At 48.1% G+C, this 142,048-nt stretch overlaps 4 protein-coding genes across 14 annotated transcripts in view; 2 read left to right on the top strand and 2 right to left on the bottom strand.

The window, feature by feature from the left end:
- LRRC56 (leucine rich repeat containing 56) overlaps positions 1 to 960 on the bottom strand; it is a 24,156-nt gene extending 23,196 nt beyond the window's left edge. For 2 of the 3 annotated variants that reach the window (XR_005217354.1, XM_037838754.1), the window contains exon 1: positions 1 to 960. This exon is cut by the window's left edge and continues 471 nt beyond it. The gene's annotated coding sequence lies outside the window, so the exon portion shown is untranslated. The other variant, XM_037838752.1, reaches the window with a different exon arrangement.
- A 375-nt stretch (positions 961 to 1,335) lies between these two features.
- HRAS (HRas proto-oncogene, GTPase) lies at positions 1,336 to 4,962 on the top strand. 4 transcript variants are annotated; one of them, XR_005217355.1, is made up of 7 exons: positions 1,336 to 1,456; positions 3,066 to 3,225; positions 3,484 to 3,662; positions 3,748 to 3,907; positions 4,006 to 4,097; positions 4,499 to 4,628; positions 4,719 to 4,962. XR_005217355.1 is itself a non-coding variant. In XM_037838763.1 (5 exons), the coding sequence occupies exons 1-4, from the start codon at positions 3,115 to 3,117 to the stop codon at positions 4,616 to 4,618; spliced, it is 570 nt and encodes a 189-aa protein (XP_037694691.1). In that variant the 5' UTR covers positions 3,066 to 3,114; the 3' UTR covers positions 4,619 to 4,628; positions 4,719 to 4,962. The 4 variants fall into 4 exon arrangements, 2 of the variants coding, with proteins under 2 accessions (XP_037694691.1, XP_037694692.1); XR_005217356.1 differs by lacking the exon at positions 1,336 to 1,456 and adding an exon at positions 2,166 to 2,960; XM_037838763.1 differs by lacking the exons at positions 1,336 to 1,456; positions 4,006 to 4,097.
- Positions 4,963 to 60,029: 55,067 nt separating this feature from the next.
- On the top strand, positions 60,030 to 74,066 carry RNH1 (ribonuclease/angiogenin inhibitor 1). 3 transcript variants are annotated; one of them, XM_037840364.1, is made up of 10 exons: positions 60,030 to 60,150; positions 67,527 to 67,630; positions 68,701 to 68,871; positions 68,990 to 69,160; positions 69,295 to 69,465; positions 69,810 to 69,980; positions 70,064 to 70,234; positions 70,417 to 70,587; positions 73,516 to 73,686; positions 73,789 to 74,066. In XM_037840364.1, the coding sequence occupies exons 2-10, from the start codon at positions 67,545 to 67,547 to the stop codon at positions 73,874 to 73,876; spliced, it is 1,371 nt and encodes a 456-aa protein (XP_037696292.1). In that variant the 5' UTR covers positions 60,030 to 60,150; positions 67,527 to 67,544; the 3' UTR covers positions 73,877 to 74,066. The 3 variants fall into 3 exon arrangements, with proteins under 3 accessions (XP_037696292.1, XP_037696294.1, XP_037696293.1); XM_037840366.1 differs by lacking the exon at positions 60,030 to 60,150 and adding an exon at positions 64,967 to 65,291; XM_037840365.1 differs by lacking the exon at positions 60,030 to 60,150 and adding an exon at positions 65,659 to 65,681.
- Positions 74,067 to 76,448: 2,382 nt separating this feature from the next.
- PTDSS2 (phosphatidylserine synthase 2) lies at positions 76,449 to 135,882 on the bottom strand. 4 transcript variants are annotated; one of them, XM_037838883.1, is made up of 12 exons: positions 135,520 to 135,882; positions 101,334 to 101,435; positions 90,007 to 90,089; positions 84,537 to 84,604; positions 80,219 to 80,353; positions 79,722 to 79,772; positions 79,462 to 79,575; positions 79,250 to 79,368; positions 78,716 to 78,830; positions 78,501 to 78,646; positions 78,243 to 78,428; positions 76,449 to 77,990 (listed from the first exon to the last, which is right to left on the bottom strand). In XM_037838883.1, exons 1-12 carry the CDS (start codon positions 135,711 to 135,713, stop codon positions 77,828 to 77,830), a joined length of 1,476 nt encoding a protein of 491 aa, XP_037694811.1. In that variant the 5' UTR covers positions 135,714 to 135,882; the 3' UTR covers positions 76,449 to 77,827. The 4 variants fall into 4 exon arrangements, with proteins under 4 accessions (XP_037694811.1, XP_037694812.1, XP_037694814.1 ...); XM_037838884.1 differs by lacking the exons at positions 84,537 to 84,604; positions 135,520 to 135,882; XM_037838886.1 differs by lacking the exons at positions 84,537 to 84,604; positions 90,007 to 90,089; positions 135,520 to 135,882.
- Between the last annotated feature and the right edge of the window lie 6,166 nt (positions 135,883 to 142,048).

Below are 142,048 nucleotides of genomic sequence, written 5' to 3'. Positions count from 1 at the left end.
CGGATTCGGGCGTGTCCGCGCCCACCTCCGGCTCCCGCGTCTGCCGGGCGCCCGCCGCCAGCCTGGCTCCGCGCCCGGCTCAACGCGGGTGGACGAGGCAGAAACGCAACGGAGCTACAGGTCCCGGGTCGGGACGCGACCGTGCGCGGGGAAGGGGCCCGAAAACTGAGGGCCTGAGCTCGCCGTCGGAGGACCCGGGATCGGATGGAGGGGGCGGGGGTCGCCTTCGCGGTGTGAGCCTGGAGCTTGCGCAGGTGAAGACAGCGGTTCTCGCTGAGTGGGGAAGGGGCGCTGGGCCGGCGGGGGACATTAGCCCTTCTCTGTAACCCAGTCGTTTTTTCCTCCTTTCTTTCTTTTTCTAAAGGTGGGGTGTGTTCCTGCATTACTCCAAAATTTAAAAAAAAACGTTTAAAAAAACCTATTTGAGTCTTCAGAGACAAAACGTGCGTGCTCGTTCTCAGGGGAAGCGTGTCCCTTCACGCCCCATGGCACCTTTTTGGGTTTTGGGTCGGATTTGTTGAGGCCCAGAAACAGGGTGGGGGGGTGTGAGCCAGCCGGCGCCTCCGGGTTTGGGGGAGCTGCGTGGACGGAGGAAACGGCAGGGCCTAGGCCGGGGGCGGTGGTGGTGACGGGGTGGGGACCGCGGCAGGTCGGTGCGAAGCGAGGTCCCTGCGTGGGGAAAACGGACCGCGCGCGACTCGCGGTCGCCCGGCTCCGAAGCTGCCGTCCGGCTCAAGGCGCCCCCCGCCCCCCTGGGCACGGCTGCGGGGCCGGCACACCGGGGCCCGAGCCGCTGGACGGAGGAGGCGCCGCGGTGGGAGCTCGGGGAGCTCGTCCCGCCGCGAGGGCCCAGACTGCACCCCGAGCCCGGCCCTCCCGCCCCCGGCGACCCCGAGCCCACACTCGGGCGTGGACCCCAGCCCCCTTTGCCTCCTCGGAGACGCCGCCGCCCTGGGGCCTCTCGCACCGGCCCCCTTCCCTCTCCTCCTGCGCCCTCCGAGTCCGGCTCCGCACCCTCGGCCGGACCGCGTCTCCCAAGACCCACGCCCAGGAACACCGCCGAGCCCGGCCCCGCCCCCCGCGCCGCTTCAGGAAGTCCCGCCCGGCCGCGGCTTGACTGGCGGGCCGTTCAGCCAACCGAAGTGCGGACGGGGCAGAGGCGGCCTTCGGGCGGGGCCAGGTCGGCTGGACCAATGGCAGGCCGCGTTGAGGGGACGGACAGACGTGGGCGGGATCCTGCCAGGCGGGCCAATGGTGGGCGGCTGCGGAATGACGGACGGACGTGGGGCGGGGCGCGCGCGGGCTCGGCCGAGTCGACGCCGACGCCGCCCGCGCCTCCCGCAGCCCGAGCCGCACCCGCCGCGGAGGGATTCCATGCGCGGAGCGAGCCGTGTCTCCGCCCCGGCCGCGGCCCCAGCCTCCGCCCCGGCCCCGGGGGCAGGCGCTCCAGTGGGGGGTGAGTGGCGGGCGAGGGGTAGGGGCCGCGGCGCGCGGGAGTTGGGGGCCGGGCGCCCCCTCCCCCTCCGACCCCGGCGCTTCCCCGGGAGCGGCGGCGGCGGCGCGGGCGGCGGGGAGTGCGGGCGGGGGCTGGGGGGAGCCGCGCCCCATCTCGCCGAGGGCGACTGTCCGACTTGCTTGTCGTCGGTCTGGGAGGCTGCAGCGGTGGGTGGGGGTGCAGGTGAGCTTCGGGGGCCGGGTGGGGTGCAGGGGAGCCTCGGGGGCCGGGTGGGGTGCAGGCGAGCCTCTGCAGGGTGGGGTGCCTCGGGGGCCGGGTGGGGTGCAGGCGAGCCTCTGCTGGGTGGGGGTGCAGGAGAGCCTCGGAGGCCGGGTGGGGGTGCAGGGGAGCCTCGGGGGCCGGGTGGGGTGCAGGGGAGCCTCGGGGGCCGGGTGGGGGTGCAGGGGAGCCGCGGGGGCCGGGTGGGGTGCAGGCGAGCCTCTGCAGGGTGGGGTGCCTCGGGGGCCGGGTGGGGTGCAGGCGAGCCTCTGCTGGGTGGGGGTGCAGGAGAGCCTCGGAGGCCGGGTGGGGGTGCAGGGGAGCCGCGGGGGCCGGGTGGGGTGCAGGGGTGCCTCGGGGGCCGGGTGGGGTGCAGGCGAGCCTCTGCTGGGTGGGGGTGCAGGGGAGCCTCGGGGGCCGGGTGGGGCTGCAGGTTGCCATGTGAGCGTGCCACTGGGGGTGCATGTGGGCCCCAAATTAGTCCCTCACGATGTCTGACTTTCTGCTCCCTTACTTTTGAGGGAAGCCAAGCTTCTGGTTTGTGGACGTTGTTGTAGATGAGGTCATTCTTCCCTCGCTGCAGTCTCGAGATCCCGTCACACAGCGCCTCGAAACTAGCATCAAGGAGGCCATTGTCCATTTCCCCACGGGCACACCCCTTAATGAACCCCACGCTGGGGGCGTGCATTCCCAGGGTCCTCTTCCTTTGCTCTCGGCCCCTGCTCTGCTTCCTTTGGGTTTTTCCATGAGGGTCAGCTTCCACGGGGACCTTACCGGGTTCCCTGCCCAGCTCAGCCTCTTCCCCGACTGCTTTTCCTCCAGAGTTTGCATGGGACACCCGAGGGCTGCTGCATGTTCTCACGCCTGCTAGTTTTTCTCGCTGCAGTGCAGTCTGAGCACACAAGGGTAGGGGTCTGTGTCTGCCACCTGTGCAGCTAGGATGGTGCCTGCACGAAGTGGTGGCACGAGCTCATGGTTGCCTGCTGGCACCAGCCTGCCCAGGCACGCCGAGGAGAACCGGGCCGTGGCAAGACCTGTTCTCCTTGGGGGTGGGTAATCTCAGCCCTTGGGTGCCTCCAGTTCAGGCTTTCTGCCTACCCAGCAACTTCTAATTTGGGTGCGTGGTTGGGAGGTGTTTTCAGCTGTTAGCCTTGCCGGTGGGGGGGGCCTGCTCCCTGCTGCACATTCTCATCGAGTGCAGTTGGAGGGAGCTCCCTTGGCTACCCCTGGGTCAGAGGTGCCACAGGTGAGCAGCAGGCCGTGGTCCTACCCAGGGCTCGTGGCTTCAGGCTCAGGGGGCAGGTCTGGCCTGGGCAGGTGCCTTCTGAGCTGATGCGGTCTTCCTTGACAGGTGGGGTGGGAGAGAGCACGCGGTGCGCCCTGTGCCGGGGCCTTGGACGATGACGGAGTATAAGCTGGTGGTGGTGGGCGCTGGGGGCGTGGGGAAGAGTGCCCTGACCATCCAGCTGATCCAGAACCACTTCGTGGACGAGTATGACCCCACCATTGAGGTGAGCCACGCTGCCACCAGATACGCACCTCCCAGGCCCGTGGAGGCTGTGAGGGCAAGCTGGGTGCACGGGCCCTCCGCCAGCCGCTCCAGCAGCTGCTCACTTTGGAGGCGTCCACACAGATGGGCCCGGCCCTGCAGCCCCTCCGTGGCACCTGCCCCATAGGGGGGATCCCCAGGTTTTGGACCAGAGAGGGGCCGATCGTCCAGATGTTCCAGCTGAGGAGGGTGAGGGTCCCTGAGTCACGTGCTCTTGCAGGACTCATACCGGAAGCAGGTGGTCATCGATGGAGAGACTTGCCTGCTGGACATCCTGGACACGGCGGGCCAAGAGGAGTACAGCGCCATGCGAGACCAGTACATGCGCACAGGGGAGGGCTTCCTATGCGTCTTTGCCATCAACAACGCCAAGTCCTTTGAGGACATCCACCAGTACAGGTAAGCCCCCTGCCCCACTCCGCCTGGCGCCTTGATGCAGCCATGCCTGACACCCACTGGCTGGCTCACACTCCTGTCCTTGCAGGGAGCAGATCAAGAGGGTAAAGGACTCGGATGACGTGCCCATGGTGCTGGTGGGGAACAAGTGTGACCTGCCTGCCCGCACTGTGGACGCACGGCAGGCCCAAGACCTCGCCCGCAGCTATGGCATCCCCTACGTGGAGACCTCCGCCAAGACCCGCCAGGTGAGGCGCGCCCCTGCCCAGACCTAGAGTAGGGATGCCCTGGCCACACCCACCACCCACCCCGGGGGCCACACTTACTGCCCTTTCCCTCTACGCAGGGGCAGCCGCTCTGGCTCTGGCTCCAGCTCCAGGACCCCCCGGGGACCCCCGGGACCTGTGTGACCCAGCGACCCCAGCGGCCCCTCGCGCTGTAAGTCCCCAGATGGCAGGGCAGAGAGGGGGGCGAGGGCCGCGGGCTGGGCTGACACAGCCCCGGGGGAGGCCGAGGTCCCTGGAGAGCCCTGAGCCAGGCCGGAGCGGTAACCCCAGGCCCCGGCCCCTCCTGCCCCACAGAGTGCCCCAGGGGTCCCCAGCCTTCCAGCTCACGTGCCCGGTCATTTCTCAGACCTTACTGGGGCCGTTGCAGACATGGTGTGGGCACGGGGTGGTCCAGCCCTGAGCAGACCCCGGGGAGCTGCTGAGGAATGAGCCCCCTTGAGGGGTGGCCCAGGCGTAGATGGGGGGCTGGCTCCTGTGGGCCTGGTGGAGGGTGGGAGCCCTTGTACCCACTGTCCCAGGCGGGGCCCTGCCCTGAGCAGCCTGCTTCCCCAGGGCGTGGAGGACGCCTTCTACACGCTCGTGCGGGAGATCCGGCAGCACAAGCTGCGGAAGCTGAACCCCCCCGACGAGAGCGGCCCGGGCTGCATGGACTGCAAGTGCGTGCTGTCCTGACGGCTGCGAGGTGAGCGGGCGGCCGGCTCGGGCTTCCTGACCCTGTCTACAGGGCCGGGGCGAGGCGGCCGCTCACCCCCTTGTCCACCCTCGGGCGCAGGCTCAGGCACGGAGGTACGGAGTGCAGGGCGGGGGCGTGGACGGAAGGAAGCCGGCAGGGAAGGAAGTGCCGCCGGAGCTGGGCCAGCCCAGGACAGCGGACAGAGGCGACCTCATCCCCTCCACGGACGCTTTGCACAGACTCGTGAACTGTCACAACACCGCCGGCGACGAGCTCTCCCGCCCTGGCCCCTCCCGGCCCGCGGGGTGCGGGTTGAACCTCAGTAAATTATTGGCAGGTCTTGGCCCTGGAGTCTGGCTCTGGGGTTGGGGAGCCGCACGGTGTCCGGTCCAGCTGGGAAAGGCCGGTCAGGCAGGCCAGGCAGCACCGCTGTCCAGTGGCTTGGGACATCCCGGGCATCCGGCACGTCCTGCAGCGCGCTCACGGCTTCAGGAGGAGGAGGCCATGGTGTCACATGGTGTCCTCTGTTACCCCTTAACCAGCCAAAGGGGCTGACACTAGGAGGGGAGTTATCCTTAGGGAACCCTCAAACTAGACTGGCCGGCCCCGCTGAGGCACTTCCTGAGGTTTCCAACAGAAAGGACGGTGCGGTCAGGGACCTGCCCCCCCACCCCCAGGGCACCCAGCAGACCCCCAGGCCCGGATGCAGCCGTTGGGCCTTCCCCGTGTCCACGAGGCTCCAGCAGCGCCCCTCGCGCGGGCTGTTGCTCTCAGACCCCCTCGGGTTGGCTTCCCGGGGTGTGTGGAGGTGGCCGCGCTGTGCTGCGTGGACCTGCCTTCTCTCGGGCCCCACTCCAGGGCTGGCTGCGGCCGTGGGGGGCCCAAGGTGCCCCTCCGCTCCCAGTGCCCAGGGCCAGGAACTTGTGCTGAGGGGTGGGTCACAGGGTGAGGAGCTGGAGCTGTGGGGGCACCTCCGGGCAGCGGCACCTGCTGTTCTGGGCCCGACCACCCAGCCCTTGGGGGCTGCAGCAGGGGCTTGTGCAGTCGAGGGGGCTGCAGCTGGTATTGCAGGGAGAGGCTGCCTGGGGCCCTGTGAGATTTGGGAGTGAGCTCCGTTGCGGTGGTAACGGCACGTCCAGGGAGCACGTGTGGCCATGGGCTCTGAGGAGGCCGCTCCTGGCCCTGCACAGCCTCGGGGACAGCAACGCAAAGCCCCTGAGCATGGGGGGTGCCTAGCATGGGGGGCTGCGGCTGCTTCCACGGGCCCATGTGCTGGGTGGGCCAGGCCAGCTCGTCCTTAATGGGGTTCAGTTTGGGGCTGGGGGTCAGGGAGGGCGCCCCAGATGCTCACCGCAAGCCCAGCAGCTTCCTGGGGCTCTGTGGGCTCTGCTGAAAGGAAAGCCAACACAGCTCCGGGGTGAGCCCGACTTGGGGATGGCTGCCTGCTCCAGCACCGAGACCATCCCGGGCTGCTGACCCCAGAGGGAGGGGTGTGTGGCTTGTGTGGGTCTTGGCATGGCCCCAGGGTCCTGGAAGCTCGGGGCTCCGCCTGTCCTCCCTGCAGGGGCTCCTCTCCTGGTCCTTGCTCCGACTCAGAACCACTGGTAGGAAAAACCTTGACCTTTAACCTGATCCTGCTGCCTGCCTGGGTCACGGAGCCCTCTTCCCAACCGCCAGAGCGCAGCTGAGGGGCCCTGGGAACAGGTCCCGCAGCCCCAATGGATTGGGGTGTGGGGTTCGCTCCCCAGCTGCTCGTAAATGTGGGAGGAGCCTCCAGTGTGAGCCCAGGCCCCATTGCTGGGGTGGGAGTGCAGCCAGACCCCACCGGGTTACTGCCTGGAGGGGGGAACTGGGAGGCGGAGCAGGGGTGGGTCACATTTTGTGCTGAGCCAAGCCCAGCAGGCCACCCAGGGCACCCTCAGGAAGTGCTGGGTGAACCCTGTATCCCAGGCACCTCCTGCTGGGGCTGCTGCCTCACACCTGGGTGCAGGTGTGCACAAGCTGACTTCTGGACACCCTGAGGGCACCAGGCTGTGTTGTGAGGGCACCCCAGAGCCTCAGTGTGGGCGTGGGACACCCCCCATCGTCTGCACCCCCAGCCCCCGCATGAGGTCGGGTCAGACAAGGGCCTGCAACCTTCCCACCATGGCCCTGGGGTCGGTATAGCTCAGACGGACCCCGGAGAAGGGGACATGCTCCCGGGCTGACCCTGCCCTCAGGAGGCACCAGCCTGGAGGAGCTCGGGCTGGCATGGGCACTGAGCTGCCTCCGGGTCCCACCCCACAAGGTTCTGAGCTTTTCCGCACTTTTCTGGGTTTCTGGCTGTTAATGGGTCTGGGGGATGTACCCCGCCTTGGGTGGGGCGTGGCTTGTCTGCACTCTTGGGGGGAGGGGTGGGCCACGGAGCATCCAGAACCACGGGGAATGTCTCAGGTGGGGCCGCCTCTGGGTGAACTCACCAAGGGCTGAAACAGGAAGGACACTTGGCCATGTAGACCCGTGGAGCCTGCTCATGGTCCTCGCCAGGGCACCCTGGCCAGGCCTCAGTTGGAAACCTCTGCCGGGAGCCCCTCTACAGGCCGTCCCAGGAGCAGACCACCCGAGACGCTGGGGTCCGGGGTGGACGGACATGGCGGTCCTCCCTCGTGGGCCCCCAGCCCAGAGCGCACCTCGGTCCTGAGGCCTCCACGGAAAGGGCCGCGGCGTCCCCGAGGGGGAGGGCCCGCGTGCAGGGGATGCGCTGTGCTGCTTTGGCTTCGGGAATGCTTGACTTAGACTGTCCGCCATGGGCCTGGCTCTGCAGCTCGGGGAACCCTGTAACGAAGAGGCCTGAGGCACCCCCAGCTCAGCAGAGGCGGCTCTGGGCAAGGGGAGCTCCAGGCTGCTGCTCCTGCGCGCTGCCCCCCCCCACCCAAGCGCCCACGGCCCAGCTGCCCTGGGTGCCGTCCCGGGTCCCTCACGGGGGCCCAGCCTTGGCTGTGGGGAGGCCTGCGGCACCTGCTGGGGGCTGAGGACAGGTTGGCAGGTCCAGGGGGCACAGAGCCCTGTGTGGGGGGGGGACGGGGGCCTCTGCGGGGGTGCCTGAGGAGACCGGGAGGAGGCGCCCCGGCCAGGGGCTCGTGTGGAGCCAGTCGGGGTGGGTGGGCCCAGTGGGGGGTGTCTGGCACCCAAGGATGGGGAGGCTGTGGGTCCTGGGCCTCTTCTGGCCGTGGGCACCGAGGACGGCTGAGAGAGAGACCGAGGGGGCAGAAAGGTGGTGGGGACGGGGAGACTGGAGGTCTGAGGGCTGGGAGGGCGGAGGCGGCCTTGGGGATTGCGGGGGTGGGGTGGTCTGAGGTGGCCCCCCGGGGTCTGGACTACAGGAAGGGCCTGAAGCGGAACCCTGGCGTTTGTGCAGGTCGCTGGGCTGCAGGGCCCCGGGAGCCTTCCCTCGCCCGGGCTGGGCCCAGGCGTCCTGGCGTCCTGGTGGACCATTGGTTGGTGTCTCAGAGTGAGGACCCTTGGGGAGGGGGTTTCAGGCAGGGAGTGGCTCCTGAGCCAACAAGCCGGTAGAGAGCTTCTTGCTCCAGACGGCACGGGGAGGGCGGGGCGGGGCTGCCTGCCCAGGTCAGCGAAGGCGCTGCGCCCACCGCGCGTGGGTCCCCTCTTCTCGGACGAGGAAAGGAGCCCCTGCACGGCGCGCAGGGATCGGGAACCCCGCCGCGAGCTCAGTGTCCTGCTCGGCCTGTCCCGTGGGCGCCGCGTCCCCCTGCTGCTCTCTCGGATCCGGGGATCGGCGCTCGCTTCGACCGCGTTTCCAGGTCGTTCGCCGCTGCGACGGTTCCAGGCGCGTCACGATCGCAGCCCCGCACACGCCGCCCGGCCCGCAGGGTGCGGAGTCGCCCCAGGAGGGAAGGGCCGCTTCCTGTTAGGAACCGCGGCGGGCGGGCTTGGGGTCCTGGGCCGCCCTCACTTCTCGGTTGTAGCTCAGAGCCCCCCGAGGGTACCTGCGCGCCCACGCACGGGGCGCCCCGCAGCCGGTCCTGGCGGCCCCTCAGTGCGCCCGGGCGGAGGGAAATGGGGCGGCGCCCCGCGGCCCCAGCGCAGGCTCCTTTAGCGCACCCCAACGACAAAAGCCAGGACCTTAGGCAGCCTGCAGGAGTGGCTTTTCTAGGCAAACCCTACACAGAGTGAAATGCAGGTACCTCCACTGCGCGGTTCTCATCCTGCCGATTCCCTTTCAGTCTGTTGCATTCACGCCCGCGCTGTGGCCTGCGGCTCCCGTGGGCGCCACTCCAGGCTGGACCGGGCAGCGCGGTCTCCAGGAAGCTCCCGCGTGTGCCCCCTTTGTAGCCCGCCGCCGTTCACTGGGGGGCACACAGAGCCTCTCTCCCGCCGCCTCAGGCGCCCCCCATAACTGCCTGGAAGCCGGGGCGCACAGCTCACGCCAGCACATCCGAGAAGAGCGCTCGTGCCAAGGCGCCTTCCCCACGCTCGCTCGCCAGCCCTCGGCGCTTGGCTACGGAGGCCACAGGGCGCCGCGGCCCCAAGCAGGACACCCCATAAACGCTGAGGGACTGACCCCCTGGCGTTCAGCGCCTCTGCGGAGCCTCAGCCGGCCCTGCTGTGGGGTGCTGTGGGGCAGGCCCTCTCGGGTCTCGGCGCAAGTCCTGCTGCTCGTTCAGCGAGATGCAGCCTCGGATGTGCTTTCCGCCCCTGCAGGCCTGCCTTTTCCTGGGTGTTGCATCAACAGACTTACACAGCGTGTAGCCGGTTGTTTGAGGTCTGGCTTCTCGCAATAAGGAAAATGCATCCAAGATTCAGTCTCATCATTGCCTGAACTGATAGCTCACTCCTTTTCACCGCTGAGTGGTATTCCATTTTATGGACATCACATTTTGTTTACCTATTTCCTTGTTGAAATACAACTTGGCTGCTTTCAGTTCTTACAGCAATTATGAATAAAGCTGCTATAAAAATTTGCATACAGGCTTTATGTGAACATAAGTTTTAAAATCAATTGAATAAATACCAATGAGAATGATTTGGGGTAGTATATTAGGATAGGTTTAGCTTTTTTCTTTCCTTTTAGTTTCTATAAAATATTTTTTCTTTATCATACTTTGATTTATTCAGGAATATAACATATATGCAAAACAATAAAAACTTTCGAAGTACAATTTAACAAGTAGTTATATAGGAAATTTCCAAAATGTTATGAGTTATAGTACCATAGTTTCAGTTATTTCCTTATTGTGAAATATAACATATATACAAAAAGGTGATAACTTTCAAATTACAATTTAACAAGTAGCTATAGAGCAAATTTCAAAGAATGCTATTAGTTACAGTTTCAGCATTTCAGTTCTTTCCCACTAGCTATTCTAATACCCTAGCAACTAAGAAAAAGAAAATTATATAGACATTCAGGATTCATAATCCTTTGTTAAAGTCCACCTTGTCTGTTGCTACTCTTTCCTCTAGTTTAATCACTTTCCCGATCTTCAGGGATATCTAGGCAGTGACCACCCTAATGTGTTCATGTTGAAAAGGGGTGTGGACTTTCTGGGAAAAGGGGACGCAACTGCTTGATGTTCTGGAAGACGCTGTTGCCTCTGAATTTTGGGACTTAGCCGGAGTAGGAGCTCTCTGGAGGATTTAAGTTTCTGAAGAATAAATTCAGTGAGTGAAACTTTTTATAAAGTCTCAGATACAGATTTTGGGACTACTGTTGACTTGGGCTTATCATACTCTGGTCATTTGACGTATCTAGGTGAAGCTTGCATAGGAGTAACCTCCAGGACAGCTTCTCGACTGTATTTGAAATCTCTTAGTCACTGAAACCTTTTTTTGTTGTCTTTCTTTTCCCCTGCTGGTCAAAAAGGCATTCTCAACCCCTCGATGTCAGGGTCAGGCTCATTCCTGGAATCCTTGTCCCTCGTTCCCAGGGAGACTCATTCACTTGCAGAGTTGGGCTTAGAGAAAGAAAATCCACATTTGAGAAATAAGAAAGGTTCTCTGGAGGTGATTCCTAGGCATAATTATAGATGGGCTCAGCCTCCCCTTTGCAACCATAAGTTTCACAAGAGCAAACCTCAAGATCGAGGGCTTGACTTATAAAGTAGGGGATTCCTAATTGCACATAGGGATGTTCTGTCCGTGATAATCAGTACCTCACATTATCATTACTTAGTTGTACAGTCCTCATCACTCTCCATTTTAAACTATTCTCATTACCCAAAACACCTCATAGCCCTTTTCAGCCCTTAATTATTTGTCCCTAGTATTTGTGTGGTACTAGTAAGGTATTCCTATCAATTATAGTCCCTAGTATATAATAGGTAGATTTTTCCCATATACCACTCTATTGTCAAATCTCTATACCCGTGTCATACCTGAGAAGTATATCATGCAAAGACCTATCTATATTTGTGGTGATCTGTGGGAAACATGCTTTAAACAACCCCTTTCAATCCTGTTTGCTTCAGTACAGCTCTGGTACTTATAATCCCATTAACAAACAATCATCACCCCTATCCATTACAAAACCTTTGATTCACCCTCATTAACACATTGAACATCTTAGGTTATCATTCCCCCTTCACTAGCTTCAGTCTATCACAAGGTCCAAATATTGTATATTATAAGACACTGATTTTACCTTGTTCAGGGAGTTCACATTAGTGGTAACATACACTGTATCTCCTTTTGTGCCTGACTTATTTCACTCAGAATTATATCTTCAAGGTTCATCCATGTTGTCATATTGTTCTAGTTTGCTAATGCTGCCAGAATGCAAAACACCAGAGATGGATTGGCTTTTATAAAAAGGGGTTTATTTGGTTACACAGTTACAGTCTTAAGGCCATAAAGTGTCCAAGGTAACACATCAGCAATCGGGTACCTTCACTGGAGGATGGCCGGTGGTGTCTGGAAAACCTCTGTTAGCTGGGAAGGCATGTGCCTGGCATCTGCTCCAAAGTTCTGGTTTCAAAATGGCTTTCTCCCAGGATGTTCCTCTCTAGGCTGCAGTTCCTCAAAAATGTCACTCTTAGTTGCTCTTGGGTGTTTGTCTTCTCTTAGCTTCTCTGGAGCAAGAGTCTGCTTTCAATGGCTGTCTTCAAACTGTTTCTTATCTGCAGCTCCTCTCTCAGCTTCTGTGCATTCCTCAAAGTGTCCCTCTTGGCTGTAGCTCCTCTTCAAAATGTCACTCTCAGTTGCACTGAGTTCCTTCTGTTTGTCAGCTCATTTATGTGGTTCCAGTGATTTAATTTAGATCCACCCTGAATGGGCGGGGCCAACACCTCCATGGAAATTATGAAATCAGCGTCATCACCCACAGCTGGGTGGGGCACATCACCACAGAAACACTCAAAGAATTACAATCTAATCAACACTGATACCTCTGCCCACACAAGATTACATCACAGATAATGGCATTTTGGGGGACATAATACATTCAAACCGGCACACATAGATTTCGGGACCTAGTTCCTTCTTACTGCTGCACAGTATTCCATCATATGTATATTCCATCTGCTTGTCTTGTTGAAGGACACTTGGGTTGCTTCCATCTCTTGGCAATTGTGAACAATGCTGCTATGAACATTGGTGTACAAATGTGTGTTTGTGCCACTGTTTTCAGATCTTCTGGGTATATATTGAGAAGAGGAATTGCTGGATTATTGGGTAACTCGATATCTAGTTTTCTGAGGAACCGCCAAACTGTCTTCTACAGTGGCTGTACCATTATACATTCCCACCAGCGATGAATAAGAGTTCCAATTTCTCCACATCCTCTCCAGCATTTTGTTGAATGGCAGCCATTCTTATTGGTGTGAGATTGTATCTTATTGAGGTTTTGATTTGCATTTCCGTAATAGCTAGCAAAGATACACATTTTTTTTTCATGTGTTTTTTTGCCATTGGTATTTCCTCTTTGGAAAAAATGCCTCTTCATATCTTTTGCCCATTTTATAATTGGACTTTTGGTACTATTGTTATTTAGTTATAGGATTTCTTTATATATGCAGAATACCAGTCTCTTATCAGATACATGGTTTCCAAATATTTTCACCGATTGAATTGGCTGCCTCTTCACCTTTCTGACCAAGGATTTTCAGGCACACAAGCTTTTGATTTTGAGAAGTTCCCATTTATCTGTTTTTTCTTTTGTTGCTTGTGCTTTGGGTGTAAGGTCTAAGAAGCTACCTCTTATTACTGGGTCTGGAAGATGTTTGTCTATATTATCTTCTAAGAGTTTTATTTTGCTGTTTCCTATGTTGAAGTCTTTGATCCACTTTGAGTTAATTTTTGCATAGGGTATGAGGTAGGGGTCCTCTTTCATTCTTTTGGTTATGGCTATCCACATCTCCCAGCCCCATTAGTTGAACAGATTGTTCTGTCCCAGTTCAATGGATTTGGGGGCCTTATCAAAACAGTCGACCATAGATCTGGAGGTCTAGTTCCCTATTCTCAAATCAATTCCATTAATCAATATGTCTATCTTTCTGCCAATACCGTGCTGTACCACTGTGGCCTTATAGTAGGCTTCAAAGTCTGAAAGTATGTTTTTCCACTTCGTTCCACTTTTTGAGGATGTTTTTGGCAATCCAAGTCCTCATTCCCTTCCAAATAAATTTGATAACTAGTTTTTCCAAGTCTGCAAAGTAGGTTGTTGGGAATTTTGATTGGAATTGCATTGAATGTCTACATCAATTTGGGTAGAATTGACATCTTACTGATGTTTAGCCTTCCTATCCATGAGCACAGTATAACTTTCCACCTATTTAGGTCTTTTTATATTTCTTTTAGTAAATTTTTGTAATTTTCTGTGTAGATATCTTTTACATCCTTGGTTAAATTTGTTCCCAGGTACCTGATTTTTTTAGTTGCTATTGTGAATGGAATTTTTTTTGATTGCCTCTTCAGTTAGGTCATTACTGGTGTATATGAACATTACTGACTTAATGTGCATTAATCTTGTATCCAGCCACTCTGCTGAATTTTTTTAGTAGCTCAAGTAGCTATGTCATTGATTTTTCAGGATTTTCCAAATATAAGATCATATCATATGCAAATAATGACAGTTTTACTTCTTCCTTTCCAATTTGGATACTTTTTATTTCTTTGTCTTGGTGAATTATTCTGGCTAGAACTTCTGGCACAATGTTGAATAATAGAGGTGTCAGTGGGCATCCTTGTCTCATTCCCGATCTTATGGGGAAGGTTTTCAGTCTCCCACCATTGAGTGCTGTGCTGGCTGTGGCTTTTTCGTATATGCCCTTTGTCTTATTGAGGAAGGTTCCTTCAATTCCTATCTTTTAAAGTATTTTTTTTTTAAATCAAAAAGAGATGTTGATCTTCTTGACCAAAAGGGGGATGTGAAAGGAAATGAAATAAGCTTCAGTGGCAGAGAGATTCCAAAACGAGCCGAGAGATCACTCTGGTGGGCACTCTTATGCACACTTTAGACAACCCTTTTTAGGTTCTAAAGAATTGGGGTAGCTGGTGGTGGATACCTGAAACTATCAAACTACAACCCAGAACCCATGAATCTCGAAGACAGTTGTATAAAAATGTAGCTTATGAGGGGTGACAATGGGATTGGGAATGCCATAAGGACCAAACTCCACTTTGTCTAGTTTATGGATGGATGTGTAGAAAAGTAGGGGAAGGAAACAAACAGACAAAGGTACCCAGTGTTCTTTTTTACTTCAATTGCTCTTTTTCACTCTAATTATTATTCTTGTTATTTTTGTGTGTGTGCTAATGAAGGTGTCAGGGATTGATTTAGGTGATGAATGTACAACTATGTAATGGTACTGTAAACAATTGAAAGTACAATTTGTTTTGTATGACTGCGTGGTATGTGAATATATCTCAATAAAATGATGATAAAAAAAAAGAGATGTTGAATTTTGTCAATGCTTTTTCAGCATGTATCAAGATTATCATTTGATTTTTCCCTTTTGATTTGTTAATGTTTTGTATTACATTTATTTTCTTATGTTGAACCACCCTTGCCACCCCCTGTTCAGAGAGGGGAGAGCCTTTGCCCCAGACAGGCAGAGCCTGGGTGACACCCAATGCTTGACAAGGGTGGGGCCCAGAAAAAGGTGGTCTCCCGAATGTGTGGATATGTTGGAGTGCTCACCCCAGTGCTTGGAGAGAAAAGGGCTGCTGCAAAGGCATTTAGAAAGGGTTGGACCACTGCTCTCTCAAGCCCCAATGATAAAACGTACTCTATAAATGACTCTCAGACTTGGAAGTCTAATGGAGTTTTTCCTGTGATTTTAGGAACTGTTTTGGTCCCTTAAGCCCTATTTTCCTTACTGTTTCTCCTTATGGCAATGGGAACATTTATGACTGACCCTCCTTTGTATACTGGAAACCAATAACTTGTTCTATGTTTCACAAGTCCACAGCTAGAGGGGAATTTTTGCTTTAGGACAAGATCACACCTCTGACTGACTTTGATGGGATCTTGTGCTTACCCATTGTTACTGAAATGATTTAAGTTTTTGTGATATTGTGTGTGGATGAATGTATATTGTATATGCAAAGATCATGTCATTTTGGGGTCCACGGGGTGGAATGTGCCAGTTTGGATATATTATGTCCCTGAAAACACCATGTTCTTTGGTGCAGTCTTGTAAGGGCAGATGTATTGTGTTGATTAGGTTGGAATCCTTTGACTGAGTGTTTCCATGGGAGATGTGACTCAATCAACCGTGGGCGAGACCATTGATTGGATAATTTCCATGGCGGTTTTATCCCACCCATTCAGGGTGGGTCTTAATTGAATCACTGGAGTCCTATAAAAGTGTTCACAGACAGAAAGAGCTGCTGCAGCCAAGAGAGACACTTTGAAGAACACAGGGGAGCTGAAATTGGAGCTGGAACACAACCTGGATCAGCAGACACCAGACATGTGCCTTCCCAGCTCACAGAGGATTCCCAGATGCCATTTTCCTTCCTTCGGTGAAGATATACTTGTGTTGATGCCTTCATTTGGACATTTTCTTGACCTTCAGACTGTAGGTTTGTAACCAAATAAACCCAAACCAGCACACCCCCTTTATAAAAGCCCATCCAATTCTGGTATTTTGCATAACAGCAGCAATAGCAAACTGGAACAGAGGTTGACCAGGAATGGTGTCAGTTTTTTTGGAAAGTTTGGTAAAATTCCCCTGTGAAGTCATTTGGCCCTGGGCTTTTATTTGAAGGTAGCTTTTTGATGACTTAATCTCTTTGCTTGTGATTGGTTTGTTGAGGTCTTTATTTCTTCTTTCTTCTGTTTCAGTCCAGGTTGTTCATGTGTTTCCAGGAAATTGTCCCTTTCCTCAAAATTGTCTAGCTTGTTGGCATACAGTTTTACACGGTAGTCTCTTATGATGCTTTTTGTTTCTTTGGGATCCATAGTACTCATCCCGCTCTCTTTTCTGATTCTGTTTATTTGGGTCTTCTCTTCTTCTGACTTTCTCAAAAGGACAATCTGTCAATCTTGTTGATTTTCTAAATGAACCAACTTTTGGTTGTATTTATTCTCTCTATTGTTTTTTGCTCTCCAGCTCATTTATTTATGCTTTAATCTTTATTTCTTTTCTTCTACTTGCTTTAGGATTAGTTTGCTTATCATTCTCTAGCCTCTTCAGTTGTTCAGTTAGGTCTTTGGTTTTAGCTCTTTCTTGCTTTTTTGTGTATACATTTAGAGCTATAAATTTCCGTCTCAGCTCCATTTTTGCTGCATCCCATAGGTTGTGATATGTTGTGTTCCCCCTTTTCATTTGTCTCTAGATATTTACCTATTTTTCTTGCAATTTCTTCTTTGACCCACTGGTTGTTTAGGAGTGTGTTGTTTAACATGTATATATTTGTGAAAGATCTGGTTTTTTGGTGGTTGTTGATTTTTAGTTATGGTCAGAGAATATGCTTTGAATAATTTCAATCTTTTAAAATTATTAAGGCTTGTCTTGTGCCCCAGCATATGATTTATCCTGGAGAATGTTCCATGGGCACTAGAGGGAAATGTATATCCTGGTACTTTGGTTGTTTTATATATATATTATGCTTAATGCATTTATCAGTTTGTTTAGGTGTTCATTTTCCTTATTGGTGCTCTGTCTGGTTGTTCTATCTGTAGAAGAGAGTGCTGTATGAAGTCTCCCACTATTACTGCAGCTATGTCTATGGCTCCCTTCAGTTTAGCCAATGTTTGTCTCATGTATTCTGGAGCTCCCTCATTGGTGCGTGTGCCGGTTTGAATGTATTATGTCCCCCAAACGCCATTATCTTTGATGTAATCTTGTGTGGGCAGACGTTATCAGTGTTGATTAGCTTGTAATTCTTTGAGTGTTTCTATGGTGATGTGCCCCACCCAGCTGTGGGTGATGACTCTGATTGGATAATTTCCATGGAGGTGTTGCTCCGCCCATTAGGGGTGGGTCTAAGTTCATCAGTGGAGCCATATAAATGAGCTGATAGAACAGAAGGCACTCAGTGCAGCTGTGAGTGATGTTTGAAGAGGAGCTACAGCCAAGAGGGACACTTTGAGGAAGGCACTGGAACTGAGAGAGGAGCTTCAGCTTACAGAGACATTTTGGAGATGGCCTTTGAAAGCAGACTTTTGCTCCGGAGAAGCTAAGAGAGGACAAACGCCCCAAGAGCAACTGAGAGTGACATTTTGGAGAGAAGCTGAAGCCTAGAGAGGAACATCCTGGGAGAAAGTCATTTGGAAACCAGAACTTTGGAGCAGATGTCAGCTATGTGCCTTCCCAGCTAACATAGGTTTTCTGGACACCATTGGCATCCTCCAGTGAAGGTACCCGATTGCTGATGTGTTACCTTGGACACTTTATGGCCTTAAGACTGTAACTGTGCAACCAAATAGACCCCTTTTATAAAAGCCAATCCATCTCTGGTGTTTTGCATTCTGGCAGCATTAGCAAACTAGAACAGTGTGTAAACATTTATGATTATTTCTTCTTGGTGAATTGTCCCTTTTATTAATATGTAGTGTCCTTCTTTGTCTCTTAAGACATTTTTATATTTAAAGTCTATTTTGTCTGATATTAGTGTAGCTACCCCTGCTTTCTTTTGGTTGCAGCTTGTGTAGAATATTTTTTTCCATCCTTTCACTTTCAGTCCCTTTGTGTCTCAGGGTCTAAGTTGAGTCTCTTGTAAACAGTATATCAGTGGGCCATACTTTTAAATGCATTCTACCAGTCTGTGTCTTTTAATTGGAGAGTATAATCCATTCACATTCAAAGTTATTACTGTGAAGGGAGTTCTTGAACCAGCCATCTGATCTTTTGGTTTTTCATTGTCAGATCTATTTATTCCCTCCCTCTCTTTTTTTCCTTTAAGCTACCCTTACTAATACTCTTCATTTCTGTGCCCTTCTCCAGATCTTTCTCTCCCCTTTTCTCAGCCAGTAGAGCTCCCTTTATTATTTCTTGCAAGGCAGGTCTTTTTGTTATCAAATTTTCTCAGCACTTGTTTGTGAAAATTTTAAAGTCTCCCTCAATTTTGAAGGAGAGCCTTCATAAAGAATTCTTGGCTGGCAATTTTTCTCTTTCATAATTCTAAATATGTCATACATATTTATGTCATATAATATGTCATATAATTCATAATTATAAATATGTCATGGAAGCCTTCTGACTTCCATGGTGCCTGCTGAGTGGTCAGTACTTTGTTTTATGTTGTTTCCCTGATGTTGTTTCTTTAGCATTTGACAATCTGATCAGTATAAGAGTGGGTTTATTTGGGTTTATTCTATTTGGAGTTTGTTGGGTATCTTTAATTTGCATACTTATGTCATTTGGAAGGGTTGGGAAGTTTCCCCCAACTATGTCTTGAAACACTCTTCCTAGACCTTTACGCTTTTCTTCTTTTGGGACAACAATCTTCTTATATTTGTGAACTTCGTGTTGTCCATCATTTCCCTGAGATCCATTTCAAACTTTTTGACTTCTTTCACCATTTGTTCCTTTGTGTGTTCACATTTCATTGCTTTATCCTACAGATCACTTATCCTTTCTTCTGCCTCTTCAAATCTGCTGTTGTGTGTCTCAAGTACATTTTTAATTTGATCCACAGTGTCTTTTATTTCCATAAGATCTGCAATTTTTTAAATTTACTCTTTCAAATTCTTCTTTATGCTCTTCCAGAGTCTTCTTGATGTCCTTTATGTCTTTAGCCATCTTGTTGAAATTTTTTGGAGATTTGTGTATACTTCAATTGCTCCAAATTTGGTGTCTCTTCTGGCTTTTTAATTTTTTTTTTAAACTTTATTAAAAAAAAAAAAACATTTCCAAGAAAACAAAACAAAGGGAATAAGAAAAACAAATAACCAAATATAACTATATTGCTTCCAACATGTTTCTACCATACCCAAGAAAATGTACAAACCATAATCATACCTGAGCATTCCTATAACATTAAGATTACCCTCAATAGCTTATCTGTTCTTATCAGTGTATTGTTCCCGCTTCACTAGTTGCTGTCCATCTCTAGTCCCCTACATTCTACAATATAAAACATTTATTTTACATTTTTCATAGAGTCCACATTAGTGGTAACATACAACATCTGTCTTTTTGTGTGTGGCTTATTTCACACAGCATTATGTCTTCAAGGTTCATCCATGTTGTCATCTGTTTCACAACCTCGTTCCTTCTTACTGCCATGTAGTATTTCATCGTGTATATATATATCACATTTTGTTTATCCACTCATCTGTTGAAGGACATTTGGATTGTTTCCACCTCTTGGCAATTGTGAATAATGCCACTGTGAACACTGGTGTGCAAATATCTGTTCGTGTCACTGCTTTTAGATCTCCTGGGTTTTCCGGCTTTTTAATTTCTTCATTTGGGTTGTCCGTATCTTCTAGGTTCTTCACGTACTTTATGATTTTCTGTTGGCCTTGGGGCATTTGCTTGTCTTGATAAGGTTAATTTTGGGAAATGCAGGATTATTTGAACATTTATACGTAATTTGGCACAGCTACAGCTTGCTGGAGTGCAGTTTCCCTATCCTACCAGTAGGCGGAGCTCTGAAGCTGGTCTTCCCACTTCACCTGTGCACTGACCGAAGTCCAAATCAGGTGGGAACCACCCAGTGCACTGAACATCTGTGTTCACTGTGGACCATCCGCACTGGGGGTGCGATGTGGGCCCTGAGCAGTTCAGCAGGGTGTCTGCTCAAGGGCACCCTGCAGCTCAAATGTGACTGGCTCCCTGCCATGCCGTGTGCCCGTGAGCCTCTGGAGGTGGGACGGGCTCCTGATGCGCTGGTATGGTGCCCTCGCCATCCCAGTGCACACCGTGGACTTCTGTGGGGGTGAAGTAGATGCTGCCTCCTGGGTTTCCTCACAGGAGCACCCCACTCTCTGCCTGTGGAGGATCACCTGCAGCTACCTGCCAAGGTGGGTGCAGGGGAGTGCAGAGCTGCTGCTCACCCCCTTGCCCGGTGGCTGTCTCACCACTGCCGACCCCAAGGGGTGGTCCCGGCCAAACTCACCCCGTCCCTCGAGGCGCAGTCTCCCCACGTTGTTTTCCACAGCCCCACTGTGTACTGTAGAGGACCCTCTATGGTTCGTCACACCCTGAAACGGGTCCAGGGTGTTCTCCGGCCCCTCTCTGGTTTCTTCACAGAGGAGAAGTATGTTTAGCTTAATAGGAAGCTGACGAACTGTTTGCCAAAGTGGCTGGGCCATTCTGCATTCCCACCAGCCATGAACAAGAGCTTCTACTGGCTCTGCATCCTTGCCAGCACCCGGTGGTGTCAGTGATTCGGGTTTTAGCCATTCCAATAGGAGTGCAGTTGTATCTCATTGCCGTTTTACTGTTGAGCATCTCTTCACGTGTTTATCTGCCATACGTATATCTTATTTGATGAAGTGTCTGTTCAGATAATTTTCCTCATATTTTATTGAGTAGTGCCTTTTCTTACTGAATTTTGAGTATTCTGTATATATTCTGGATACAAGTCCTTTGTTCATTGTTAGATACATGATTTGAAAATATTTGATCCCAGTCCTTTCTTTTCATTATCTTTACAGAGCAGATGTTTTATATTTTAGTATAGTCTAATTTCATTTTGTGGTTTGTCCTTTTGGTGTTGTCTCTAAAAACTCATCACCACACCCAAGGTCAGGCAGATTTTCTAATACAGTTTCTTCTAGGACTTTTTTACTTTTATGTTTTAAATTTAGTTTTGTGGTCTTTTTTTTTTCTTTTGGCCTGTGATCTATTTTTTTAATTAATTATTTTTGTTAAAGCAGTTGTAGGTTTACAGAAATATTATGCATTAAACATATAAAATACAGGATTCCCATATACCACCCTATTGTAAACCCCTTGAATTACTGTGGTACATTTGTTATAATTCATGAAAGAACATTTTTATAATTATACATTAACTATAGCCCATCAGTTACAATAAGTGTTACAATAGTGTTCATTGTGTTGTACAGTCCTATGCTTTTCTTTAATTTTCATTCTAGTGCAGTACATACAACCTAAAACTTCCTCTTTTAACTATATTCACATATATAATTCAGAGGTGTTAACTTACGTTCCCTTGTATTGTCTTCTATCACCACCATCCATTACCAAAACTTTACAATCAAACCCAATAGAAACGCAATACAATTTTTTTTATTAAATCCAGTTTTATTGAAATACATTCACACACCATACAATCATCCATGGTATACAATCCACTGTCCACAGTATGATAACATAGTTATGTGTTCATCACCACAATCTATCTCTGAACATTTTCCTTACATCAGAAAGAACCAGAACAAGAATAAAAAATAAAAGTGAAAAAAGAACACCCAAATCATCCCCGCATCCCACCCCATTTGTCCTTTAGTTTTTATCCCCATTCCTCCACTCATCCATACACTAGATAAAGGGGGTGTGATCCACAAGGTCTTCACAATCACACTGTCACCCCTTGTAATCTATATTATTATATAATTGTCTTCAGGAGTCCAGACTGCTGGGTTGGAGTTTGGTAGTTTCAGGTATTTACTTCTAGCTATTCCAATACATTAAAGCCTAAGAGATATTATCTATGTAGTGCATAAGAATGTCCACCAGAGTGACCTCTCGACTCCATTTGGAATCTCTCAGCCACTGAAACTATTTCGTCTCATTTTGCATCCCCCTTTTGGTCAAGAAGATACTCTCAGTCCCACGATGCCAGGTCCACATTCATCCCCGGGAGTCATATTCACTCAATACAATTTAAGTATTAACTCCCCATTCCCTACCCCGACCCCATCCCCTGGTAACCTATATTCTAGGTTCTGGCTCTATGAGTTTTCTTATATAATGATTTCATACCAGTGAGATCATACAATATTTGTCCTTTTGTGTCTGGCTTACTTCATTCTACATGATGTCTTCAAGGTTCATGCATTTTGTCACATGTATCAGGACTTCATTCATTTTTATGGCTAATATTCAGTTGTAGGTATATTCCACATTTTGCTTATCCACTCATCGGTTGATGGACACTTGGGTTGCTTCCATTTTTTGGCAGTTGTGAATAACGCTGCTATGAACATCGGTGTGCAGATATCTGTTCAAGTCCGTGCTAGGATTGTCAGGTCACATGGTAATTCAGTGTTTAGCTCTCTGAGGAACTGCCAAACTGTCTTCCACAATGACTGCACCATTTTATATTGCCACCAGCAATGAATGTTTTTCCTATTTCTCCACATCTTTTCCAGCACTTGTAATTTTCTGTTGTTTTTTTTTTTAATAGTGGCCATTCTAGTGGGTGGAAAGTGGTATCTGGTGGTTTTGATTTGCATTTCCCTCAAGCTAATGAAGTTGAGCCTCTTTTTCTGTGCTTTCTGGCCATTTGTATATCTTCTTGGGAGAAATGTCTATTCAAATTTTTTGCTCATTTTTAATTGGGTTGTTTTTATTGTTCTGTGCTAGAATTTCTTTATATATTCTAGATATTAAACCCTTAGCAGTTATGTGGGCTCCAAATATTTTCTCCCATTGAGGAGACTGTCTTTTCACCGTCATGATAAAGTCCTCTGATGTTCAAAAGTTTTTAATTTTGATGAGGTCCCATTTATCTATTTATTCTTTTGTTCCTTGTGCTTTGGATGTAAAGTCTAAGAAACCAATGCATAACGAAAGGTCCTGAAGGTGCTTCCTGACATTTTCTTCCAGGAGTTTTATGGTCCTAGTTCTTACATTTAGGTCTTTGATCCATTTTGAGTTGATTGGTACATGGTGTGAGGTAGGGGTCCACCTTCATTGTTTTGCAAATTGAGATCCAGTTCTCCTGGCACCTTTTTTGAAGAGAGTATTCTTTCCCCATTAGTGGTCTTCAAAAATCAGTTGGCTAAAAATGTGAGGGGGGACTTCTGAACTCTCAATTCTATTCCATTTGTCTGTATCTCTATTCCTGTTCCAGAGCCATGCTGGTTTTTAATGCATTTTTTATTGTGAACTTTTAACATATATACATAACAGTGATAACTTTCAAAGTATGATGTAACAAGTAGTTAAAAAGCAAATTTCAAAGAATGTTATGGTGTACAGTTCCACACTTTCTGTCATTTCCATTATTGTAAAATATAACATATGTACAGAAAGGTGTTAACTTTCGTACAGCTCAACAAGCAGTTATATAGGTAATTTCAAAAAATGTTATGGGTTACAGTTGCACAGTTTCAGTTTTTTTCTTATTATGAAATATAGGATATATATAGAACGGTGATAACTTTTAAAGCACAATTCAATGAGTAACTATAGAGCAAATTTCAAAGAATGTTAATAGGTTATATTTCCACTGCTTCAGTTATTTCCTTCTAGCTATTTCAATACCCCAGCATCTACTATATACACAAGTTTCAGTATTCATAATCCTTTGTTAAATTCTATCTTGTCTGTTGCCACCACTTCTTCCCACGTAATCACTCTCTTGATCTTCATATCGAAAGGGGTGTCGACACTGTGGGGAAGGGGGCTGCACCTGACTCTTGTTCTTTTTTTGTTTATTTATTTATTTATTTTTAAATTTTCATTTTATTGAGATATATTCACATACCACGCAGTCATACAAAACAAATCGTACATTCGATTGTTCACAGTACCATTATGTAGTTGTACATTCATCACCCAAATCAATCCCTGACACCTTCATTAGCACACACACAAAAATAACAAGAATAATAATTAAAGTGAAAAAGAGCAATTAAAGTAAAAAAGAACACTGGGTGCCTTTGTCTGTTTGTTTGTTTGTTTGTTTGTTTCCTTCCCCTATTTTTCTACTCATCCATCCATAAACTAGACAAAGTAGAGTGTGGTCCTTATGGCTTTCCCAATCCCATTGTCACCCCTCATAAGCTACATTTTTATACAATTGTCTTCGAGATTCATGGGTTCTGGGTTGTAGTTTGATAGTTTCAGGTATCCACCACCAGCTACCCCAATTCTTTAGAACCTAAAAAGGGTTGTCTAAAGTGTGCCTAAGAGTGCCCACCAGAGTGACCTCTCGGCTTCTTTTGGAATCTCTCTGCCACTGAAGCTTATTTCATTTCCTTTCACATCCCTCTTTTGGTCAAGAAGATGTTCTCCATCCCACGATGCCGGGTCTACATTCCTCCCCGGGAGTCATATTCCACGTTGCCAGGGAGATTCACTCCCCTGGGTGTCTGATCCCACGTAGGGGGGAGGGCAGTGATTTCACCTTTCAAGTTGGCTTAGCTAGAGAGAGAGGCCACATCTGAGCAACAAAGAGGCATTCGGGAGGAGGCTCTTAGGCACAATTATAGGGAGGCCTAGCCTCTCCTCTGACTGTTGTTCTTAAAGAGGCTGTTGCCTCTGGGTTTTAGGAGTTGTCTGCCATAGGAACACTGGTGGATTTAAGTTTTGGAGTGATAAAACTTAGTGAATGAATCTTTTACAGAATCTCAGATAGGGACCTAGGTATTTTGGTACTACTGTTTGTAAGGGCATGGCATACTGTGGCCATTTGGGATACTAGCTGAAACTTGCATAAGAGTAACTTCCAGGATAGCCTCTTGAGTCAATTTGAAATCTCTTGGCTAGTGTAACCTTATTTTGTTACCTTTCTTTTCCCCTTTTTGGTCAAGTAGGCATTTTCAATCCCTCACTGCCAAAGCCAGGCTCATTCCTGGGAGTCATGTCCCACATCACCAGGGCAATTCACTTCCCTGAGAGTCATGTCCCTTGTGTGGGAGAGGCTAATGAATTTATTTGCCAAGTTGGGCTTACATAAAGGCCACATCTGAACAACAAAAGAGGTTCTCTGGAGGTGCCTCTTAGGCATAATTATAGGAAGGCTTAACCACCCTTTTACAGACCTAAGGTTCACACACACACACAAAGCATCAAGATCAAGGGCCTGATTTATTAAGTAGTGGGTTCCCAATTTCACATAATATCTATTATGTCCCAAGATAAACAGTATCTGACATTTTCTTCACTTAGTTTTATAATCATCATCACTCTCAATTTTAAAGAATTATCATAACTTAAAACATCCCAGAGCTCTTCTCAGCAACTAATTATTCATCCCTCGTCATAGTGTAGTGCTGGTGAGATATTCCTATTAAATATAGTCTATAATATGCAATGGGTAGTTTTTCCATATACTACTCTGTTGTTACCTCTTTGTATCAGTGTCATACCTTATAAGTATGTCATGCTAATACTTGTTTATGTTTCTAGTGCTGCTCTGTAGATTACATGCCTTTAAACAACCATTTTTGAACACGTTCACCTTCGGTGTGGTACTGAAATTTATAATCCCATTAACAAATCATAATCACACCTGTCCATTCCCGTACCACTAAATTCACCCTCATTATCATGTCTAAACATATTAGATTATCATTCCCCCTTCACTAGCTTCCGTCTATCTCTAGGTCTCCTACATTCTACATTATAAGACACTTATTTTACATTGCTCTTGGAGTCCACATTAGTGTAACATACAATATCTCTCCTTTTGTGTCTGGCTTATTCCACTCAGCATTATGTCTTCAAGGTTCATCCATGTTGTCACATTCTTCAGGACCTCATTCCTTCTCACTGCTGCATAGTATTCCACTGTATGTATGTACCACCCTACGTTTATCCACTTCTCTGTTAAAGGACACTAGGATTCTTTCCATCTCTTGGCAATTGGGAACAATGCTGCTATGAACATCTGTGTGCAAATTTCTGTTTGTGTCACTGCTTTCAGATCTTCTGGGTATATGCAGAGAAGTGAAACTGCCAGATCACAAGGTAACTCAATATCTAGTTTTCTGAGGAACCACAAAACTGTCTTCCAGAGTGGCTGCACCATTATACAGTCCCACCAGCAATGAATAGTTGTTCTGATTTCTCCTCATCCTCTCCAGCATTTGTAGTTTCCTGATTGTTTAATGGCAGCCATTCTTATAGCTACTGAGATGATATCTCATTGTGGTCTTGATTTGCATTCCCCTAATGTGAATATGAACATTTTCACATGTGCTTTTTAGCCATTTGTACTTCCTCTTCACAGAAATGTCTTTTCATATTTTTTGCCCATTTTATAATTGGGCTGTTTGTACTGTTGTGATTGATTCATAGGATTTCTTTTTATATGCAAGATATCTGTCTCTTATCAGATACATGGTTTCCAAATACTTTCTCCCATTGCATTGGCTGCCTCTTCACCTTTTTGACAAATTCCTTTAAGGTACAGAAGATTCTGATTTTGAGGCATTCCAATTATCTATTTTTTCTTTTGTTGCTTGAGCTTTGGCTGTAAGGTCTAAGAAGCTACCTCCTGTTACTAGGTCTTGAAGTTGTTTCCCTACATTATCTTTCAGAGTTTTATGGTGCTGTCTCTTATACTGAGGTCTTTGGTCCACTCTGAGTTAATTTTTGTATAGGGTGTGAGATAGGAGTCCTCTTTCATTCTTTTGGATATGGATATCCAGTTCTCCAGCCCCATTAGTTGAAGAGATTTTTCTGTCCCAGTTCATTGGATTTGGGGGCCTTATCAAAAATCAGTCAACCACACAATAATTGTAATAGTCCCTAGATTGTAAGCTCTTACAGCAGTTAACTCCATCCCTGAATTGTAAGGCCTATCTCTAAACTTTGAGATGCTGATCCCCTAGCGTATAACCTGATTGGTCCCTGGAACAATGCATATCTCTGAGACACCTGAAACTCAGAGCTAGAGCTCGGCAGATATGAATGTCAGTATTAGTGCATACAGCCACTGTCAAAAAAAAAGAACTGAAAAAGAGCCCAGACTTCAATTAGTGATATGAATGAAGCAGGTCTGGTTAAGACCAGGGCAAGCCAGGCCAAAGGGTAAAGGTTGAAACTGATTGTGTTTTAAAACTTCAACTTTCATATGAGACCAAGGGAATAGATATCTATTTGGTACAGGATCTAAATTTTCTAAACGGTACAACTCTACAGTCGATTTGTTCAAGCACCACAATTGAATGGAACTTTGAATAGGAAGTGAGATACGGTAGGTTAGTATAGGCTGGAGTGAAATAGTGACACATCCTAGAGTAATTTGGGAAGATAATAAAAAATATATTTACAGCCTCCCCCTCCCCAGCCCAGAGGATCTGGGGGAAGGTGCGGATGTGTTGGACATCCTCACCTGGACTGGTGTTGATGTTGTCACAAACATTGGGACTGGCAGTTTGATGTGCTGAGCCCTCGAGCATGGAACTTGCCCTTATGAAGCTCATTACCACAAAGGAGAGTCTAAAGTTGTATGTAATGTGCCTAAGAGTCTCCCCCGAGTATCTCTTTGTTGCTCAGATGTGGCCCTCTCTCTCTCTCTCTAACTGAGCCATCTCGACAGGTGAACTCGCTGCCCTCCCCCCCCACGTGGGACCCGACTCCCAGGGGTGTAAATCTCCCTGGCAACGCAGAGTATGACTCCCGGGGATGAATGTGGACCTGGCATCGTGGGACTGAGAGTATCTTCTTGACCAAAAGGGGGATGCAAAATGAGACGAAATAGTTTCAGTGGCTGAGAGATTCCAAATGGAGTCGAGAGGTCACTCTGGTGGACATTCTTATGCACTATATAGATAACACCTCTTAGGCTTTAATGTATTGGAATAGCTAGAAGTAAATACCTGAAACTACCAAACTCCAACCCAGCGGTCTGGACTCCTGAAGACAATTACATAATAATGTAGATTACAAGGGGTGACAGTGTGATTGTGAAGACCTTGTGGATCACACCCCCTTTATCTAGTATATGGATGAGTGGAGGAATGGGGATAAAAACTAAAGGACAAACGGGGTGGGATGGGGAGATGATTTGGGTGTTCTTTTTTCACTTTTATTTTTTATTCTTGTTCTGGTTCTTTCTGATGTAAGGAAAATGTTCAGAGATAGATTGTGGTGATGAACGCGTAACTATGTTATCATACTGTGGACAGTGGATTGTATATCATGGATGATTGTATGGTGTGTGAATGTATTTCAATAAAACTGAATTTAATAAAAAAAATCAATCAACCATAGGTCTGGGATTCTATTTCCAAATTCTCAATTCAATTCCAATCTTTGAAGAATCTTTGTATATTATCTTTGTGCCAATATCATGCTGTTTTGACTACTGTGGCTTTATAGTAGGCTTCAAAGTCAGGAAGTGTAAGTCCTCCTACTTCATTTTTAAAGAATTTTTTTGGAATTCAAGGCCAGTTTCCCTTTCAAATAAATTTGATAACTAGCTTTTCTGAGTCTGCAAAGTTGCTGGAATTTTGATTGGAATTGTATTGAATCTGTAGATCAGTTTGGGTAGAATTGACATCTAAATGATATTTAACTTTCCTATCCATGAAACAGAATATATTTCCACCTCTTTAGGTCCCCTTTGATTTCTTTTAGCAACCAATTGTAATTTTCTGTGTAGAGGTCTTTTACATCCTTGGTTAAATTTATTCCCAGGTACCTGATTTTTTTAGTTGCTATTGTGAACGGAAATTTTTTTTTATGATTGCCACTTCAGTTAGGCCATTTCTAGAGTATAGGAACATTACTGACTTTTGCACATTAATCTTGTATCCCAACACTTTGCTGAATTTATTAGCTCAAGTAGCTCTGTCATTGATTTCTCAGGATTTTCCAAATATAAAATCACGTCATGTGCAAATAATGACAGTTTTAGTTCTTCCTTTCCAATTTGGATGCATTTTATTTCTTTTTTTTTGCTGGATTGCCTTGGCTAGAACTTCTAGCATGACATTGAACAACAGTGGTGACAGTGGGCATCCTTGTCTCATTCCCAGTCTGAGGGGGAAGGCTTTCAGTCTCTCACCATTGAGTACTATGTTGACTGTGGGTTTTTTGTATATGCCATTTATCATATTGAGGAAGGTTCCTTTAATTTCTATCTCTTGAAGTGTTTTTATCAAAAAAGGATGCTGAATTTTGTTGAATGCTTTTTCAGCATCTGTTGAGATGATCATTTGATTTTTCCCTTTTGATTTGTTAATGTGTTGTATTACATTGACTGATTTTCTTATGTTGAACCACCTTGTATGCCTGGGATGAACCCCCTTGGTATGGTGTATGATTTTTTTAATGTGTCTTTGCATTCAATTTGCAAGTCTCTTGTGGGGAATTTTTGCATCTATATTCATGAGGGAGATTGGCCTGTAGTTTTCCTTCCTTGTAGCATCTTTATCTGGTTTTGGTATTAGAGTGATGTTAGCTTCATAAAATGAGTTAGGTAGTGTTCCATATTCTTCAAATTTTTGAAAGAGTTTGAGGAGGAATGGTGTCAGTTCTTTTTAGTAAGTTTGGTAAAATTCCCTCGTGAAGCCATCTGACCCTGGGCTTTTATTTGTAGGAAGCTTTTGATGACCGATTGGATCTCTTTACTTTATTGGTTGGTTGAGGTCTTCTGTTTCCTCTCAGGCGGGTTTAGGCAGTTCATGTGTTTCCAGGAAATTATCCATTTCCTCTAACTTGTCCTGTTTGTTCATGTACAGTTGTTCATAGTATCCTCTTTTGATTTTTAAAATTTCTGTGGGATCCACAGTAATGTCCTCTCTCTCATTATGATTCTGTTTCATTGGGTCTTCTCTCTTTTTGACATTGTCAGTCTAGCTAAGGGTTTGTCAATATTGATGCTCTTCTCAAAGAACCAACTTTTGGTTTCACTTGTTCTTCTCTTTTTTTGTTCTCCATATATTTTATTTCTGCTTTAATCCTTGCGGTCGCAGTTGACTCGTCTGGGGGGGGTGGCGGCCCGGTTGCTAAATCCTATGCTCTCAGGATTGCTCGGAGGGTACCGGCGGCGGGGGCTCTTTCCCGGAGGCGAGGGCGAGGCGGGGGACTGGGCCCGGTCCCCGGCGGAGGCGTGCAAAGTATGGAGGGCGGCGAGAAAGGAACAGGCGGGACACGTTTCTTTTAGGGTGAAGAAGCCAAGAGAGTTTATTAGGGGAGAGTACAAGCTTATATTGGGCGGTTTAGAGGGCGGGGTAGCTGTAGGGGTTAAAGGCTTGGATTGGTTCTGAGAGGGCGCGGAGGTTGATTGAAAAGGGGCGGGAGTTGCTCCGGTAACGAAGAGGGTGGAGGGCGCGGGTAAGGCACGGGGGTGGGGTTTTCTCCGGCAAGCCCTCCCCAACGGTTGTACTTTGGGGTGAGGAAATGGGGCCTGCATTCGGCTCCACTTTCTCAGGCCCGGGGGGCCGTGGAGGGCGCTACCACCCGTGCCCCACTACCTTTCCTAGGGGCTGATCAGTTCCCCTGGCCCAGGCCCACCAAGTCGGAACTCGATAACAGTGTCCCGCAAATCCTTGTTATTTATTTTCCTCTACTTGCTTTAGGGTTACTTTGCTGATAATTCTTGAGCTTCTTCAGTTGTTCTATTCTTCGATTTTAACTCTTTCTTCCTTTTTAATGTATGCACTTAGAGCTATAAATTTCCCCCTCAGCACTGCCTTTGCTGCATCCCAAAGTTTTGATATGTTGTGTTCTCATTTTCATCTGTATCTAGATATTTCACAATTTCTCTTGCAATTTCTTCTTTAACCAACTGATTGTTTAGAAGTGTTTTTTCTTAACCTCCACATATTTGTGAATGTTCTGGTTCTTTGATGGTTATTGACTTCTAGTTGCATTCCATATGGTTAGAGAATGTGCTTTGAATGATTTCTATCTTTTTAAATTTATTGAAGCTTGTTTTATGCCCCAGCATATGATCTATCCTGTAGAACATTCCACGAGCACTAGAGAAGAATGGATCTCCTGGTAATTTGCGATGTAATGCTCTTCATATGTCTGTTAAGTCTAATTCATTTATCACATTGTTTAGGTTCTCAATTTCCTTATTGGTCCTCCGTGTGGTTTATCTATCTATAGAAGAGTGTGGTGTAGTGAAGTCTCCCATGATTACTGTATAAACATCTATTGCTTCTTTCAGTTTTGCCAATGTTTGTCTCATGTAGTTTGGAGCACCCTGATTGGGTGCTTGGACATTTATGATTGTTATTTCTTAGTGAATTGTCCCTTTCATTAGTATATAGAGTCCTTCTTTGTCTCTTATGACATCTTTGCATTTAAAATCTATTTTATCTGAAATTAGTATTGCTACCTGCTTTCTTTTAGCTGTAGCTTGTGTGGAATATTTTTATTTTTACAGCCCTTCACTTTCAATTTCTTTGTGTTGCTGGGTCTAAGTTGAGTCTCCTGTAAACAGTATATCAATAGGTCATACTTATTAATCCATTCTGCCAATCTGTATCTTTTAAATGGGGAGTTTAATCCATTCACAATCAGTGTTATTACTGTGAAGGCATGAAGGCAGTTCTTGAACCAGCCTTCACATCCTTTGGTTTTAAGTTGTCACATCTATTTTCCCCTCCTCTCTATTTCCTTTAAGTTACCCTTACTAATATCCTTGAGTTCTGTGCTCTTCTCCAGACTTCTCTGTCTTTTCTTTTTTTCCCAGCCAGTAGAGCTCCCTTTAGTATTTCTTGCAGGATAGGTCTCTGGTTAACAAATTCTCTCAGCATTTGTTTGCCTGTGAAAATTTTAAACTCTCCCTTGATTTTGAAGGAGAGCTTTGCTGCATAAAGTATTCTTGGCTGGCAATTTTTCTCTTTCAGAATTTTAAATATATTATACCACTGCCTTCTCACCTCCAGTGGTGCCTGCTGAGTAGTCAGTACTGAGTCTTATGTTGTTTCCCTTGTATGTGGTGAATCGCTTCTCTCTTGCTGCGTTCAGAACTTGCTCCTTCTCTTCAGTAGTTGTCAATCAGATCAGTTTATGTGTTGGAGTGGTTTTATTTGGATTTATTCTATTTGGAGTTCATTGGGCATCTTTTATTTGCATACTTATGTCACTTAGAAGGGTTGGGAAGTTTTCCCAAACAACATCTTTGATTACTCTTCCTGTCCCTTACTGTTCTCTCCACCTTCTGGAACACCAATGATTCTTATATTTGTGTGCCTTATGTTATCCATCATTTCCTTGAGATACATTTCAAAATTTTCTGTTTCTTTCATCATTAGTTCCTTGTTTGTTCACATTCCATCATCCTTTCTTCTAGTTTGCTAATTCTTTCCTCTGCTTCTTCAAATCTGCTGTTGTGTGTCTCAAGGATATTTTTTAGTTTGATCAACATATCTTTTATTTCCATAAGATCTGCTATTTTTTTAATTTACTCTTGCAAATTCTTCTTTATGCTCTTCTAGGGTCTTCCTCACGTCATTTATATTCTGAGCCATAATATTGATGTTTATGTGTACTTCATTGATTATTTGCTCCAAGTTTTTTGTCTCCTCTAGCTTTTTAATTTGGATGTTTGGGTTATCTATATCCTCTGGTTTCTTCATATGCTTTATAATTTTCTGTTGTTTTTGGCTTCTTGGCATTTGCTTATCTTTGTAGGGTTGTTTTAGGATATGCAGGATTATTTGAACATTTATCTATAATTTGGCAGAGCCACAGGTTGGTGGAGTCATTTTCCCTGACTTACCAGCAGATGGCCCTCCTGAGCCACCTCTTACCCTCAAACCAGTTATCCCCAACTTCGTCTCTGTAATGAGTGGGGGTCCAAACCGTGTGGAAGTCCAGTCAGTGTGCCGATGTTCCACGTGCACTGGGGACTGCCAGCCCTGTGGGTGGGGAGCATGCCCTCTGCAGCTTGGCAGGAAGTCCACTTTAGGGCACCGTGGTCCTGGTTGTTCCCGGGGCTGTGGGTGGAGTACTCCGTGGCTGCATAGCTGCACATCTCACCTTCCAGCTAAAATGCTCACTTCCCTGTTTGTCATGTGCCAGCAAGTCCCTGGGATGGGGGAAAGCTCCTGGCACTTCCATGTGGTGCCCCTGCCTCTAGGCTGTGAACACTGCAGGCTTCCATGGAGGAAAAGTGGATGTGATCACAAGACACCTGAATCCAGAATTCCCTCAAGGAAGCTCTTGGATGCAGGGTCTGAAGGGTGGTCTCCCAGCCAACTGCAAGGATGTCTGCACAGGTCGTGAAAAGCTGCCCCCTTCCACAGCCATCTGTCTGTTCCAATGGCCAGTCCCTGGCACAGGGGCTCTTGGCTATGGGTCTCTGAAGTTTTGTCACCTGAGCCAGGTGCTGCGGGTGCTCGGGGCATGGCAGGCTGCTCCCATCTCCCCAGCTCCAACCGTCCATTCCCTGGCACCACCCTGGGCGGAACACTGGAACTGCTAGAACCCTGCAAGCCGTTCTGGAGCACTTTCTTTCCTTTATCTAGTGTTTCTTATGGAAGAGAGTTTTGCTGTGTCTAGCCTAATCTGCCATCTTTATTCCCTTCATTCTTTGTTCAAGTAAGCGTTCAGAGGTATGAATCTCTGCGCACTGCCTTCACTGCATCCCATAAATCTTGATATGTTTTGTTCTCATTTCATTTGCCTCAAGGTATTCACTGATTTCCCTTGTGATTTCTTCCTGGACCCATTGAAAGTTTGAGGCTGTGTTATCTAACTTCCATATAGTTGTGGATTTTCCAGTTCTCTGCCTATTATTGATTTCCATCTTCCTTCTCATGCAGTCAGAGGAGATGCTTTGCATAATTTCAGTCTTTTAAAATTGATTTGAGATTTGTTTTGTGGAACAACATCTGGAGTATCCTGGAGAAGAATGCATGGGCACTTGAAAAGAATGTATATCTTACCACTTGTGGGTACAATGTTCTGTATGTGTCTGTTAAGTCTAATTCAGTTTTCATGTTATTCAAATTCTCCTTTTACTTGTGGATCTTCTGTCTAGACATTCTATGTGTTGGTGAGAGTGGTGTATTTAACTCTCCAGCTATTTCTGTAGAGGTGTCTATTTCTCCCTTCAGTTTTTTTATTTTAATTTTATTTTTTAGCTGCAACTTTTGCTGAGATAGATTCACACACCATATAATCATTCAAAGTATACAATCAGTGTCTCACTGTGTCATCACTTAGTTGTGCAATCATTATCACACTCAGTTTTAGACCATTTTCATTTCTTCAAAATGAAAAAAAAAGGTAAAAAAATGAAAACCCCAAAAACCCTATAGCCCTTATCCATCCCTGTTATTGACCCCTAATATTGGTGTGTGTTCTAGTTTGCCAATGCTGCCAGAATGCAAAACACCAGAGATGGATTGGCTTTTATAAAAGAGGGTTTATTTGGTTACACAGTCACAGTCTTAAGGCCATAAAGTGTCCAAGGTAACACATCAGTAATCGGGTACCTTCACTGGAGGATGGCCAACGGCGTCCAGAAAACCTGTTAGCTGGGAAGGTGCATAGTTGGTGTCTGCTCCAAAGTTCTGGTTTCAAAATGGCTTTCTCCCAGGATGTTCCTCTCTAGGAAGCTTGCTCCTCTTCAAAATGTCACTCACAGCTGCACTGAGTTTCTTCTGTTATGTCAACTCATTTATATGGCTCCACTGATCAACTTAGACCCACCCTGAATGGGTGGAGCAACACCTCCATGGAAATTATTCAATTAGAGTCATCACCCACAGCTGGGTGAGGTGCATTCCAAAGAAACACTCAAAGAATTACAATCTAATCAACATTGATAATGTCTGCCCACACAAGATTACATCAAAGATAATGGCTTTTGGGGGACACAATATATTCAAACTGGCACAGTGTGGTACACATTACTGCTGATGAAAGAATATTAAGATATTACTGATAACTAAATTCCATAGCTTGCAATAGGTACTTTTTTCCAATATACCAATCAATTAACTGTTTTTACAAGTGTTGCACATTTGTACTAGTTCCTGAAAGAACTTATTTATACTTGTAGTGTTAATCTTTTTTTTAATAAATTCAAAGTTATAGGAAAAATTGCAAAAACCATACTAACCCCATACACAGAATTCCATCATACCCTGACCCCCCTCCCCCGATAGCTCAATCCACCAACTTTAACATGCTGTCACATCGCTATTTCTTTCCCTCCCTATCATCCATCATCTATTGCTCTGTCTTCTGTACATATGAGAACTAGCTGCACACATCTTTGAACATACACTGTAATTCATGTATACACTTCCCATGAACAAGAACATTCTTTTATGCAATCCCATTAAGCGCAGCTAAGAAGTACAAGAGGTTCAACAATGATACAAAGCTTACATTCTATATTTCCTTTTCCTCATGTCTCAACTGTGACCCTTTGAGCCACCTGTCCTCCATCCTCCAATCCCATCCAAGTTCATCCTTGGCATTCAATTGTCATCTATTTAGACTGTCTTTTTTTTTTTTCAGTTGTGGAAACATATATACAGCCTAAATCTTCCCATTCCACCCCCTCCCTAGCCTTCCATTAGTGGGATTAATCACATTTAGAATCTTGTAATGCTCTTTCCCACCATCCATTACTAGAAATTTCCCTTCACCTCAAACAGCAACCCTACACTCATTTCTTAATTCCCCATTGCCCCTTCCCCCATTAACCTTAACCCATACTCTACTTTTCATCTCTATGTTATATTCCCTGATAAATTCTTTGTGTTTACTGTGGGGCTTAAAATTAACCTCTTAAATCCATAACAATCTTGTTTTTCTTTGATACCACCTTCACTTCAATAGGACACATAAACTGTGTTCCTATACTCCTCCATTCCCCCACCTTTATATAGTTGTCTAAAATTACGTATTTTACGTTGAGTTCAAAACCACTGATTTGTCATTAGAGTTTGTGTATTTTATGTTATGTAGGAAGTAAATAGTGGAGTTACAGTTCAAAAATTATTGACTTCTATTTGTATTCCATTGTGGTTGGAGAATGTGCTTTGAGTATATTCAATTTTTTTTTTTTTTATTTCTTGAAGCTTGTTTTATGTCCCAGCTTATGGTCCCTTCTGGAGAAAGATCCATGATCACTAGAGAAAAATGAGTGTCCTGGTGATTTGGGATGTAAGGTACTATATATGTCTGTTAAAATTCTCTATATCTCTTTCTCCTTTCTTTGTTTCTCTGTTGCTAGGGCTCCCTTTAGAATCTGAAGTAGGGCAGATCTTTTATTGGCAAAGTCTCTCAGCATTTGTTTGTCTGTGAAAAATTTAAGCTCTCCCTCAAATTTGAAGGAGAGTTTTGCTGTATAAAGTATTCTTGGTTGGAAATTTTTCTCTCTCAGAATTTTAAATATGTCATGCCACTGCCTTCTCGCCTCCATGGTGGCCACTGAGTAGTCACTACTTAGTCTTATGTTGTTTCCTTTGTATGTGGTGAATTGCTTTTCTCTTGCTGCTTTCAGAACTTGCTCCTTCTCTTCAGTATTTGAGAGTCTGATCAGAATATGTCTTGGAGTGGGTTTATTTGGATTTATTCTATTTGGAGTTCGCTGGGCATTTATGCTTTGTGTATTTATATTGTGTATAAGGTTGGGGAAGTTTTCCCCAAGAATTTCTTTGAATACTCTTTCTAGACCTTTACTCTTCTCTTCCCCTTCTGGGACACCAATGAGTCTTAAGTTTGGACATTTTATTTTATCTTTCATATCCCTGAGATCCATTTCAATTTTTTCAATTTTTTCTCCATTCTTTCTTTTGTTCTTTCATTTTCTGTTCTGTGGACTTCTAGGACATTGAGACATTGTTCGGCTTCCTCTAGTCTTGTATTGTGAATATCCAGAGTCTTTTTAATTTGGCCAACAGTTTCTTTTATTTCCATAAGGTCTTCTGTTTTTTTTATTTACTCTTGCAATGTCTTCTTTATGCTCTTCTAGGGTCTTCTTTATGTCGCATATATCCTGGGCCATGGTCATCTTGATGTCCTTTGAATCCTTTGCCATGTTTTCATTCCTTGACTGTAGTTCTTTGATTAATTTTGCTAGGTACTGTGTCTTTTCTGATATCTTGATTTGTGTGTTTGGAGTTGGAGTCTCCATATCGTCTGGTTTTATCATATGCATTAAGATTTTCTGTTGTTTTTGGCCTCTTGGCATTTGCTTTTCTTGATAGGGTTCTTTCAAGTTGTAAAAGAAAATACCTATCTAATTTTTCAGAAACACAGTTTGGTGACGTACACTTTCTCTAACTAACCAGCAGATGGCATCTGTGAGTCACCTATACCCCTCAAGTCAGTTCTCAACCTTGTCCCCATGGGGAAATGATTCTTGTGGGGTTCAGTTGGAGAACTCAGTTTGGGTGTGTTGCTGGAGCCGTCTGCCATGAATGTGGGGTGTGTGTACAGATGGCCAGGGAGGAAGGACAGTTTTAATATTCAAATCCCCCAGATTCCCGGAGATTCAAGGCCACTGTAAGAGTCTAAGCCTTCATTTAATTTCAGCCCCAGACCTTCTCTCTCGCTGTCCCACAAACCACCGGACTTGGTGTAGTGTCCCTGGGTTCTCCGAGTGGGTCCCCCCGCCCAGCCGCAATCCTCCAGGACCTCTGCCGAGGGAATGCTGTGCTACATCACCAGTGCACACCGTCCCTCAAGGGAAGCCCTGAGCCGCCAGGCCTTGCAGGGGCACTTTCAGCCTGATGCAAAGATGGCCGAATGGGGCGTCTCAACACCCCCCTCCTCGCAGTTCCTCCTTCCCAGCTCCGGGACAACTGGCAGGGCTCTGGGCTGTGGGCATGGCCCTGGGCAGGAGTTTATCCAGCCCTCCGGGGAGCCAGCTGCTAGCCGTAGGGTTTCTTTCTGCTTCTGGCTCTCCCCTCCATTTCCCCTGCCCTCTGCAGCAGACTATCCTCCAGGCCAGACACTGAGAGGCCAGCCCAGCCCCCTCTTGCTGTGTTTTACTGCGTGGTTCCCACTATTGCAACTGCAGCCACTCCTGGGTTTTTCCCTTTTTTTTTTTTTTTTTAAAGAGCCCGTCGGTCTCCAAACACCAAACCCTGGCTTCCCTCACTGCCACGTGGCTGCGGGTCTTCCAGCCAGCTTACTCACTCATTTCAGAATGCAGACTCCCAGTTTCACCAAGTATACAGCCCCTGTGGAACTAGCAGACCTCTTCCAGCTGGCGCATCACTGTAACTGGTATTCTGGGTCACTTTCTGGTTTTTATCTAGTGTTTTTCATGGAGGTGTTTTTTTGTCCTGTCTCACCTAGCCGCCATCTTAGTTTCTCCCCAGTAGTGTTAATCTTAAACAACATCCACCTCAAGGTTCACTGTGTTATACAATCCCTATTTAAACCTCTAGCTTCCCGTCTAGTGACATACATGGCTCTAAACAATCTCTTTCAACCAAATCTGCCTACAGCTCAGCACTATTACTTATAATCCCAATAACAAGCTATCCTTATGTCTATCCATTTCCAAACATTTTAGTTCAACCTTTTTATAAATTCTGTACACATTAGGCAACTGCTCCCTATTCTCTAGCTTCAATCTATTTCTTGGTAAACTATATTCTATGTTTTATGACTATAAATTTACATATTCTAACTTGTTCATATTAGTGAGTCATATAACATCTGTCCTTTTGTGTCTGACTTATTTCACTCAGCATTATGTCCTCAAGGTCATCCATGTTGTCATATGTTTCATGACTTCATTCCTTCTTAGTGCTGAGTAGTATTCCATTGTATATACATACATTATTTTTTGTCCATTCATCAGTTAATGGACACTTGGGTTGTTTCCATCTTTTGGCAATTGTGAATAATGCTGCTATGAACATTAGCATGCAAATGTCTGCTGATGTCCCTGCTTTCAGATCTTCTGGGTATATACCGAGTAGTGCTTACCAGGTGTTGTAGTTTGCTAATACTGCTGGAAGGCAAAACACCTAAGATGGACTGGCTTTTTATAAAGGGGGTTTATTTGGTTACACAGTTACAATCTTAAGGCCATAAAGTGCCCATCATCAAAGGATACCTTCGCTGGAGGATGGCCAATGGCATCCAGAACACCTCTGTTAGCTGGGAAGGCATGTGGCTGGTGTCTGCTTGAACCCAGGTTGCATTTCAAAGTGGTGTTCTCCAAAATGTCTGCATCAGCTTCCAATGGCCATCTTCAAAATGTCTGTCTCAGCTCCAGTTAGCTATGAGCTCCTTCTGTCTGAGCTTATATCTTGCTCCAGTAAACTAAACAAGGCCCACACTGAATGCGCAGGGCCACACCTCCATGGAAATTATCCAGAGTCATCACCCACAGTTGGGTGTGTTGCATCTCCATGGAAACACTCAAAGAACTACAATCTAATCAACCCTGATACATCTGCCCACAGAAGATTACATCAAAGATAATGGCATTTTGGGGGACATAATACATTCAAACCAGCATACCAGGTAATAGGACAACTCAATATATAGTTTTCTGATGAACTGCCAAACTGTCTTCCACAGCAGCTGTACCATTTTACATTCACACATCAGTGAATATGTGTTCATATTTCTCCACATCCTTTCCACTTGTAGTTTCCTGTTTAATGGTGGTCATTCTTATAGGTGTGAGATGATATCTCATTGTGGTTTTGATCTGCATTTCCCTAATAGCTAATGGAAATGAACATCTTTGTATTTCCTCTTTGGAGAAATACCTATTCATGTCTTTTGCCCATTTTGTAATTACACTGTTTTTTTACTTATTGTTGAGTTATAGGATTTCTTTATATATACTGGATATCAAACCCTTATCAGATATGTGGTTACAAAATATTTTCTCCCACTGAGTTTGTTGCCTTTTCACCCTTTTGACAAAGTCCTTTGAAGCTCAGAAGTGTTCAGTCTTGAGGACTTCCCATTTATCTATTTTTACTTTTGTTGCTTGTGCTTTGGGTGTAAGGTCTAAGAAGCTACTCCCTATCACTAAGTCTTGAAGATGTTTCCCTATATTTTCTTCAAGAAGTTTTATGGTACTGGTTCTTATATTTAGGTCCTTGATCCATCCTGAATCAATTTTTGTGTAGAGTGTGAGGTAGGGCTCCTCTTTCATTCATTTCAATATGGATATCTAATTCTCCCATCACTGTTTATTGAAGAGAGTATTCTGTCCCAGTTCAGTGGACTTGGGGACCTCGTCAAAAATCAATTGACCTCAGGTCTGAGGGTCTAGTTCTGAACTCTCAATTTGATCCCATTGATCAATATGTCTGTATTTATGCCAGTACCATGCTGTTTTGACCACTCTGGCTTTATTATAAGCTTTAAAGTCAGGAAGTGTGAGTCCTCCCACTTTATTCTTGTTTTTGGCTATTCAAGTCTGCTTTCTTTCCAGATAAATTTGACAACTCATTTTCCAATTCTGCAAAGTAGGCTGTTGGGATTTTGATCGGCATTGCATTGAATCTGTAGATCAATATGGGTAGCATTGATATCTTAATGATATTTAGTCTTCCAATCCATGAACATGGAATGTCTTTCCACGTATTTAAGTCTTCTTTGATTTCTTTTAGCAATGTTTTATAGTTTTCTGTGTACAGGTCCTTTACATCCTTGGTTAAGTTTATTCCTAGATACTTGATACTTTTATATGTATTATTTTTATTGTGGAATATAGCATATATACATAGAAGTGAAAACTTTCCAGGTGCAATTTAACAAGTATTTAGATAGCAAATTTCAAAGAATGTTATGGGTTACAGTACCAGAATTTCAGTTATTTCCTTACTGTGAAATAAAACATATATAGAGAAAGGTGATAACTTTCAAATTATAATTTAGCAAGAAGCTGTATAGCAAATTTCAAACAATTTTATGGGTTACAGATCTACTGTTTCAGTTTTTTCCTTCTAGCTATCCTAATACCCTAGCAACCAATAAAAAGAAAATTATATAGAGATTCATTATTCATGATCCTTTGTTAATTCCATCTTGTCTGTTGCTACCCCTTCCTCTAGTTTAATCACTTCCCCAATCTTCAGGGATAGCTAGGCAGTGACCAGCATAACTTGTTCATGCTGAAAGGGGATGTTGATATTATGGGAAAAGGGGACCCATCTGCTTGATGTTCTTGAAGCGGCTGTTGCCTCTGGGCTTTGGGACTTAGCTGGCATAGGAGCTGTCTGGAACAATTAAGTTCTGAAGAATAAATTTAGTGAGTGAAACTTTTATTGAGTCTCAGATAGGGACCTGGATATTCTTTAGGGTTTTCAGGACTACTATTGGCTTGGGCTTATCATGCTTTGAGTATTTGGGAATTTGGGATATCTAGCTGAAGCTTGCTTAGGAGTAACCTCCATAACAGCCTCTCAACTCTATTTGAAATCCCTTAGTCACTGAAAACTTATTTTGTTGCATTTCTTTCCCCCCTTTTGGTCAAAAAGGTATTCTCAGGGAGGCAGGGCAAGATAGTGGCATAGGGAGGTGTGGAATTTAGTTAGTCCTCTAGAGCAAATAGTAAATAGCCAGGAACAACTAGAAAATAGTCTGGAAGAACTGATGTGGAGATCCCCGTGACCAGACAACACTGTATACCAGTCAGGAATGGGTGGAAAAGCTGAGATTGCAACATAGATCTCTAAGTAAAGCTCCTCAAACTGTGGCACTGGTGTCCTCCCCCACCAGCACAGCAGGCTGAGTTGCAAAGCTTCACTGTGGGAAAAAGAAGTCCCTGCTGGGAGCAAGGGAATGTAGCTTGACCAGGCTCCAATTGGGGTTTTAATTAACAAGTTTGGACTAATGAATACATGCTGTGAGCACAGATGAACCCAGAGCAAGGAGAAAAGGAACATAGAGGTTTATCCTGGCAGAGAGGAGGCAGAGCTGATGGAAAAAAAAAAAAAACACCTTAAATAAATAAAAACAGAAGCTTTTGGAGTTTATTGAGCTCAGAATACTGGAAAAGGGCTGTGTCCCAAGAAAAGGGGCACACACCTTATGAAACTTGTTACTGCAAAGGAGAGGCTAAACTTGCATATAATTGTGCCTAAGAGTCTCCCCCTGAGTACCTCTTTATTGCTTAGATGTGGCCCTCTCTCTCTCCAACTGAGCCACCTCGACAGGTGAACTCGCTGCCCTCCCCCCTACGTGGGACCCAACTCCTAGGGTTGTAAATCTCCCTGGCAACACAGAATATGACTTCTGGGGATGAATCTGGACCCAGCATCGTGGGACTGAGAGTATCTTCTTGATCAAAAGGGGGATGCAAAATGAGATGAAATAGTTTCAGTGACTGAGAGATTTCAAATGGAGTCGAGAAGTCACTCTGGTGGACATTCTTATGCACTATATAGATAACACCTCTTAGGCGTTAATGTATTGGAATAGATAGAAGTAAATACCTGAAACTACCAAACTCCAACCCAGCAGTCTGGACTCCTGAAGACAATTATATAATAATGTAGATTACAAGGGGTGACAGTGTGATTGTGAAAACCTTATGGATCACACCCCCTTTTTCTAGTGTATGGATGAGTAGGAAAATGGGGATAAAAACTAAAGGACAAATGGGGTGGGATGGAGGGAATGATTTGAGTGTTCTTTTTTCACTTTTATTTTTTATTCTTGTTCTGGTTCTTTCTGATGTAAGGAAAATGTTCAGAGATAGATTGTGGTGATGAATGTATAACTAAGTTATCATACTGTGGACAGTTGATTGTATACCATGGATGATTGTATGGTGTGTGAATGTATCTCAATAAAACTGAATTTAATAAAAAAAAAGAAAAAGAAAAGGGGCACACAGAACTGGGTATCAACTCCAGTTCTAACCATGTGATCTGGAGGGCTGGGGACTGGTTCTGAAAAGGGGACTTCTTGCTTTTTTCCCTTTTTTTTTCCTCTCTCATTCTAAGTAGCTCATTAGAGAAAGCCTCAGGCAGTTTCAATTGTCAGCACTGACCCAGGCAAGGGTGAAGTTAAGATAGAGAGTCAAAGGAAAAACTCAAGTGTAGGAAGTAATTCCCTAAAGGGCTTATCTTTGGGGCTGAGCTCAAGTGGCAGCCCTCCTCAGATAACTCAGATCCCAAGGCCTGGGTGGGGTGACAGAAACAGCCTAAACTTGGCTTCTGACACCCTCAGATCCTGGAAAGGACAAGGTCCACAGAGAATTAAATACAGCACACCTCTTTACACTGGTTGGGAACTGTGGGCTTACAAGTGTCACCTGCTGGGTCTAGAGGCCTCACATGAAAGTCTGACAATCTTCTGGGTCTCACCCTCAGGGAAAGCTGATACTGAATACAGCCTCCTCCTAAGACCTGAGCCTATCTGATCTGGGAAAATCTGATTGGGGTAATCAAGGAAACCAGATACCTAGACAACAAAAATTACAAATCACACTAGGAAAAATGAAGATATGGCCCAGTCAAAGAACAAACTTACACTTCATCTGAAATACAGGAATTGAAACAACTAATTATTAATCAAACAAATCTCCTACATCAACTCAAAAAATCAAATCAATGAGTTGAAGGAAGATGTGGCAAAAGAGATGAAGGATATAAAAAATACATTGGGTGAACATAAGGAAGAACTTGAAAGTTTGAAAAAACAATTGGCAGAACTTATGGGAATGAAAGACATACAAAAGAGATGAAAAACACAATGGAGACATAGAACAGGAGATTTGAAGAGGCAGAATAAAGGATTCATGAGCTGAGTACAGAATTGCTGAAATCCTACACACAAAAGAAAAGATAGGGAAGAGAAGGGAAAAGTATGAGCAAGGTCTCAGGGAACTGAATGACAATATGAAGAACATGAAGATATGTGTCATGGGTGTCCCAGAAGGAGAAGAAAAGGGAAAAGGGGCAGAAAGGATAATGGAGGAAATAATCACTGAAAATTTCCCATCTTTTATGAAAGACATAAAATTACAGATGCAAGAAGTACACCATACCCCAAACAGAATAGATCCAAGTGGACCAACTCCAAGACCCTTAATAATCAGATTATCAAATGTCAAAGGCAAAGAGAGAATTCTGAAAGCAGCAGGAGAAAAGCAATCCATCACATACAAAGGAAGCTTGATAAGAATATGTGCAAATTTCTTTGCACATACGACACCAGAGGGAGATAAAGAAACCATGGGGGTGAGAAGGCAATGGTATGCTATATTAAAGATACTGAAAGAGAAGAACTCCAACCAAGAACTCTGTATTTCACAAAACTGTCCTTCAAAAATGAGAGAGTTTAAAATATTTTCTGACAAATAGACACTGAGAGAGTTTGTGAACAAGATAACTGCTCTACAAGAAATACTAAAGGGAGCACTACAGGCACATAGGGAAAGACAGGAGAGAGAGGTTTTGAGAAGAGTGTAGAAATGAAGACTATCAGTAAGGGTAAAAGAGAGGAAAAAATAAAAATAAAATAAAATATGACATATAAAATCTGAAAGACAAAATCTTAGGCAGTAGACATTACATTGAGAGAAATTAGCCAGAATGAAAAGAGGGGATACTGCATGGTCTCACTAATATGGACTAACACTGATGAGCAAAATTTGAGAGTTGAGAACACAGGTTATCAGGAGACAGAAAGAGGTTAGAGATTGAGCATTTGAAGCTGAAGGAGTACAGAAGGTTCAACAGGATTGATTGTATAGATCTAGAAATAGAATGGATATCATAATAGTGTGTGATGGTAACACAATATTGTAAGTACTCTGAACAAAGATGAGTGTGCATATGGTTGAAAGAAGAAGGCTAGGGGCATATATGACACCAGAAGGAAAGATAGAAGATAAAGACTGTGATTGTATAACTTAGTGAAACCTAGAGTGGTCAATGATGGTGATTAAATGAACAAATACAAGAATGTTTTTAAATGAGAGAGAACAAAAAATGTCAACATTGCAAGGTGTTGAAAATTGGACAGCATAGGGGAAAAATACAATCAATGCAAACTAGAGTATATAGTTAATGGTAACATTGTAAGATGCTTCCATTAATTATAACAGAGGCAATATACCAAAGCTAAATGTCTATAAGAGGGGAATATAAGGGAGTGATATGGGATTCTTGGTGGTGGTGATGTATTTTATTTTTATTTTTCTTCTATCTTTTATATTTTTATTCTTCATTTTTTTCTCCTTTTCCACTTTCTTTGGGGGAAGAGATGGAAATGTCCTCATATAGATTGTGGTGGTGAATGCATAATTATGTGATTATACTGGGAATCATTGATTGTTTACTTAAAGTGGATTCTATGGCGTGTGAATAAAACTGTTGAAAAATAAACAGAGGGAAGCAAGTGCTGGAGAAAATGTGGAGAGAGGGATGTACCTATTCACCATTGGTGGGGAAGTAGAATGGCACAGCCCAGCTGGAGGGCAGTGTGGTGGTTCCACAGGAAGCTAACTATGGGGTTGTCATATGGTCCTGCAACCTTGTTATTGGGTATATACTTGGAAGAACTTAGAGCAGGGACATGAGTGGACACTGCACACTGGTGTCTATGCAGTCATATTCATGATTCACAATGGATGGAATGGTCTAAGGGTACATCGACTGATAAATGGAATGGTGAACTGTGGTGTATGCATACAATGGAATACTTAGTGGTGGTAAGAAGGAATGAAGTTGTGAAGTATGCAACTAGGTGAATGGACATTGAGGACAGTATGTTAAGTGCAATAAGCCAGAAATGAAAAGACAAACATTGTAACACCTCACTAATATGAGCTAACTGTAATGTGCAAACTCAGAATTGAATCTGAGAGCATGGGTTATCAGGGGAAGGCTTATGGTAAAGGCTCCTAGATTGTAAGCTCCTACAGCAGTCACATGTATTCATGAGTTGTAGTGGTTATCTCTAAATTCTGAGATGCTGGACTGTTTGGTCCCTTTAACTCTGCACATCTGTGTGACACCTGAGACTCAGAGCCAGAGTTCTGCAGCTATGAATGTCAGCATTACCCCATACAGCAAATGTTAAAAAAAAAACTGAAAAAGCAATCAGACTTCAATTAGAGATATGAACAAAATGGACTTGATTAGAGCTAAGGTAAACCAGACTAAAGGGAAAAGGATGATTTTGACTATGTCTTAAAACCTCAACTTCTGTGGGAGACCAAAGGAAGAGATGTTCACTTTGTGTAAAATCTATACTTTCTGTAGTATGCTATATAATTTAACTTGTATGGTCAGTTTATTCAAACACCAAAATTACATGGAACCTTGAATAGGGGGTGAGAGCTGGTTGGTTTCTACAGGTTAGCGTGAAACTCCAATACGTCCCAGGGTAATTTGGGCAGAGAATAATATTTGCAAAACCCCCTTGAGGACATGGGGGTAAATGTGGAAACATTAAACTTCCCCACCTGGCGAATTCCTGATATTTTCACAGGCATTGGGGACAATCGCTGTAGTAGGCCAAATCCTTGATCTTGGGGCTTGCCCTTATGAAGCTTGTTACTTCAAAGGAGAGGCTAAGCCTACTTATAGTTGTCCCTAAGCATCACCCACAGAGAACCTCTTTTGTTGCTCAGATGTGGCCTGTCTCTCTCAAAGCCCACTTGGCTGGTAAACTCACTGCCCTCCCCCCAATATGGGACATGACCCCCAGGGGTATAAATCTCCCTGGAAATGTGGGACGTGACTCCCAGGGATGAGCCTGGACCTGGCATCGTGGGATTGAGAAAGCCTTCCTGACCAAAAGGAGGAATAGAAATTAAACAAAATAAAGTTTCAGTGACTGAGAGATTTCAAAGGGAGTTGAGAGGTCATTCTGGAGGGAATTCTTATGCATTACATAGACACCCTTTTCAGTTTTTAGTGTACTAGAAGAGCTAGAAGGAAATACCTGAAACTGTTGAACTTCAATCTTGATTCTTGAGGATGATCATATAACTATACAGCTTATACAGTGTGACTGTGATAACCTTGTAGCTCACACTCCCTTTATCCAGTGTAAGGGCAAATGAGTAGAAAAAAGGAGGGCATAAAGTAAATGAATAATAGAGGGGAGAAGGAATATGAGATGTTTTGGGTGTTCTTCTTTACTTTTATTTTTATTCTTATTTGAAATGAAAATGTTCAAAAAATTGATCATGCTGATGAATGCAAAACTATATGATGATACTGTGAACAACTGATCGTACACTTTGGATGATTGTATCGTATGTGAATATATCTCTATAAAATCACAGTAAAAACCAACAAAATAAAAGGCATTCTCAACCCCTTGATGCCAGGATCAGTCTCATTTCCAGAATCTGTGTCCCACATTGCCAAGGAGACTCACCTGGGAGGACTAGTCCCATGTTGGGGAGAGGGTGATGAATTTATTTGCAGAGTTGGGCTTAGAGAGAGAAAGTCAACATTTGATCAAAAATAGAGGTTCTCTGGAGGTGACTCCCAGGCATAATTATAGGTGGGCTTAGCCTCCCCTTTACAACCATAAGTTTCACAACAGCAAGCCTCATGATTGAGGGATTATAAATTAGGGGACTCCTAGTTTCACATAGCATATGTTATGTCCACAATAATCAATCCATATCTCACATCATCACTTAGTTGTACAATCCTCATCACTCTCCGTTTTTAAACAATTCTCCTGACCCAAAACACCCCATAGCTCTTTTCAGCCCTAAATTATTTGTCCATAGTATTTGTGTGATACTAGCATGGTGTTCCTATTAATTATAGTCCCTAGTATGCAATAGGTGGATTTTTCTCATATAGTACTCTGTTGTCAACTCTCTGTACCACTGTCATACCTTAGAAGTTCATCATGCCAGCACCTATCTATATTTGTAGTGCTGATCTGTGGGATACAGGCCTTTAAACAACCTCTTTCAATCCTGTTTGCCTTCAATACAGCTCTGATACTTATAATCCCATTGACAATCACCACTCCTATCCATTCCCATACCTTTAAATTCACCCTTATTAACATATATGAACTTATTAGGTTATCATTCCCCCTTCACTAGCTTCTAGTGTCCCCAATATTCTAATTATAAGACAGTGATTTTACCTTGTTCAGGGAGGTCATAGAAGTGATACCAAAAAAAAACTCTCCTTTTGTGTCTGACTTATTTCACTCAGTTTTATATCTTCAAGGTTCATCCATGCTGCCATACATTTCAGGACCTTGTTCCTTCTTACTGCTGCATAGTATTCCATCATACGTGTATAGCACATTTTCTTTATCCACTTGTTTGTTGAAGGATACATGGATTGTTTCCATCTCTTGGCAATTTTGAACAATGCCACTATGCACATCTGTGTGTAGATGTCTGTTGTGTCAGTTTTCAGATCTTCTGGTTATATACTGAGAAATGAAATTGCCGGATCATAGGTTAACTCAATATCTAGTTTTCTGAGGAACTGCCAAACTGTCTTCCACAGCAGCTGTACCATTATACATTCCCATCAGCAATGAATAAGAGTTCCAATTTCCCCAGATCTTCAGCATTTGTTATTTCCTGCTTCTTTAATAGCAGCCATTCTTACTGATGTGAAATGATATTTCATTCTGGTTTTGGTTTGCATTTCCCTAATAGCTAGTGAAAATGAACATTTTTTTCCATGTGTTTTTTAGCCACTTGTATTTCCTCTTTGGAAAAATGCCTTTTCATATTTTGCCCATTTTATAATTGGGTTGTTTGTACTATTGTTGTTGAGTTGTAGGATTTCTTTGTATATGCAGGATATCAGTCTCTTATCAGATATATGGTTTCCAAATATTTTTTCCCATTGAATTGTTTCCCTCTTCACCTTTTTGACAGTCTTTTGAGGCACATAAGCTTTTCATTTTGAGGAGTTCCCATTTATCTATTTTTCTTTTATTGCTTGTGCTTTGGGTGTAAGGTCTAAGAAGCTACTTCCTATCACTAGGTCTTGAAGATGTTTCCCTATATTATCTTCTAAGACTTTTTTTGTGCTCTTACATTGAAGTTTTTGATCCACTTTGAGTTAATTTTTCAATAGGGTGTGAGGTAGGGGTCCTCATTTATTCTTTTGGATATGGACATCTAGTTCTTGCAGACCCATTGGTTGAAGAGACTGTTTTGCCCCAGTTCAGTGGATTTTGGGGCCTTTTCAAAAATCAGTCAACCATAGATCTGGGGGTCTATTTTTGAACTCTCAATTTGATTCCATTGATCAATATATCTATCTTGTAGCAATATCATGCTGTTTTGACTACTGTGGCCTTATAGTAGGCTTCCAAGTCTGGAAGTATAAGGCCTCCCACTTCACTCTTTTTTTTAGAATGGTTTTTCTTTTCTTTTGCAACTAGAAGCACCTTTCCCTTCCAAAAAAATTTGATAACGTTTTTCCAAGTCTGCAAAGTAGGTTGTTGCAATTTTGATTGGAATTGCATTGACTCTGTAGGTCAGTTTGGGTATAATTTATATCTTAACATCGTTTAGCCTTCCTATCCACAAACACAGAATATCTTTCCACCTCTTTAGAAACCCTTTGATTTCTTTTAGTAACAATCTGTAGTTTTCTGTGTAGATGTCCTTTACATCCTTGGTTAAATTTATTCCTATGTACTTGATTTTTTTAGTTGCTATTGTGAATGGAATTTTTTTTTTGGTTGCCACTTCAATTAGGTCATTTCTAGTGCACTGGAAGGTTACTAACTTCTGTGCATTTATCTTTTATCCTGTCACTTTGCTGAATTTGTTTATTAGCTCAAGTAGCTGTGTCATCAATTTCTCAGGATTTTCCAAATATAATATCATATCATCTGCAAATAATGACAGTTTTACTTCTTCCTTTCCGGTTTGGATACTTTTGTTTGTCTTGCTGGACTGCTTTGGCTGGAACTTCTAGCACAAGGTTGAATATTTGTGACAGTGGGCATCCTTGTATTGTTCCCAATCTTAAGGGCAAGGCTTTCAGCCTCTCAGTGTTGAGAACTGTGCTGGCTGGGGGTTTGTCATATATGCCCTTTGTCATATTGAGGATCGTTCCTTCAATTCATACCTTTTGAAGTGTTGTTATCAAAAACGGATGTTGAATTTTGTCAGATGATTTTTCAGTGTCTATTGAGATGATCATTTGATTTTTTTCTTTTGATTTGTTAATATGTTGTATTTCATTAATTGATTTTCTTATGTTGAACCACCCTTGCATAATGGAAGAAAACCCACTTGATTGTGGTGCATAATTCTTTTAATGTGCTGTTGGATTTGATGTGTAAGCATTTTGGTGAGAATTTTTGTACCTATATTCATTAGGGATAATGGTCTGTAGTTTTCCTTTCTTGTAGTGTGTTTATAAGGTTTGGGTATTAGGGTGATGTTAGTGTCATAGAATGAATTAAGTAGCGTTCCCTTTTCTTCAAATTTTTGGAGAGTTTGAGCAGGAATGGTGTTAATTCCTCTTGGAATGTTTGGTAAGATTCCCCTGTGAAACTATCTGGTCCTGGGCTTTTCTTTGTAGGGAGGTTTTTGATGACTCATGCAATCACTTTACTTGTGAATGGTTTGTCAAGAGCTTCTATTTCTTCTCAAGTAAGTATTAAGTGTTCATGTGTTTCTAAGAAATTGTCCATTTCATCTAAGTTGTCTAGTTTGTTGGCATACAGTTTTTCATAGTAGCCACTTATGACCTTTTTTATTTCTAAGGGATCTGTAGTAGTGAACCTCTCTCATTTCTGATTTTATTTGAATCTTCCCTCTTTCTGACTTTGTCATTCTAGCTAAGGGTTTGTTGAGCTTATTGATCTCCAAGAACCATTTTTTGGTTTTATTGATTCTACTTTTTCCCTCCATTTCAGTTATTTCCACTTTAATCTTTGGTTCTTTTCTTCTTGTTGTTTTAGGATTCATTTGCTGCCCTTTCTCTAGTTTCTTCAGTTGTTAGTTATGTCTTTGATTTTAGCTCTTTTAATGTAGGCATTTATGGCTATAAATTTCCCTCTCAGCACTGCTTTCACTGAATCCTATAAGTTTTGTTGTATTCTCATTTTCATTCATCTCAAAATATTTATTTTTCTTGAAATTTCCTCTTTGACCTACTGATTGGATACAAGTGTGTTGTTTAACCACCTATATTTATGAAAGTTCCAATTCTTCAGTGGTTATTGATTTCCAGCTTAATTCCATTACGATCAGAGAAGGTGCTTTGAATAATTTCAGTCTTTTAAAATCTATTAAGACCTGTTTTGTGCCCCAGCATATGGTCTATCCTGCAGAATGTTCCATGAGCACTTGAGAAGAATGTATATACATACATCCTGTTGTTTTGGGGTGCAATGATAAATATATTTCTGTCAGGTCCAATTCATTTATTACATCATTTAGGCTATTTGCTCATTGATTGTCTGTCTAGATGTTCTATCTATTGAAGGGAGTGGTGTGTTGAAGTCTCCCACTATTATGATAAAGTCCTCTAATACTCACTGCAGTTTTGCCAGTGTTTGCCTCATAGCTTTGGAGCACCTTGATTAGGTGCATAAATATTTATGATTGTTATTCCTTCTTGGTGAATTGCCCTTTTTATTATTATATGTGCCCTTCTTTGTCTCCTATAACATTTTTGCACTTAAAGCCTGTTTTATCTGATATTAGTATAGCTACCCTAGCTTTTTTTTTTGGTTATTGCTTGCATGGAATAGCTTTTTCCATCTATTCACTTTCTACCTATTTGTATCTTTGGGTCTAAAACGTGTGTCTTATAAATAGCATACAGATGGATATTTTTTTTGGTCTATTTTGCCAACCTGTGTCTTTTGATTGGGGAGTTTAATCCATTAACATTCAATGTTATTACTGTAAAAGCCATCCTTAATTCAACCATTTTATCATTTGGGTTTCATTTTTCAGATCTACTATTTCTCTCTTTTTATCCCTTTGGTTACTCTTTGTGCTGGTTTGGAACTGTTAGGGACCCAAAAAGAGCCATGATCTTTTAAGCCAATCTTGTTGGGTAGAGCATTTTGATTCAGTGTTTCCATGTAGGTGTTACTCACCCAACTGTGGGTGAGGCCTTTGATTAAATTATTTCCATGGAGGTGAGGATCCCACCCATTCAGAGTAAGTCTTGATTGGTTCACTGCAGTATCTAAGAGAACTGAAGAGAAGAGCTGATACTGACACTGACTGATGCCTGGAGATGCAGAGAGAAGGACATTTAGTGATTGTGGGCAGCCAACTCAGCACCCGGCAGTCGGCCTAGTGGCACGGTCCCTGGGCCTTCAGTACATGTCGTGGTGACCGTTCTGCAAGGCGGAGCATCGAGTGGCACCTATGACTCCTGCCTGAAAGGAGTTTGTTTCTTGCTGCTGTTTCTTATATTCGTACTGCCTCTTTTTCTCATTTGGCGTCTTCTGGGCTCTGTGGTGGTGACATGCTCCCACACCTAGCTACATTAATGAGCCAGCGGCTTACCCTGCATTAGCGTCAGCGTAGTGACAATGCCTGCTCCTTTCTTAGAAGACAATAGGTCACCCTTTCTGCTCACTCCCACTGGCCACCTGTCAACTAGGCGGTAATCCCCCTTCCCAAGCTTTGAAAGAGTTAGCTAGAAGACACAAAAAGGTAATGATTAACAGACTCTAAAACATGAACACAAAAAATAGTTATAGGTTGCTTGGTGCTAAATAACAGGAACTGCTATTCCTGTGCCCAGACACTGTGTCTTGCTGCGCTCCAGGGAGTCTGTCCCTGCTGGCCCATTGATCACTGTGTAAGAATAAATAATGTCTGAGATTTAGCCAAACTATTCTAGTATTGCATGCCTGAATGCTAGTGTGTATGTTACAGAGAATTATAAAAACAAAGCTCTGATGCTCTGCTTGGTCGGAGATTCCATCTTCTTACCCGGACACAACAAGGGGTCTGTCTCCTTCCCTCGCCGACTCCAGCCCCCCATCAGGACCCTGACCGTTGCTGAGGCCGGCCCTCGGCAAGTGATGCCTGGAATGTGGACAGGAGGACACTTGGAGATGCTAAGCTGAGAGATGAAGCCCAGAGTTTGCCCTGCAGATTCTAAGAGAGGACCCCCAGATGCTTACAGAGAAACACCCTGGGAGCAAGGACACACAGGAGCTGAGAGAGAGGAACTGAAACACAATCCAGGAACAAAGTACCAGCAGATGCCAGCCACGTGCCTTCCTAGCTGACAGAGGTGTTCTGGATGCCATCAGCTATTCTTCAGTGAAGGTACCCTCTTGTTCATGCCTTAATCTGGACACTTTCATGGCCTCAGGACTGTAAGTATGTAACCAAATAAACCCCCTTTATAAAAGCCAATAGATTTCTGGTATTTTGCATAATAGCAGCTTTAGCAAACCAGAACACTCTCACTGAGCATCATTTCTATTCTCTCCTCCAAGCCTCTCTCTCCTTTTATTCTTTTCAGCTGCCAGAACACCCTTTAGTATTTCTTGCAGGGCAGGGCTCTTTTTAACAAATTCTCTCAGCATTTGTTTTTCTGTGAAAATTTTAAACTCTCCTTCACTTTTGAAGGACAGTTTTGCTGGATAGAGAATTCTTGGCTGGCAATTCTTCTCTTTCAGTATCTTAAATATATCATACCACTGCTTTCTTGCCGCCAAGGAGCCTGATGAATAGTTAGTGCTTAGTCTTGGCTTCCATTGTAAGTGGTGAATTGCTTTTCTCTTGCTGCTTTCAGGACTTTCTCCTTCTCTTCAGCATTTGACAGTTTGATTAGAATGTGTCTTGGAGTGGGTTTATTTCAGTTTATTCTATTTGGAATATGTTGGGCTTCTTTGATTTGCATCTTTTTATCTTTTATTAGGGTTGTGGAGTTTTCCCCAATTATCTCCTCAAAGAAACTTTCTAGCCCGTTTCTCCTTCTGGGACACCTATTATTTTTATATTTCTGTGCTTCCTGTTGTCAATCTTTTCCATGAGATCCAATTCAAATTTTTCCATTTTTTTCTCTACTTGTTCTTTTGTGCATTTGAATTCAGTTGCTCTATCCTGTAGTTGACTTATTCTTTCCTCTGCCTCTTCAAATCTGCTGCTGTGTCTCTAGTATATTTTTAATTTTATCTACAGTATATTTCATTTCTGTGAGATCTACTACTTTTCTATTTATTCTTTCAAGTTCCTTATGCTCATCTGTCTTCTTGATATCTTTTACCTTTTTAACATCTCACTGAAGTTATTTAGAAGTTCGTTTGAACATTTTTGATTAGTTGTTCCAAATCACCTGTCTCCTCTGGCTTTTTAATTTGGTCACTTGGCTTGGCCATATCTTCTTGCTTCTTCCTGTGCTTTGTGATGTTTTGCTGGTTTCTTGGCATTTGATTATCTTGATAAGGTAATTTTGACAGTTGCTTTTCCTTGCTTGTCTAAGATTTTGTAGTTTCTTGGGTTTGCATTGAATGTCTCCTTTGGCACTTGGTTTGTCAGTAATTCTGAGCCAATCCAGGGCCAGGGCTTCACACAAGGGGTGTGTTCTGGTTTGCTAATGCTGCCGGAATGCAAAACACCAGAGACGGATTGGCTTTTATAAAAGGGGGTTTATTTGGTTACAAAATTACAGTCTTAAGGCCATAAAATGTCCAAGGTAACGCATCAACAATCGGGTACCTTCACTGGAGGATGGCCAGTGGCATCTGGAAAACCTCTGTTAGCTGCGAAGGCACATGGCTGGCATCTGCTCCAAAGTTCTGGTTTCAAAATGGCTTTCTCCCAGGACATTCCTCTCTAGGCTTTAGCTTCTCTCCAAAATGTCACTCTTAGTTGCTCTTGGGGTATTTGTCCTCTCTTAGCTTCTCTGGAGCAAAAGTCTGCTTTCAAAGGCCATCTCCAAAATGTCTCTGTGTAAACTGCATTTCCTGTCTCTGCTCCTGTGCATTCTTCAAAGTGTCCCTCTCGGCTGTAGCAAGCTTGCGCCTTCTATCTGAGCTTATGTAGTGCTCTAGGAAACTAATCAAGGCCCATGCTGATTGGGCAGGGCCACACCTCCATGGAAATTATCCAGAGTTATCACTCACAGCTGGGTGGGTCACATCTCCATGGAAACACTCAAAGAATTACAATCTAATCAACACTAAAACATCTGCCCACACAAGACTGCATCAAAGATAATGGCATTTTGGGGGACATAATACATGCAAACTGTCACAGGGTGCAACCCTTTCCAGAAATGTTAAGAGGCTGGACAGAGAAGCGGCTTGCCAGACTGCAGTCCCCTGTCTTCCCAGCACACGGCCCTCTTGGCCCACCTCTTCCTCCCAGCCCTGCCTCTCCCCAGCTGCGGCAGCCTATTGGGCACGGTCCAGACTGAGTCAGAGCACAGTACCAGGCAGCAGACCCCAGACGGTTGCCCTCTCCAGCCAACTATTAGCTCTGGACTCATCTGCTTCTCCCACTTGTTCTGAGAGGAGGGCCTCCCTGCTTCTCCCAGTTCTAGATGCGCTGGAATCTGCCAGGCCGGGGTGAGGGTTTGGCACTGGGCACCGCAGTGGAGACTCAGCCAGTGGGTACAATGGATCTGGTGGTTCCCAGATTCCTGCGTGGACAGGCCACGGGACTGAGAGGTTCAACTTCACCAGCCCGCAGTCCACCCAGGGCCGGAGCACACCTCCCAGTCGGGCTTGGGGGGAGAGCACCTGGTACCGCAGTGCAGCACCCTCCCTCACCCCACCTCTCTGCCGTGGGAGCCGCCGAGCCATGAGTGCCCTTATTCCCTCTGCAGAAAGGATCAAGGCTGGGGACCCAGAGGGTCTCCCTCGCCCTCCAGCCATCAGATCAACACTGCTCTGCATCCCCCCATCCTCCCGAGGGGAGGACTTCCCAGTCTCCCCAAATCCAGGCACCTGCAGCAGTGAGCTGCAGGGTTGGGGGGTGCCCTCTGGGCACCACAGCAGGGTCTCTGTACGTGGATAAAATGAGTCTGGTGGCTCCTGGGCTCAGATGTGGAAAGACTCTAGGCTACAGGACTGAGAGGGTTGACTCCCTGTTCTGGTTTCCTAAAGCTGCCAGAATGCAATAGACGAGAAATGGATTGGCTTTTACAATGGGGGCTTCTTAGTTCCCAGTAAGGTCATGAAAATGTCCCAATTGAGGCATCAACAGGACGATACCTTCTCTGAAGAATCATGGTGATTAAATGTACAAATAGAAGAAAGTTTTTACATCAGGGAGAACAAATGAATGTCATCATTGCAAGATGTTAAAAACGGGATGGCATATAGAAAAAAAAACACAATTAATGCAAACTAGTGTCTATAGTTAACAATAACACTACAGTATTCTTTCATTAATTGTAACAAAAGCAATATACCAAAGATAAATGTCAGTAAGAGGGGCATATAATGGAGAGGTATGGGATTTTTGTTGTTTCTCTCTTTTTTTTAATCTTCTTTCTTTGCAGAAGAAACAGAAATGTTCTCTTATATGTTGTGGTGGTGAAAGTATAACTATGTAATTGCACCAGGAGCCACTGATTGTACACTTAGGATGGCTTGTATGCTGTGTGAATAAACACGCCACCCTCTGTGCCCCCAAAAGATATGCTCTTTACGTATGCAAAATAATTTATTCCATCACAATATCACAAAAGTTCAAGTCATTTCAGTAACAATATTAAGTACAAAGTCTTATCAAAAGTAGTTACAGGCATGGTTTGTCCTAAGGCAAAATTCCCCTCTGGCTGTGGACCTGTGAGACTCAGAACAAGTCACCTGCTTCCGGGACACAAAGGAGGGACAGACATAGCATAAACATCCCACTGCCAAAGGGAGAAACTGGAAGGAAAACAGCAAAGTTCCCGAACAGTTCTGAAAACCTGCAGGGCAAACTCCATTAGTCATCTACAGAAAGACATTTTATCCTGAGAGAGCAGCAGTCCCACCCTCTCCAAGGGCTCATGCAGCAGCCCTGCTCTCTCCAAATGCTGGGGTGAGGGTCCACCATCTCCGAGCACTGGGGAGACCACCTTGTTCTCGGCTCCACCCTCAAGCATCAGGGCGGCACCCAGACCCTCTGCCATCTCTGGGGTACACACTCAACTCCCTCAGAACAGTGGGTTGGTGGCCAGGCTCTCCCCAATCCCCGGGGAATGTGCCCCACCCTCTCCGAGGCCTGGGGCAGCAGCTCTCTTCCTGAACAAGGGGGCGGCCAAGCTCTCCTTAAGCCCCCAGGCGTCTGAGAGCCCTGCGGTGGTAACCCTCTTCCTGAGCATCGAGGCGGAAGGTCCACCCTCTGCAAACTCTGGGGCAAACTCACCGTCTCCATGTGCATGGGTGGGTCCACTCTCCTGGCCTGAGGTTTCTGTTTCTGCCTTTGAAGTAATATTTCCTTCAATGTGTCCCTTTTCTGTTCCTTTTAGTCCACACTGGCAGTCATTCCATTTATCCAGATCTCAGAAAAAACTTTGTGGCTTGGCGTGCAGCACAAAGGGTTCCCAACTATCAGACTACCAGGTCTTTCCACAAATCCCTTCTGGATAACGCCATCTCCAATCCTGACTCACACTGGCTGGCTGGTTCCATGTTTAGCTAAACCTTCACACTGGGTACTATCCTCTGGGGACTCACTTTCTGGAGGCCCAAAATTTTCCAGACCATGAATTTCTCAGTTTATCCCTTTCCTCTCACATTTTACTATAAGCTGCAAGGAGAAATCAAGCCGCACTTTCCACATCTAATTTGGAGATCTCTTCAGCTATGCTTAGCTCATCAGTTTCAATTTCTGCCTTCCACCCAACACCAGGATTCAATTTTGCCCAATTGTCTGCCACTTTAAAACAAGGATCACATTTCTTCCAGTTGGTAATGATACATTCATCATTTCTCTCTAAGGCCTTGTGCTGGTTTGAATCTATTACATCCCCCACAAAAGCCATGTTCTTTTAATCCAACCTTGTAGGTGCAGACTTATTGTGGGTGGGACCTTTTGATTAGGTTGTTTCCATGGAGATGTGGCCCCACCCATTCAGGGTGGGTCTTGATAAGTTCACTGGAGTCCTTAAGAGAGCTTAGGGGTCAACACAGACCCAGATGTTTGGAGATGTGGACAAAAAGACGTTTGGAGACACTAAGCTAAGAGATGAAGCCCAGAGTTTGCCCCAGAGAAGTTAAGTGAGAACCTACAGATGCTTAAGGAGCTAGCCCTGGAATCAGAAGCTGGAAGCAACGCGGCTCAGGAGCAAAGGACCAGCAGACACTAGCCACGTGCCTTCCCAGCTGCCAGAGGTGTTCTGGACACATCGGCCCTTTCCTCAAAGAAGGTATCTACCTTGTGATGCTTTAATTTGGACATTATCATGGCCTTAAAACTGTAAATATGTGAACTAATAAACCCCCGTTGTAAAAGCCAAAACACTTCTGGCATATTGCATTTCTGGCAGCTTTAACAAACGAAAATAGGCCTTCTTGGAAGTATCTTCAGAGTCCCTATTTCTACCAGCAGTCTCCTCAAAGCAATCTAGGCCTTTTCTATCAAGCTCCTCATAATTCCTTCAGAATCTTCCCCTTATCCATTTACAAAGCTGTTCCAGCATTTTTGGTATTTGCAAACTGCAGCACCCCACTTCTTGGTACCCAAATCTGTTCCTGTCACCAGCCCTGAGAGGCTCTCACTGTCCTGCCTGGAGCGCCTCAGGGTGCTGGGCTGAAATCGGGCAGCGCGGTGAGGGCCGCCCCACGGAAGGCAAAGCTTCCCCTGAACCTGCTCCATTGTGAAACTTCCCCCTCCTGAGTCCCAGAGCTGAGGCCGAGTCAGAAGTGACATGTCCTCAGTCTCCAGGATGTCACAAACCATCACCCCGCACCCACTCACGTACACCCTCGAGCAACCACCAACCAAGTGTATTCTCTACTCACTGCCACTTTTTTATCGACATTCATTTTCCCATTCCAAAAGTGACGTGTTTACATGTGAGCATTTGGAAACTCATCATGCTTTACACTCACACTATGGTCACCCTTCTGTATGTGTGTTACAGTTCAGTAAAGAGGACGGCCTTACATTAACTACAGTTTGGAGGAGCATTATATTTACAACAGCAGAACAGGCCCAGCATGGCCCTCCCTAGAGGAACCCCGGGCCGCGTCCCTCCCCCGTGTCCATCCCGCGTCAGCGCTTTTTCTGACCCTGCGACGTGGGGTGGCGGCAGGCCCTGAGGGGCAGGCACGGACCCACCAAAAGCTCTCCCCTTTCAGCGGGCTCGGGCGTGGGGCGTGGAGTCCACGCCGGCAGATGCCCGTCTGGGGCTGGATCTTGAAGAAAAGCACAAACGATCGGCCCAGGCCCCGGGGCTTCCGCCCTCCCTGCACCCCACACTGGGCGGATCAGCGAGGCTCCAAGTTAAGAATGAGGACCTGTTTTCTGACGGACCCCAGGCGCCTCCCACTGCCGCCGGCGGACGTTCCGGGCAGGGGGTCGGCCACAGAAACGGAGGCCGCCCGGACACGCAGCTCGTGGGGTGTGGAGCCGAGGGGGCGCCCCCGCGGGCGCGGGTCACAGCGTCCGGGCCACGCCCGCTGCCACCGCCCCTTCCTCACGCGCGCCGCGCACGTCCCCGCCTCGCCGGGCGGAACCCGCCGCCACCTGCGCGGAGCTGCCGAACAGCGGCCCGGTCGCCCGCCCCGGGACCTTGAGCGCTGTGAAGAAGCCCCCACACGTGTCACGGCCTCCTCGCTGGCTCGCGCCGGAGCATCCCGCGCCCACGCCCAGAGACGGCTCCCAGGGCGCCCCGAACACCAGCTCCCCGGCCCGGCCCGGCCCGCGCGGGCCCCGCCCCTCGGCCCCGCCCCGCCCCCAATCCTGCTCCACGGGGCCCCGCCCCCTCAGGCCCCGCCCCGCCCCCAATCCTGCCCCACGGGGCCCCGCCCCTGCCCCTCAGGCCCCGCCCCGCCCCAATCCTGCCCCACGGGGCCCCGCCCCTCAGGCCCCGCCCCCGCCCCAATCCTGCCCCACGGGGCCCCGCCCCGCCTCCAGCCCCTCAGGCCCCGCCCCGCCTCCTGCCCCTCAGGCCCCGCCCCCGGCCTCCTGCCCCTCAGGCCCCGCCCCCGCCTCCAGCCCCTCAGGCCCCGCCCCCCGCCTCCAGCCCCCTCAGGCCCCGCCCCCCGCCTCCTGCCCCTCAGGCCCCGCCCCCACCCCCGCCTCCTGCCCCTCAGGCCCCGCCCCCCGCCTCCAGCCCCCTCAGGCCCCGCCCCCCGCCTCCTGTCCCTCAGGCCCCGCCCCTCCGCGCCGCGCCCGATTCGCAGAGAAATCGCCGTCCCGCGAAAGGTCCGAGGCTGGTGACAGTCAGTCGTCCGTCGGTCGCCCCGAGGTCAGTCATTCTGTCAGCCCATGGACCGCTTATACGGCCACCGATCCTGGCTGCCCTTTCCGTCGCCGGCCTCAGCCAGGCCCCGTCCGCACGGGCGCCCTGGCTGATGCTGCCCCTGCGGGGCGCGCTCGCGAGACTGGGTGGGAGGGGTCGGGGCGACATCGCGGCCGGCGGATGTTGGCGCGCCCCGAGTGCGACGCTGCGCACGCGCGCCAGGCGCGCCCTGCTCCCGGGGCACGCTGGGAGTCCCAGCCCGGGGGTGGGGGTTTCTGCGCCCTTAGACCCGCGTCGGTGGCCCCGAATCTCCTGTCTCCGAGCAGGGCGCGCGACGTGGCGCTGGACGTTCCAGTGTAGGCTGTGAACTGGAGGGGAGCGATTCTCGGGCCTGGCGGCTGAACCCCGTTATCCTACAGCGCTGGAGGCCCCAAGCCTAGAGCCACGGGTGGGCAGGCGCTGGTTCCGGAGGCGCCAGGGGAGACCCTCTCCTTGCCCCCGCGGGTCCCCCACCTTGAGAGCCAGCGGTGTGGCTCCTGGGGCCCTGCTGCTGGGCGCCAGGTCGTCCAGGAGAATCTACTCCCGTCCCTTTGCTGGGTCGAGCCGAGTCGCGCGCTTTGGAGATTAGAACCAGAACCTTTTTGGGACCGACACCAATCAGAAACGGGCGGTTCTCTGCGCCCAAATGACCAGTTCCTGAGACACCGGGGTTCCAGAGAGAGGGGGTTTATTACTAGGCGCCGATCAGAACAGATGCCCCTTTGCCCAAAAAATCTGCCTGAACTGTGGTAACTCTGATGGTTTTATATTATCAAAAAATGGGCAGGCTTTAGGATAAGGAGCGCAATGGTTCGGGATGAGGAGGTGAGAGATGATCTAACTGTTGAGAGGCACAGATTGATTACATGCTCAGTCACAGCAGGTGCATAAGAAAATGCAGTAATGAGGGACAGGCACTTACAGGTTAAACTCCAAGCTGCTGTGCATGTCAGGCGGGCCCATTTTGGTTAGAGCCAGCTTCCGTGATCAAGATGGGTTTGGAAGTGGGGTGGGATAGTTCTGGGCTTACTCAAGACCCTTCATTAATAAACATTAGGGTCTATCTTTATGGATCGGCAGCCTCTAAAGTTGAAAAACCAGATAAGATGGGTACAAGTGGGGGTCAGTCACAAGGTGTTATGACCACAGATGCACAAAGATAAAGGCTATACGATCATTATCAGAGATCAAGGCAGGTATTTTCCCTCTGTCTACTCCAGTATACCAGAAGGTAAAAAGGAATATCTATATAATGAGTCAGTAGTCATAATCACCCCCTAAATCCAAACTTCTCTGTCACAGCTCCTCCCTCTTGTTTAGTCATTCTCTCCATCTTTAGGGATATCTGGGCCATGACTATTCTAACTTATTCATGCTGAAAAGGGGTGTCGACATTATGGGTGGAGGAGTGCAACTGGCTGATGTTCTTGGAGAAACCGGTACCTCTGGGTTTCAGGGCTTATCTGGCATAGGAGCCATCTGGAGGCTTTAAGTCTCTGAAAAATAAACTTAATATGTAAACCTTTTATAGAGCCCAGGGTTTCCTTTAGGGTTTTCAGCAATACTGTTCGTCGGGGCTTGGGGTGTACTGCAGCAATTTGCAATACCTGGCTGAAGTTGCATACTAGTAACCTCAGAGTGACCTCTCGACCATTTGAAATTGCTTAGCCACTGAAACTATTTTGTTGTATCTTTTTCCCCTTGTGGTGAATAAAGCATTGCCAATCCCATGATGCCAGGGCTTATCCCTCGGAGTCATGTTCCCAGGGACATTTCCACCCCTGGGAGTCATGTCCCACATGGCAGTGAGTTTACTTGCCAAGTCAGCTTAGAGAGAGGCCACATCTGAGCAACAAAAGAGGTTCTCTGGGGGTGGATCTTAGGCATTAATATAAGTAAGCTTAGCTTTGTCATTACAGAAATAAGTTTCATAAGAGCAAGCCTTGAGATCAAGAGCTTAGCTTATTAAATTGGGAGCCCCCATTGCTTAAGAGAAAGCAGGAATTCCCCAGGTGGGGAAGCTTAGTAGTTCCACTTTTTTCTCCAGTCCTTCAAAAGACATTGCAAATACTTCTTCATTTTCTGTCCAAAATACTTTGAAATATATCAGGTTATTACATTAACCTGTACAGAATATCAGAATTTTATTCCCTATACTGGGTTCCATGTGAAGTAAAGCTGAATTTGGTTGTTTAAATACTGAATGGGTGGAGCCCACACCTCCATGGAAATAATTCACCCAGAGCTCTCACCTGCAGTTGTCTCCATGGAAACAGCCTAATCCGAAGGTTCCAGCCTAATCAAGACTAAATACATCTGCCCCCACAAGGTTGTATTAAAGGACATGGCTTTTCTGGGGTATATAATATATCCAAACCAGCACAGGCAGTGACTGACTTCCATGGCCTGAAGTAAAATCTGTGGAGTTGGCAGGAAAATAGCACGTTTGTGTCGAGAGAGCTGGGAGGAGGCCTGGGGTAAGTGCCCATGATGAAAGGTTGGCACCCAGGGTACGTAGAGTACAGGTGGTGTTAGGAGGAAGGCCTGGGGGTGGGACATGAGAGTGGCCTAATGGGCACTATTATGACAAACCAAAGGCGTGTGGGAGAGGCCGTGTTGCAAGAAGCCATGTTGCAAAAGCTTCTGGTACGGGGAGGACTCGACTCATTAAGCTCAATGACCAGGACCATTAAGACTGTTGACAGGAGGGAGACCTATTTAAAAGACCAAATACTGCTGTGTAATACTAGTAAGGTTTGTTTAAGTTGGTCATTAAGGTATTTTGTGAGGCCTGTGGCATGAGTTTGGCAAATGTATTCGCTTTCTGAGGTTCTAGGGGAGAATGTGTTTCTAGTCTCTTCCAGCTTCTGGTAGCTCCTTACATTCCTTGGCTTGTGTCTGTGTTACTCCATTCGCTACCTCGGTGGTCACATTGTCTTTTCCTTTGGTCTGTGGTCTGATCTCCTGCCCTCTCTTATAAGGAAGTTACATAGTGTGCTACAGAAAATTTAAATTTTGAACAAAATAGACATCTTTTCCTTTGATCTCACACAGAACTTGGAGTTTTAAAATATAGACAATATCATCCTTTACCCTGTATTCTGATTTACCTTAGTCCTAACCGGATAATCTTCATTCGTATTTCTGATTGAAGTCTGATCTCTTTTTCAGCTTCTTTAACTGGTGCCATATGGAGTAATGCTGACTTTCAGAGCTGCAGAACTCTTAAATCTCAGGTGTCACACAGGTATCCAAATTTCCAGGGAACTACCAGGTTATACACAAGGAGCTCAGCATCTCAGAATTTAGAGATAACAGTTAACACTCAGGAGTCAATGTGACTGGTGTAAGAGTTAAAATCTAAACTCTAATTTTCTTATAAACATTTTCTAAATGAAGCTATTTTCAGAAATAAAAACATTTGACATTTTACTTACATTGGGGTCATCAACCAGAAACCATAGCAAAAGTTTAGTCCTGTCTCATCTTTACACATTTGTCAGGGTTATGTTAATTAACAGGTAGAACCTAATTTATATACTTCCCCTGCTTCTCCCTTTTTGTTGAAGACGAAGCTCTCACTTATAGCTGACCACATGTACTTGTAGAGCAAAGTAGTGTAAGTGACAGGGAAATCTGGTCATTTCCATGATCTGTAACCTTTTTCTCAGAATAACTAACAACATGACTAACAGTGTCATACTTTTGTCCAACATCGTCAGTATCAGGCTGTAACCTGGACAGTGAGAACATTGTCTTCAGGAATTTTATACAATCTGTAAATACATGAATAACATTCCACCCATAAAATTTAGCTAACCAAAGGATAGAAAAGCCCTTATAGTTATTGTAATGCTTCCCAAACACTTCCTTTGTAACCCTAACCATCCCCAAAGTCCTAGCTTCCTGGTCACAGAACGTGAGGGACACCTTTGGACGAGCCTGGCAGAAACCTGCCTCGGCGATTTTTCGGGGCCGCCAGAACAGAGGACCACAAACCGGTGACTTGAAGCAGCAGGCATTTAATGTCACGCAGTTCTGGGCCAGAATTCCAGTCAAGGTGTGGCAGGGCTGTGCTCCCCGGGAAGGCTCTGAGGAGGCTCCTTCCGGCCTCTTCCAGCTTCTGGGGCCCGGGTGCCCCAGGGTCTGTGGCAGCGTCACCCCAGTTGCTGCCATCGCGCCATTGCCGTCCTGTCCGGGCCTCTGTGTCCAGAGCTGCCCCTTCTAAGACACTCATCCTGTTGCATCAGGGCCTGCCTTAGCGCAGTTTGGCCTCACCTTAACTAACCCCGTTCCCAAGTGAGGTGCGTGTTAGCTCTCAAACATGTCGCACAGCACAGGCTTCAGCTCTGGTGGGTGCCCCAGGGAGGCCGGCCTCACCCGCGCGGGGAGCGGCGAGTGCATTTTTCATGCCCACCTCAGAGTATTGTCAAGGAAATGCTGAACTATGTCCTATGTGCATTGTTTTAAAACATAAAACTGTATCTCTCCTTGAAGATCTTTGCACGTTAATAATACGGATAGAGTATGGGTATAAACCATTTGGCCATTTTCTTCCCGATGGACATTTAGATTGTCTCCAGATTTGCTCAGTTTCAAAAATGCTGCAAGATGACATTATTGAACGTCTCTCTGAAGCGCCTGCGTGCGCGTTTGCACATGGAAATGCGAAGTTTTGTAACTGTTTTAGACCCCGCCTCATGGAGCAATTCTGGCCCAATTACCAGTTTCACCACACCCTTGCTGCAACAGTGACTGGTCATTTGCATTTTTACCAGTCTGGGAGCAAAAAGGGGTGTCTGGGTTCAGGTTTAATTCCTGCGCTCTGGGAAGTGCTGGCGCCCGTGGTCTGCGCGGGGCGCGGTCCGGGCTGGAAGAGAGAGCTGAGGCGGAGCAGGAGCCCCGGAGCGGGGACCAGGCGGCCAGCGAAGGGCGACGGCCCGGCTCGCGCCTCGGAGAGCCACCCTGCGCCCCGCAGGGCCTCGGGCGCGTCGGCGCGGGCGCGGGACCCGGAAGCGCGGAGGTCCCGCCCCCAGGCCCAGGCCCGCTCCCCCGCGCGGCGCTTCCCTGTCTGCGTCCCGGGGCGGCGGCGGCGGCGGCAGCGCGGGGTGAGCGTCCGGGAGGGGAAGGGCCGGCGGGAACCCGGGGCCCGAGGCCGCGCGCCCGGCCGGAGGAGTGTCTCCGGGACGGGCAAGCGGCGAGTCCAGGCCCGCCGGCGGGGGTCGCGTCCGCGGAGCGCTCGTCGGCCACGCGGAGCCTCGCGCTGGCGCGGGGGGCGCCCGGCCCCGGCCGTCCCCGCCCCGCCCCGCCTCGGCCTCGGCCGCTCGGGTACCCGCACCTGCCAGCTGGGGCCGGGCGGCCGCTCCTCACGGCCCGGAGCCTGCGGCTTGTGACCCGTGGCCCCTGCCGACCCGCCTGGCCGGCGATCGCGGACGTCACTCGGGGCTTGCGGGGCCCGGGGATGCTCAGGGGACGGTCCGCCGAACCCTGAAACCCAGGCAGGCAGTCCTGTTTCACTGGTGGGGTGGGGGCTGGGGGGTGGGCGCCGCGCAGACGCAGCCTTGGAAGTGGGGGGTGCAGCATCGGGACAAGGGGGCACCAGGCTGGTGTCCTGGGCTCCCCCCTGGGTGGGCGCCTTTGCCGGGCCGGGTCTGGCTTTGCTCCCTGGCCCCGGGCTCATGCTCGGCTCCTCCGTGAGCTGCTTGGGCAGGGCTCTCCCCCTCTGGGGCCTCCACCCCCCGGCGCCCCTTCAGCAGCCACTGGATGGTGAGGCCCGGGTCTCTCCAGACCCTGGGTGCAGACAGGAATGAGGAGGCCCTGTGCTCAGAAGCTGGGGGTGCCCCCAGCTCGGTAGGACAGTTGCTGGGTGCCCGGTGGGGCTGGGTGGTCGAGTGGGCTGCAGGGAGGAGGGGTCTGGGCCCTAAGGGGAGACCCTAGCAGAGGGTCATCAGGATCAAAGCCAGAGGCCAGGTGGGGTGGGAGGTGTGTGGAAAGGCGAGCTGTGTGTGTGCGCGCGCGCGTGCACTCGGGACCCAGGGTCTGGGGGACAGGAGATGGGGGCTCAGCTGTGAAGGGTCTTGCGGCCAGGCTGGTGGGAACACGTATCAGGGTTGGCACGCAGGGGGTTGTCTGGAGAGGGCCCAGCGCTGGGGTCCTGGATGGCAGTGTGGCCAGGCGTGCTGGCCCGCCCTGGCCGCGAGGACAGCCGAGTTCCGGCCTCGGGCCAGGCCCGGGGAGGGAGGCCGTGGGCAAGGCCGTGGGGCCCCTCCCGCAGGAGCCGGTCCCCCACCTGAGCGGACAGGTGGCCTGCCTAGGGCGGCTCTGCCAGCGTCCCCTCCCTGGGCAGCGCCTGCTCGGCCTCCTGGGACTGTGGGCCCTGGGGGCGGGGGGGCGGACACACAGCCCCGGCCTGGCCCCACTTCCTCCCCAGCATCGTCCCCCTGGCTGCAGCTGCCAGGGGCAGTCCCGGGCATTTCCACAAGAAGTGACCCCCACCGCGCGGGGCAGCAACCTCAGCCTCCCGCAGCGGGGGCGTCTGGCCTGAGGGGATGTGGCACAGCCAGCACAGCTACGCCCACCAAGGGCTGGCCAGGACCTGGGCCCTACCTCTCGGCACCACCAGTCCCCGCAGCTGCCCCCTACCCCCAGGACTCGTCCTTAGCGTTACCTTTTAAAGGGCAGCTGTGATGGCATTTTTCCTGGGATCTTGGCTACTCTCGAATGAGACCCATTGCTCTGCCCAGCACCCCCACACCCCATAACCTGCGGGACGTCCTGCCTCCGCAGGGCTCAGGAGTTGTGTCCACGGTCCTGAGGTGTTTGTCCCCTGCTGAGGCTGGGGGAGGGGCAAGCTGTGTGACTCTTCCTTCCACGGAGGGGCCTGGCTTGGCAGGGCCCCCAGGCAGGTGGGTTCCTGGGCTCCCAGCCCCCTCCCAGCCCCTCACGGCTTCAGGAGCTTGGAGGGGGTCAGCTGGTTGCTCATTTTTCCACTTTGCACTTGTCCCCAGCGAGCAGTTCAGGGCCTGTGGTCTGTCATGTCCCCTCCAGCCTTGTGCCATGGCTCCTCCCGTGGGCTTACCCTGGGCTGATGTCCCCTCTGGGTGGGCACAGACCTGCTATGGAATGGCAAGGCAGGGTGGGTGCCAGGCCTCGCCCAGCCCAGTGGTCTCACAGTGCGTCCCCAAAGGTCAGCTGCCCGTGCTGGCCTGTGCCTGGGGACACCACCACGGGGGGTCATGGCCTCTTCTGGAAACACCAGCCCCCCAGGATCCTGTTTGGGTTTTAATTCTCCCACCTGCTGGGTCTCTGAGAGAATTTGGTTGAGATGTTCTCCTGCCTTCCAGAAGACACCTCCTCTCACCATGAACCTCGACGTCCAGTGCGAGCAGCTGAGTGGTGCCCGGTGGGCCGAGCTCCTGCCTCGGATGCGGCAGTACGAGGTTATCAGGTAGGCGTGGCCCGCCTCGGGCAGGCCCTGACCCGCCTGTAATCCCCGTCACTAAGTACTCTGCTTGTAAATTCATGTAACCATTTAGAAAGTGTGGAAAGTATTCTTGACTGGAGCCAGTGGGCTTAGGCCCGGGTGGGCTGGCCGGGCTCCCCCGGCTCTTGGGGGGCTCCCTGCCAGGCCCCAGCTTCTGCCCTCACTGTTCTCCCAGGCCTCCACCTTCACAAGAACGAGGGGCCTGCTTGTCCCTGCTTGTCCCTATTCTTTTGTTTCTGACTTTTTACGTTGCAGTAATTTTAGACTTACGGGAAATCTGCAAAGATTGCTCAGAAGCCTGTGCGCTGCAGACCGCCTCCCCCTCCCAGCACTGGTGGCTTTCACGGGCGCTGCCAAGGGGCATCAGGCGTTGGTGACCATCCCCCTGCTGGATTCTGTCCGGCGCACTCATGCCCAATGTGATTACACATTTTTGGCACGGAAATGGTGCCACGGGGTGTCTGATGGTGATGCTCATGGTGGTGGTGGGGACCATGCACTGAAGTCACTGTTTTTGACACGTATCTTGGGTGATATGAGATGCTGCTAAAATCCTGTTCTCTTCAGACTTTCATCAGTGGTTTCAGCATCCATCAGCGGATCTTGCAAGTTCTTCCTGGCTGTTTGCCTTGTGGGGATTTTGCATTTTCCTCATTCTTCTGCAATTATTGTCATTTCTCTGTAAGGGAGAGCTGCTTTTTTTCCCTGTATCTATGGAATTCCTGATCTACACAGACTCGGGATTTATAACTTATTCTGGGTTATAATCTGGTGTTGTCCATTTTCTTGCTCACATTCCCCTGGCTGTGACCACTGGAAGCTCCTTCGAGCTGACACGTCCTGTCCTTCCTCAGGCACTTCCTTATAGTCATTCTTTTAAAGCTTTGAATTTCTCCTGAGGACAGCGCAGGAGCTTTTAGGCTGAGTCCAGCCACAGTTAAGACATGGAATTTATGTTGCGACCCAGATCACGCCGCCATGTGCGTGAGGGTTTTGGAGGGCAGCTGACGCTGCTGACCCCTGCCCACCTGCAGGCTGGACGACTGCGGCCTGACAGAGGAGCACTGCGCAGACATGGGCCCGGCGCTGCAGGCCAACCCCTGCCTGCGAGAGCTCAGCCTGCACACCCAGGAGCTTGGCGACGCCGGCGTGCGCCTGGTGCTGCAGGGCCTGCAGAATTCCGCCTGCAAGATCCAGAAACTGAGGTGGGCGTGGGCCGGGCCCTCCCCTCCCCGCGACGCTGCCATCAGGGCCTGGCACAGGCTGTCTCTGTGTCTGTCCCCCCACCTTCCCAGCCGCCCTGAGACCCCCTGTTTGCTCCAGTCTCCATAATTGTGGCCTGACAGAGGCCGGCTGCACCATCTTGCCCGGTGTACTTCGCGCCCTGCCCGCCCTTCGAGAGCTGAACCTCAGTGACAACGCCCTGGGGGACGCGGGGCTGCGGCTGCTCTGCGAGGGGCTCCTGGATGCCAAGTGCCACCTCGAGAAGCTGTCGTAAGTGCCTGCCAGGGCCCAGGCCTCATGTGCGGGGCTGCCCTCTCTCTCCGTGGGTGGCCCTCCCCAAGCTGCAGTGGGGGGGTCCCAGGAGGGCCGTGGCTGGGCGGGTGGGAGCTGCGCATCTCCCCCAGGCTGGAGTACTGCCAGCTGTCGGCCGGCGGCTGCGGGCACCTGGCCTCGGTGCTGAGGACCACACCCAGCATCAGGGAGTTTGTGCTGAGCAACAACGACCTGGGCGAGGCCGGCGTCCAGCAGCTGTGCCGGGGCCTGGTGGAGTCTGCCTGCCAGCTGGAAATGCTCAGGTAGGCGCAGCCCAGGCACCCCCAGTGCACCCCGTCCTGAACCTCGGCATGGGGGGCTGTGGGTGCCTGGAGGCCCGGGGGCCGGGGAGCCAATGCCAGGAGGTGGCCACTGTGGTGCAGCAGAGGGAGTGGGGGGCGGGGGGGCAGCGAGGAGGGAGGCTGCGGCTCCGCTGCGGGTTTGGGGGACCGCTGGGAGGGGGTGAGAACAGGAGCGAGACCAGCGGGGGCAAGGCCTACAAGGAGCCCTGGGAAGGGGCTGCCGACCTCCCCACAGGGCACCCAGTGCCGCACTCGCTCCCCGCCTGCCCCCCCTGCTCCCCACGGCCCCGTGTCCTTGCCCCCAGGCTGGAGGGCTGTGGCATCACGTCTGCCAACTGCAAGGACCTGTGCGGCATTGTGGCTGCCAAGGACTCGCTGCAGGAGCTGGCCCTGGGCGAAAACAAGCTGGGCGACGCAGGCATCGCCGCACTGTGCCCGGGGCTGCTCAGCCCCAGCTCCCGGCTCCGGATCCTGTGGTGAGCGGCCTCGGCCTCACGGGGAAGACCCTCCTCCAGGACGCCTGTGGTCCCTCGTGACGTCTCCCCCTCCCCACCTGCAGGCTCTGGGAGTGCGACGTCACCGCTGAGGGCTGCAGAGACCTGTGCCGGGTGCTGCAGGCCAAGGAGAGCCTGAAGGAGCTCAGCCTGGTGGGCAACGAGCTGGGGGACGAGGGTGCCCAGCTGCTGTGCAAGAGCCTGCGGGAGCCGGGCTGCCGGCTGGAGTCGCTCTGGTGAGTGTGGGGCAATGGTGGTGGTGGGGACCCGGCCAGGGGGCTCCACCCTGGAGGGTTGGGGTTTGCTCAGGGGCCTTGGAGGGAGGACTGGCCCGGAGGACGCGTCCTTGTGGGGCCTCCCGAGGGAGGAGTCAGCAGGGGCAGCTGGCAGGAGTGTGGTGCCCATCTGTCCCCCACAGGGTGAAGACCTGTGGCTTAACAGCCGCCTGCTGCCCGCACTTTGGCGCCATGCTGACCCACAACAGGTCCCTCCTGGAGCTGCAGCTGAGCAACAACAAGCTGGGGGACGCAGGTGTGCAGCAGATCTGCCAGAGTCTGGGCCAGCCTGGCACCACGCTGCGGATTCTCTGGTGAGTGCCCCCGCACATCTGTGTGAGCACGTGTGCCCACATGTGCAGGTGGGAGCTTCTGGACATGGGGGCTTGCTCCCCAGCTGCACACAGGCCCCTGACGATGCTGTGACGTCACTGATGCGTGCCAAATGCTCTCGTGGGCATGGTGGGTGACCGCCGCTCAGCTGAGCCCACAGCACTTCTCTGACTGTGCCTCGGTGCACTGCTCTGCGTGCCCCTCTCCACGATCCGAGCAAATGACAGCACAGGAAAACGCTCTTCACGGTATTTCCTGTGATGCCCGCTCGGTGCCCACTTTTTCCCTTGGAGTCAGCCCTCGGTCTCCCTCTCGTGGAGGGTCCCCTTGATTGCGGTTTCCTCCCGCTTTTGTGATTCTTTAGGACCTTCCTAAGAAACGGTCACAAAGCACATCCTCTTTGGAGACCCTGGGCCTCTGCAGGTCACTCATCTCACCCTAAAGGGAGGCGCCGTGGCATCACTTTCTGGCTTTCAGCTGACTCTCGGCCACTGTGGTCCTGTCTGTGATGAGTGTTTTCTCTCTTGGAAGCTTTTATGATCTTGCCCCATCTTCCCTGACAGGTTATTGTTGACCTGCTGGCCGTAAGCAAGCCTGGGTTTCTTGCTCGAAGTGTCCCTTCTTGGTTGGCTTCCTCCCCTTTCTCTGAGAGCCCCGGGCACCTGCTGGGTCTCACAGGCTGCACACTGATGTCAGGGCTTCTCCCCCGTTGCCTTAGGAGTTTTTCTAACTCACATACTGAATCACTGGCTGTCACGTGTCGCCCGTAAGAGCTCTCTCTCCTTTGTCCTCTTCTTGTTTTGGTCTGTGGTTCCCACTGGAGACTCCCTGGGCGCCATCACCCTTGGCCTTGCGTTTTCACGAGTGTTGGGAGCCCTGAGCGGCTGGTCCCCAGCCAGGGTTTCCACTGCCATGTTTCCCTGAGGGAAGCCATCCAGGCCAGGGGAGACTCCTGGGTGCCAGGGTTCTTGGGGGCCTTCCAGCAGGGGTGAAAGGGGTGTTGGAGCCGCCCCTGCCCTGTGCTGGTGCCCGGACAGGAGGGGGCTCGGGCCGTCCTGCAGCACCTCAGTGGGGGCCACTGCCTTCTCCATCCCTTGTCCCCTCGGGCCCGCTAGCCGCTGCCCGCCTGCGCTCCCCGTCGGAGCCCACTGAGCCCAGCTGGCGGCACTAGAGTGGTGGCGAGGCACATTCTCGGGCCGCTGCAGCAAGTTGCCACAAACTCAGTGGCTTAAAACAGGAAGATGCATCTCTCGTGGCTCTGGAGGCCCCTGTGCCCAGCGTCCGGGCTCCCTGCAGGGGCTCTGGGGAGGGTCCCCGCCTGGCCACAGGACCCTGGCCCTCCCCCCCGCGCCTCTCGTAAGGATCTCGGGATTGCATTTAGGCCCCAGCTGCTGAGACTGAGTAACCCCCATCTGGACAGCTGCAAAGCCCCCGGTATTCGGCTGCCCGCAGCCCACTCTCTGTCCCACTCCCCGGCCTACACGTCTGCTCTCAGGCCAGACAGATCAACTCAAGCCCCCAAGTCTCAGCACCCAAGTTGCCTGAATAGGCTGAGGGTGAGATGTGTTCCGGGGCAACATCCTCTCCATCCCCAAACCTGAGACTGGAAAAGAAGTTGCCTGTCCCCAGGATGTGCTGGTGGTGCAGGCACGTGGGAACAGTGATGCATGTTCCCGTCCCAAAGCAGGGAGGATGGACGGGCGGCGACACTGGTCCAGAATTCAGAGCCCACCAGGTCTTGAGGCCTGATAACAACCCTGCATGGCAGGAAGCACCACTCTCTGGCGCCCAGGGCCTGCCCTTGGGTGACCTTCCTTTCACCAGGCATGGCAGCACAGGTTTGCAGCTGAGTGCTTTTGTCAGTCTGTTTTCCTGTGCACAGAATTTGGGAATCCAGTTGAGTTCTGTCCTGCCTGATCCTTTCAGTCCAGCGGGCAGTTTCTGCTGAGTAACACTCTCAGAAACCCTGCGGGCCTCCCCCGAGTGTGTCGGGGTCTCCACAGGCGTTTCCTGGACGACCCCCTCTATCTCTGGCTCTGGCTGAGAAGGCTGGGGTGGGGGGGGCCACGAGTCACATGCCCGAGCCCTTGCGCGTCCAAAACTATCCTTGACCTTCTCTCCAGAGCTGGATCTCTTCACACTGAACCTCCTAATTTTAGCATCTCTTACAATCTCAGTAGGTTAAGAACATCCCAAATCACGTTCTGATTCCTTTTTGCTTAACGGTTCTTTCCTCAATTTCTTTCTTTCTTAGGTTTGTCTGAAGCAGGAAGAAACCAGGGCTGTTTCCATACTTTGCTTATGTCAAGTTGGTCCCCAGCTCTGCCTCTTGCTGCTGTAGCTCCGTCTCCCCCAGTCCCTCGTTTCCTCCTGAGCCCTCACCAGCAGTGCGTCTGACGTGTTTTCTGTCGTGTTTTTTTCAAGGCAGTCTAGGCTTTCTCTATCGTGTGTCCAAAAATCCTCCTGGTAGCTTCCCATTGTCCGATTCTAAAGCCTCACCCCGATTTTGGGGCTTTGTCGCACGTGCAGTGCGAGGGTGAGTGTGCAGGGCTCCGGGTGGATGGCCCCAAGTCTGCATTTCCTCGTGGACTGTCCGCATCACTCAACGCTGCTGTTCCAGAAAGCTCCGTATCTCGTGCCAGCCCGTGTCGGGCGGGGACGGCTCGTGGGAATGCCTTGTCTTGAGGGCCTTCTGCCTGCCCTCCGGGGCTTGTGGCTCAGGTTCACAGATGGGATTTGACCCTGGTGGGCTCTGACTTGCTGGGTGTCAGATACACCCAGTACTTTGTGGCTGCTGCTGGGGTCTTCAGTTCTGTGAGTGGAAACCACATTTGCACCTCACCCCACCCCACGATTCTGGTGGGGCGACAGAGGCCTGGGTCTTGACCTCTGACCCCTCTGCCACCCAGCCTGGGCGACTGTGAGGTGACGGACACGGGCTGCGCTGCCCTCGCCTTGCTTCTGCTCTCCTGTCCCAGCCTGCGCGAGCTGGACCTCAGCAACAACTGCATGGGGGACCCTGGCATCTTGCAGCTGGTGGGGAGCCTGCAGCAGCCTGGCTGCACCCTGGAGCAGCTGGTGTAAGTAGATGCCTGACGGGGGGGTGTCCGGAGCCAGGGGAGGGCCTGGCCTCCTGGCAGCCCCTGCAGGGTCAGGCCACCCACCCCCCTCCCTGTGTGCAGCCTGTACGACATCTACTGGACCGCGGAGGCAGACGCGCGCCTGACGGCTCTGGAGGAGAGCAAGCCCTCCCTGAGGATCATCTCCTGAGGAGAGGCCCGGCCCACCTCTGCCTCCCCACCAGCCCCTGCAGCACAGCCTCTGCCCCCGCCCCCCGCTCCCTGGGGGTCGGGGCTCTGGACGTCAGCTGTCCTAGCTCTGGTCTGGAAGAAAAACTCAAATCAGTTAATTTGGGAGAAATATTCAAAACTTTATACTTATTAAATTACTTTTTCTGGCAGGAGGAGTCCTTGACCTTTCTCTCGGGGGCCCCACAAAGCCTGTCTCCCCGGACCCCGGCCCTCTGTTCCCAGGTGTGGTGGCTGCGTGTGCTGTCCGTGCCGTGGACCAACTGGCCAGGGCTGGTCCAAGCTCAGCTGGGGCCTTGGGCAGTGTCCCCTAGTCGCATGCGCGACATCCTCCCACCTGAGCCAACTACGGGCGAGCAGCAGGCCACAGGCCCCTCGTGTGCCAGCAGGCATGCCCTGCTGCGGCTCGCTGTCGGGGCGCTCGGCCAGCTGCCCTGCTGCCTCTTCAGCCGAGTGCCCTGGGGCCAGCACAGGGAGTAGCCCTCCCTGACCTGTGCAACCAAGAGGGCAGCGCTGTGGGGAGCAGGGTGCCCACTGTTTTCAGAAGGCCTGCTGCCTGAACAACACTTCCAGTTTCTGCCTTCAAGCCCTTTATTTATTTTTATTCATGGTTCAGAATTTTTAAAGGTACAAAAGGACTAAAAGCGAAAAATCTCCCTTTCATTTTTGTCTCCAGTTCCCATTTCCCCTCACCTGAGATACCCAGAGGTACCAGTTTCTTGGCTCTTTTGGGGGCACTTTAAACAAGATACATTTTTCTGGGGGCTTTTCCAGAGTTTTTGATATAGTGGGTCTAGGGAGGGAGTGGAATGGGAAGATTTAAGCTGTATATATGTTTCCACAACTGAAAAAAAAAAAAAAGTCTAAATAGATGACAATTGAATGCCAAGGATGAACCTGGATAGGATTGGAGGATGGAGGACAGGTGGCTCAAAGGGACACAGTTGAGACATAAGGAAAAGGAAATACAGAATGTAAGCTTTGTATCATTGTTGAATCTCTTGTACTTCTTAGTTGCACTTAATGGGATTGCATAAAAGAATGTTCTTCATGGGAAGTGTGTATGTGAATTATAGTGTTTGTTCAAGGATGTGAGCAGCTAGCTCTCATGTTCAGAAGACAGAGCAATAGATGATGGACAATAGGGAGGGAGAGAAATAGCGATGTGACAGCATGTTAAAGTTGGTGGATTGGGCTATTGGGGAAGAGGGGTCAGGGTATGATGGAATTCTGTGTATGGGGTTAGTATTGTTTTTGCAACTGTTCCTGTAACTTTGAATTGTATTTCAAAAAAAAAGACCTTCAAGCCCTTTAAAGTGCCCAGGAGCCAGGTTTCTAAACACTGCTGCCCCTGAAGGGGCCAGGTGTTCTTGGATGACTCGGGGCAGGGGCAGGAAACCCACAAGATGAACCTGAGTAACTGGGGTCAGGACCCTAGACGGCGACCGGCGCCCCCCAGGGCAGGCCAGTCTGCGGCTCCTCCAGCTGAACCAGAACAACGTGCACGGCCAGAATGACGACAGTGCCGACGGGCCCAAAGCCAGAGTAAAGGACAGGCAGGCAGGGCAGGAAGGGAGAACCCGGCTGCACAGATGCAAGGTGGGGGGCACAGCACACGCCCAGCCCCCAGCAGCAGTGGGCTCAGGCACGCATTGTCATGGGGTGCTGTTGCCGTGGCACGGAAACATACAACTGCACATCCACAAAGAAAGCACCTCCCCCCAGAGGGCCCTGTCCGCAGCGGGACACCTGGATAAGTGACCAAAGCCACCGGGACGAGACCTGAAATGTGTCCTGGGGAGGGGGGCACCGAGGAGGCAGCTGAGCTAACCTGACACCCAGCGTGAGGGGAGGGCCCCACGACAGCAATACCGGGGTGACAGAATCCAAAGGCTGAGAAACTATTCTGCAGACGTGTGGTAACTGCACGCAGGACTGCAGAACTCGCCGCACAGGCAGCGGCTGGGCCGGGGGAGAGGGGAGAGGGGAGTCTGGCCACGAGCAGCACTCGGGCCCCCTGGGGGTTGGATGCACGGGCCACAGAGGCCCAGGGTGTAGACCTGGTGGTCTGTGCTCCAGTTTCACAACTTGGTCTGAAATTTCCCCAAACAGCAAGTTAAGGGGAGAAGATGGACGCATGCTCGGGGACCTGTGGGCACCTGCAGTGGGAACCCCCAGGGGCAGAGTGTGGCTGAAAGAAAGAAGAGCTGGCAACATCCCGAATTTGATGAAAAATGTCCATGCGACACTCAAGAGCTCAGTGAACTCAAAGCAACCCCCAGGTGGCTGCCGGCGGGGTTGAGGCACCAGGAGAGCCCTGCAGGCGGGAGCTGGGCCTGCCCAGGCCACGGTCCTCGGCGAGGGGCAGCCGGGTCTCGTCAGAGCCTTCAGAAGCAGGCAGGAGCCAAGACAGTCACAGAGAAACCAATGCTGAGAGTTCACTTCCAGAAAAAGACTGGTGAGGAGGAAAGGGCACCAGGCAGGAACCAAACCCACAGGAAGAAAGGACACCGGGAGGCAGCCACACACAAATGTGAATGCACAAACTTATTTTTACTTGTAACTTTCTTTTCCTATTTGTTTCAAAAGACAATTGTATTAGGCAATAATTTAAAAATGGTTGATAACTTTAAAACAAAATAAATGTTAAGGGGAAAAAACAAAGAAAGCAAAGCCTTTTGGGGCCAGGGCCTGCGAGCAGCTCACAGCACCACAACCCTGCTGGCCGCGTCCGAGCGAGAGGGAACGTGACGGCCACGGAAGGAGGGTCCTCGCAGCTGGAGGTGAACGTGGAACTCACCGTGCTTTCCTCTTCGTTTGCAAATACCTGAAACCTTTCATCCTGACCTTATAGCTATCAGCCTACAAAGACACGTCCCTCCTTGGAAATCCCACCCTCCGCCACCTCCTGTGGGCCCAGGTACCTCGGCTGGTCGCCCCAGAGTCCACGAGCCCGCCCACCCCTCCTGCCCGTCCTCCTCCACGAATGGCCCCCGTCTTCCTGCCGCACGGCCCTCAGCCGAGCCTCCAGCGAGGGGCCTGGTGACACACAGGCACCTGGTGGTGGGACCGGCTCTGCTCACAGGTGGGCCTGGGCCAGGGCTGACGAAGGGGCCTCTAGTGCTGGGGACGAAGACGGTTGCCAGGTCTGACCGGGGGGGCTGCCCAGCAGGACAAAGCCCATGACCCCTGCCCCTCAGCGTGTGCCACCCAGGGTGGGGCCTGGACCTGGAAGCCTGGGGACAGCGAGGTGACCCGAAGCTGCAGACCTTCGTCACTTTGTTCTCCCTGCTTGTGGAGGAGCTGCTGAGCAGACGCCCCCGGGGCCCTGGTGTTTCCACATGTTTCCTCGAAAGGCCAGGCCAGCGGCTCCTGCTCCCCATTCCCACCACAGGAAGGGGCCCCCATCCCCGGCTCTGACCCGCCACTGCCCGGCGGCCTCGGGGAGGCCGCGCATCACTGTCCTTCACACCGGGCAGCCAGCGGCTGAGTGGAGGTGCAGCCGGGTCTGGGGCCACACTGCTCAAAGGCCACCGCACGGAGGCAGGTAGGACGGGGACGTGCGCACGGCTGACGTGAGGGAGGGGAGGAAGGGGATCCGTTCTTGAGGGGGAAAGACCCAGACTCCAGTGGGACCAGCTGCCCTACAGGCCCGGTCCTGCCTGCCAGCTCACGGCTCGAGAGAAGCCTCAGGACGCTTGTGCACACACACACACACTCATGCTCGTGGACAGGGTCCAGGAAGGGCCCTCACGCCCTCCTCAGCCCAACGTGCGCACAGGCACCTCCGTGAGGAGACGCTTCAGCTGAGAGGCAAGGAAAACAAAATCACAAGGGCTGAGGGCCTGTCAGAAGGTTCTAGCAAGAAACAGGACAATCAGAAGGCGGACAAGGGAGAGTCACAAACAGCAGGTCAGCTGGGAGCTGGCCCGCCCTCCCGCTCGGCTGTCGCGGACCCCGGCTGGTCATCCCCCCGTCCGGGTGAGTGCCCGTCCCCGCTGCTGACGGTGTGGCCCTTGTGGTCCCTGCTCTCCTGCTTCTGCCGCCGGATCTCCTTATACCGCAGAGTGATGTCCCTGGGGTGGGAGAGGCAGTGCCACCACCTGCTCCTGCACCAGCACCAGCGGGGCCCATGCACGCCCAGAAATCGCGTGTCGAGGGCAGGACCAATGACCTGGTGCCACCCAGCGCCTCCTCCTCCGGGACACACGGGCTCTGCAGGCGCAGCTCCAGCCGAGATCCACCCTGGGAGCTCAGACCCACCCCACGCCTGTCTGCCGTGGGCTTCACTGACCAGCCCCTCGGAGAGGCCCAGCTGTGCTGCTCACCGCAGGAAGAAGCGCCAGACGGTCCAGGTGAGCACGAGGACGGAGCCGAGCGCCCAGCACTGGGAGATGTAGAAGGGCAGCGACAGGGTGAGCGTGTGTGGGTCGTACTTCACCACGATCAGGAACTCGGTCGCCGTGATGGCGGCCACCAGCCAGGCCTGCTGCCCGAACTTCTTGTGGAGTGTCCTGAGGCGGACGAGGGCGTTAGCCTGGGCAGCTGGGACGGCCCCGCCCTGCCCGGCCGGCAGCCCCACTCACGGGTCGTCCATGAAGTCGTAGATCTCGCGCATGGCCACACCGCCCACGTTCACGAAGAAGACGAGCCGCAGGAGGACGAGGTAGTGCTCCGGGGGCATCCACAGCACGAACTTCAGGTAGAACGTGTTCAGCTCCGCCAACAGGAACTAGGGGATGGGAGGAGGGTGAGGGCGAGCCCGGGACTGCGGGGCGCTGGCCCAGGGCCCCGGCCTTACCACCAGGATGATGCCGCACACAGCCAGCCAGCGGCGCAGGCTGGAGGCGGGCTTCCACTCGAAGCGGACCCAGCTGTAGGGTGTGAACTGGAAGGCAATCCTCTTCATCTTGCCCCTGGAACCACAGGAGGACTCAGCCCACCCATCTGGGTCCCCTCGTCTGTCCCAAGGGGCAGCGATGGGCACGTGTGGGCCCAGCCTTGGGTGCCAGGCAGAGCCCAGGCGGGGGAGCACCAACACCCACTGCCCGGCCTCAGCCTGAGGGTTTCCTCCTGGCATCTCCCACTTTTAAGCCCACAGTGCCCGGGACTACCTCAGGATGAAGCAGCCAGGACAGGGGCAGTGGCATGCGGGGCCTCAACCTTGGGGTGGGGGTGGCAGGATGTGGTCCCTGGGCCCTGCCAGGAGGGGCAGATTTGGGGCAAAGGGGAGCTGGGCAGAAGTTCAGCCCAACGGATGGAGGATAAGGGGATACCCTGAGGACGAGGGGCACCCCCTCCATTCCCCCAGGGAGGGGCAGGCCCTGAGCTGTACTTGTAGGTGGGGATGTTCCAGAGGCCCTGCCACTGGTACGTCTTCAGGGACAGCCACTCCAGGGTCTTCATGCCACAGTAGATGCCCAGCCCGTTGCACACGAGCACGTCCATGATCCACTGGGGGCAAGAGCCAGGTGAGGCGTGGCTGGGGCCCAGCACCGCCCACTCAATGCCCGTCGTTTCCCAGAGGCCGTGGCGGGCAGCACCTACGTGGTCCCACCAGCACTCGCTGAAGTTGGGCAGCTGGTGCTCCAGGCTGTACTCGAGGAACTCGAACATCACGCTGATGATCGTGCACATCCACCAGTCGCGGATCATCAGGGTCTGTGGAGGGAGGGCCGTTGGCGGGCGCAGGGCCCCAGGAGAGACAGCAAGGCGGCCGAGCTCCTGGGGACAGACGGCGGGCAGCTGGCACGCACAGGGTGGCCCTGAGGATGAGGCTGTTAAATCCCGCAGTGCAGGTCACCTACCTTCAGGTACCAGCCGAGGAAGTGTGCGGGGACAAACCCGTCCAGCTTGTCCTGTGGACGACAGAGCAGGCTGGACGGACCCCACAGCCCTGGGGGCGCTTCTCGGTATGGCCCGGCCCACTCCCCACACGTTGCTCCCCTCTGGACTGCACCACAGCTCCACCCCAGGGACTGTCTCTCTGCACCTGCCACCGCACCCTCGGGACAGACCCCGGGCAGATGGTGGCACTGGCCCTCATGCTCCGAGCCCTGCCCGTAGGGTGGGTCCTCTGGCTATGAGAGCAACACCAACCCCTGGGGGCTGGGCTGGCACCAGGGTCCTGGGGGAGCAGGTGCCACTGTTGCCCATCCACAGGCAGAGAGTGCATGTTCTAGAATGTCCGTGAGGGACAGCGAGCACCTGAAGAATGTATTGATAAATTCAGATTCCTGGCCTTGCCCCAGATGAGGTATGAGATGGCCCAGGAAACCCCATGCAGGGCAGCACCTGACCTTACCCAGACGTTGTGGAAGGGGTCGGTCTTGTTCTCTGCATCATACAGGAGGCAGTTTCCCCCATAGTCTCTCTCTGGCAGCGGAGCCCCCAGCTTGGGGTCAATGTACCTCAGGAACTGCCGGCCGTCGTGGACGGTCTGCGGAGTGAGCCGCGTTAGGGATCCCAGCCCCGGTGTGACAGCTGCAGCCCAGTCAACTCACCCACACCTTGGGGCTGTGCCCTGGAAGCAGGCAAATTTCATGGCATGCAAATTGTATCTCCATAAACCTGTTCAAAACCTGTGCCCGTCTCAGCACTGGCTGGGGTGGCTGAGCTGCTCCACCGCGACCCACAGCTGCCCGGGTCCAAACCGAGAGCAGAGAGCTGGTTTCTCTGCTCTGAACCCGCAGTGGGGGGCAGCTCATGCAGGGGATGCGGCTGTGATCTCTGGAGGGGGAGGGGGCCTCGAGCCATCCTGCGACATGGGGGGCTCAGATACCCACTCCCACATCCGTCTGTCCTGTGTGGAGGCACGACACTCTGTCAAAAGGAAAAGTGCCAGGCACCTCTTTCTTCCTCAGATGTCAGGACTGGAAGTGTGGCTTCCCCAGATGCGGCACCACCATGCACCAATGGTCCTTTAGTCCTTCGTACAGAACAGACCCTGGGGAGCGTGTGAGCTAAGGGTGATGCCGCCCCGCCTCGCAAGAAATCTCAGCTGCCCTGTCCCTTTTACCGCCACTGTGCTCAGGCTTATGGCCATCTGGACCAAGTGGGGAGAGGGACAGAGGCCTGGAGACCACCCGACAGGACAGGGCCACAGGGGTCCCAGGGCAGCACCAAGCAAGGGGAAGACGGGCCTGGGCGTGCAGGGCCAGGCCAGAGGCCCTGGGCAGCCCAGCTCTGCCCCACATGGCTGCCCTGGGGCAAGGGTCACTGTGGAGGGCCAGGCCGGGGACAGATGGAGCAGAGAAGGGGCCAGCGCAGGGCCTGCCCGTGGCTCCATGGCCTCTGCTGCTTGTGTTGGAGGCCAGGGGCTGGGCAGACGCTCCCTGCACTCTCGGGTGATAGGCCCCTTCCTACCTCTGGAGCCTTCAAATAGGGTCCCCTAAAGGCATGCCTCTAACCAGAAGTGCCCAGGGAGGGGCAGCCAAGGCCACCGGAGGCGCAGTGTCACCCGGACCCCGCATGCATGACCCTTATGGGCGCAGAAATGCCTGGAGGAGACTAACACGCGGCTGTCTCAGAGGAGGTGCAGGGGTGCCAGATGGAGGCTCCATGGTCCCCATGCCTATGTGCACTGCAGGCTGGAGAGGCTTGGAGAGGGGCTGGGGGCAGCAGGGAGCAGGGGCGGCCCTGGGTAGGGGTGGCCAAGGCAGCTGCGGACCCAACAGGCACGTGAGACGCAGGGGCCCGGGAGTGAGGCGGCGAGGGCCCCCTCCCCAGACGGCAGTCACTCCCTCACAGGAGCAGAACCAGTGGTCACGGCCTGTGCAAGGAAACAAGAGCTGAGAGCCCGGCCAGCAGGGGCCACCAGCCCTGGGCGACCCCAGCAGTGCCACGCGCTCCTCAGGGCACAGCACTCGCCAGGGCAGGCCGTGACCTGGGGCGCAGCCTGACCTCCACACACGAAGCACACCGAGACCGCAGAGACAGCGGGAAGCTCTCCGAGCACTCAGAGTGAAGGACACACTTCTAAATAAGCCATGGGTCAAGCTAGTCTCAAAAGAAACCTCAAAATACTTTGAACCAAACAAAATAAAATGCAATAATCAAGATTAGGACTGCAGCTAGACCGATGCTTAGCGGGAAGTTTATGCATTAAATGCTTAGATCAGAAAGAAGAAAGGTCTCAACCATCTAAGCATCCACCTTAAGAACCCTAGAGGAAAGAGCAAAGAGCCAGCAGAAGGACGCATATAGTGGAGCAGGAATCAGTGAAACTGAGAAAAGGGAAAGAGAAAAATCAGTCACCCCACAATTGCATCCAGAAGAAAGAAGACACCTGCGTGCTCATTCCATGAGGCCCGAGTTCCCCAAAACATACTGGAAAAAAAGACTTACTGTAAGAAAGGGAAACTACAGACCAAGCTCTCATGAACACAGATGCAAAAATCTTCAAAAGAACATTAACGGATCGAATCCAAAGCTGGTCTGAAAATCAATCAACATAATCTACCATCAACAGGCAAAAGAGAAAAAATCATTTGGCCATAACAGTTGGTGTGGAAAAAGCACATAACAAAATCCAACACCCGTGATGGTAAAAATTCTTGGTGGACTCAGAATAGAGGGGAAATTCCTCAACGCGATAAACAGCACCTAGGAAGAATCCACAGCTGGCACACTTCACAGTGAGAAACGGCCCTTGGCCTCGATCCGGAGCTGCTCCCACAGCGCTGCGCTGAGGCCCCTCCAGCACAACAAGCAAAGAAACGGAAACGAGGGTATGCAGATGGAGAAGGAAGAAACACAATTCTTTTTTCACAGGTGGCATGACTGTCTAAGTAGAAACCCCAAAGAATCATCAAAAAAAAACACTTGAAATTAGTCAGGGGGAGGAAGCAAGGTTGAACTATACCAGTCTATCGCTCTCCCAAATGCTGGCAACGAACTGGAATTAGAAATTAAAAAGAAAAAAAAATTACGACAGCACACTCACACAAAAGCTTTTTATAAATCAAAAAGTTGTTTGATATATACTTAGGTATATATCAAACAACAAATATCACCAATTAGTTTTCAACAAAGGTGCAAAAGCAATTCAAGAGAAAGGGTGTACACTGTTGGTGACTGTATGGTTTGTGAACATATCTCAATAAAATTGAATTTTTAAAAAAAGAGAGAGAAAGGGTAGTGTTTTCAACAAATAGTTCCGGAACAAATGAACATCCCAATGCAGAAGAACGAACCTTGACCTAAAGCTCTCAGCTTACACCACCTGAACTCGCAGCCCAGGGGTGCCCTGCAGTGACAGGATGGCCCCGGGTCTTGACTGTGGTGGAGGTTACACAAACCTGCACGCAGAATAAAATGGCTCAGACCACGCACACACACACCACTGGTGACATGTGAATAAACTCTGTGGTTTGTACCAGTCAGTCTCCTGATCCTGACACTGCACTGCGCTTCTGCAGAACATTCCCATGGGGGGCTACTGGGAGAAGAGCACACGGGGCCTCCGGATACAACTTCTTTCAACTTCTTATGACTCTGTATTTCAAAACAGAAGGTAAAAAAAAAGAATAAAACTCAAAATGGAAGATAGATCTAAACGTAAAAATAAACTCTGAACTTTTAGCAGAAAACCTACAAAGTGTTAATAATCTGTGGTTAGATGAAAAATTCATAAAGCAAGATGCATAAAAAAATGAACGAAACTGTTAAGTGAAGTGAAAAAATCTATAGACTTGGAGAAAATATTTTGCAAGTCACATATCCAACAAAGGACCTTGTATCAAGACTATGTAACAAACTCACTACTCAACACTAAGAAGGAGGAAAAAACAACAGAAGAAGGGTAAAGACTTGTGCAGACGCCTCAGCAGAATCTACATGGAAGATGCTCGACCCCATTACCCACCAGGGAAATGCAGACCACAGCCACGGGAGACGCACGGGGAACCCGGCAGAGCGTCTAAAGAGAACATCCCCACCACGCCAAGTGCTGGGAAGGACGGGAAGTGAATGGCACTCTAACACGTGGCTGGGGGTGTGTGTGTGTGAAATTGCACGGCCACTCTGGTAAACAGTTTGGAAGTTTCTTCCAAAGTTAAACATACACCTAACGTATGAACCAGCACTTCCACTCCTGGGTGTCTGCCCCAGAGACAACGCAAGTAACTAAAATAAAAAATGAAAATGGTGACATTTTTATTGACCTTACAGAAAATAAAGAGGGGATTATAAGATAATACCATGAACTATTATATGCCAACAAATTAGATAATCTAGATGAAATGAGAAAATTCCTAGAAACACACAAATTACCCAGACTGCCTCAAGGAGAAACAGAAAACCTCAACAACGTACAAGTAGAGAAACTGAAACAATAAATTCTTCCAAAGAACAGAGGAGGAGGGGTTCCCTCCTACCTCCCGAGGCCAGCAAGGCGGCCGGAGGACGACAGCAGCGGCCGTCGCCTCGGGACCAGCCGCCTGCATAGGCTCTGCTCCGACTTCTGCCAGCGCGAGCCCTGGGAGGGCCCTGGAGCCCTCTGCCCACCTGCTGGGGTCTGGGGGTGCTGAGTGGACAAAAACCCTTTCTGTCGGCTTGCACTTACCCTGGGCCGTACGTCACCTAACTGCCCACACTTTGTCCGACCGAGGAGAACCGCTTACCTGGAAGAGTATAAAGATGAGAAACAGCTCGTAGACCACACTAACGCAGAGCCAAAACCTCCAGTAAGCTACAAAGACAACACAGACACGTTAGGGCGCCCCAGCACCTCCAGACAGAACCTGTCCGCAGCCCCCCGACACCCTGGAAGAGCCTTTCCAGAGCGAGGTCTGACTCAGAGCTGAGTTCAGTTTTCTCTCTAGAGTGATTTTTTCCTTCTTCTCTTCTGTTCCGTCCTTAAATCTTACTTCTTTTTCTGGGCCTGCTGCAGTGGCTCAAAAAGCCCATAAAATGCTGGAGGGAGGCAGTGACAGCCAACCCTTGGCCTGTCTTTATAGGAAATGCTTCTAGCCCTTCATTGTTTGGTCTGTTTGCAGGAGGTTTGTGGTAGATACCTTGTATCTCATTTCCAGCATGCTAAATTTTTCTCATAAATTTATTTTTCCTTAGTAAAGGGATCAATTTTTAAAATATGTTAATGTGATGAATTACATTAATAGGTTTCCTAATGTTAAGCCATCCCTGAATTCCTGCAATAAACCCAATTTGATCGTGAACCGTCAGTAACTGTCTTCTGGATAAAACTCGGCACTCTTCCCAATCAGCACACCTAAGATCGTGTCCCTCAAAACCCCTTTTGTTAGCCACAGCTCCGCTGCTTTCCATGCTCTGAAATGAAAACTTCAGTTCTCACTGGGAGATAGCAGGATAGAGAAAGTCTAAAACTGTTCTAAAATGCAAACAACCTTTTCCTTCTAAGAACCTTGGGAATGCTGTTTAAGAAAGATCTAAGATAACTAATTTCCCATTTCTTATCAAACCAACATGCTGCCTTAAGAAGTCATTCAGCTAAAAATATATATTCAGAGCCCCCCTGAAGAGCTGGGGGAGGATGCGGAGGTGTTGGGCTTCCTCACCTGGACTGCTGCTGATGTTCTCAACAAACATTGAGGACTGACGGCTTGATGTGTTAAGACCTCTGTCTTGGGGCTTGCCCCTATGAAGCTTGTTACTGCAAAGGAGAGGCTAAACCTGTGTATAACTGTGCCTAAAAGTCTACCCCTGAGTGCCTCTTTGTTGCTCAGAGGTGGCTCTTTCTCTCTAGCTAAGCCACCCTGGCAGGTGATCTTGCTGCCCTCCCCCCTACATGGGACCCGACTCCCAGGGGTGTAAATCTCCCTGGCAATGCAGGATATGACTCCCAGGGATGAATCTGGACCCGGCATCCTGGGATTGAGAACATCTTCTTGACCAAAAGGGGGATGTGAAATGAAACGAAATAAAGCTTCACTGGCTGAGCGATTCCAAATGGAGTTGAGAGGTCACTCTGGTGGACATTCTTACGTGCTATACAGATAACACTTTTTAGGTTTTAATGTATTGGAATAGCTAGAAGTAAATACCTGAAACTATCAAACTCCAGTAGCCTTGACTCCTGAGACAGCTGTATAGCAATGTAGCTTACAAGGGATGATAGTGTGATTGTGAAAACCCTGTGGATCGCACTCCCTTTATCCAGTATATGGATGGGTGAGTAGATAAATGGGGACAAAAACTACATGAAAAATAGGGTGGGATGGGGGGAACGATTTGGATGTTCTTTTTTACTTTTATTTTTTATTCTTATCCTGATTCTTTCTGGTGTAAGGAAAATGTTCAAAAATATATTGGGGTGATAATGCACAACTATAAGATGGTACTGTGAACAGTTGATTGTACACCATGGATGAGTGTATGGTATGTGAATATATCTCAATAAAACAGACTTAAAAAAAAAAACAACCCCACAGTTCAAAGTTGTATGGGAGGAAATGTGATTAACTGAAAAAAATAAAAAAAATAAAAAACCACACACACACACAAAAACAAAAACAAAAACCAACCAAACAAAAAAACCCCAGGGATTACGATCTGCTGGGGGAAAGGCAGCCAGGGTGGTTTACAGAGAATCAATGCTGGCACCAGCGAGATCTGATATGAATTTATCAGAAGCAGCAAATTCATAGTCAGAAACTAGAACCCAGGTTACCCGGAGCCGGGCTGGGGCAGGGAATGCAGGGTTAATGCTTAAATTGTGCAGTTTCTCTTGAGATGGAGGAAAAGTTTTGGTAATGGATGGTGGTTCACAACATTGTGAACATAATTAACAGCACTGAATTATTCGAATGTGCTTAGAAATTTCAGGTTGTAAATATGTTACTAGAATCAAAAATTAAAAAAACAAAACAACAGAACATAGGACTGTACAACACAAACAGCGAGCCCTCTGTAACCACGGACTGTGGCTAAGAACAGAGTTCTGAGAATGTTCCTTCATCAACTAACAAACGCACCTCACTAACGCACGGGGTTTTTAATGTGGCAGTTCTATATTTTATGCATGATCTTTCTGCAAACCTACAACTTCTTTTAAGACATCCTGGGAAAAAATAGTGAGAAACAAGCACTATTCCTAAAAAGGAATAAACGTTCACCCGATTATGGAAAAGAAAACAATTTATTCACGGTCTTGCAAGAACGGGCACCCAACCAAAATGTGGGGGTTGGCACCCAGAACAACAGACCCAGCAGTATTTATTCCCTACACCTAACCGCAAGTCCCTCCCCTGTTTCTCCATTGGCTGGATACTCCAGAGGTTACATCCTATTCGACAAGCCTAACTAGCCCGCAAATTTGAAACATGCAGCCAGCCCAAATTGGAAACATTTGAAATACGTTTTGGCACAAATTTGCAACATTAGGAACTGCTGGAACAAATCTCCACCCCTGACTATAATGGTTATGCCCAGGCCTCTTTAGAGCCAGTCTGGGCTAGTTTGGTAACAGGTTATGAGGCTATTTTGGGAACCTCTATTCTGAGTCTCCACCTTGCAAGGATAGTAGATAGTGGGCGGATAAGCAGGGGGACTGACTGTGGATAGTGGGCGGATAAGCAGAGGGACTGACTGTAGCTACTGGGTGGATAAGCAGGGGGACTGACTGTGGATTACAGTTTGTCTTTTTAACCTTCTGCCAATTCCTTAACTGCCCCACCCTGCTAGGCACGCCTGTCCTGTGTGAAAGCTAAACTTAACCTCATTCTCAAAGAATCAACCTTGTGCTGGCGGGAAGCAGGACTGCGGTTAAGTTCTTGGGAAGGTTTACTAAGGCAGTTTCAGGACCCGCGACAGATGAGGCCACCCGCTTGTTCTTCATGCTCATTGACAGAAAAATCTGTGGAAAAGTCTCACTTGCTCCAGAGCTGCTCAAAGGGCCTATAGGAAACCCACGCCGGGCAGCTACCCCATGACATGCCCGTGACATGCAACACACCCAAGCCCGGAGCTGAACTCGCTCATTTCCCGCGTCGCCGCTCACACTCTTTCACACGCTCACCCCTTACATCCAGCCGGACCCAAGCCGGTCCCTGCCCCGAAGACCCCACAGTCGCCCTCCTGTCTTCCCGCAGAGTTCATGGTCCCCTTTCCTCTCCCTTGGACGACTCCAGCAACTGATGCTGGTTTTTCTGATTCCAGTACCTGCCCACACTCTTCATCCTCCTAAAAATCAAATCGCATGGGGAAGAAGACAGGTGGCTGCTTGAACACTGGCAATACTCTGATCTACTCCAGTTCTCTGAGGGAGCCACAGATGAAAAGAAAAAAATTATCTTTCTATGCAAAACCCTGAAGGGAGTGGATGTCTTCCAGCCCGGGGGTGGGAGGGAGGGAGGAAGGCCCAGGGACCACCTTTTGGAGCCAGAAACCCTTCTTGCCCACCCCCCCCCATAGCACACTGCACATTGTTCGCTTTAAACACATTTTCACTGGAGAAATTTGAGGCTTTCCCACCAACTGCCAGGTAAAGAAGACATCTGAAGATTGGGGGTGGGGTGGGGTGGGGGTGGTTCAGGGCAGGCTGCCCATGTTAACTACATAGTTAAGCCAAAAACTGGAAGAAACGTGGTGTTTATTCAAAGCAAACTAAATTTTTAAAAAAACTTAAAAAGGTAGAACAGGTCTCAAAATTCAAAAATCATCTGCACTAGCTTCTCAGGACAAGACACCCAGGTGGGGAGGCTCAAAGCAAGCACAGAATCAGAAAGCCTTTCAAACAAACACAAGCCGTATTCCACAGGGAACTGGAAGCTGGTGCCAACCTCCCAGGGCCTGGTCTTGACAGCTGGGGGGCCCCGCAGCTGCACCCTGACCCCCGGGTGAGCCTGGCCCCGCAGGCACCCTTCCTTCCAGCCTTACACCACGGCCGGACCCAGGGGTTCTGAAGGCATTAGGTCACCTTCTCACTGCACTGAGAAGCTCCTGCTGGGCCCGCGCCCCAGGCCCGCTACCGGCACGGGCACACTTCCCTGAGGGGCCATGCAGTCGTCACCCAGAAGTGAAGTGTGGCTGGGGACCCCGACACTGGGTGAAGGCAGGAGGGGCAGACTGCTCAGCCCTCGGAGGGCCCGCCAGGCCTGCCCCACATCCTTCTGGAGGGCAATTTCCTAACACCCAGGGCTTTGAGATGCTCTTGCCCTTTAACTGGTAATTTTACTCCAAGGAATTAAGTGAATAATCAAACAGTACACATAGATGCACAGGTGAAAATGCACTGCCGCCTAACTTACTATAAAATAACTGGAAACCTCCTAAAGCACAAGAATAGTGTCAAGTAAATCATACTTCACTCGAATGACATCTAAACAAGCAGCCATTAGACACCCAACTGTCAAAAATGAGCACATAAGGAAATGCTTGTGCCAAACCTAAAGTGGAAAATGCGTGACATCAAACCACACGTACAGCACAGCACAATTCCAATTTTATTTTTTAAAACTATGTGTATATGTACACAAGCACATCAAAATGTAATAGTGGTTATTTTTTGTGTGGGTAGCTTTTATTTTTAAATAATTTCATGTTTTGCATTTTCCAAATTTTCCATAACAAATACATATCTTTATGAAAAAACAGTAAAGAAATAGGTTTCTAAAGTTACCAAGTGATAAACCTTCAGGAAAACCAACCAAGCCTCCTGCACCCAGAGCCCTGGGACAGAGCTGCAGGGAGTCCACGCCCCTCTCCTGCTCCGAGGTGAGGGGCAGGAGGGGAGGCATATGGCCCAGGGGAGGGGGCCGGCCCGCTTCAAGCTGCACCAGGGACCCCGCAGTGTGTGTTCGGTCCGGTCCCCGGGAGCAGGTCGGCCAACTGAGGAACTACCTGCTTGGCTCACTACTGGCCCCAGGGGAGGGTCCTGGGTGCCAGGTATCTAAGACCCAGGGTGGGGGACAGGGACGAGGGCAGGGTGAAGCACGGAAAGGCTGCAGGAGGGTCTGAAGGAAGACGGGGTCAGAGGAAGAGCCCCGTCTTCTGCAGCCTCACCGGGTTGCTTTGAGGTGCAGGTGCTGGGTAGCGGGCAGGAGGACACGGATACCCATCAGCACAGACACAGAGTGGCTTCTCGGGGCAAACGGAGGGAAAATGGGGAGTTACCTGGATGAGGTCTGGAAAATGGCCCATCTTTAGCTTGTGTGACTCCAAAACACAAGAAAACCAAAATACTGGCCACAATACCTCTGCAAATAAAGAACAAACAGCCCCTCAGTGTGCGTCAGCTTCCCTCAGGCCCCAGCCAGTTCCCCAGCTGCTCGGTGTTCACCCCGTAAAATGCGAGTCCATTAACACACACGTTTGACATCCAAACAGCACGTCACAATGCCATGCATGGCTATGTGCATGTGACAGCCTTACAGGAGGGAGGACGTTAGGACCTGGTGGCTTTCTCCTCAGACAGGTCGGCCCCCAAGCTGGGTGTCTCCAAAAGGGCTTTTGTCCCATTGGGGCCACCTCCTCTGATGCCATCAGGACTCCTGCAAGGCGAAGCAAAAGGCAGAGTGCCGGGACTACAACTGTGTAAGACGCCTGAAGACACAGGCACGGCAGGGCAGTGGGGAGGCCTGGGGCCAGCTGGGTGTGGGGAGCAGCAGACATTGCCCCACAGATGCCGACCCTTCCCACTGGGCCTCCGAGGACCCCACTGGCAGGCCCCCGAAACTCGGTGGCTCGTCTATTGGACTGGGTTTGTTTCACCTTCCACGGAGACAGAGCACACAGACAACGGCGCTTGCAACTCAACGTGCATGTCCAGCCCGACCCCGCAGCCCAGGCCTCGACAGGCAACACCCTCGGGCCAGGCTTCCCTCGCTCAGCAGCGCGTCCGAGGTCAGTGGCTTCTGTGCGGCCGCACCCACTTGCGCCGACTGCTCACACGGTCTGCACGTTACTTTCCAGCCCTGGGATGTAGCCAGGCTGCCGTGCACCCCATGGACGTCTGCGTATGCGCCTGGGTGGACACCCGGGAGGAAAAGCACTGGGCCGTGACGCAGGTGTGTGCTTAACCATCGCAGAGCTGCCAGACAGCTGCCATAGCCCGCGCTGTGCCCGTCGGTCCTCATAGTGCCATCTGCGGGCGGGCAGGTTCCCGCTGGGGTCTGTAGCCTCGAGCACCTTTCCTGGCTTAGTGGCCAGTGAGAGCTTCTCTCTGGAGAAGGGCTTGGTGGAGCCTCTGACCCATTTCTTACTGGCTTGTAGTTCTGCACATTCCCAGACCTGGTCCTTTATCGAAACGTGCGTGAACGCCTCTTCTCCCAGCCTGCCTCGCTCTCTGTGGCCCAGGCTGGAGGCTCTGCTCCCGGCTCCGGGGTGGGTCGGCCCCATGACCACAGCCTGCCTTCCCTTCCTCCATCCTCGCACCCAGGGCTCACCCATATTGGGGGTGAGGGTAAGAGGGCGACCCCTGCCTCATGCTGACACCCCGAGGTCAGCCCATAAGGGGCGCTGGTGGGAGGGGTTATCTCGGGAAGGAAGAACGAAAGAACGTCTTCGACTTGCCGACCCCGCGCCCGGCCAGGCCCGCACAGCCTCACAAGTCACAGCACTCACCCTGGCGCTCCCTACTGCTTCCTCACTCCCAGAGCCACCCACATTCCCTTCTCACGGCTGTGGCGCAGCTCCCCCGAGTGTGTGCAGGCCATGCGCCACTCAGCAGCCTCCCAGAAGGAAATCCGACGGCCCCGGTAGCCTCCAGGGCCTCCCACCCGGGCCCTCGGCTCCGCCGTTCCCTGAGGAGTGCAGCCTCGGCACGGGGTCCTGGCCGGCAGCTGCGATGTGTGGGAGGAGCTGTGCACACCTGCTGAGCTTTTGGGAACAGGGGTCACCGTGTCTACAATTCCCTTCAAAGGTTCAAAGGAACGAGAGGCCCCACACTTGGGCACTCTGGGCGAGGAGTTGAGGCGTCTGTACTCTCTTAATTTCTCTTGGGGTTGGAAATTTCTCAAAATAAAACGCTGGGCAAAAATGAAGCTGCCCCCCATGGCCCCTCTGTGTCGTGCCTGTTCCCTCACACCCTGCCAGCCACCCAGGACAGGGGCTCACCTGAACCCCAAGTCCTCCCAAGACAACTGTGGTCCCCACAGCCCAGCTTCCGTATGCAACTGAGAATCAGCCCGGGCCGTGACGGGGGCTCTGTCAGGCTGCCCACCGCTGCCTCAGTGCCCCCCTCCTGTGTGGGGGGGCGACAATACCTCCCACCCTAGCCCGCCCCCCATCAGTGAGGACAGACCAGGAGCCACAGGGATGGCCAGTTACAAGTGCTTTTAGAAAATGCTTCGAGGCGGCTTCCAGTTTGAAAATACCTCTTCTCCTCTGGGTCCACCAACAACACCTGGGCTCGAGGGCAGAGCAGGCCACAGGCCCAGGGCCCCCTTCAAGGGGACCACCCACGGGCTTCTGCAGGGTCCTGCAGGCCAGGCCCAGCTCTCCACCCCGGCTGCTGCTGGCTCTAAGCTGCAGGGGAAGCACGAGGGACGGGGGGACCACGCCTGAGCCCGCAGGGCCGGGCATCCCTCCCTCACTGCCCACTCAGCACGGCAGGACCCACGGCCCTGAGGGAGACGAGGACTGAGGCTCGGGGAGGACACACGGCTGTCAAGGGCAGGAGTCAGGTCAGTCCCAAAAGCGCGGAGGAGGGCTGCCTCTAAGGACATGCGCCCCTGATCTAGCTCTGCCTCTGAGGCGTATGGAAAGGAATGTAACACTTGGGGAAAAGACAACGGACCCCAAAAGCACACAGACACGGAAAGAGGAGTACACAGGCGAGGCCCACTAACAGCCTGGAAGTGTCTGAGCACGCAAGCCCTGGCCGGGTCAACCTGGGCCACCCATGCCACTGAGCTGAGGCCACACCGGGAATCCAACCACCACACCTCCCACCGAGGCCGGCAGGACAACATACCTACAAGCTGATTTATTAGCTCTGTAAGAATTACTTAGATACTTGTGAAGGTTGGTCAGTAGGCAAACTTTTTAAAGGAAAAGTTAATATATTATATTATTTTAAAAATAAACTCTTTATTTTGGAAGTCTTAGATTTGCAGTTGTACCCCTGTGCCCCAGCTCCCTGTGGCCACCCTCCGCCTTGGCCAGCACCCACCACGAGGAGCCAGGACTGACCCGTCGCCTCCAACTGTCTCAGAATTCCTCCATTTCTGCCTGTCCTTCTGCCCCAGGACCACACCTGACACTTCATCTTCACGTCCCCTCGGGCTCCTCCGGATGACCCTGGCGGCTCCAGGGAGAGCTGGTCCGGTGCTGTGGAGGGAGCCCCTCTCCTGGGCTTCGCCTCGCGTTTCTCTCCCGATCGGGCCGGGGTGACGGGTGGGGAGGGAGGCCCCAGAGCAGGGTGCCCTCCCCCTCCCTTCCCCACGCGGCTGCACTGCCACCGTCGGCCTCAGCTCCTGCCAGGCGGTGTCCGCAGGTTCTCCACGCGGAGTCAGTCTCTCCTTCCTCCCACTCAACTCCTTGGAAGGAAGTCAACACGCGCAGCCCACGCTTGAGCGGTGGGAGTTAAGCTCCACCTCCTCAGAGCAGAGCATCTCCATAAATTACTTGGAAGTTTTCTGCACAGGAGATTTTTCCGTCTATTTATTTATGCAATCATCTACTTAGATCAGCACATACTTTATACTTTGGGTAAGACTCCGGCACTACCTGTTCACTCTGCTCCTCAGACTGCTCCAGCTTTGGCTGCCGGGATCCCTTCCGGTTGGCCCCCATGGCCCTCGGATGCATCCCTGACACAGGGGGATCACTCAGGTGTTTCTGAGAACTTCCTTGTTCCGGCATACAAGATGCTCGCCTCACGTATCTCACTCTTCAGCCCTGGGGTCAGCTGTTTCTCCAGGGAGCCCTGGCTCCTTTGACTGCAAAACAGTCCTAGAAACCAAGCCCTGGGTGCTACAGCGCTCCTTGCTCTTGGGTGTCGCTGTTGCCAGGTGATCTGAGCTGAGAGCGAGCAGACATAGACATGCAAGCCCTGTCAACACCTGTCTATACATACTCGTGTGCAACCATCTCCATGAGTCCACACGGATGTCTCCACTCGAATCCAGTACCTCAAGATCTCCTGAACCTACTCCCCCTGCTTATTCATCAATTCCTACGCCAACAGCGAGAAACCTGGCTTCCAGTACGTTTACAGTTGTTGTGGGAAACAACCTTACCAACTAGCACACAGTTCCCTGTGACTTCCGTTTACAGACTCCGCATGTTTCCAAGGCCACGCAGCTCAGCACCTTTCCCTCCCCCTGTGGGGAGTGTGCCGAACGCCACACGTCCGTAAGATGGCTTGGCCTGTACTCTGCTGTCATTGGGGTTTACACTTTGTGCTGTAGAGTTCTACAGGTTCTGACACATGCTTATGTACTGTATTTATTCACCACCCTGGACAAATCCCCCATGCTTCACCTGTTCAACCCTCCCTCCTCCCCAACTCCTGGAAACTACTCATCTTTTAACCGTTACTACAGTTTTGCCTTTTCCAGAATATATACTGGAACTATACGGATATGCAGCCTGTTCAGACTGGCTTCTTTCCCTCAGCAATACGCATTTAAGACTCATTCATGACCCTTAAAAAAATTTTTAAACCTTTTATTTTTAAATACCTGCAAAATTACAGGACAGTTTAAAAATAATACAAACCCCATACAGAGAACTCCAACATACCCCTATCCCCCCAGATCCACAGATCCACCAATTTTAACATTCTGGTACATCTGTCGCATCATTCTAACCATCCAACCAGCAACTGATGTGCCGGTTTGAATGTATTATGTCCCCCAGAAAAAGCCATATTCTTTGATGCAATCTTGTGGGGCAGACAGAATATTGGGGATTAAGTTGGAACGTTTGAATTAGGTTGTTTGCATGGAGATGCGACCCACCCAACTGTAGATGATAGGGTATTTCCATGGAGGTGTGGCCTCGCCCATTCAGGGTGGGCCTTGATCAGTGGAGCCATATAAATGAGCTGACTCAAAGAGAAGGAACTCAGTGCAGCTGGGAGTGACGTTTTGAAGAGGAGCAAGCTTGCTAGAGAGGAACGTCCTGGGAGAAAGCCATTTTGAAACCAGAACTTTGGAGCAGACGCCAGCCACGTGCCTTCCCAGATAACAGAGGTTTTCCGGACGCCATTGGCCATCCTCCAGTGAAGGTACCCGAATGCTGATGTGTTACCTTGGACACTTTATGGCCTTAAGGCTTTAACTGTGTAGCCAAATAAACCCCCTTTTTATAAAAGCCAATCCATCTCTGGTGGTTTGCATTCCAGCAGCATTAGCAAACTAGGACAACTGATGAACCAATCTATCATCTCTTCACCTGTCTGTTGATCAATCCATTTTCTGAACACCTGAGTGTAGGGTGAATATACATCATGCTCCTTGAACACTTAATTCGGCCATGCACACTTCCTGAGAACAGTCTATTGCAGTACCCCACCACCATGTATTACTAACACTTCCCCATCTCCCCACAAACCCTACACCCATTATGCGTGAACTCCGTTGCCCCTGCCAACCTCCCCTGGCAACCTATACTCTAATTTCTTCTCTATGAGCTTATATGTTCTGCAATATTTTCTTTGTAGTTACCACGGGGCTTAAATTTAATACCCTAAGTCTATTAACAATAACATTTGCTTTGATACCTACTTAACTTTAATGGTTTATACAAACTATATTCCTACTCCCCTTTGCCTCCCCCACCTTTATATAGTTCTTGTCACAAATTACACATTTATATTTTATGAGTCCCAAACCACTGATTTCTCATTTTATTTTATGCATATGCCTTTGGAGCCTGTAGGAAGTAAAAAGCGGAGCAAGAAACCACAAGCAAAATACTACTGGCATTTACATTTATTTACCCCTGTCATTACCCTCGTGGGAGATCTTTTATTTCTTCATGTGGCTTCATCCATTGTCTATTGCGTCAACCTGCAGAACTCCCTTTAGCATCTCCTGAAGGGCTGGTCTAGAACAGATCCCCTCAGCTTTTGTTATCTGGGAATGTCTTAATCCCTCCCATCATTTTGAAAGACAGTTTACTGGATATAGAATTCTTGGTTGCAGTTTTCGGCATTTAAATGTCTTCCCACCTTTGCCTTCTGGCCGCCGTGGTTTCCAATGGAAGTCAGCACTTAATCTTACTGAGGCTCCTTGTACGTGATGTGTTGCTCCTCTCTTGCAGGTTTCAAAATTCTCTCTTTGGCACTCGACAGTTTGATTAAACTTGGCACAGTGTGGGTCTCCTTGGATTTGTCCTCTTTGGAGTTCTCTGAGCATCCTGGATATGTATATTTATGATTTTGGTTAAATTCAGGAAGTTTTCAGCCATCATTTCTTTGCATATTCTCTCTGCCCCCTCCTCTCTTTCCCTTCTGGGACTCCCTCAGTGCGTACACTGCAACACCTGACGGCGGCCCACAGGAACCTCGGGCTCTGCTACCTTCCTTCCTTCTTTCTTCCTTCTGCCCCTCAGATGGGATGATTTCAATTGCCTTATCTTCAAGTTCACTGATTCTTTGTTCTGCCACTCCAATCTGCTGCGGAACCCTATGGGGAATTTTTAATTTCTGTAACTTGGCCTATAGCTCTGTTTGGTTCCTTTTCATAATTTCCATCTTTCTAAAGATATTATCTTTCTCTCAATCTATCATTTCCCTGATTCCCTTTGTTCATTGTTCATTGTTTCCTTTAGGTCTTTGAGCAGGTTTAGGACCATTTTTTGAGTCTGTCTGGTATGTCCCAGGTCTGGGCCTCCTCACTGATGGTTTCTGATGCTTCAGTTTTCTCCTTTGTCTGGGCCACTGCTTCCTGTTTCTTTGTATGCCTTGTAATCTTTTGTTGAAGCCTGGTCACTTTAATATTTCAGTGTGTTAGTGCTGGAATTTTGTCTCTGAGGTGTCTGTTCCTTATTTGTATCCAGCTAATGTTATGACAGAGCTTTCCCTGAATGGTAGGAGCCAACAGAAACCGAAAAAAAAAAAAAAAGCACTTTCCCAGTTGTTCTGGTTTGCTAAAGCTGCTGGAATGCAATATACCAGAATTGGATTGGCTTTTTCAATGGGGATTTATCAGGTTTCAAATTTAGAGTTCTAAGGCCATGAAAAAGTCCCAGTAAAGGCATCAAGAGGTAGAAACCTTTTCTGAGGAAAGGCTGAAGGCACCTGGGTTCCTCTGTCCATTGGTGGGAACATGGCTGGCTCTGCTGACCCTTCTCTCCCGGGTTTAGCTTCTGGTTTCAGTGGCCTTCTCCACAATGTCTCTGGGCTTCTGTCTCAGCTTCTCTGTTCTCTCCAAAATGTCTCTGCCTTTTAACCTCTCACAGGGGACTCCAGCAAGGGGATTAAGACCCACCTGGAATGGGTTGGGGCCATATCTTCATGGAAACAACCTAACCAAAAGGTCCCACCCACAAGAGGTCTGCCCCCACAAGACTGGATTAAAACAAAGTGCCTTTTCGGGGTAACCGGCATATCAGTCTCTGCAGAGTGACTGATGGGAGTGCTCTCCCTTCCGGGCTTACCCTCCCATAGGAGTTTAGAGAACAACTCAGCACCAAAGTATAGGGGTCTCCCTGGTCCTTTCTGTGCATGTCCATGCAAGCTTACATGACTAGGAATTCCCCATTTCCAAGCTTCTGAATGTCCCCTCCTCCCTAGGTCCGGGCCCTGCACTGTATGTCCTAAAGCCCCAGGCAGCAGGACTTGAATACTCTCCCACTGCGTCCTGCAGGAGAGCTTGGTGGGCCAACCTTCTACATGGCGAGTCCCTCAGGCCACCACCAGATAGACTGGGCCAGACATTCATGCTTCCGTTATATGCACAAGGGTTATTCTACTTCTTCCAGAATTGGGACCAGGACGCCATGAGATCCTAGCACTTTCAACTGGCCTGCCCTGCTAAGCAGTCCTTTAACTGTTTATTGGAGCTTTGAAAAAGATGCTTCTGCCAGGTCTTGCTGGTTGTTCAAAGCTTCGGGGGGGAGTGGGGGAGGCAGAGCCCTGAAGCATTCACTCCGTCATCATGAGCTCACAGAAGACGACTTACTTTCAGTTAAGCTATGCCCAACTGAATCAGGGAACATCACCCACGACCTTTTGTGGGTTGGTATTAACCTGTATGAATGTAAGGGTTTGTTTACCCATTTACCTACTAAGGACATCTTGGTTACTCTCCTGTTTTTGGCAATTATGAATAAGCATCTATAAAAATTCAAATACAGATTTTGTGTAGCCAAGTAGCAACTCATTTGGGTAAATACCTAGGCGTATTAGCTTTGTAAGGTAACTGCCAGACTGCCTCCCAAAGTGGCTGAGCCATTCTGCACTCCCAGCAGCGGTGAACGAGAGCTCCTGCTGGCTCTGCACTTGGTGGTGTCGGTGTTTAGGGTTTTACCATTCTAATAGGAGTGTGGTGGTACCTCGTGGCTATTTGAACTGACTGTTACCTAATGACATGTGAAGTTAAGCATCTTTTCATGTGTTTAGCTGCCATCTACACATCTTCTTTGGTGAGGTGCCCACTCAGATCTTTTGCCCAGTTTTTCATTATGTTGTTTGTACTATTACTGTCAAGTTTTAAGAGTTCCTTGTATGTTTTGAATCAAGACCTTTATCAGATATGTGTTTTGCAGATATTTTTGTCTCAGTCTTGGGCTTTCCTTTTCATTCTCTTAGCAGTCAATTTCCTGGGCAATTTTTAATTTTAATGAAGTCCAGCTTATCAATTGTTTCTTTCATGGATGGTGCTCTTGGTATTAAATCTAAAAACTCATCACCAAATGCAAGGTCACACAGATTTTATCCTATGTCTTCCTCAAGAAGTTTTATAGTTTTGGATTTTACATTTAGTTCTGTCCCTACTCTATTTTGAGCTAATCTTTGCATAAGGATATAAAATCTGCATCTGGGTTCATCTGTTTACACCTGGACGCGCAACTGTTCCAGCACCATTTGCTGAACAGACTCTTCCTCCTCCACGAAGCTGCCTTGGTCCTGTCAGAGACCAGCCAACTTCACCTGTGTCCGTCCATCTTCTGGGCTGCCTCTCCTGCTCCAAGGCTCTGTCTCTATTCTTTCACCAATACCATGTAATCTTGATTTCTGTAGCTACACAGAGCAAGTCTTAAAATTTGGGGAGAAGGAGTCCTCAAACTTTATTCTTTTTCTTCAGTATTGTAAATCTACATTTCAAAATGTAGTTTTAAAATGTGTGAAGACATTTACTTTACTAACTTTGAAAATAGAATAAAATAGGTAGATTCCCTTAAGTATGATGGTCACAAACACCGAAAACTACCAAAATGTCACCAAACAGACAAACAAATGTGGTGAGTCCATACAGCGAACCACTACCCAGCAACAAAAGGATCGAACGCCTGGGCCAACCCCACAGGACAGGTGCTGCAGAGCACAGTGTATGACTTCATCTGCCCGGAGCACCAGACGGCACGACAAACCGCAGGATGGAGGAGCGGGGGCCAGAGGGACTTGGGGTGAGGGAAATGCTCTGTATCTTGGTTTCATGTAGGCACACAATTACATACATATATATTTCAAAACTCATCAGCTATACACTTAAATTAGTCATATTTTAATTGTGTAAATTACATCTCAGTAAAGTTGATTTAATAGAAACAAAGCAGTCTCCCTCAAAGTGACAGAACTCCATAGATCCATAAAAAGAGGAATGTGATACATGGGCTGAATTTAAAAGCTTAAGGAAAAGTGGTTTCCTAAATTTTTAGCTTTAATAATCTAAATTTTTTTTTTTTAGAATAAAAGTGATCCTTAGAAAGTCTTTTCTAAAGCCTCCCAGGTAATGAAGATAAACCCACCTGGGGCCTGCGGGTCACGGGGGGACTCCGGCAGGGCAGCCACCCCAGGCCTTGTCCCGGCACAACCAGGACGGGCTCCTGCTGGGGGAGGTGGGCCTGCAGTGGCCCCACGCCGGGGTCTCCGGGCAGATGTGCCCGTGCCCACATGCCCAGGACTGTACCGGGAAGGAGCACAGTGCGCAGACAGCACTGCCCAGCAGCTCCACCTGAAGGCACAGACAGGCGCTGCCTTCTGTGCTCTCAGCCTGGGCCAAGGGGCCAGAGACCAGGAGCTGAGACGATGCTGAGGGTCCCCAGAACACAGAGCTTCAGAGCAGAAAAGAGTCCCCGCGGCCGATTTATGAGCAAGCTGCTGCTACTCAGGCAAGGAGCAGCAGAACGAGGCCCTGGTGACAGAGGGTGGGCGGGAGAAGGGAGGGGATGGAGGGGTCCTACGTGGGGACCAGTAACTGTGCAGACCAGGGTGGTTCACCGTGAAGGGGCAGACAGGAAAGGGCAGGTGGGGGCTCAGAAGCTCTGAATGGAACCCAAGAGTCCCCTTGGACATCTGCAGGAAGCTGTCGGAAGGCGTTTAGATGCAAGATTCCGCGGCAGTGGAGTGTTTGGTGTCAACTATATGGAAACAGCCAGGAGGGCCTGGGAGCAAGTGGACACCTGGGGTGAGGAGAAGAGGAAGACCCGGCAAAGCGGGGGAGAAGCGATGTCAGCAAGTCGGGCCCACAGGCGAGTGGCCGCGTGGATCTCACGGTGAACAGGGGTGGCCCTCCTCCAGGGAGCAGGCCTGGAAAGTTCCACCAGAGTCTAGATCCCCTCTGAGAGCATCTTCTGAAGAAATGCTGCGACCCCCTTCATCTGTGCTCCCTGGCCCCGCCGACCTCAAGCACCTACCCACCCTGACGGCGTCTCCTTAGCTCCCTCTGGCCTCCCCACCAGAGCAGGTGGGCCCTGGGTCCTGACGGCAGTGGGGGCCCTGCTGGCCAGGAGGCTGCCTGGGAGGAGCCGGGCCTGAGGGCTGGAGCAGCAGCGGGACCTAAAGCCGGGAGAGGCCGAGGCTCAGACACACAGCTCTGGGGCTGGCCTCAGAGCCGACGGGGTTTGGGTGCAGGACACGCCCCTGGACCTGCAGACGCGAGAGCAGAGGTTCTCAATCAGACGACTGCCTGATGTTTCAGAGCAGGTCTAAAATTTTCAAAAAGCACTGAGCACCCACACAGATGTACCAGACCACAGCCAGCTAATGGGGGGCATCGCCTGGTCATCACAGAAACCCATACGCCCAGACGCCCAAATGCAAACGCCACCACCAGAGGCTTCTGTGTCACACCCCAGACCCCCACAACGCAGACACCTGCACAAGCTATAAGTCTCGACAGCACAGGCCACGCCCTCGCAAATCCCAGTGGCGAGGAGAAGCCAGCCAGGGGCGAGCCAGTGGGAAGGTCACCGTCCCGTGGGTGGAAACACATTCGTGGAGGGGGCTGGGCAGCCCCCTGTCAGCCTTCTGGTGGATGCCAGCAGCACAGCAAGCACCTGCACCCCACGCTGCGCCCCCACACCCAGTCAGAAGCAGGCCCCGTTACCTCTTGGTGTTGTAGGCTGTGTCCTGGGGTGTCTCTTCCAGCAGAGTCACGTAGCCAAGTGCACAGGTCAGGATGAACAGCACGGTCAAGGTGTGGGCCCGCCTGAATCCAAACACACAAGCACATACAGCTCAGAGGCATGGAGAGCACCGTCAAAGGGGAAAGCATCACCTTTCCTCTCCAACCCATAAACATGCAATCGGAGGAGAGACATCAGCTTGGCAATTTCTGGATGACTGTATGTGAACCGGGGCTGAGGAAATCAAGGCTGAGGACGGGAGGCGAGTCCCTGCGTCCCCAGGGAGAGCCGTGCACAGGCCAGGAGCAGGCTCGTGTTACCGAGCGCAGACCGGGTGCTGGCTGAGGTGGCGTCACCAACAACCACGCCTGATGCATCCACGAGGACCACAGCTGGGAGAGGAGAGCCGAGGGCAGAGCCAGCCTGACAGCAGCAGTGGCCCGGGTCCCTCCCAGGGCCTGCCGCAGAGACCACTGCCCGCCGAGGAGACGTGGGCTTCGAGGCTGCCCACCCTTGCCCCATTCGGGCTCTGCCTTCTGAGCCCTGAGCCGTGGGAGGGGAGCAGGCTTCTCCATTGGGCATCAGCCCACCCCCTCAAACAGACACCCCCCACTTGGAAATGGGGTGCCCAACCAGCCAGGTCCAGGGCCATAAGGAGAGGCCTGCTATTCCCATGTGTGTCCTAGGCCATGAGGGAGCCTCAGGAAAACCTCGGCCTTTCAGCTGAACCCCACAGAGGAGCCGCACTCAGCATCTGAGATGGGAAACCAATTATAAGGCCCTATTTTAGACCTCACCTCTAAGGTTCCCTTCCCGGAATTTGGTGACTCCAGAAGCGCATCCTCTGCTGGACATAAGCCTAACTGATAAAAGGATCTTCCCGGAGGCGGTTCCTCTGTCGGGGGCACAGCCACCCAGGCTGCGAGCAGACAGACCCAGGGGTCTCCCCACCTGCCCCAGGCCCGTGCCCCAGCTTTCCCTCTGCACAGGGGCCATCAGATCTCAGGGTGGAGAAGAAGGAGCACGTATGGGATGAGGGTCATCTACAACCCATCAGTGCCAAAAGCCTTCAGGTCAAGTTAACAACAGCAACAGCAACTCGCGGCTGTGCATGTGCGTGTCCATGTCACATCACCAGAAGCAAGCACTACAGAATGTCACAGAGAAGGAGCTGGGGTCGGAGACAGCACAGTCCGAGAGGCCCGAGGACACGGAGTGCGAGGGCCAGCCATGCGCTAAGCCACCCACACACCCATTCATTCACTCACCCACCCATTCACTCACTCACCCACCCACCCATTCACTCACTCACCCACCTCATTTCACAGACCTTTGCTGAGGCCCACCATGAGTCCACCCCACCCCGGACCTGGAGATGCGCAGGGACAAAACCCCAGAGCCCTGCCCTTGTGGAGCGAGGTGCTCCTCGGTGCATCGTGGGGTCACAGACTCAGCACACAGAGACCCCGGCACACGAGCGCCTCATCTCCCACACAGCACTAAGGGGCCACAGAGCGGGGGAAGAGAGCCCATCGTGGCCGGACCCTGGGAGACCAACTGCTCGTTCAGGTCCTGTTGGGACAGCTATGGAGTGAGGCACTTTTTTTGTATGCTCCTGGGGACAGTCTCTGCCAATGAGCAACCTTCCAGCTCTCCCCCAGCTGCCTGCCAAATCTCGCAAAAGAGAAACATACCAAAGACCTGCACCCATGCAAATGAGAGGAAAAGAGCACAAAAGGATGGGAAAGAGTGGAGGGACAAGGCGGGTTAGTAAGGTGACCACTGGGTGTGCCTCGATGCCCCAGTGCCCTATGAGCCCACATCCAGTGGGTGAGACAACTGCGGACCCAGGGAATGGCCCGTGAGGAAACCTAACACCTGGGGAAAACAAAACGAGAGCAGACATGGGGTGCTGGGAAGGGTTGGGGGTGCAGTCCTACACTGGGTGGTGGTGAAGGGCCTGCTCCGTGACACCTGGGCAGGACAGAAAGGCAGGGAGAGGAGCCCTGGGGTGCCACAAGCGGCACGTGCTGGCTCAGCTGAGGCCCGTGGGGCCCGGAGCCTGCAAGGATCCACCTTAACTCTGGAGGATGGCCCCGGACAGCCCTGGCAGGGAGAAGCGGCAAGCCATCTCCGACTTCAAGAGGCCCCTTGGCTGTTGCGGCGAGGACACATGGGGCAAGGACAAAGGCGGGTGACAAGGCACCGGCAGTGGCCCCAGCAGCCTCCAGACTGGCTGGAAAGGGGAACACGGTAAGGTGGGGTGTGTGCCCAAGCGCCCTGAGCAGAAGGTTCCGGTCCGAGCCCATCCAGCCCTGGAGCACGCCTGGTTCTGCTGCTCAGGCAGTGGGTGGAGCCCAGCGAAAGCAGCACCCGCTTCCTCAGCTGCAAGACAAGTAGGCGGCACCTGATGGTCTCTAAGCTTCAGAATTTGGAATTCCACGTGCAAGACCCCGGGCTCCCGATGTCCCCACACAGAGGCTGAAAAGCAGGATGTGCCCACGGTACTCCCTGCCTCCTCCACTGAACGTCCACGAATCCTCAGAGGAAAACACAACAAACAGGAGTGATGCCACAAATTGAATTCACATGGGAGGAGGATGGGGGTAGGATGGCAGAGCAGGAAGTTCCAGGAACCGGTCCCTCCACCCAAACAACTCTCAAACAGGCAGAACAGTCTGAATCAGCTGTTCTGGAACCCTGAATCTAGGGGATCACTGCGAAGCCCCCAGGGGAGAGCAGGAGGAAGAGGCTGGTGAACTGCAGGACATACCAGTGGATTTCGCCCCCCAGGCAGCAGCTACCACCCCCCAGCCCTGTGGCCAGAGCAGTGGGGACTGCAGCCCGGCTCCTCGTGCAGCTTGCTGGGGCCAGGGTGGGGTGCAAGGACCTGGGCCTCAAAACCCAAGGTGTGCGTGTTCTGATTGCTGGTCACTGTGTTGGATCAGCCGCTTCCGATCGCTGGGGCCACCGTTCCAGCCCCCTCATGGACAGTGGGCAGAGGACTCTTAAAGAGGCAGGGCCTTGTTTTCTCTCTCTTTCCAGTCCCTACAAGGGAGCAAAATAGTTTGGAAAAGTCACAGGTTGCTGGCTCTGGTTTTCAATAACAGCAACAACAAACCCTAGTGATCCCAGAGGAGTGAAAGAGCAAAGTATGTCCATTTCACAGGAAAAAAGAATTTGCCAGAAACCATTCCTTGGGAAGTTCATACGCTGGAACCATTAGTCAAAGACTTTTCTTTCTTTTTTTTTTTTCAATTTAATAGATTTTATTTTGAAATAAATTCAATCTTACAGGAAGAGTTGCAAAAACAGTACAAACCCCATACATAGAACTCCATCATACTCTGACCCCCCTCCCCCGATACCCTGATCCACCACCTTTAACGTCCTGTCACACCACCATTTCTTTCTTTCCCTCCCTCTCTCCCTCCCTCCCTCCCTATCATCCATCATCCATTGCTCTGTCCTCTGAACATATGTGAGCAAGCTACACATATCTTTGAACAAACAATATAATTCACATACACCTTTCCCATGGACAAGAACATTCTTTTATGCAATCTCATTAAGTGCAGCTAAGAAGTTCAAGAAATTCAACATTGATACAAAGCTTACATTCTATATTTCCTTTTGTGTGTGTGTGTGTGTGTGTCCCATCTGTTTTTTGAGCCTCTTCTCCTCCATCCTCAGATCGCATCCAGGATCATCCTTGGCATTTAATTGTCATCTATTTAGACTTTTTTTTTTTTCCAATTGTGGAAACATATATACAGCCTAAATCTTCCCATTCCACCCCCTCCCTAGCATTCCATTAGTGGGATTAATCACATTTAGAATGTTGCAATGCTATCACCTTCCCACCATCCATTTCTAGAAGTTTCTCTTCACCCCAAACAGAAACCCTACTCTCATTTCTTAACTCCCCATCGCCCCTTCCCCCACTTCTCGGAACCCCTACTCTACTTTTCATCTCTATGGTCACATTTTCCGATACTATCTTTGTGTTTACCGTCAGGCTTAAATTTAACATCTTAAATCTATAACAATCTTGTTTTTCTTTTATACCAACTTAACTTCAATATGACACATAAACTATGTTCCTATACTCCATTATTTCCCCACCTTTATGTAGTTCTTGTAAAAAATTACATATTTTACATTGAGTCCAAAACCACTGATTTACCATTACAGCTTATGTATTTTAGATCCTGTAGGAAGTAAACAGTGGAGTTATAAATAAAAAATGCAGTAGTATTTGTATTTATATTTACCATGTGATCTTTACTGGAAATCTTTATTTCTTCATGTAGTTTCAGTCAATTGTTTAGTGTCCCTTCCTTTCAACCTGCTCAACTTCCTTTAGCATTTCTTATAGGACTGATTACTGGTGATGAAGTCCCTCAGCTTTTGATTATCCGGGAATGTTTTTATCTCCCCCTCATTTTTATCCTCCAGGTGTTTGTGAATTCTCTAAGTCTCTGATGGTTACTGACTTTTATTTGTATTCCACTGTGGTCAGAGAATGTGCTTTGAACAAACTCATTTTTTTTTTTTAATTTATTGAGGCTTGTTTTTATGCCCCAGCATATTGGTCCATTCTGGAGAAAGATTCGTGATGACTAGAGAAGAATGTGCGTCCCGGTGACCTGGGATGTAATGTTCTATATACGTCTGTTAAAATTTTCTCTCTCTCTCTCTCCTTTCTTTGTTTTTCTGTTGGTAGGGCTCCCTTTAGTATCTGAAGTAGGGCAGGTCTTTTATTAGCAAAATCTCTCAGCATTTGTTTGTGAAAAATTTAAGCTCTCCCTCAAATTTGAAGGAGAGTTTTGCTGGATAAAGTATTCTTGGTTAGAAATTTTTCTCTCAGAATTTTAAATATGTCATGCCACTGCCTTCTCGCCTCCATGGTGGCTGCTGAGTAGTCACTACTTAGTTTTATGTTGTTTCCTTTGTACGTGGTGAATTGCTTTTCTCTTGCTGCTTTCAGAACTTGCCCCTTCTCTTCAGTATTTGACAGTCTGATCAGAATATGTCTTGGAGTGCGTTTATTTGGATTTACTCTATTTGGAGTTCGCTGGGCATTTATGCTTTGTGTATTTATATTGTGTAGAAGGTTTGGGAAGTTTTCCCCAACAATTTCTTTGAATACTCCTTCTAGACCTTTACCCTTCTCTTCCCCTTCTGGGACACCAATGAGTCTTAAGTTTGGACACTTTATTTTATCTATAGTATCCCTGAGATCCATTTTGATTTTTTTAATTTTTTTCCCCATTCTTTATTTTGTTTTTTCATTTTCTGTTCTGTGGTCCTTGAGGAGGCTGAGTTGTTGTTTAACTTCCTCTAATCTTGTATTATGAGTATCCAGAATCTTTCTAAATTGGCCTACAGTTTCTTTAATTTCCATAAGATCTTCTATTTTTGTATTTACTCTTGCAATTTCTTCTTTATGCTATTCTAGGGTCTTCTTTATGTGTTTTATATCCTGTGCCATGCTCTTCTTCATGTCCTTTATATCCTGAGCCATGCTCTTGTTGCCTGTCTATAATTCTTTGATTAATTGTGTCAAGTACTGTATGTCTTCTGATCTTTTGATTTCGGTGTTTGGGTTTGGGTTCTCCATATTGTCTGCTTTAAGATTTTCTGTGTTTTTGGCCTCTTGGCATTTGCTTCACTTGATCCCTAATTTGAGAGAACTGCGGCTTGGTGCCATACACTTTCTCTAACTAACCAGCAGATGACATCCGTGAGTCACCTATTCCCCTCAAGTCAGTTCTCCCCAACTTTGTCTTTCTGGTGTGTGGGGGTTTGATACTTGTGGGGTCCAATTGGTGCACCAAGTTTAAGTGTGTTGCTGGTGCTGTCTGCCCTGAATGTGGGACGTGTGTCTGGGTGGTTAGGCAGGCAGGGCAGCTTTAATAATCAAACATCCCGGGTGTTCCCGGAGATTTAAGGCTGTTCTCTGCCGCTGACCCACAAGTCCTCGGTATTCGTGTAGGGTCCCTGGGATTTCTGAGCAGCTCCCCCCTACCAGCTGTGCTCTTCCAGGACCTCTGCTGAGGGAGGGCTGTGCCATGTCACTGGTGCACGCCGGCCCGCCAGGGAAGCCCTGGGTCGCTGGGCCATGCCGGGGCGCTCCCAGCCCGCTTCAGAGATGATTGAATGGGAAGCGTTAACTTCCCCCTTTTTGCACAGCTCTGCCCTCCCAGCTCTGGGACAATCAGCCGTGGGTGTATTAAAGGCCACTGTCCACGGCCGATATTGTGGCTTCTGCGTAGTGCTGAGGGAAAGATTCCCCAACACACCAGATTTCTTGGTGTGGCTCTGGGCTGGGGGTCTGGCCCCAGGCAGGAGTGCTCCCCGCCTGCTGGGGAGACGGCTGCAAGGAATGCGGGTTTTTTTCTCCTTTTGGCTCCCCTCTGCTCCTCTGGTCTCGAGACAATCAGCAGTGGGTGTGGGAAGGGGTATCCTCCACGCCAGACACTGAGGCATTAGCCCAGCCTGCTCCCGCTGTGCTTCACTGCATGGCTCTGCCCATCGTTATCTGCAGCCACTCCCGGGCTTTTTTTTTTTAAAGAACTAGTCCGTCTCCAACCGCCAGCCCACCGTTTCCCCACACTGCAGTGCGGCCTTGGGACTTTCAGCTGACTCAGCTTCAGAATGCAGACTCCTGGTTTCACCAAATGCACAGTCCCTGTGGATTTAGAAGACCTTGTCCGGCTGGTACATCGCTGGCAGCGGTGTTCTGGTTCACTTTCTGGTTCACATCTAGTATTTTTCACAGAGGTGTTTTTTTGCCCTGTCTCACCTAGCTGCCATCTTAGGTTCTCCCTAGTCAAAGACTTTTAATCCACCATCTTAAATATGTTCAATGAGCTAAAGGAATCCATGAAACAAAGAACTAAAGAAATTAGGAAAATAATGTCTGAACAAAATTAAGGGATGGAAATTATAACGGAAACAAGCAGAAATTTTGGAGGTGCAAACTATAGTACTTGAAATGAAAAATTCACTAGATAGATTCAACAGCAGATATGAACAGGCAGAAGAAAGGATCCGTGAACTTGAAGACAAGACCACTGAAATTATCCAATGTGAGAAGCAGAAAGAAAAAATAATGAAGGAAAACGAGCAGAGACTGAGGCATCTGAGGACCCATCAAGGGCACGAACGTCAGCATCACTGGAGTCCAGAAGGACAAGAGAGAGAGAGAGAGAAAGGTCCAAAGTATTTGAAGAAATAATGGACAAAAACCTCCCATACCTGATTAAGGACATGACTATACAAACCTAGGAAGCTCAGAGAACTCCAAGCAGGAGAGACTCTAAGAGATCCACAAGAACATGACAGCAAAAATGACAAAAGACAAAGAGAAGATTTTGAAAGCACTGAGAGAGAAGAGACTTTCCACATATAAGGGAATCCCCAATAAGACTAAAAGTGGACTTCTCATCAGAAATCTTTCTGGAGGCCAGAAAGAAGTGGAACAAAATTTTTAAAGTGCTGAAAGAAAACGACATTAAACCAGGAATCTATGCCCAGCAAAATACAAGTGAAATAAACTCCAGATGAAGGAAAAGTAAGAGCGCACTGCTACTGGATCTGCTCTAAAAGAACAGCTAAGGGAGGAGACGGAAGATGGCGGCATAGAGAGGAGTGAAAGTTAGTTAGTACCCCCAGAGCAACTAATAAACAACCAGGAGCAACTAGTAAATGATCTGGAATAACTGCTGGGGGTCAACCATGACTGTCCACACATCGTGTACCAACCTGGATTGTCAGGAATGTCTGAGATCACAGAGTGGAGTCTGTGAGAAGAAACTGCAGACCCGAGCTGGGAGACCCCTCCCACCACGGCAGCCCAAACAGCAAAGCCTCGCTGTGCTAGAGAGCAGCACTCTCTGAACAAGCAAGTATTCCTCAGTCCAGCTCCAAATGGGGTTTTAACTGGCAAATATGGACTGATCAATGCGAGCTGCAAATCCCCAGCAAGCACAGAGGCTTTTAGTGACGACTGAGCTTGAAGAGCCAGGGGAAGTCTCTGTCCCAGGAGGGGGAGCCCAGAGGACCGGGTGCTATCTCTGGCCGGCGGGTGAAGCTGGGGGTACCCTGGGGTGGCCCTGAAAGGGGGCTTTCTGTCCCTTTTTCTCTCTTTCAACCTAACAAAACATTGCATCATGCTTCCTTTAATGTAACAAAGCCAATATACCAAAGCTAAATGCAAATTGGGGGGGTGTCATAGTGGAGGGGTATGGGATTCTTGGCATTGGTGATGTTGTCTTACTCTATTCTACTTTAGTTTAATGCTATCTTTCCTTCTGTTGCTTCCTAGCTGTCATTTTTTTTTCCCTCTTTTGTTTTTTTTTTTTTGTCTCTCTACCTTCCTTTTGGAAAAAATGGAGATTCCCTTATATAGATAGTGGTGATGGTGATGAATACATAAATACATGACTATACAGGCAACCATCAATTGTTTACTTAGGACAGAATGTATGGTGTGTGAACAAAACCAAATTAAAAAAAATGGGTTGATGAAGAAAGCTTGAGGGCACTATATTGAGTGAAATAAGACAGACACATAAGGACAAATATTGCAGGGTCTCACTGATATGAACGAATTATAATATGTAAACTCATAGACATGAAATATAAGTTACCAGGATATAGAACAAGGCTAAAGAATGGGGAGTAGTTGCTTATCATATAATGAGCAGAAATGTTCAACTAGGGTGAACTTAAATGTTTGGAAATGGACAGAGGTGATGGTAGCTCATTGTGAAAATAACTAGCAGTGCTGAATGGTGCGTTAATGTGGTGGAAAGGGGAAGCTCAGAGTCACATATGTCACCAGAAGGAAAGTTGGAGGTTAAAAGATGGGAATGTATAAAACAGTGAATCTTGTGGTGGGCAATGTCTGTGATAAACTGCACAAATATTAGAAATCTTTTCCATGAATCAGAACAAATGTATGACACTATAACTAGAAGTTAATAATAGAGAGGCATATAGAAAAAATATATACCTATTGTAAACTATATACTACAGTTAGTGGTATTTTAACATTCTTTCATCCACAGTAACAAATGTACTATACCACTTCTATTAGTCAATAATGGAGCGGGGTTGGTTAAGGGAATGAGAGGATCTGAGTTTCCTTTTTTAGTCTTTATTTTCTGGAGTAATGAAAATGTTCTAAAAATTGAAAAAAAATTAATTGTGGTGATGGATGCACAGCTGTATGATGGTACCGGGGGCAAATGATTGATTGATTGTACACTTTGGATCTCTGGATAATTGTATGGTATGTGAACACTCTCAATTAAAAAAAGGAACAGCTAAAGGAGCTTCTTTGGAGAGAAGGGAAATGATGCCAGAAGGAAACTCGGGAGATCAGGAATGATGGGAGAGCCACAGAAATGGTAAATAAAATGGACTACACGCCTCTTGAGTTCTTGAAAACTAACTAGTGACACCAAAATTGTAACCGCCACAACCAAAGGGGGAGGGAAGCAGCCTGTATGGCGCTGGTGTGAACAGCTCCTGTAGCCTCTAGAGCAACCAAACAATTATCCAGAGATGTAATCAAAGACACAACCCAAGCACTGAAATGGAATACTAAAAAATGTCCACACAACCCAAAATGCAGCAGTAAAGGGGGAACAGAGGAACAGAAAACAGAGTATGCAAACAGAAGACACACAATAAAATGGGAGATCTAAATTTACATATATCAATAAGTGGCCATATTAACATCATACAGTTACAATTGAGACCTCAGAGCCAAGAAAGTTAACAGGGATAAAGAGGGATATTACCTAATGATAAAAGGGTCAATTTATCAAGAAGGCATAACAATTCTAAAAGTGCATATACCTAATCTCAGAGGTTCAAAATACATGAATTCAACAAATTCACAATTGTAGCTGGAGACTTCAACACCTCTCTCTCTTAGAAATCCATAAAACTAGTAGACAGATCAGCAAGAATGTAGAACTGACTATCCTCATCAACTAACTGCATGTAACTGATATTCACAGAAAATTTCACCCAACAAAAGCAGAATTCACGTTTTCATGCAGATGGAGGACTCACCAAGACAGAACATAGCCTAAGCCATAAAACAAACCTTTCAAATTAACAAGAATTAAAATAACAGAGATAAAAGAAAATTCCATAACAAGATTAAACTAGAAACCAACAATAGATAACAGGAAATTATCCAACCAGTTGGAAAATGAACAACTTGGTACCGTATAATCCATGGGTCAAAGAGATTGGGATCTCAAAGGAAATTTGGAAATATTCTGATCTGAACAAAAATAAAAATACAAAATATCAAAGTCTGTGAGACTACAGCTAAGGCAGGGCTTAGAGGAGAAAAGAAAATCTCAGCAATCTAAGCATCTACCTTAGGAAAAAAAGAACAAAATAAAGTCAAGGAAAGCAGAAGGAAGGGAATAAAACATAAGAGCAGAAATCAAAGAAATTGAAAAACAGAGAAAAATAAATCAAACCAAAAATTAGTTCCTTGAAAAGATCAATAAAATTGAAAAACCTCTAGCATGAGTGACAAAGAATAAATATGAGAACAGAAAAATTATCAAAACCAAGAATAAAAGAGGGGATATCAGTACAGAAGCATTATAAGGATAATAAGAGAATAATACTACAGACAACTTTATCAACATAAATTTGATAACTTAAGCGAAATTAATCAATTCCTTAAAAACCATAAGCTACCAAAACTCACCCAAGATGAAACAGATAACCTAAACAATGGTATAACTACTAAAGAAATCCAATGTGTAGCTGAAGACATTCCAAACAAGACACACCTGAACTCAGATGGTTTCACTGGTGAATTCTGTAAGACATATCAGGAAGAAATAATAACAATTCTACACAATTTCTTCCATGAAATAGCAGAGGAGGGAAAACTTCCCAGCCCATTTTTCTGAGCTAGCATGATCCTGAAACCAAACCAAAGACACTACAAGAAAAGAAACTCACAGAATATTCCTCATGAACATATTTGAAAAACCCCCAATAAAATGTTAAAAAATAGACTCCAGCAATACATAAAAAGATTAATATCATGTTACCCAGCAATCTCACGCATAGGTATATACCCAAAAGAACTGAAAACATACGTCCACACAACACACGAATGTTCAAAGCAGCACTATCATAATAGCCCAAAAGCAGAAACAACCCCAAAATACCTGTCAACTGATGAATGGATAAACAAAATGTGGTTTTGTCATGCAATGGAATATTATTTGGCAATACAAGAATGAAGTACTGTCTTGACCAAAAGGGGGATGCAAAATGAGACGAAATAGTTTCAGTGGCTGAGAGATTTCAAATGGAGTCGAGAGGTCACTCTGGTGGACATTCTTATGCACTATATAGATAACATGCCTTAGGTTTTAATGTATTGGAATAGCTAGAAGTAAATACCTGAAACTACCAAACTCCAATCCAGCAGTCTGGACTCCTGAAGACAATTATATAATAATGTAGATTATAAGGGGTGACAGTGTGATTGTGAAGACCTTGTGGATCACAGCCCCTTTATCTAGTGTATGGATGAATAGAAAAATGGGGATAAAAACTAAAGGACAAATGGGGTGGGATGGGGGGATGATTTGGGTGTTCTTTTTTCACTTTTATTTTTTATTCTTGTTCTGGTTCTTTCTGATGTAAGGAAAATGTTCAGAGATAGATTGTGGTGATGAACGCATAACTAAGTTATCATACTGTGGACAGTTGATTGCATACCATGGATGACTGTATGGTGTGTGAATGTATTTCAATAAAACTGAATTTAACAAAAAAAAAGAATGAAGTACCGATACACACCACAAGGCTGAACCTTGAAAATCCACGCTACGTGAAAGAAGGCAGACACAAAGGACCACAGATGGCATGATTCCACCTACACGAATGCCCACAACAGGCAAGCCCATGTGTAGAGTAGACTAGCAGTGGCCAGGGCTGGAGGGAGGGGAACCAGGAAGGACTGCTAATGGTTACAGGGTTTCCTTCTGAGGTGATGAAAATGTTCTGGAATTAAGGGGTAGTGATGGCTGTACAATTTTGTGAATATACTAAAACCACTGAATGTACCATTTACATGGATAAATTTATCTTTTTATTGGAGAAGTTGTGGGTTTACAGAATGATTGTGCATAAAACACAGGATTCCCACACACCACCCCACCACATTGTGCACTGGTGTGGAAATATTTGCTACAATTGATGATAGTACATTTTTATAATTGTACTATTAATTAAAGTCCATGGCTTAACATAGGCTTCAATGTTTGTATAGCGTAGTTCCATGGGTTTTTAAAACTCTTTATTGTTACCATGTGTACAATCTAACATTTTCCAACTTTTCATCACATTCAGATATATATTTCAGAGCTGCTAGCTGCGTAACAATGTTGTGCTACCATCACCACCATCCATTAGCATAACATTTCCGTCATTCCAAACAGGAACCCTGTACATTTTAAGCCTTAACTTCCCATTCCCTATCCCCACCCCGTCCCCTGATTACCTATGGTCCACATTCTGAATCGATGAGTTTGCTTATTCTAACCATTCCAAAGCAGTGAGATGATACAACATTTGTCTTTTTGTGTCTGGTTTATTTCACTCAACATGATGTCTTCATGGTTCAGCCATGTTGTCACATACATCAGGACTTCATTCGTTTTATGGCTGAATAATATCACATTGTATGTTTATGCCACATTTTGTTTATCCATTCATTGGCTGATGGACACCTGGGTTGCTTCCATCTTTTGGTAATTGTGAATAATGCCTTTAGGAACATGGGTGTGCAAATATCTGTTCAAGTCCCTGCTTTCAATTCTTTGGGGGTAACATCTAGTAGTGGGATTGCCAGGTCATATGATTCTTCTATACTTAGAACCGCCAAACTGTCTTCTGCAGCGGCTGCACCACTTTACACTGCCACCAGCGATGAATGGGTGTGCCTGTTTTCCTCCCATATCCTCTCCAATACTTGTTATTTTCTGTTTTGTTTTGTTATGTTTTTAGTAGCAGCCATTCTAATGGGTGTGAAATAGTATCTCATTGTGGTTTTGATGTGCATTTCCCTAATGGCTAATGATGTCGAGTATCTTTTCATGGGCTTTCTGGCCATTTGAATATCTTCCTTGGAGAGATGTCTGTTCAAGTCTTTTCCATTTTTAAATTGGGCTGTCTTTTTGTTAAGTTGAAAGATTCCTTTATATATTCTGGACAGTAAACCTTTATTGGATATATACTTTGCAACCATCTCCCATTGTGGAAGGTATTGTTTTACTTTCACGAAAAAGTCCTTTGGGGAACAAGTTTTTAATTGTGATGAGGTCCCATTCATATATTTTTTCTTTTGTTGCTTGTGCTCTGGGAGTAAAATCCAAGAAACCACTGCCTAACACAAGGTCATGAAGATGCTTCCCTACAGTTTCTTCTTGGAGTTTGATAGTTCTAGCTCTTATATTGAGATATTTGATCCATTTTGAGTTGATTTTTGTAGATGGTATGAGGTACGGGTCCTCCTTTTCTTTCTTAACTTTTTTAACAAATAGAGATCCAGTTTTCCCAGAACCACTTGACGAAGAGACTATCCTTTCCCAATTAAGTGGTCATTGCCCCCTTGTAAAAAATCAGTTAGCCATAAATGTGAGGGTTGATTTCTGTATTCTCAATTCTATTCTGCTGGTCTATCTGTCTGTCCCCGTGCCAGCAGCATGCTGTTTTGATTGCTGTGGCTCTGAAATAAGTTTAAGATTGGGAAGTACGAGTCTTTCAATTTCATTCTTTTTCAAGACGCCTTTAGCTATTCAGGGCACTTTAACCTTCCATATAATTTTGATTTTCCCCCCATTTCCAGAAAGAAGTTTGTGGGAATTTTGATTGAGATTGCACTGAATCTATAAATTGCTTTGGGTAATACTGACATCTTAACAATATTAATCTTCCAATCCATGAACACGGACCATCCTTCCACTTATTTAGGTCTTCTTTAATTTATTTTAGCTATGTTTTGTAGCTTTCTGTGTATAAGTCCTTTACATTCTTGGTTAGATTATTCCTAGATATTTGATTCTTTTAGTTGCTATTATGAATGAAATTTTTTTCCTGATTTCTTCTTCTGATTATTCATTACTTGTGTATAGAAAACTACTGATTTTTGAGTGTTGATCTTGTACTCTGTCCCTTTGCTGAATTCATCTATTAGTTCTAGGAGCTTTGTTGTGGATTTTTCAGTACCTTCTATATATAGGATTATATCTGCAAATAATGAGAGTTTTACTTTTTCCTTTCCAATTTGGATGCCTTTTATTTCTTTTTCTTGCCTTATTGCTCTGGCAAGAACTTCCGGTACAATGTTGAATAACAGTGGTGACAGTGGGCATCCCTGTATTGCTCTTAGAGGGAAAGCTTTCAGTCTTTCACCATTAAGTAGGATATTAGCTGTGGGCTCTTCATATATGCCCTTTATTGTGTTGAGGAGTTTCCTTCTATTCCCAGTTTTCTATGTGTTCTTATCAAGAAGGTGCTGTATTTTGTCAAATACTTTCTCTGCATCAACTGAGATGACCATATGGTCTTTTTCCTTCAGTCTGTTAACATGGTGTATTACGTTAATTGATTTTCTTAGGTTCAACCAACCTTGTATACCAGGGATAAATCCTACTTGGTCACGGTACACAATTCTTTCAACATACTGCTGGATTCTCCCCTTTATCAGGATATAATGATCCATCTTGACCCTTGTAATTGTTTTTGACTTAAAAGTCTGTTTTGTCTGATATTAGTATAGCCTCCCTAGCTCTCTTTTGGTTACTACCTGCATGGCATATTTTTTCTCCAAAGTTTCATCTCAACTTCATTGTATCTTTGACTTTAAGGTGAGTCTCTTGCAGACAGCATATAGTTGGGTCATGCTTTTTCATCTGTTCTGCCAATCTCTGCCTTTTAATTGGAGAGATTAACCCATTTACATTTAAAGTCATTATTGATAATACAAGACTTTCTTCTGCTGTTTTACCATGTAACCTAAGTGTTAAATCTTTTTCATCCCTCACTTCCATTTTTACCTACTCTTATACATATTTGCTTTTTTGTGTTGTACCAAAATGAGCGCATTCTCACTTCTATCTGGATATATTTTTCATCCATATTCCTTTGGCTACCATGGGATTAAAACTTAACATCCTAAATATATAACAGCTTGATATCAACTTAACTTCAATAGCATGCATGTATATTTTTTCTATATCCCCTGACCCCCATCATTTTTTTTTTTGGGGGGGGGGGACCTGTTACATATATATATATATATATATATATATATATAATGGTGCCCGTTGCCATTTGTATCTTTGTATATTGTATGTCCAAAAACCTAGATTTATCATTACTTTTTAATGCATTTGCATTTTACCACCTATAGTAAGTAACCAAACAATACAATACAATACAATAATACTGGCATTTACAATTACTCAACTGGTTAACTTTAACCACAGCACTTTGAACCACTGTCTAGTGTCCTTTCCTTTCAGTCTGAAGAACTCCCTCTGTCACTGCTTGTAGGGTGGGACTACTGTTGATAAACTCCCTCAGCTTTGTTTTTTTTTTTAATTTTTAACTTTATTCATCAAAAAATTAAAACACACAAACAAAAACATACATTTCAAACAAAACAAAGGATTAAGAAAAACAACCTAACATAACTACTTTGCTTCTAACATGTTCTTACCTATCACCCAAAAATTAATAAACCATATGCAAAGGAAAAAGAAAAACAAATAATCTAAAGTAACTACATTGTTTGCAACACATTCCTATCATACTCCAAGAAAATTAACAAGCCATGATCAAACAAAGGTATAAGATAGATTAAATAACCTAAAATAACTACATTGAAGCTAATTTTTAATGCAATAGCTTTTTTTCTCTATAAAAAGAATTTTTTTAAAACAATTCAAACACAACAAAACAAAGGAATAAGAAAAACAAATAACCTAAAATAACTGTATTGCTTCCAACACATTCCTACCATACTCCAAGAAAATTAACAAACCCTAACAAAACAAAGGAATAAGAAAAACAAATAGCCAAAATAACTACTTTGCTTCTAACATGTTCTTACCATACTACCCAAAAATTAATAAACCATATCCAAAGGAATAAGAAAAACAAATAATCTAAAATAACTACATTGCTTCCAACATGATCCTACCACACCCAAGAAAGTTTGCAAACTATCATCATTCCTGAGCAGTCCCATAACACTGAGATTACCCTCAATAGCTTATCTGTTCTTATTAGATTATTGTTCCCCCTTCACTAGTTGCTGTCTATCTCTATGTCCCCTGCATTCTACGATATAAAAATATTTATTTTACATATTTCACAGAGTTCACATTAATGGTAACAAGATCTCTCTTTTTGTGCCTCGCTTATTTCACTCAGCATTATGTCTTCAAGGTTCATCCATGTTGTCATATGTTTCACGACCTTGTTCCTTCTTACTGTCGCGTAGTATTCCATTGTGTGTATATACCACATTTGTTTGTCCACTCATCCACTGAAGGACATTTGGACTGTTTCCATTTCCTGGCAACTGTGAATAATGCCGCCACGAACATCAGTGTGCAAATATCTGTTCATATCACTGCTTTCATATTTCCTGGGTAAAAACCAAGAAGTGAAATTAGTGGATTGAAGGGTAATTTGATATTTAGTTTTCTAAGGAGCTGCCAGACTGTCTTCCAGAGTGGCTGTACCATTATACAGTCCCACCAACAATGAATAAGAGTTCCAATTTCTCCACATCCTCTCCAGCATCTGTAGTTTACTGTTTGTTTAACGGCAGCCATTCTAATTGGTGTGAGATGATATCTTATTGTGGTCTCAATTTGCATCTCCCTAACAGCTAGTGAAGATGAACATTTTTCCATATGTTTTTTAGCCATTTCTATTTCCTCTTCAGCGAAATGTCTTTTCATATCTTTTGCCCATTTTGTAATTGTTTTGTCTGTACTACTGTTGTTGAGTTGTAGAATTTCTTCATGTATGCAAGATATCAGTCTTTTGTTAGATACATGGTTTCCCAAATATTTTTTTCCCACCGAGTTGGCTGCCTCTTCACTTTTTTGACAAATTCCTTTGTGGTACAGAAACTTTCAATTTTGAGGAGTTCCCAATTTATCTATCTTTCTCTTTCGTTGCTTGTGCTTTGGGTGTAAGGTCTAAGAAGTGACCTACTAATACAAGGTCTAGAAGATGATTCCCTACATTATCTTCTAGGAGTTTTATGGTGCTGTCTCTTATACTGAGGTCTTTAATTCACTTTGAGTTAATTTTTGTATAGGGTGTGAGGTAGGGGTCTTCTTTCATCCTTTTGGATATGGATATCCAGTTCTCCCAGCCCATTTGTTGAAGAGACTGTTATGTCCCAGATCAGTGGGTTTGTGGCCTTATCAAAGATCAGTCGGGCGTAGATCTGGGGGTCTATCTCCAAATTCTCAATTCAATTTCATTGATCAATATATCTATCTTTGTGTCAGTACCACGCTGTTTTGACTACTGTGGCTTTATAGTAAGCTTCAAAGTAAGGACGTGTAAGTCCTCCCGCTTCATTTTTCTTTTTTAGAATGTTTTTAGCAATTCGAGGCATTTTTCCTTCCAAATAAATTTGATAACTAGCTTTTCCAACTCTGTCAAATAGGTTGTTGGAATTTTGATTGGAATTGCATTGAATCTGTAGATGAGTTTGGGTAGGATTGACATTTAGCCTTCCTATCCATGAACACGGAATATTTCCCCATCTTTTTAAGACCCCTTCTATTTCTTTTAGTAAAGTTATGTAATTTTCTATGTATAGGTCTTTTACATCTTTGGTTGTTTACTCCTAGGTACTTGATTTTTTTAATTGCTATTGAGAATGAAATCTTTTTCCTGAGTGTCTCTTTGGTTAGGTCATTTCTAGTGTATAGGAACATTACTGACTTACATGCATTAAATTTTCTATCCCACTACTTTGTTAAATTTGTTTATTAGCTCAGGTAGCTGTGTCATTGATTTCTCAGGGTTTTCCAAATATAAGATCATATCATCTTCAAATAATGACGGTTTTACTTCCTCATTTCCAATTTGGATGTCTTTTATTTATTTGTTTTGCCGGATTGCCCTGGCTAGCACTTCTAGCACAATACTGAGTAACAGTGGTGACAGCGGACATCCTTGTCTCGTTCCTGATATTAGAGGAAAGGCTTTCAGTCTCTCACCATTGAGTATTATGCTGGCTTTGGGTTTTTCATACATTCCCTTTATCATATTGAGGAAGTTTCCTTCAATTCCTACCTTTTGAAGTGTTTTTATCAAAAAAGGATGTTGGATTTTGTCGAATGACTTTTCAGCATCTGCTGAGATGATCATTTGATTTTTCCCTTTTGATTTGTTAATGTGTTATATTACATTGATTGATTTTATTATGTTGAACCATCCTTGCATGCCTGGAAAGAACCTCATTTGGTCATGGTGTATGATTTTTTTAATTTGGATTTGATTTGCAAGTATTTGGTTGAGAATTTCTGCATCTATATTCATGAGGGATATCAGCCTGTAATTTTCCTTTCTTGCAGCATCTTTACCTTGTTCTGGATTTAGAGTGATGTTAGCTTCATAAAATGAAGTTTCATTTTCTTCAATTTTTTGAAAGCGTTTAAGTAAGATTAGTGTCAATTCTTTTTGGAAGGTGTGGTAGAATTCCCCTGTGAAGCCATGTGACCCTGGGCATTTATTTGTGGGAGGCTTTTTGATGATTGATTGGATCTCTCTGCCTGTGATTGGTTTGTTGAGGTCTTCTATTTCTTCTCTGGACAGTCTAGGTTGTTCGTCCCTCAGCTTCTGTTTATCTGATAATGTTTTAATCTCTCCCTCATTTTTGAAAGAGTCTTGCCAGATATAAAATTCTTGGCTGGCAGTTGTTTTCCTTCAGCACGTTAAGTATTTCAACCCACTGCCTTCTTGCCTCCAAGGTTTCTGATAAGAAATTGGCCCTCAATCTAATTGGGACTCCCTTGTACATAACACGTTGCTTGTCTCTAGCAGCTTTCAGAACTTTCTCCTTGTCCTCTGCATTTGATGGTGTATTGAGTATGTGGTGGGGTACGTTTTTCTTCATCTTTATCCTGTTTGGTGTTCTCTGAGCTTCTTGGATGTGCATAATCAAGTCTTTTGCTAAGTTGGGGAAATTCTCTGCCATTATTCCTTCTGCCCTATCTCTCTTTCTTCTCCTTCTCAGATTTCCATAATGCATATATTGGTGTGCTTGAGTGTCCACAGCTGTCTTAGGCTATTTTCTATTTTAATATTTCTTTTTTCTTTCTGCTCCTCAGCCTGACTCATTTCCCACCTGTCTTGTCTTCAAGTTCACTGTTTCTTTCTTCAGCCAGCTCCAATCTGCTCTTGGAACCCTCCCAGAGATTTTTCATTTCAGTTATTGTGGTCTTCAACTCCAGAAGTTCTGCTTGGTTCCTTTTTACATTTTCTATCTCTTTACTTAATACTGTTGTGTTGGTCATTCATTGTTTTCCTGATATCCTTTAGTTATTTCTCTACTTTCCTTTATCTCCTTGAGCATTTTTAAGATCATTTTATTAAAGGCTTTGTTCAGTATGTCCACATTCTAGTCTTCTTCATTGGTGCTTTCTGTATTTTTATCCTATTCCTTTGGATGGGCCATCATTTCCTCTTTGTTTGTCTGTATGCTTTTGCGGCACTATGTACATTTTAATATTTTAAAACGTTACCTCTGGGATTTACTCCTTGGGCTGTCTGTTTCTTGGCTTTAAAACCAGCTGGCGATAAGACAGATTTTCTTGAGCTTTAGCCCTCCTATCTGGAAGGTCTGCCCAAGGCAACTGCAGTGTGCAGGGTTTTCCCTGTCTTTCTGGGCCTCTGTCTTGTCCTGGGCTTTTGCTTGGTAGCTGCTTTGGAGTTCCCCATTTACAGGAGGTTGGCTGTCCCCTCTGTTTCCCAGGAGAAAGATCTCCCTCTCCTGGGTGTTTGACGCCAGCAGGCCTTTGTCCCAGACTGTCCATCGCTATAGTTTCTTACACTCCTTTCCTTGCCTCTGGCTGCTTTTACCTGGGGAACAAATTCTGAGAGGAGGATCACTCCCAAACAAGACCAGGAACCAATGAAGTGAATGCAGACTGGCTCCAAAGAATCCCATGGAGGGGGTCAGGAAAGGCACCAAAAGCTTCTCTGGTGGCTCCCCAAAGCTGAGCTTTCCTGGCCTGCCCAGCAAATGCAGCCCTTTGTGTAACTCTCCCCTGTACCCCTGAGAAAGTGCTGCATCTCTAAATCTCTACCGCCTCCACCCTCGGATTGAAACAATGGCTGCCCTCTAAGCCCGGACCCAGGGACCTGAATTCACTCATCAGAAACAGTGATCATCCATCAGCCGTGCCCACCCCATTCTTGGGGAAGAGGCTGTTTAATGTCGCTTTCTGTCATCAGCTGCTAGACAAGGACTAGACCAAGGGAGGCCTGCTGCGAGAGTAGAGGATGGGAGCCTAGCTGCCACGCTGAGAGAGCAATTTCCAGTTCTTTACCATAATTTACTAGCCTCTTCCTCCTCCTCTTCCCTGGATGCTGTACAGTGTTCCTCTGACCTCTGGAGTTTCAAAACAGCTGTTCCAGCCAGTTCCTGCCTGCTTATTAGTTGTTTTGGTGGGAGGACTAGGTCCTAGGGCTCCCTACTCTACCTTCTACCCCAGAGGTCTCTTCAGTTGGGTGAAGTTTTTGGTTTGTGAATTATATCTCAATTAGGAAAAAAAATATATATATATATTTCAAAACAACCAGGTGGGGCATATCCCAGAAATGCAAGGCTGATTCAACCTCTAAAAATCAAAATAATCCACCATATTAACAGTCTAAAGAACAAAAATCACGCTGATAAAGAAAAAGCATGAGGCAGAATTCAACATCTACTCCTGACAAAAACTTGCAGCAAACTAGCAATAGAAGGAAACTTCCTCCGCAATAAAGAGTTAAATAACCTACAACTACCATCAAAGTTAATGGTGAAAAACTGAACAATTTTCCCCAAGGTTGGAAACAAGCCAAGGATATCCACTCTCACCTCTCCTGTTCCACACGCACGGGGCTCCTGGCCAGCGCAAGAAGGCAATGACAGAAACAAGGGGCATAAAGGAAGGAAAGGAAGGAATAAAATTGTCCCTAGTAGCCAATGACAGGATTGTCAAAGTAGAATAACCCATGGACAAGGAATATACAAACAATACTCATATACCAGCAATGAACTGAAAAATTGTTTTTAAAAAAACACATTTAAATAACTCTCTCCATAATGAAATACTTAGATACAAATCTAACAAAACATCTATAGATGTGTACGCTAAAAATTACAAAAGTCGATTAAAGAAATCAAAGTAAACCTAAATAAATGGTCATATTGTGTCCACAGACTCGAAAACAACATAGTAATGATGTCTATTCATTCCACAGATTTAAGATAATTATAATAAAAATTCCACCAGGAATTTCTTGTAGAATAAGTTACCATATAAATCTAACATTTATATGGAATGCCAAAGTAATAAGAATTGACAAAACAATTTTGAAAAAGAAAGATAAAGCTGGAGAAATCAGACCACCTGATTTTAATAGCCATTACAAAGCTACAGTAATCAAGACCATGTGGTCCTGGCAAAGGGACAGACACACAGAACAAAACTGGGTCTAGATACAGACCTATGCAAATATGGTCAACTTTTTCTTGATAAATGTGTAAAAGCAATTCAGTGCAGAAAGGATAGTCTTTTCAACAAATGGTGTTGGAACACCTTATGCAAAAATTAACTCAAAATGTGCAGTGTAAACCTATAAAACTTCTATCTAGAAGACATCTACATTACATGGGGTTAGGCAAAGAATTCTTAAACACAGTACCAAAGCATGATCCATAAAAGAAAAAAAATGGTAAGCTGGACTTCATTAAAATAAAATTTTGCTCCATGAAAGACACTATTAAGAGAATGAAAAGACAAGCTAAGGAGAGGGGAAAAATATCTGCAAATCACATATCCAACAAAGGACTTGTATTAAGACCAAATAAAGAACTGTCATAACTCAACAGTAGGAAAGCAAGCAATCCAATTTAAAAATGGTCAAAAGACCTGAACTCACACATCAACTAAACGGATATATAGAAGCCAAGTCAGCACATGAAAAGATGCTCATCATCATCAGACATTAGAGAAAGCACAATTAAAACCACAAGATGTTGCTACATTCCCTTTAGAAGTACCAAAGTAAAACACACTGACAAACCAAGTGCTGGGGAAGAAGCGGAGCCCCTGGGACTCTCCTGTCTGCTGACAGAACGGCCACACAAGTGACGTGAAGACATGCTCACACACAACGGTTACATGAATGTTTAAAGCCGCTCCATTCAGAAAGCCCAAAACCAGGAGGGAAAAAAAAACCGAAACCACCAAATGTCCTTCAACAAGTGAATGTCCATCTGTACCATGAAATATTGCTCAGCGACCACAACGGCAAATCTCAAAGGCCAGCGTGGATCGGTGGCTGGGGCTGCAGGGAGGACATACTCGGGAAGGGTTCAGGGTGATGTGCAGGGTCAGGATCCAGTTAAAGCCAGGTTGGGACAGAGTACCCAGGCCTGCGACCTTCCACGGAGCGACCCAGTGGCCAAACAAAGTGGGAGCACCAAGAACCCCTCTGGGGCCCATCTCCATCTCCATCTCAGGACACTCTCCAGAAGAGAAATGCGGCTGAGCAACGCCTGCCTCCTTCACGGGGTCCCCTCAGCCTGGCTTCCTGGTGTGCTGGATTCTAAGGGGAAGCTCCAGATGCCAGAAACGGTCTGCAGACGTGCAGGACACATGGGCCAGTGCCCGCAGTGCTGGCTCCGCTTCAGCAGTGAGCTCTACACAGTTAGAGAGAAGGTACCAGGAGCAGCCAGTCACAATGGGAAGTAAACAGGAGCACAGGCTACACTGGCCCTGGGGCTGGAGCCAGACCCTTAAGAGCTCTCACCCAGGGCAAGGGGCTGGGAATGGGACAGGCTAAAGGAAGAATGATACTGAAATAGACGAAGAGCCTGCATCCGAGGCAGAACAGAAGACTGTTGGGAAAAAGAAGAGCCAAATGGCAGACCGTACCTTCTGAGGAGTTCTGCAAGAACAGCCACAGAGCGGAGAAGACACGTCTGCTCTCCTGCAGCCAGGACCCAGGCAGAGCACCTTCACACCGCAACTCCCCTGGGGAGACACCCAGAACATCAAGAGACCAACTGCTGCTCCACCGCTCCCCTCTCGCCTGCTGGGTCTCTCCCACCCTCCCCACTGCAAAGGCAGCCTGCCCTCCCTTCGCAGTCTACAGCAGCAGCACCGGGCTGGCACCCAGGGTCTGATCCCACAAGGGGCCCTAACCCTAACCCCTGCAGGTCTCCCACCAGTTCTAGATGTCTGTGGTGCACAAGAGTATGGTCTCGTTCCTGATACAAGTTAAGCCTTTTTCCTGCATCTTGAAAGATGAATTCAACCTTTCGGTTTCTTCCCCCCTCCACCAAGAGGCATTTGCATTTTATTCCATTATTACTATGTCAGTGTAAATGGATGTTAAAATTAGACTTCTTAGTTTCAGCAGAGGTGCCAAGCAAAGTGGGAGGTGTCAAACAGACTGCGGGACTTACAAGCGGGGGCCCCTCAGCCCCCTGCAAGGAGAGAGAGGGCTGGGAGGGTGGGGAGGTTAGGGAGTCTGGTGAAGGGGATATCTTTGGATTGCTTATCCATGTGCTCCATGTTTGCCCTCCCCTCCCCACGGGAAGCCAGGTGCGGGGAGGGAAAGAGATCCATTTGGATTGGCTGTCAGGAGTCTCTGGGACTGGGGGACCAGGGACTGGTATCTGAGTCCACCTTGGCAATGCTCAAGATGAGAGGCTGTGGCTAGCTAAGAGGGAAGGGTAGTGCTAGGGGTGCCGCCCCTCATTCAGTCACATATTCATTCAACAAATGTGTACTGAGGGCCTGGCACGTGCCCAGGACGGTTGAGGTGCTGGGGATGCGACAATGCACAACACAGACTGCCCTAGGACCTTACACCCTGGCAATGATGGTGTCTCCCCCTTCGGCTTCTTTGACGCAGCTGCCCACAACTGCAACGGTCTTCCTCTTCCATGTGACCTGGCCAACGCTCGCTCCTGGGCCGTCCAGCAGCACTGACCATTATCAACCCTGACAGACAGCACCATCTTTTCCTCTACTAGAAATACAAGGATCATCTGAAAAACAGAGATGACCCTTTGCCCCCTGGTTAAACATTCATGCTGCCACTCAAACGGCTACTGACCACCTGCCCCCCCGGCCTGGGGGAGCAGAAAGGAGGGCCCAGCTCCGTCCCCCTTGGCAGGAAGGGCCTAGAGGAAGTCTCCGCAGGATGGATTTTGGAACAGCTAAAATCAAAGATCTATATTAATAAATTATGGGGAAGTCCTTCTCTAAAAAGATCTCAGGCCTTGTGCATGTGGAAGTGACCATCAGCACAGAAAAGAAACTAGCGGCTGGCCTCCCTGCCCCTCTCCAAGGAGGCGGATCTGTGTGATCTTTCTCCTTTTCCTGTCCTGGAATTCAAGGCAGACAAACACACAACCTGGGTTAGTGGCTAATCAGTAACTTCGCAGGAAGGCAAAGAGTGGCCGCAAATCCTGCCTCAGTCACTCAACAAGAGTGAGGGCGTGTGGACAGCCTGGCCACCGAGAGGGGTCCCCTCCCTAGAGCTGACCACTCTTATTATGCTGCGTGGGAGGGAAGACAGTCTGCCAAGCCCAGTTAGAGGGAAATACAACGGAATCGACAAGGAGCCTCCAGTGGCAAGACACTGCTGCAGACGGTAAAAGGGCAGAAGTTGCAGATTCACTTGGCCTGCCTGTCAAGCCCAGCAAAAGACACCTGCTGTCCAGCAAGAGCAAAAAGGCCTCACCTGGCGATCCTGCCCCCCAGATGTGTGAAGCTGGCACAGGCCTAACCCACAATGATGTAGAAAGGCGTCCTCGTGATGCCCCCACAGGCACTCGTGCCCCCTGAGAAGTGCTGCTGACAGGGGAGGCCTCTGGGTCCCTAGGAGCACGTGCACAGGCTCACAATTGAACACACTGCAACGGGGCACCCTTCGGTCAAGACTCTTGCCCTTTTCTATCTATGGGGGGAGATGCTCAGCAGACCACCCCCCAGAGGTGACAAGTCTTCCAGCCTTCTCCCAGACAGCAGTCAGATGACATGATGAGGGCACCATCACTTGATCCTCTCAGAGTCCGTGTTTCCAGGCACTGCCCACTGAGAGCTCCCTGATCCAACACTCTCCGGAGAGAATGCTAGGATTCGGCGGCAGATGCGGGCTTCTTGCCACTGCCGACCCCCAGAGCTCCTCCTGCCCCAGGCAGGGGGATAGAGCCAAGGGCCCCCCAGCTTGGGCAAATCCAGTCTTTGCAAACTCTGGATTCCAACTTCATACCCTATGATAGACAAGTAATAACAAAAGAAATTCAAAATTCTTGTATATTTTTCACTAAAACCGCCATTACTGCCCTCAAAGAAACAACCTTCTTTGAAAATGAAAGCTCTAAAACAAGTACTTGAGTCATGCAAAAGTTCCTTTAGTAATTTTGGAATATAAAGACATTTCCACAAATGTATGTTTTTTGGATTAATCTTTATCTACGTTAATTTTTTTGTAACACTCATTAGAATTCTCTGAATACACAAAATTTGAGTTTTTCTAATAATTTAGCACAGGAAAACAGTGAAGGGATTCTCAAAAGAAGGTAAGGTGCTCAATAAATTAAAAAGTATTGAAATCATAAAATGTACTTTCTCCAACCACAACAGAATGAAACTAGAAATCAATAATGGAAGAAATAACTGGAGAATTCAAAAGAATGGAAATTAAGCAATGCACTCAATGGGTCAAAGAAAAAAAAATCACACAGAAAAAAAAATCACAAGGGAAGTTAGGAAATATCTTCAGGCAAATAAAAATGAAAACACAACGTACCAAAACCTACATGGTGCGGCAAAGGCAGTGCTGAGAGGGAAATGCATAGCTCTAAATGCTCACATTAAAAAAGATCTCACTTAGTGACAGACAGAACTAGTGAAGGGGGAATGACAACCTAAAATGTTGAGATACGTTAATAACAGTTAGTTCAAAGGTATGGTAATGGATGGGGTGACAATTGTTTATTAATGGGATTACAAGTATCAGAGCTGTATTGAAGGCAAATTGGATTGAAAGGGGTTGTTTAAAGGCATGAATCCCACAGATCACCACTACAAATATAGATTGGTGCTTGCATGATACACTTCCAAGGGATGACACTGGTACAGAGAATTGACAACAGAGTAGTATATGAGAAAAATCTACCTACTGCATATTAGGGACTATAATTAATAGGTATACCTTACTAGTATCACACAAATACTAGACACAAACAATTAAGGGCTGAAAAGAGCTATGGGGTGTTTTGTATCATGACAATTGTTTAAAACGATGGAGAGTGATGAGGATTGTACAACTAAGTGATGATAATATGAAATATGGATGGATTATTGTGGACAGAACATATGCTATGTGAAATTTACAAGTCAAGCCCTCGATCTTGAGGCTTGCTCTTGTGAAACTTATGGTTGTAAAGGGGAGGCTAAGCCCACCTATAATTATTCCCAGGAGTCACCTCCAGAGAACCTCTTTTGTTGCTCAAATGTGTACTTTCTCTTTCTAAGCCCAGCTCTGCAAATAAATTCATCACCCGCCCCCTGCCATGGGAAAGGACTCCCCAGGTGAGTGAGTCTCCCTGGCAACGTGGGACATGGATTCCAGAAATGAGCCTGATCCTGGCATCAAGGGGTTGAGAATGCCTTTTTGACCAAAAGAAGGAAAAGAAAGACAACAAAATAAGGTTTCAGTGGCTAAGAGATTTCAAATAGAGTTGAGAAGCTGTCCTGGATGTTACTCCTATGCAAGCTTCAGCTATATATCCTAAATGGTCACAATATGATAAACCCAAGTCAACAGTAGACCCAAGAAACCCTACAGAATACCGGGGTCTCTGTCTAAGACTCTATAAAAGTTTCACTCACCAAGTTTATTCTTCAGAAACTTAAATCCTCCAGAGAGCTCTTATGCCAGCTAAGTTCCAAAACCCAGGGGCAATAACCTCTTCAAGAACATCAACCAGTTGCGTCTCCTTCTCCCATAATGGTGACACCCCTTTTCAACATGAACAAGTTAGGGTGGTCACTGTCTAGACATCCCTGAAGATCAGGAAAGTATTTAAACTAGAGGAAGGGGTAGCAACAGACAAGATGAAATCTAACAAAGGATTATGAATACTGAATCTCTATATAATTTTCTTTTCCTTAGTTGCTAGGGTATTAGAATAGCTAGAAGGAAAGGAGTGAAATGGTGGAACTGTAACCCATAACACTCTTCGAAATTTCCTATATAGCTACTTGTTAAATTGTAATTGGAAAGTTAACACCTTTTTGTATATATGTTGTATTTCACAATGAGGAAACACCTGAAACTATGGTACTGTAACCCATAACATTCTTGGAAATTTCCTATATAACTACTTGTTAAATTGTACTTTGAAAGTTATCACCTTTTTGCATATGTTTATATTTCACAACAAGGAAATAACTGAAACTGGAACTGCAACCCATAACATTCTTTGAAATTTGCTCTGTAACTACCTGTTAAATTGCACTAAAAAAGTTATCACTTCTATGCAAATATGTTATATTCCACAATAAAAAAAAAAGATCTTGAAATCAGAGACCTCAAAACTGGAGGATCTAGAAAAAGAAGAGCAAACTAAACCCAAAGCAAGCAAAAAGAAAGAAATAACAAAGATTAGAGATAAATAAAAGAGAATTTTTTATAAATGGAGAAAATCAACAAAACCAAAAGTTGTTTCTTTGAAAAGATCACTAAAACCAATAAACTTTTAGCTAGACTGATAAAGAAAAAGAGAGAAAGCATGCAAATAACTAAAATCAGAAATGAAGGGGAGAACATTACTACTGACCACACAGGAAAAAAAAAGGAATTTTAAAAGAAGATACTGCGAACAAATGTACGCCAACAACTTAGACAACCGAGATGAAACGGACAGATTCCTCGAAACACACAACCTACACCAACGCAAGAAGAAATGGAACACCTAAATAGACCAATAACAATAAAAAGATTGAATCAGTTGTCAGAAATCTCCCAAGAAGAAAAGCCCAGGACCAGATGGCTTAACTGGTGAATTTTACAAAACATTCTAAGAATTAACACCAATCCTACTGAAACTCTTCCAAAAAACCGAAGAGGTGCTAACATCACCTTCATACCAAAGCCAGAAAAGATGTCACAAGAAGAGAAAATTACAGACCAATGTCTCTCATGAATATAGATGCATAAATCTTCAACAAAATATGACAAACCTAATCCAATAGCAAATTAAAAGATTATACATCACGATCAGGTGAGATTCATCTCAGGTACGTAAGGATGGCTGAACACAAGAAAATCACCTAACATCATATACCACATTAAAAAGCAAAGGAAAAAAGTCACATGATCATCTCAACTGATGCAGAAAAAGGCCCAGTGACAAAATGCAGCACCCTTTCTTGATAAAAATAGAAAAACAGGAATAGAGAAAACTTCCTCAACATAACAGAGGATATACATGAAAAAACCTACTGCTAACATCATATTCAATGGTGAAAGACTGAAAGCTTTCTCTCTCAAGTCTGAAACAAGACAAGGATGCCCACTGTCACTACTGCTACTCAACACCGTACTGGAACCTCGAGCCAAACCAATTAGACAACAAAATGAAATACAAGGCATCCAAACTGGAAAGAAGCAAAATTTTCCTATTTGCAGAAGACAAGATCCTGAAAAATCCACAACAAAGCTCCTAGAGCTAATAAACAAATACAGCAAAGTGGCCTGGTACAAGATCAACACAAAAATCAGTAGTGTTTCTATAGCCCAGTAATGAACAATCTGAAGGGAATGTTCAAGAAAAAATTCCATTACAATGGCTATGAAAACAACTAATTATCTAGGAATAAATTTAACCGAGGATGTAAAGGACTTATACACAGAAAACTACAAAACATTGATAAAATCAAAGGAGACCTAAATAAATGGAAGGACATTCCATGTTCATGGACTGAAAGACTAAATACGGTTAAGATGTCAATTGTACCTAAAGTGATTTACAGATTCAACGCAAGCCCCCCACCCCCAATGAAAATTCCAACAGCCTTCCCTGCAGAAATGGAAAAGCCAATCATCCGATCTACATGGCAGGGTAAGGGGTCCCGAATAAACAAAATCATCTTGAAAAAGATTGAAGTTGGAGGACTCACACTACACAATCTTAAAACTTACTACAAAGCTACAGCAGTCAAAACAACATGGTACTGGCACAAGGATAGATTTATACAGACTAATGGAATTGACTTGAGAGTCCAAAACAGAGCCTCACATCTATGGCTAATTGACTGTTACTTATGGGAAAACAAAAGTCTCTTCAGCAAATGGTGCTGGGAAAAGTGGATATCCATATGCAAAATCACCTAAATACAAGAATGAGGACTAAAAAACTCCTAGAAGAAAAACTTAGAAGGCACCCTCACGACTTTTATTAGGCAATGGTTTCTAGACTTTACACCAAAAGCACAAGAAACACAAGAAAAAATAGATAAATGGGACTTCATCAAAATTAAAAACTTTTGTACATCAAGGGACATTAGGAAGAAAGTGAAAAGACAACCTACAGAACGGGAAAAAACATTCAGAAACAACACATATGATAAGGGTTTTATATACAGACTACTACAACTCACCAACAAAAAGACAAACAATACAATTTAAAAATGGGCCATGGATTTGAAGATATTTCTCCAAAGAACATATTCAAAAGACCAATAACTATATGAAAAGATGCTCAATACCATTATTCATTAGAGAGATGCAAATTAAAACTACAGTAAGTTACCACTTCACACCCATTAGGATGGCAATTATTAAAGAAACCTAAAACAAGTATTGGCAAAGATGCAGAGAAATAGGAACCCTTGTACATAGTGGTGGGAATGTAAAATGTTTGTAATTCCTCAGAAAAGTAAAAATAGAATTGCTATATGGTGGCAATTATATTCCCAGGTGTATATCCAAAAGAATTGAAAGCAGGGATTCAGACAGGTATCTGTATGCCAATGTTCATCGCAGCATTATTCCCAATAGCCAAAAGATGGAAGCAACCCAAGTGAATGGATAAACAAAATGTAGTAAATACATTCAATGGGATATTATTCACCTATAAAAAGAAGTGAAGGGCTGGTACATGCTACAGCCTGGGCTAATGTTGAAGACATCGTGTTGAGAGAAATAAGCTGGACACAAAAGGACAAATATTGTATGATTTCTCTTGTAAGAAATACTTAGAATAAGCAATTTATAGAGACAGAAAACAGGTTACTAGGGGTGGGGGGGAGTGGGGAGTTCTTGCTAAAGGAGTGAGTTTGGGTTTCGATTGATGAAAATCTGGAAATAGAGGTAAAGTTACACAGTATTGTCAATGTACTCAATGTCAAAGAATTGTCTACTCAAAATGGATAAAATGATTTTTATGTTATATATATTTTACCATAATTAAAGATAAATAATTTTTTAAATAGGCAAAAGACTTGAATAAACATTCTCCAAAGAAGATATATAGATGGCCCAAAGCACATGAAAAGATGCTCAACATCATTAGCCAGTAGGGAAGTGCAAAGCAAAACCACAAGATTACCATCTCACATCTACTAGAATGGCTACTATTAAAAAAAAACAAAAATTAACAAGTGTTGTAGAGGATGTGAAGAAACAGGAACACTTGTTCTTTGTTGGTGGGAATGTACAATGGTGCAGCTGCTGTGGAAAACAGTCTGGTGGTTCCTCAGAAAGTATAGACTGTCATGTGACCCAGCAATCCCACTACTAGGTATATACCCAAAAGAACGGAGAGCACACCAATGCTCACAGCAGCACTAATCACAATAGCCAAAGGACGGCAGCAACTCACAGGTCCATTAACAGACGAACAGATAAACAAAACATGTCTGTGTAACAGACATACGGTGGAATATTATTCAGCCATAAAAAGGAATAAAGTTCTGACACATGCGGTAAAATGGATGCACCATGAAAACATCATGTTGAATGGAATAAGCTAGGTACAAAAAGGAGATATATTGCATGATCTCACTGATATGAAGTAACTGGAATAAGCAAATTCATAAGAGTCAGAAACTAGAACACCAGTTACCAAGGACTAGGGTGGGGAGGGAATGGGGAGTTAATTTGCTTAAATTGTAGAGTTTCTTTTTGGGGTGATGGAAAAGGTTTGTGCTGAATGTAATTAGCACCACTGAATTACATGTTTGTAGTTAAAAGGGGAAGTTTTAGGTTGCGTCTATGTTACTAGAATAAAAATGTTTAAAAAACAAAAGCAAGACTGTATAATAAAACAGGGAATCCTAATATAAACTACGGACCACAGATAATAGTACAATTATAATAATATTCTTTCACCAGTTGAAACAAAAGTACCACACTAATGCAAGGGGTTAACAGTGGGGGTAGGTATATGGGAACTCTGAATTTTACACATAATTTTTTTGTAAATAAAAAAATATACATATTAAAAATAAAAAAGGAAGAAGGTAAGGCAGCAACGCTCTTAAGGAAAGAATAAGTAGTTCTCATCTGATAACATGCCTTAAAGAAATGTGACGCTCCTTCCCCTGCACAGGTAAGCAGAGGCCCAGGCATGAAGCCCAGCTCCTCTCTGCACCCCACCAGACCAGCCGCCTGTGCCCAGGAGCTCACAACTCTGTACCTTTTGCGGCAAAGCCAGAGTCGCCACCCAGGAGACCCACAAGGGGAGGTAACTTGTTGTATCCCCTCTCCTGGAAAGCCTTCCAGCACCATGAGCACTCGTTGCAGGTAAGCCCTGCTACAGCCAGGAGTCTGGACACTTGCGTCCCAACCAGACCAAACCTTTGTCATGGGCTGTCCCGCTCACACGTGGTCTGCGCAACCACCTGTGCGGCTCCAGCTCCTTCCGCAGCAGGACTGCCTAGCTCCTGCCAGTTCCGCATCCTTTTGGCCAGCAAGGTTTGTGTCTTCGACAGTTCAAGGCTGTGCCACAACTTAAGCTTCTCATTTAGTTCTTTGCAGAAGCTGCTAGTACACTAACTGGCACCTAATGGGGCCTCCAAAATACATGTTGAATGAAGGAATGAATGCGCGGCAAACAAGGAAAGCAAGTCTAGCCACCGCCCTCAGGGACCTCAGAAGTCACCAGGTGCATGGCGGGAGGACACCCTTCCCCACTGCAGAGTCTGAAGGGAACATGCTTGGTTGGGCCCCTCACTCTGGGCAGCCTACCTGAGCAGGACCCTGATGGAGATGGCTGACCCTGGCTGGGAGGCAGAGGAGCCCACATGGGCCAAGACCAGCTCTGGGACCACGAGAGCAGATCATCTTTCTAAAGCAGGGCTCAGCCAGTGATGTCCCGCTTGTCCGGGTCCAAGGCTGCCTGCTACCCAAACCTTCCTTCCCACCACTTCTACCATCTCTCACAAGCCAAACCAGGACACAGCCCCATGTGCACATCTCCCTCTGCAGTCTCGGGCTGTGTGGTGGCACCTTCTCGGGAATATCAGTTACTCCCCATCAGCCTCTTCTTGTTCGCTGACCAGGTCTGCACTATGACACATCTACAACTCAGTCTCTTAAGGACTGTGCCAGCTGTACTCCCAAGTCCATGTTCCTCTCTCCATGGGCTTTCTCAGGGCAGAAGCCACATCTAAGTCACCTCTGTCCTCCCAGGGTGAAATACAGGATTCAAATGCCATCAGTGGCTTTTCTTCAGCATACAAGAATAAGTCACTCAGGAGTAAACAAAAGTCAAAAGTCCATCCTCTGGTGAAGCACACAATCCAGTATATGATTTCTGTGAAACAAGCAAGACTTTGTCTTTAAGAACAAGGAAAAAGAAGCTCAGAAAGGCCAAAGGATTAGCCCAAGGTCAGAGAGCCACCAGGTGGAGGGGCCATAGCCTAGGTGGGGCAAAAGCCTCAAGACTTGGTTGGGACTGAGTTGTACCAGGGAAGAAGAGCTGGCCTGGCAAGGGCACCTGGAGAGAGAACAAACCTTTGCTCTACAAAGTTTGTTAAACTCCTGGCACACAGTAAGTAGGATATTCATGGTAGTTAATGTTACTACTATCTGCTGGAGGAAGGGGAGGCAAGCATAAAGAAAAAATTATGTATGCATAATTTCATACAGCCTTGCAAATACCGTGGAGAAATAAAAGGGGTGAGATGATGAAAGACGGGTGAATTTTAGAAAGAGAAATCAGAGAAAACCTTTTGGGGTAACTTTTGAGCCAAGTCCTTCCAAAATAAGGAGATAGAAGGAAGGTAAGCGCTGGAGAGCGAGCCAGGGAACAGTCGGAGAGAAGGTGGAATCCCTCCTCACCCCTAACAGAGGAAAAACAAGGTAGGTGGCTAGCCTTTCCGAAAACCATGGACACAGGGGAGAGGAGGTTTGGATCCAGCCAGTGGGCGAAGGGATGTCTGCGGAGAACCCGTGGCGCGCGCTCCTGCACTAAGGCAAGAGCAGGGACCAGGAAAGACCCGTGTCGGAGAGATGCCGAGTTGGTCACCAGGAGAGGGTGCTGGTGCCACCCAACACCATGCTAGGGGCACGGAGAATATGCCCGGGTCTCCGTGGCTTTAGGAGACCGGGCGGGGAGGGAGAGAGGACGGCGGGTCCCGCCCCTGTTGTCCCCGCGACCTGGGAAAAAGGCGTTGGCCACGCCCCTCGCGACCCCCGGCCCCGGCCCTCGACTCGCAGCTGGGGGAAGATGCTCTGTGGGAAAGGCTCCAGCCCGGCGGAGGCCAGGCTCCCAAGCCCAGAGCGCCCCCGGTGCCGGCCCGCGCACCGCCCCCGGCCCCTCACCAGAAGAAGGTGTTGGTGCCGTCATCGTAGACCTCCGACTCGGTGCTCCGGCGGCCCCCGCCCGGCTCGGAGCGGTCCCCCACTGCCCGCCCCGCAGGCCGAACGTCAGGCGGCTCCTCCAGCGAGGCCTTGCCCGCGGGCGCGGGGGACCCCGGCCGCAGCCCCCCGGCGCCCCTGCGCTCGCCCCTTCGCATGGCGCCGCGGCCCCGAGCCGCTCCGCTCGGCGCCTTGACCCCACGCACGCCGGGTCACCGGCGAGAGCACGCGCCGCACACGGCGCGGGGACCGCCGGGAAGGGGTCGTGGCGCCCGCTCGGCGGGGTCTTTGGAGAGCCGGGCAGGGGACGACCAGCAGAGGGTGGGCGGTGCATTGTGGGCCTTGTAGTTCGCGGGCGGCCTCGCCGGCGGCGCAGGGCATGCCGGGATTTGTGGTCGACGTCCCGCGCTAGCAGCAGTGCTTGTTGGGAAGGATGCCGCCTAGTTGCTAGGTAGCCGGAGCCGGCCTGTAGGACGACACCCTGATGTGCCCTGACCTTTATCCTTCGACCCCTTCATCCCTTCTGAGCCCTAGGTTTCTTGGAGCGACTTTTGCGTCCGACAGGAGTCCTGAGCCCAGACCGCCCTGGCCTGGGCCCGGCGCCGGGAGTCTCCCTGGGGGAGTCGTTGACCCTCTGTTAGGTTTTTCCGTCGAGTAGAGTAGAAAACCCGATCAGAAGGAGTTTTATTGTCCGGCCGTGGACAGGCGGGCTGAAGCCTACGAAAATGGCCGGAGGGCTTACAAAGGAAGGTTGGCTGGAAGTTCTTTGTCCAGGAACGGAGAGGCTGGCAGGTCTAGGTCTGACAGCTTCTCAGTGGCTCCTTTGGGGAGAGGAGGTAGCTGGCAGGTTTCCATTGGCTGGTTTGAAAGCGGGGGCTTGGGAGCGGGAAAATGTAAAATTTTAAACGTTCAGGATTCCTAAGGGTGGGGGCGGTGGCTTATTGCAGACCTGCAGGGTTACTAGGGTGGGGTGGGGGGCGGAGGCTCAGGGCCTAAACCTAACACCTCTGCGCAGCCTGGGACCCACCGGACTCGAGCCTATACGGTCCTCCCGCAGGCCGGCAGGGCCGTTCGTTCCCGAGGTGGCCAGAATGGAGCAGACGTGCTGATTTGATTGACTCAAATTAACATACACAGGGCCTCGCAAAAAAAATTTGCCCGGAGCCGCTTTAGAAAACAGCCCCGCACTTCCTCAAAGTGTTAAACAGTTGCCATATGACCCAGCAATTCCACTCCTTGGCCCATGCCAGAGAAAATGAAACTAGAAGTGTACACTAGTATTTCCAACAGCACTATTCTAACATCCAAAAGAGGGGAACAACCCACAGGTCCATCGACTGACAACGGGTAAACAAAACGCCACACACAGTGGGATATCGCTCAGCCATTGAGTGGAGCGCTGATCCAACCTTCAGCAAGGAAGAACCGTGAAAACACACCAGATCATAGAAGCCAGACACCGAGGACTCCATGTTACACAATTCTGTTTGCACGAAATGTCCAGGATAGGGAAATCTACAGAGACAGGACTGGAGGATAGGGGGTGATGGCTTAAAAGGCACAATGTTTCTTTTTGGGATGATGAAAATGTTTTAAAATTATGGTGATGGTTGCACATATGTATGAATATACAAAAACCACTGACCTGTACACTCGAAATAGGTGAACTGTATGGTATATGAATTATATAATAAAGCCGTTATTAAATGAGTACATACATATTTATTTACATATCCGGGCTCCCTGCACAGAGTAAGGCTCTGATTGTGACAGACTCTGAGCCTCGGCCCCCCAATAGGTGAGAACCAAGAGACCCCCTGATCCCAGAGGTGCTGTCCAGCCTCCCTGGGCCTGGCTGCTGCCCTCTGCCTGCCCTAGGCCCTGGCCCTGTCGGCTCGGGGTCGCCGGGGTGGGCAGGGCAAGGCAGCCAGCTTCTCAGTGAGTGCATCCACGAGTGGGTGGAGATGAGGCTGGAATGAGGAGGGAGGCTGGACTTTGGTCTTCGTCACAGAGGTCATAGGGAGCCATTGCGGGGTCTTAAGTAGGAGCAAGGCAGGCTAGGTTGGGGTCCCCCCGCTGCACTGTGCGGGAGCCCTGGAGCACAGTGCCCACGGCTGCGGCCCGCGCGGATTGAAACGGAGGCTCCGCTTTGCCAGGAGAAAGCGATGCTGGAGCAAGGAGCAGGAAGCGGCACCCAGAAAAGGCTAGCTCCGGCACACCCCATCTTTCCAGCTGGCGCCCCACAGGCCTAGTTGCCGCCTCTCCCGCTCCGGGACTGAAGCCGTCCTGAAGCGCTCACAGCCCGGCAAATGTTGGTGGTGTTTTCCTGCGCAGAGAACCTTCCCAAAGCGGAGCAGAGCCACCGCCGCCTCTCCAGGCACACAGGTCGGACGAGAGGTGCAGAGACGCATCCGCCCCGCTGGGGTCCCCGGCCACCGCCAGACGCTCAGTGGGGGCCCGAGGGGTCGGGGGGCTGGGCGAGTGCGCGGGGCCGGGGGAGCGGGCGGGGGCTGGGTAAGTGGGCGGGGCCCGGGCCGGGTGGGCGGGGCTGAGTGAGTGGGCGGGGCGGGGAGTGGGCGGGGCGGCTCCGGCAGTGCGCTGCCTGCTGCGCGGCGGCCGCGCGTGCGTTGACCCTTGCCGCGGAGCTGCGCACACCCGCAGCCGGTGTTCCAGACGCTTTACCAGTCCTAGCTATTGTGATCCTCATTTTCGTCTCTCGTTAGAGAAGAGGAAACTGAGACGCAGAAAGCTGAGGGAGCGCTGCGTCCAGCTCCTGCCCTCCCCCTGCAGCTCAGGGCCTCCCCCCTGAACCCCTCACTTGGCTCCCGGGTCTGGCCTCCGCCCCCACCCCCGGCTCCAGCTGCCGCGCGCCCACCCCTCCCCCTCGGGCACGCGCAGGGGGGCCAGGGGCGGGGCCGGAAGGCGCGGGGAGGGCGACTAGGAGGGCTCCAGGTTTGGGCTCAGGTGGCGAGTGGCCGGTGAGCGCCTCAGAGAGGAGGAGGAGGCGGCAACAGCTCTGGGGACATGCGGGTGCCCTGAGGCAGATGGGCCTGACGGTCTCCTGCCTGGAGAAGGATGCGCGGGGTGACCTTCCTCAGATGCCACCAGGTATCCCAGGGTGCTGGAGCCGACCAGGGGCTTTAAAGAAAATGACCAATTCTGCTGCCCCCCTCACCCCCCCACCCCCGAGGGGAGTGCTGGTGCAAAGGGCGGGCTGGCGTGCAGGGCCAGCCTGGTGAAAGGTCACGTCCGGGCGCGGCCCGGCCCAGAGCTCAGAGTTCAGTTAGCCACTTTCCGGTGGGAAACAGTTAAAACATTTGGGCAACACGCTTTTCAGAAATAGTCTGGCAGGGAAGGGAGACAAAGTGTGTGCATGTGCCAGGAGACTGTCTCCCTTTTCTTTTGTCAGCAGTGACAGTTCTGCTGGCAGGTAAGTCTGTGGAGGTGAATAGATCACATAAAGTTCTGCGCTGGCCACACACACACCTGCCACCTGGGAGTTTTCTCAGAGCTGACCAGACAGAGTTGGGACAGGACAGGGAACCTCTGCTCCTTAGGAAGGGAAGCAGGAACCCATGGAAATTTAAGTCCCTTTGAGAATGGGGCATAAAGCTTTGAAGGGAGAGTTTCTTCAAACAGGTGCTGGGGCACAGCAGGGGGTCAGAAGTATCCCCAGAGTGAGGACATCAGGGTCCCAGGTCCCTGCCCCGGCGCCAGGGCACCAGGCAACCAGCTTCAAAGGAAGACCCTAGGGCAGAGGCCCAGATGGGGAGAGGGGTCTCCGTGCAGGGGCCCGAGGCAGGGCTGTCTCCCGCCCAGACAGGTGCACGGCCGCCAGAGGCAGCCCCGGGGGCTCCCAGCTGGAGCCAGCGCTCAGACCAGACCCTGGTGGAGACGGGGGCAGCTTCTGGGAGGCACCAGCCCAGCTGACCGCAAGCTGCCTCCAAGATGCAGCCTTGGCTTGACATCCCGGCATCTGTGGCCCGTGTCCAGTCATGTTCCTTGCAAGTGGGGCGAGGGCGTTAGGTGAGGACCTGCGATGCCCAGCTCCCTGCAGGATTTCACCAACTCTGCTGGCACTGTTGTCGCAACCCCCACAGAGAAGCTGCCGGACACCTGATTAAAGGGCTGCGGACAGCAGGACTGGGGGCCTGCTCCTGCTGCACTTTGCCCTACAGGGGAGAGAACACCAGTGGGCAGGGTCCAGGTCCATGAGTGGGGGCCCATGTGTGTCTCAACCAAAGTCTCGCAAGACAGCAGGGAGAAGGAGCTCAGGCTGCACCCCATCACTGTCCCAAGATACTTCACAGACCAGAGGCCAGAGGCTAAGGCTGGGCCCGGGGTTAAAAGTTTACAATAGTGCACTTTAGTACAAATACAGTTTGTAAAATTTGTATGTGTGTGTTGTAGACAATTTTTATAAAGCAAAATAGAATGAGGAAAAACAAAATTCCACCATCCGAGGTTCACACATTAAGTATGAATATAAAATTTTAAATCTACTCTTCCCAGTATTTTAATGCATTTTATTAGTTGAAATAAAACCTGTTATACGTTTTTGTAACCTATTTTTTTTTCATTTAATAGTATAACATAAGTACTTCCCCATGTTCTCATAAACTCTTTGAAAGAGTAATTTTTTGTGGCCGCATAATCAGCTTATGAGTATACCATATTTACTCATAATATTTGCTTATAATATGTGCTGCAAAGGACGTATACATATTTTCATTACTTTTGGTTTTTTTCTTTAGGATGGTTTCTGAGAAGTGAACTTCATGGACCAAAGTATAAACAATCTTAAGGCTTTAGAAACTTATTGCTGAGTTACTTTCTGAAAGGGCTGTGTCCGTTTTCTCTCTGGGTCGGCTTGACTGAGCCCTGCCTTGACTTTTATCCCTCACTGAATGTACAATAAGCTTACACCGTGGGGCAGGGGGATCGCGACCTCCTCTGCTTTCCTCTCCCGGAGCCGGCAGCACCGTCTGCTCAGAGGGCTCTTGTCCCGGCCCTTTCCCAGCGAGGACTGTGGAGGTAACAGGATCCAGCGATGTGACGGCCGTGGATGGTAAAAGTGAGAAGAAGCAGTGTTTCTGCGGCAATAAGATTGAAATGCCAGATAAAAAACATCGCAAAAGAGTGACGAGTCTGCACATTAAAGGAACACCTGAATCGGGTAAAATCCAGGACATGCGGCCAGATTGGTGCAACACGATGAAAAAGTAAATACAAATTATCCTGGGCTGGTGTAGGCCGGGACTGAGGCAACACGTCGGAGGAGCATAGGAGATGGTTGATAATGTGCTTTCTGTGCTCAAAATCCTCGTGAATTCTGTTTCCTGGACTCTAGCCTGGCATTCGAGGCCCTCTGGCCTGCGGCAGAGTCTGCGGATACCTCCAGTTTCCTTTTCCCTTCCTTAGTAAAAGAAACCTAACACAAAAAATGGAAATAAGGTGCTTGGAAAGGAGACTGGGACATGTGCAAGTTTTAGACAGTGTCCTTCCAGGAAAGGGTGTCCCTCCTTCACCCTTTCCTCTTCCTGCTGGCTGGAATGTGGTGTAATTGTGGAGCTTGAGCAGCCATCTTGGGCCATGAGATGGGACCAGGTGCTTAAAGTGGCAGAGCAACAAATTGAAGGGATTCTGTGTCCTTGACTGTGGAGCCGCCATCCTAGCCCTGGACTGGCCACCTCCAGATGTTACTGATGTGGGAGAGAAATAAATGAACTTGTATAAACCATCTCTGTTTAGGCCACCATCACCCTCACCAATCCGAATGCTATCCTCACACCTGCGAGGGACCCATTGGGTCATCTTGGTTGGGGCTGCCGTTGTCTGGTCCGGCCCCCTCAGGGCTGCCCAGGTTCTGGGCCATGTGCTGTCTCCATTCTCTCTGCCACCTCAGAGGTCAGGCCTGGACCCTGCCTCTGTCAGATCCAGCCAGGGGTCCCCCAAGCAGAAATGTGGGCAGGAACCCAGAGCAAACACTTGGCACTCTGCCATGCGACACAGTGGGTGCTTCCTGCTTTCCCAACCCATGGGTGGCCCCCGACCTGTGGGTTCTCCCTGTTCCCCGACCCATGGTGCTCCCTGCCCCCTGACTTGTGAGTGCTCCCTGCTCCCCCGACCCGTGAGTGCTCCCTGCCCCCCGACTTGTGAGTGCTCCCTGTCCCCTGACCCGTGGGTGCCCCTTGCCCTCCCAGATGCCCCATGTGCCTTCTGCAGCTTCTCCTGGCCTCTTGGGCTGGACAGACATGTTCAGGACACACGGGCAGGCAGAGCCACTTTCTCAGTCCTCCATGTGGCTCTGGGGCAGCCAGGCAGCCCCCAAGACACCCAGGGCTGCTCTAAACCCTGATGGGGCCCACAGAGCAGGAGGCTTGGGTGGGAGAAGACCCCAGTGTTGGATCTGGAATCGCCTGTCACATTCCTTGACTGGTGTCCCAGTCTCTCCTCCAAGGAATTGAGGCTGGAACAGGTGGGCTGGGGGTGG

Source organism: Choloepus didactylus, chromosome 6 (genome assembly GCF_015220235.1).
Source record: "Choloepus didactylus isolate mChoDid1 chromosome 6, mChoDid1.pri, whole genome shotgun sequence".
In the NCBI taxonomy this organism is placed as follows: Eukaryota; Metazoa; Chordata; class Mammalia; order Pilosa; family Megalonychidae; genus Choloepus; species Choloepus didactylus.
The sequence above is the reverse complement of the archived record's forward strand: the minus strand, read 5'-3'. Positions and strand labels throughout refer to the sequence as shown.

Bases quoted from the DNA above. Each gene is read 5' to 3' on its own strand.
- HRAS (XM_037838763.1), top strand. From the start codon at position 3,115: ATGACGGAGTATAAGCTGGTGGTGGTGGGCGCTGGGGGCGTGGGGAAG. The intron at 3,226-3,483 runs GTGAGCCACGCT...GTGCTCTTGCAG, and splicing joins AGTATGACCCCACCATTGAG to GACTCATACCGGAAGCAGGT. The intron at 3,908-4,498 runs GTGAGGCGCGCC...CTGCTTCCCCAG, and splicing joins CCTCCGCCAAGACCCGCCAG to GGCGTGGAGGACGCCTTCTA.
- PTDSS2 (XM_037838883.1), bottom strand. From the start codon at position 135,713: ATGCGAAGGGGCGAGCGCAGGGGCGCCGGGGGGCTGCGGCCGGGGTCC. The intron at 79,576-79,721 runs GTAGGTGACCTG...CTCCCTCCACAG, and splicing joins TCCTCGGCTGGTACCTGAAG to ACCCTGATGATCCGCGACTG. The intron at 77,991-78,242 runs GTGAGCAGCACA...CTCCCACCCCAG, and splicing joins GTCTGGCGCTTCTTCCTGCG to GGACATCACTCTGCGGTATA.
- RNH1 (XM_037840364.1), top strand. From the start codon at position 67,545: ATGAACCTCGACGTCCAGTGCGAGCAGCTGAGTGGTGCCCGGTGGGCC. The intron at 69,161-69,294 runs GTAAGTGCCTGC...CATCTCCCCCAG, and splicing joins TGCCACCTCGAGAAGCTGTC to GCTGGAGTACTGCCAGCTGT. The intron at 69,981-70,063 runs GTGAGCGGCCTC...CCCCACCTGCAG, and splicing joins TCCCGGCTCCGGATCCTGTG to GCTCTGGGAGTGCGACGTCA.